General features: G+C 44.4%; 1 protein-coding gene and 1 long non-coding RNA gene across 2 annotated transcripts; both read left to right on the forward strand.

Moving 5' to 3' along the window:
• Window positions 1–51,747: 51,747 nt before the first annotated feature.
• SOX14 (SRY-box transcription factor 14) lies at window positions 51,748–53,184 on the forward strand. Its single transcript, XM_035133606.3, has one exon. The coding sequence runs from the start codon at window positions 52,236–52,238 to the stop codon at window positions 52,956–52,958; it is 723 nt and encodes a 240-aa protein (XP_034989497.1). The 5' UTR covers window positions 51,748–52,235; the 3' UTR covers window positions 52,959–53,184.
• Window positions 53,185–63,974: 10,790 nt separating this feature from the next.
• LOC148685700 (uncharacterized) lies at window positions 63,975–84,500 on the forward strand. Its single transcript, XR_015950260.1, has 4 exons — window positions 63,975–66,120; window positions 67,083–67,251; window positions 81,741–81,819; window positions 83,430–84,500. It is a non-coding gene; the product is annotated as an uncharacterized LOC148685700 (long non-coding RNA).
• Window positions 84,501–120,969: the final 36,469 nt, after the last annotated feature.

Raw genomic sequence — 120,969 nt, forward strand, 5'->3', positions numbered from 1 at the left:
TCAGCCTTTGAATTTAGATAGCCTACCCTAGTGATTCTGGCGCTCTATAATAACATGGATAGCTTAAGTAGTGCCCTTCAGATGCTGTTAGATTACAACTCTCACTTCCTGACCAACTTGGGGTTTGTAGGGGCTGGTGGGGCTTATAGTTTAACAACATCACATTGGTTATCCTTGCTGCAGAACCAGAAGTGGCTTGCCCGGTATGGCAGAGCTGGTGCACTAGCTTTTGGCAGGTAGACCACTGTTGCCTTCTGGAAGGGAAACAGGACACAGTGCAAACACACTGGCAGGAGTGTCAGATTGGCTCCATCCCCCCTTCTCCGCCGCCTTGTCTTGCACTAGCTTCCTCCTGGTAAGCAATGTTGACCCACCTGCTGGGAAGCTGGCGTAGTGTTTCCTCCCCACCCAGCAAGCTGCTTCTGCATATAACTACTTCAGGAGCATCTGAAAGTTTCACTGGTGGCAAGGAATCTCTTTGCCAGAGAGATAAACACATCACTTTTTTGTGAGAGGGGATATCCAGTGTTCCATACATAGCTGTCAACTTTCGGATTTGAAAATAAGGGGTCAGCAGCCTCACCTGTCCACTTTCAGATTTGAAAATAAGGGATCAGCAGCAGCCTCACCTGTCCCGGGGACAGTCTACAGTATATCTAACAATCCAGGATAGCAGCGGGAAACGGCGCTGGAATAAGGGAATTTCCAGCAAACAAAGGGAAAGTTGACAGCTGTGGCTTGGAATAAGGGAGTTTCCCGCAAAAAAAGGGAGGGTTGGCAGCTATGGTTCCATAAGATGTCCCATTCCTGGGGTTGCGGGTTCCCCTCCCTGAACTTTAGCTCAATCTTCTCTCCCTTTCCCTACAAGGTTGCCAATGGCTGCCAAAGGGGTCCAAGAGGCAGCTGGACAGCCTTCTGGCTTGCTGATTGTTTTTATCCTTATTTGCTGGTTCTTGTCAAACGGGTTGGTTTTGTTCCAGTGGGATGAAGCCGGGCTTTCATTTCTGATGGAGCAAAAATGTCAGGGTAGCTTAGATGAGCCAGGGAAAGGTCTTCTGGCTAAAAAAACAAAAACCCCAAGACAAGGATGAGACCCATTTCACATGAAGTCTGATGTTGAAAACACACATGGATGGATTTTGGAAGTTGATTTCTAGATCCATGTCACTGTGGACAGCACTATCAGCTTTTTCTGCACAGACTAGCAGTCCTGTGGAAACAAGAGGTTTGTGGCAGCAAAGGCCAGCCTGCATCCCAGGAGCCTCCTGGCCCCCAAGATCCTCTTTTATTGTACTCAAAATGGCATTGTGATTAGATATAAACCGAAACTGTATTTCCTGCTCTTCAGTAATTACACTAGCTTATGGGAGCTTTATGCAGCATGAAACCTTATTATTCTGCAGAATGCAGTTCTGTATAATTTGCTTCTCCTTCATTGCACGAATGGGGGGGCGGGGAGGAAATCATATTTGGGTCCGAGCTGGTAAGAAAGGCTCAGTTATCACTTGAGAGTGTGGTGTTATTTTCCTCTTGGAATTAAAAAATCCATCTGAGTGCCTGACCCCTTTCACCCCACTGCCTCTCCATTCAGCCTTTTGTATGCAGATGAACCGTATCAATTTCCACTGGCTCAGAAAGATGCACCTAGCTGGGGGCACCTCCCCCCCCCAGCAGCTGGCTCTTCCTCCTCTAATGGAAATGAATGGGGGTACAGAAGACTAAGCATAAATGCTTGCTGGGCACCTTGTGCTTTAGGACAAGTCCAGAGAAGGGGGCATTATGGCTTTCTCAGCCCCAGTATTCTTTGAAATAGTAACTTCCACGTGTCACTTTTTTTGCAACTAATTCATAACATCACCCACCCACAAATCTACACGTTAAAGGGAGTCAGTCACCATGCCAGTCACTGAGAGTTCAAACTGCCAAGGAGGGTGGACATGAGAAACAAAGCTACCATCAGCCAAAATAGCAAGGTTGTCTTTGAAACCCAGCAACAGGAAGTGAATTTTTAATATAAAAAAGCACTTCCTGTTTCACTTCCTGTTTTGTGTAGCAGAAGCAGTACATGGAAACACTCCAAGCAAGCAGCTGTACCTAGTTTTTGCGTACTCTGAAGAGCCAAAGTTTCAACCATTAACTTAGGGTATATAATGCTGCAACTCAGTGGTGCTACCAAAAAAAACAGGTGGGGTGGGGTGGGGGCTACAGAAGAGACATACATATCCAAATACAACAGCAGATTGCATGTCCATGTTTAAGGAATAAATCCTTCTGATCTACCCCAGCATATACTCCTGGGCTATCTAGTTTTCTCTTTAAAAGGGAGCCAGTGTGGTGTAGTGGTTAAGAGCGGTAGACTCGTAATCTGGGGGACCGGGTTTGCGTCTCCGCTCCTCCACATGCAGCTGCTGGCTGGGTGACCTCGGAGTGTTTGTTGTGGGGGAGGAAGGGAAAGAAGAATGTTAGCCACTTTGAGACTCCTTTGGGTAGTGATAAAGCGGGTTATCAAATCCAAACTCCTCCTCCTCCTCCTCCTCTTCTTCTTCTTTCTTCTTCTTCAAAAATAAATAAATAATATGTTAGCTTAATCATAGTTACTATTGACAAAATCTTCTCAATCCATTCAGATCTGCGGTACAAATTTGAATAAAATATTGGGGGGCAGGTAAGCCCTGCCCCACATAATTGATCACATGACACAGTGTACACACCCCATTTGAATGGCAATGCCCATCAACCTGGGAGGGAGCTGACCCCCTCAAATATTTTATGGGGGGGGGGGCGAAGGGACCTTGGCTCCTAGGAGTTGACTAGATATAGTAGGATATATGCTCCCCCCCCCAGTTTTTACTTATTATAATCTTAGCAGGAGTTATAAAATTGAACACTATTATTATAAAAGAATACATATAAACCTGCCTTACATTTATGGGGAAATTGGTATTTTGGTCAACATTTTGCAACAACAAGTTCAATGATGATGTTCCACCTTATGTTGCTTTCAACCTGCTGTAACAGTATTCCTCTGTGTTCTTTATCTTTGGTTTATTATGTTTATCTTTTTTTTTAAAAAAAAATCTTTTTAAAAAATCTTTCTTTTTTAAATGGATTCTTCCCATGTTTTCTTCTGACAAAACTATCTCCAGCTTTGATTCTGTATTTTCATATGTGTATGTCATTCCTGGGGAATAAGAGAGAGAGAGAGAGAGAGAGAGAGAGAGAGAGAGAGAGAGAGAGAGAGAGAGAGAGAGAGAGAGAGAGAGAGAGTGTTGCTTTTTTCAGAGCTTTTGTCCTGGGCCACAAACAGACAAGCAAATGAAGGGGAGGAAAAGGCCAGACTATTAAGCAGGTCAACAGTGGCAGAGCTATCAGATGCCATGCTGAACTAATTCCTAATTGGGGCAGTGTTTGTCAACACCGAGAGAGCCCTAATGCACTCTAATCATCGCTGCCACAAGCTCCGATAGAGATCTTAATCTCCCTGCTGTGTCCCTTTCACATAACAGCAAGCTTTTCTTGCTTCCCCAGGCACATACATGCGCACAGCCTTCCTATAGGACTAAAGGAGTTTGTTTGTTTCATTTTTTAAAAGAGCCATGCCTTTTATTGCAAGATCCAGAAATAGCGGTGTCATCAGGGGAGATGGTATGAATGAAGAAGGGGTAGCAGTCATCTGCAGCAGGTGGGGCATACGCTTTACTCAGGTGTGTGTACCTGTCACTTCTAGGTGCCCCACTCAAGAACCATTTATAACAGAACAGATTTTCAGAATCTCCCTCCCACCATACTGAAATTTCAGGCTGTAAGCCTGAAAAGGGCATTACACCTTTGTTACTTTAGCATTTTAAAGTCAATGGCACAATCAAACGATATAACTTTGTCAGGAGCATGCTGGTGGGACGTCAGACCCAGCGCCATGGACTAGATCTAATTTCAGCAGCAAAGCCCCTCTCTGGCTAGGGTTTGGGCATATTTGGGTGGAGTCATAGAATCATAGAATCATAGAGTTGGAAGAGACCACAAGGGCCATCCAGTCCAACCCCCTGCCAAGCAGGAAACACCATCAAAGCATTCTTGACATATGCCTGTCAAGCCTCTGCTTAAAGACCTCCAAAGAAGGAGACTCCACCACACTCCTTGGTAGCAAATTCCACTGCCGAACAGCTCTTACTGTCAGGAAGTTCTTCCTAATGTTTAGGTGGAATCTTCTTTCTTGTAGTTTGAATCCATTGCTCCGTGTCCGCTTCTCTGGAGAATGACTTCTCTGGAGTCATTTTCTGTTGCTGTTCTTTTCTTGTTAGGGAAGTGAGATAATAAAGTTCTGGCTTCCTGGTTGGCCAATCCTCTAAGCCTTTCATGAGAGCCTCAAATAACCACAAATTATGCCCAGCAAACCTTGCAGAACAATGTCCCAGATCCCAAGAAAAATCAAGAGAAGACCAAGACTTCAGGCACTTTCTTGAACAAAATCTAGATCTCCAGAATAGGCAGAATTCCAGAAGGTGGGAAGGACAGACTCAACAAACCAAGAACAGAAAGTTAAGGTAGCAGAATTTGCTACCTATGGTATATTTATTACTACACAGCGTGGATCTCTGATTCAAACCTGGCTGGTTTTTGCCAGGAAACTTGCTGGCAAAATAGTATTCTGCACAGCCCTTTGGACTGCAGATGGTCAATAAGCAACACGTGAGAAGGAGGCACTGAACCTATTGATCTTCCTTCCATGTTAGATTGATAATTTTAGGGTTTCCTACTTCCTCTTTTTCTTCCTCTTCACCTTGGAAGAAAAGACATCTTTTTAGCATCTCTCCTGCTGAGTTTTTCATATCTCCACCTTAGTTAGCTAGAACTAGGACATTTCCTATCAACTTTGTATTTAATCGCAGGATGTGGGTGGCGCTGTAGTTTAAACCACAGAGCCTAGGGCTTGCTGATCAGAAGGTCGGCGGTTCGAATCCCTGCAACGGGGTGAGCTTCTGTTGCTCAGTCCCAGCTCCTGCCAACCTAGCAGTTCGAAAGCACGTCAAAGTGCAAGTAGATAAATAGGTACCGCTCCGGCAGGAAGGTAAACACCATTTTCATGTGCTGCTCTGGTTCGCCAAAAGCAGCTTAGTCATGCTGGCCACATGACCCGGAAGCTGTACGCCGGCTCCCTTGGCCAGTAAAGCGAGATGAGCGCTACAACCCCACAGTCGTCCGCAACTGGACCAAACAGTCAGGAGTCCCTTTTCCTTTATGTATTTAATGTCTCCTTTAACAAAATGGCCTTTCTTATTTTCCAAACTCAAGAGTCTTTGTGTGATTATGTCCAGGGTAAATTGCTCTCCTCCAACAGTGATTCAGTGTTCAACTAAGCTTCCAAGTTTCATGTTTACTCCAAACACCATCAGAGGAATAAGGCACCCCTCTCCTCTCCACATGATGATGTCATGTATGATGGGGATACTCCACACAGGTGCCTGATTCTGCAGGTGCCCAGTTTGTATGACCACATCATTTAAGAGGAAATTGACACCATTTATGCAAATCTGGACCTGGCAGGGAATGCCCATATCACAGGTAACTACTGTTTCACTATGTCAAAAGTCTTGCCCACCCAAAAATTTGTCTGAAGCAGACCCAAGACAACATTGTTTCTTGATCATTCCTATTTCCTGCTGGAGGTTTGTTGGCAGCAAGATCATTATGGAATCCTAAGTAGATACGCAAACACCACAGAGTTGATGAGCTGCATTGAAAATGTAGTTGCAGTCCTATGTGGATTTATCTAGTATTCCTTTGGATCCATGATTGGCACCGTAAGTTCTGACCCAATTTCGAGAGTGAGGAGGGGGATTGGAAATGCCAGATCTCTGAGAGGCTTTTGGCTTCTCAATTACATCCGATCTTTCCCCAGCCAGCCCTTCCCATGGTAAGTGATTACCTCTGATTTATTGCCGATAATCACATGGGCAGACATTTGTAATCGAACATATAACAAAGATATTCCCATGCTGAGGAGGAGTGATAACGCACCATTTAGTAATTTTTGTGCAGCCGGTAATTTGGAGAATGAATGATAATAATTTCTAGCACTGAAATTCTGCAATGACAATCCTTGGTGTTATTCACTTTATGAATAAAAGACGCCTTCCTCTCCATGTCTGATGATGAATTCCTTTTATTAAGGCCACTTATGCAGGACTTTATCTTAATAGTCTTACATACGGGGCAGTCTCCGTGGTGAGGCTGGGTCGTTTTTCACAACAAGCTCCAAATGCAATAGAAAGTAAATAAGTACCTGTCATTGATAAGAAAGCAGGCATTTGAGTGAAATGGGCTTTACAAGTGAAGCCACACAACTCAATAAAGATGCAATGGTCCTACCTACACACACTAGAGAGCAGTGATTTCAGTCTAAACCTGTCATAGGATGCATTCACACCATATATTTAAAGCACTACGATACCACATTTAACAATCATGGCTTCTCCCGAAGAATTCTGGGTGTTGTAGTTCTTAGGAGACCCCTATTCCACACACTGAGCTACAATTTCTAGAGCTCCATGTGAAGTGGAAGTGACTGTTAAACCACTCTGGGAAGGGAATAGGTGACAAAAAAATCAAAGATGCTTTTTGTGTAATTTGATGTTGTATAGCAAGGATGTCCAACCGGTCGACCGCAATCGACAGGTCGACCCCCAGTTGATCACAGTTGATTACGGGCTCATTTGGGAAAAGGAGCATCTGGTCCTGCCCCCTCGCTATTTCCTGTATTCATGCACGATTTCAAGAATGTAAGGCGGAGTTACCCCTGGCGGGATTACTTTTTGTTATTTGATTAATCCCCCCCTCCCCAAAAAAAGTGGCTGAAGATTTAGCGGTCTCCCCTAATAAAAGCTCAACAACTTTGGCTCCCCACCCCCAAAATGGGTAGATCACGGCTAGTTTTTTTAAAAAAAATATGGGAGTAGATCGCAGTCTCTTGGGAGTTGGACGTCCCTGTTGTATAGTTGAACTTTGTTAAGTAACTGGCAACAGGTTGTGCAGGCTGCGTTGAATTGGGACTATGGCATAGAAGGCCCCCTGCAGTCCAGGAATGGCCCACATCTGTGCTTCCTCTTCTCAATGGAATTAAATTTTCCTCTGGTGTCAATGGGAAACTTTCCTCCATTGTGAGCAGCAGGCACAAGGAAGGGGGGCTGATTCCAATCATGACCATGGTGGGGGCAAAGGGCCCTCCACACCCCAGTTGAGCTACACACACACACACACACACACACACACACACACACACACACACACCCTATGCTAGTTATTTGCTTAGCAACAACCAGCTTTGCCATGCAAAACTACATGACTGTTGAGTTCAGGTCTAAAACCAGAATCCGCAGGGAAAGACAGGGTCAAATGCCGCAGGACCATGGATAGCTCCGAGCAAGTAGATTGCTTCTACAAGGGTTGAGATCAGACTGAGCCTTTCAAAGCCTCTTCCCCCTTGTAAAGGTAAAGGGACTCCTGAACGTTAGCTCCAGTCACAGATAACTCTGGAGTTGTGGAACTCACCTCGCCAGCATGACTAAGCCGCTTCTGGCGAAACCAGAGCAGTGCATGGAAACACACCTATTTATCAACTTGCACTTTGACGTGTTTTTGAACTGCTAGGTTGGCAGGAGGTGGGACCGAGCAACGGGAGCTCACCCTGTCACAGGGATTCGAACTTCCGACCTTCTGATCGGCAAGCCCTAGACTCAGTGGTTTAGACCACAACGCCACCCAAGTCCCCCTTGTAGCTAAGTATAAATTCTTAAAGGGCCGGTCGTCTGGTCTATTCCATAGCCTCCTGCCTGGTGCACCCCATGGACTGGTGAGGTCCTGTGGGAGGCAATGGTTCCTCAAACTCAGGGGGATCTGGGTTCTGTCTCATGAGTGTCTAAGGGAAGTTCTTTTGGGGGCTGGTGTCCATCAGGCTCAGTGGTCTCCTGATTTCCAGATGCCAGCTCAGATCAGAGCCCTTAGCTGGAGACAGTTCAGTCTCTGGCTCCAAGTCTTGGTTGCTGCTGGTTGGGTTGTGACACTGATGACAAGAAGCCATGCATAGTTTGACCCTGAAATGTCTTCCTTAGCTCTGTGAGTTATTCATATGGAAAGTTTGCTGGAGGGACCCAGCCCGACATGTTTAAACTTGAGCAAGTAAGTCATGAGTTAGGAATGTAAAAATGTTAAATTATGGAAATTAAAAATAATATTCTATTAGTCTGTCTGTATCTGAGTGGGCTGTGCTGCTTTCCATTCTAAGGAGCAAGTCTGCATGTAAGTACTATTTATTTCCCTCCCCAGGGTACTGGCACTGAATATGCAATGGCTAGGACAAGGTCAGACATGCCCTGCCCTGTTTCTTAATCCAGGAAATCATTCCTTTAAAAGGTCATGCCCCTGAGTCAATTTCTTAGCCAAATTTCATATAACTATACAAACAAGTGTGAAGTGCTCTCAGTCGGGGATCAGCAGGTGCTCAACTCCCTGGATTTGACACTATGGCTTCAACTGGTGGTGGGGATGGGGAAAAAGAGACACTTGACTTTTAACTCAAAAAGACAGCACTGTCCATGTTTCCATCGGGGGGGGGGCAGTTTCCTAACTAATTTATTTCACTGCATATTAATGCATTTGTTCTTTTGGCCCTTTTGTTGGACCACCCTGTGGCCCAGATCTATGATGACCCAGTTTGGGCTGATCTGTCCTGTTCTGCCTCCGGGACCACCTGCCCTGGATCCATCCCTGAACCAATTCAGAGGTGGGGTAAGGATTTTTTAAAACCCTATTTTAACATATGATCAGAAGTGGGATGGCAGAGACAGTAGTGTTGCCTCCTTCTCCCCTCCCCTTCCTCACTGAGAACAGGCAGTTTCAATCCTGCAAGATACTGCTCCTTCACAACCAGCTTCACTGCATGCTGGGAAGCTGCTTCTGAAGGAGCAGCACCAAGCAGGATGGGATCTTCTACCAGCTGGTAAGTGGTAGGATCCCATCCTGCATGGTGGGAAGAAGGTGGGAAGGAGAGGTTGGGTTGAAAAGGCGTCTGTCCACACCCACCACAACTGTCTTCCACAAAGGTGCAGCCACTTGGTCGGTCCCTCATTTTCATGGTTGCTCCTTCTTTCTGCCTGATGCCACCTCCCTTGACAGCCTCTGGGCTGCCCAACCTGACCTGCAGCAATTTGAGGCTGTCTCAACCCCACTCAGCTGAGGCCCAATCTCCAAATCAGCCCGATTTGGTTGAAATCTGCTGCACAACCCTAATGCAAACCCTCTAGGCTGCTGATGTTCAAAAGGTGAATCAGGACTCACTAGTGGGTCATGTCCTGATCAAATGTGGGTCACAGCAGGAGCATTATCACAGAGCAAATATACATAAAATAAGCATTGTTGCTGTTTAGTCGTTTGGTCGTGTCCGACTCTTCGTGACCCCATGGACCAGAGCATACCAGGCACTCCCGCAGTTTGGTCAGACTCATGTTGGTAGCTTCGAGAACACTGTCCAACCATCTCGTCCTCTGTTGTCCCCTTCTCCTAGTGCCCTCAATCTTTCCCAGCATCAGGGTCTTTTCCAGGGAGTCTTCTCTTCTCATGAGGTGGCCAAAGTATTGGAGCCTCAGCTTCACGATCTGTCCTTCCAGGGAGCACTCAGGGCTGATTTCCTTAAGAATGGATAGGTGTGATCTTCTTGCAGTCCATGGGACTCTCAAGGGTGTCCTCCAGCACCATAATTCAAAAGCATCAATTCTTTGGCGATCAGCTTTCTTTATGGTCCAGCTCTCACTTCCATACATCACTACTGGGAAAACCATAGCTTTAACTACCGTATATGGACCTGTGTCGGCAAGGTGATGCCTCTGCTTTTTAAGATGCTGTCTAGGCATTACACACACACACACACACACACACACACACACATACATATATGAAATAAGCATTACATATATAGTTACAGGTAGGTAGGTAGCCGTGTTGGTCTGACGTAGTTGAAACAAAATTTAAAAATTCCTTCCAGCAGCACCTTAGAGACTAACTAAGTTTGTCATTGATATGAGCTTTCGTGAGTGTGCATACCTGTCTCTGGATTTTTTTATTTTGTATATATATATATGGGTCCACAAACACATGTTTGGGTTATAAGTGGGCCCTGGGTCTGCAAATACCTACTCTAGATCATGAATGAGATCCTCGGGTCCATGGGCAAAATCTGGCCTCACAACTCTCACTAATTTTGCTTTGCACCCTCTTTTCACAGAATGTGCCCTTGAACTTGGATAATGCCTCTTGCCTGCCTGAATAGAGGATACAGAGGCATGTGCAGAGGTGCCATCTTGCGCCCAAGATTGGGAGGGCTGGCGCGCATGACATCACATTGTCGGGAGGAGGCCAAGCCCAGAGCCCAGTGTGGCACAGCTTCCTCTCTTATGCGCATGAGGAGCCAACCACTGGAATGTGCAGCACTCACCTTGATGACTTTCCTCTGCCCTTTCAATATTAAGGGGGTCTGGCCCTGTGACAGAATATTTTGAGGGGGCTGAAGACACCTCTGCCCTAGGGGTTGGCGCACTTGAGGGGGTGTAAGTCTGGGTAGGAAGTAGCCTTCTGTGCCAAGGCAAAATCCACATGGATGGTTCTGCTCACTTTTGTTTGTACACACTTTTGCCTTTGGACCTGCCCACCACTGGCAAGCCCTCCTACAGCTTTCCAGAAGTGACTGCAGCCCACAGACTGACGAAGGTCGTCCTCTTCACTCTAGGCCTCTTTGCATGTAAGGAACTGGAAACTGAGTTAGGTTAAGGTATCCAATGCATTGCCAAAAAAGAGGAAAAACATTCACCCCAACCCCCCAAAAGAGCACAACAGTGGACATGCATAAAATGTGCATGTGTCAATGCATATAAATAGGTGCAAAATTAGAAATAATTTCTCTTTCCCACCCTCCTTTCTCTACAAACATACATTCTCTCCTAATGCTCTTGAACCCGGTAGGCAGTGACAGCTATTGATTCACTGAGTGGTTTTTTTGAGTGAGCTTAGTCTTACTCGTAAACCTGAAGCAACTAAACAGCCATGGAATTTCATATACCAAGTAATTCCTGGGGGTGCCAGGGTAAGGACAGTGATAATAATGACTCTCCCCAAGAACATCCACTTTCCTGTGAATTTTAGCTGTAAAATGCCATCTGCTTCCTTCCTTTCTCTGTCCCACTTTACAGCGATCCGAACAGTTCCCCCTTCCAACTCTATTAAATGAATTAATGCCTATTTAAAACGAATGTAGCTGTGCAGTTGTCAAATCATTTCCAGTAATCATTTATGGTTTTTGACCCTGTTTAGTTAAAGGACACTTTACATAGCAGAGATGTATCAAAGGAGATGTGTGCCCCTCTTTCCATTGATCTGCAAAGAGGGAGGTCACTGAACGAATTTGGGATTTTAATTTGAATATTCAGCTTTTGAACTGTGCTCATTGTGGTGTTTGATGAAGGCTATTTCTCTCCTGGTCTCTGCTAATTATATATTTCTCCTAGATGATATTTTTTATTTCTGATGTGGTTGGGATTACTGAAGATGCCTAATTGAAGTCTTTGGTCAGATTTTTATCGTGTTATCCCTCTGTAACTCTTTATGTACAGATTGAAATTTCTTATCTGACACCTTTCACAGTCTCTGTGCTTAGTGGTGTGAGCCACACTACAAAGTATTTTATTTATATTGCTGAACTGAAATAAAGGGGGAGGACTTTTCCTGAAATGTCAAAAACAAATCTATACCTAGGGTATCCATCCTTTGGACTGTGCCACTTGTTCTGGACCTGCTAATCACTCTGAAGGAGTAACAGCTATAGAACCCCTGTCTCTTGGTCCCCAAGAGTGGCACGTGGTGAAATTTTTCATAGGGGAACAGTTGGGGCCAGAGGTGCCAGTTTGCAAGGGCGATTGGCGGGGGCTGACATCTCAATGTTGCATGTGTGAGCATTGCGCCTCCCTCCCTAAGCCAGGCAGAAGCTTTCTGGGCTTTGGGGAGGAGGTGCCAGCCCTCTGACAGGATGCAAGAGCTCTCCTGCCTCCTTCTCAAAGCCAGGCGGAAGGTGGTGGGAGGGTTCTTGGACCCATTGGAGCATCACACCTCCCTCCCTAAGCCAGGCAGAAGCTTCCCGAGATTTGGGAAGGAAGCATCAAGGAGACATTTAGCAGACCAGCCTAGTCCCCCTAGCCCACTGACAACAGGGCACTAGTCCCCAATGTCCCTGTCCTACTAGTGCAAAAGACTTCTGCTCTCCTTTGCCATGTCCCATACATCTGCAGAATCAGCTCCAGAGGGTCAAATTAGGGAGTATGCCAGGTGGGTGGGGAGAGCATGGAATGGGAAGTTCTGTGGCTGCTTTCAGAGCGCTGGGTACAACCCATGGTCTTGTGGGAGCAAATTTCATGGTTTATGTGCTATATGAAGGAGTCCTTCCCTTTGTCTCCCCTGGATGTCTCCCGCCTTCCAATTCAGCTTCATCAGAAGGCCCTGCTTTCTAGTAATATGAGAGAGGGAGAAAAACTTGACATGACACCCTCACCCCAAAGAAAATCTCCCCTGTCCAGAAGTACATTTCAAGCAATCATATCCACCATCACATCTCATTTCTTGGGTGCCTCACTTCCTGCACTTTCCCTGCGTTTAGTGCTAATAATAATTGAAAACCGTGGCCAGGGTATGGGTTGAAGGGCGCGTGAGGCCACCACCTGGCTGAAGCTCAGCAGGTTTGGGTCTGGTCAGTGCCTGGAAGAGCACCTGGGGGCCACATCTACGCCACCTTGGGCTCTATGGTGGAGGAAAGGTGGGACAGAAACCTAGGGAAACAAGCAAACCAAAGGGTTGCAGAAGGCAGATCTGAAAAGTGAAAACCATTTGTCTTAGCGACAGTAGTTTCCCCTCTGAGATGGGCAGAATTATCACCAGCTGCTGGTGAATGTGAGCATGTGACAAAAGAAATCCCATGTCAGAATCCTCTTTGTGTTTCTGTGGAAGGGCAGCCGTGTTTCTGCCCTTCTTTCTGAGAAGGCTGCCATAACTGGCAAGTGCCACCCTTTGCTGCCCTGCCAGCGCTCTGTCACTGCAGCATTGTGCCAAAGCGAATGTTGTGCCCTTGCCATCAGTCTATACTGCCAGATGCCATCACATGCATTCCAGTGGGCTGTGTGTACAGTGGCAGAGAGCCAGGCATTGTGAGTTTATGACTGTACAGCCACTCTCTCTGCTGTGACAAGTGCACTATTTCTCCTAATCTGCAGCAGCAGACCAGATAAGGGGAGAGCTAGGATGAACAATAGGCAGAAAGCCTTACGACAAGCTAATATAGGCAGCTTAGAACCGGAATGGCACATTTAGCAAAGAGACATGATACGGCCCCCCTAGGACTTGGTTACTTCAGGGGGGGTGGAGAGGAAGTGTTTTAAACGTTGCCCCATTTTCCCATGGACAGCTAACACATCAAAATAAAGGTCAGTGGTAGAGCATCCACTTCAAGTGCAAAAGTTCCCTGGTTCAATTCCTGGCATCTCCAAATCAGTACAGATTCATTGTTTTATTTGCAGAAACTACTACATTTTGTTGGTTTGGGGGCACGTGTTGCTTCAGAGCTGCTTTGTTTCATAAATGATTTTTATTTTTTTTTGCATTCCCAACGGATTTAAATGGGGGAAACACAACACATCTATAAATTTCACCTTTTTCTTCCACAAAATTGCATTCTTTCTTTCGGCTAAAATACTGACATTTCAGACAAAAAGGCCCAGCGGCTTTTTATGTTCCAAAGGTTGTTGTTGTTGTTTAGTCGTTTAGTCGTGTCCGACTCTTCGTGACCCCATGGACCATAGCACGCCAGGCACTCCTGTCTTGCACTGCCTCCCGCAATTTGGTCAAACTCATGTTCGTAGCTTCGAGAACACTGTCCAACCATCTTGTCTTCTGTCGTCCCCTTCTCCTAGTGTCCTCAATCTTTCCCAACATCAGGGTCTTTTCCAAGGATTCTTCTCTTCTCATGAGGTGGCCAAAGTATTGGAGCCTCAGCTTCACGATCTGTCCTTCCAGTGAGCACTCAGGGATGATTTCCTTAAGAATGGATAGGTTTGATCTTCTTGCAGTCCATGGGACTCTCAAGAGTCTCCTCCAGCACCATAATTCAAAAGCATCAATTCTTCGGCGATCAGCCTTCTTTATGGTCCAGCTCTCACTTCCATACATCACTACTGGGAAAGCCATAGCTTTAACTATACGGACCTTTTTTTGCATTCCCAACGTTTTAAAAAAGTTTCTGCTGCTCTGCCACCTGGCTTTTGAAACTAAGTATTTACATGGAACTCCTTTGGCCCAGAAATGGAAGACAGTGCAGGACTTAACCCTTTCATTGTGGTGTAAGAATATGTGGGTTCTGACTATTGTAGAGAAAATAACTCACAAATTACATGCTTCTAATGGTAAGGAAGATCCAGAACATTCCTATGCCTTTGGGTGGAATTTAATTTCTTATGTGTCAAATTCAGATATACAAAACTCGCTTCCCTCACCAAATCACAAAATTTAGCTTTCATTGTGTGCTTTGCTGCTTTTATTTTCCCACATTATCTGCTCACTATTTATTTGGAAAATAAATGCACTGCTCTTCTGTTTTTGTAATTTTGATTATGTTTTCTTTTTTTGTTGGCTGTACTTTTAATTTTATGTTAAGAAAAAAATACCTTAATTAAAGAAAACTTTACATGGAGACACACACACACACAGAGAAAGAAAACCTCATGGGGAATATAGAGGTGCCCTTTGGTAAAATCTCTGCAAAATTTGATATGGATATTTGCATCATGCAGGCAATGTAAGGCATTATTCCATTGACAGATAAGACTTGTCAATTACAGTGCTGACTAGCACTCAGTCACCCTTCTCTGCCCCTTCCTGGACATAGGTAAGGCAGAAAATCAGTACCCAAAATGCAACTGAAACTTCATTAAGCACTTTGGTTCTAGCTGCCTTGTCCCAGCTTCAGTCGCCTTCCACTTCATTTTAGCTGGCTATGAACCACTCCGATTTATTTCACACCTGAATCTGATCCAAAGTGATTGCACAGCCCTTACACCTAATAACTTTTGGCATAACTTATTGGTTTCATCCGAGGGTTCTGCATGGCTCCCTGGCAGGGATGGTCAGTGGAAGCTTGTGAGACAAAGCAGGGTACTGAAGATGAGGTTGAACTCAAGGGAGCAGCTCACAGCTGGCCCATTGTGCCTGAATGCAAAGCAAGCGGAACGGGGGAGAAGGTGAGGAGCAGATTCCATTCTGTCTTTACTTGTGTCGGAATGCAAAATAGCTACACAGAACATCCTTTTTCAGTGAATGCAGCCCTTTACAAGAAAGGAAGGTTCATAAAGAAGGACATTGGGCCATATCCAATGTTGCAGCTCTGCTCATGCAAGGGGATTCCTCTCCCTCTCCTGTCCCTTCCAGACCCATGTGCACCCTCAAAATCAAATCCAGAGCATTGGATACAAGTTCCCCCCTCCTTTTAAACTGTGGGTGAACATAGCTTTAAAAGGTAGAGTAAGACACACAAAGTGCAAGCTCATCCACACTTATCTTTTGCCTCATGCTTTCTAGGTCAAGGTCTGGGGTTTCCAGGTCTGACAACCTTTCCCCCTCCCCCCCCCAATTTCTCGCATTGGGGGGGGGTTGGTGCCTCGGCAAAAGCCCACTATTTACTACTGAACCGGAGCAAGTGGCAATTTGTTCCAATTCAGCAGTAAAAACTGGGTTTTCTTGGGGAAAACGGTAGGGAGGGGGATGCTCTCAGAAACAGACCAGGAAAGCACAGGCCCATGCCTAGAAAGTGAGGGGCAAAAGGTAAGTGTGGATGAGCCTTGAGAAATAGTTTTGAACCCATTTGCTTCATCATGGTCGTTATTTCCCCCAAAGCTTTTGTCAGACCAAGTGGATGCCATTTTGTTACTAGTGTGTCTGTTGTGGGGGTTATTTTGTTCTGTTTTATGGCGTGATGTATTTATATTTATGTATTGAATGTTCTTTCAGTTGCTTGGAGACCTTCAGGCAACAAGTGACTAAGAAGTCTAATAAATATGATGATGATGATGATGATTACTTCTACTACTATTTCCTGCTAAACACTAAAGTTGGCAGCAGCCACAACGGAGAAATGGGAAACTTCAAGGAGATGTAACAAATGGGGACCCAGCTGAATGAGGGGAGTATATGTTGAGGCTGAGGAAGATCTAGAGATCTCATAGAATCATAGAGTTGGAATGGAAGAGACCACTAGGGCCATCCAGTCCAACCCCTTGCCAAGCAGGAAACACCACCAAAGCATTCCTGACATATGCTTGTCAAGCCTCTGCTTAAAGACCTCCAAAGAAGGAGACTCCACCATACTCCCTGGCAGCAAATTCCACTGCCGAACAGCTCTTACTGTCAGGAAGTTCTTCCTAATGTTTAGGTAGAATCTTCTTTCTTGTAGTTTGAATCCATTGCTCTGTGTCTGCTTCTCTGGAGCAGCAGGAAAAAAACCTTTCTCCCTCCTCTATATGACATCCTTTCATATATTTGAACATGGCTATCATATCACCCCTTAACCTTCTCTTCTCCAGGCTAAACATACCCAGCTCCCTAAGCCGTTCCTCATAAGGCATCGTTTCCAGGCCTTTGACCATTTTGGTTGCCCTCTTCTGGACACGTTCCAGCTTGTCAGTATCCTTCTTGAACTGTGGTGCCCAGAACTGGACGCAGTACTCCAGGTGAGATCTGACCAGAGCAGAATACATAGATCCAAGTTCCCAGAAGTTCATAAAAGTTTGTTTTACTGGGAGTAAAGAAACGCCACCTGAAACACAAACTATGATGTGGAGCCTGGCTGTGGGAACTTGCTGCTGGAAGACTTTCCTGCCCAGAGAGGCCTGCCCACCCGTTTCCTGGATTTCTGCACTGTCTCCTGTCAGCAAAGTGCTGAGACAACAAACTTAACCTCTCTGTCCACGGCGCACCTATCAGCCGCGGTTATTAAATCCCACAAAAGGTAGAAGAAGGGAAGTGAATGGGTCTAAAAGGAAGGAGGGGAAGAAAGGAGCACTTTCCTCATTTGGATTACCTCCTACAGAAACAGGACCTGCCAGAGAAAGGCAGAGAGTGTAATTGCTGGCCTGAAAGAGAAAGACAAACTATAAAAGGAACGAAAGAGAAGAAGGGGAGAAAATTGATAATGAAAATTTATCCTCTGAGCTAACGGTTAATTAATTCTGAAAATATCTGTCAGGCTAATAGAAGGTGGGGGGGGCGGCGAGGCAAGAGGAAAGCACGTGCCACAATACACAATCAGTAAAATAATAATAACCAAAAAAAAAAAAAGGAAAGCGGAAAAAAAGATTTTTGTAAGGTGTTGCTATCTTCTTACAGAGCAGGCCCTTGGCTTCCCAATGTCATTCTCTACACAATTTTTCCCCTCCCTTCGTCTCTTTTCAGAAATTGTTCTCATGAATGATTTATATATGTCTAGTTATCTGGAGTGATTTCTATGGACCCGGGCGCGCTGCTGCATAATTGTTAATTTTAATGCCATAATAGCTTCAGATGGAGGAAGAGATTAGGCGTTTATTGCACAATTAAATGAAACATACTTGAGAATCACAAAAGGTTCCGTAATTATTTCAGACCATTAATAAAATGGGCATTAAATTATATGGGACACAAAAGGGAAAGGAAATAGATTTTCATTACAGCAATAGAAGCCGAGAGTAGTAATAGATCCTTGTTGAATTCTCTTTCTCTCTCTCTCTCTGAAATTAATTGTTGCCCAGCTTATTTCAAAGCAAAATAAAAGAGAAATAAAGTGTGTTAAAGAAGCCCTGATGAAAGGGCTTTGTTTGATAAGGACAATAGCCACTGATAAACTCCAAATAAAAGACTGCGCTTTGATTTTGGCTTCTGTCCTGAAGGCTGAGAGCGTTTTCACAAACAGAGGGTTTTCCAGCAGAACAATGTTAATATAGGCCAGAAAAAGAGGGGGGAGATGAAGGAGGGTCCCCTTTGAATCTTGGATATTTGTTTCTGTTCCCTATTCATGTAAGAGATTCCTACACCCCCTTGTCCTCCCCCCTCAGGTCCCAAACACACACCTTAAGCAAAGTCTAAGCTGTGCCTCATTTTAACTGTGCACCTCCACTGCCAACTGGTTCACCCTACCCTACTCACCACCCCTCACATGTCAGCATCTTCTTTCTTCTTGCACCTTCCTCTCACCTGTCCAATGTCAATTGCAAGTCCTCCAGGTGTCTGCCATTCCCATTCTAGGTAACAGACAATGCCAGCCATGAAACTGGTACCAGATAAAAGCTGCATATGGGTCCACAGTTAAATAGTCTGTATTCTGATTTGGGGTGTGCAGTGATATCTCCTGTTGTTGTTGTTGTTGTTGTTGTTGTTGTTGTTGTTGTTGTTGTTTTCCTTGCCTAATTGAAATGGGGAATTGAATCAAAGTAGGGTGGAATTAACCCTTTCTGTTGCATAAATTCCTCTATGGACGCCTCCCCTCCTGAAGCTGTTATTAACCACAGAGGGAGGAAAAGCAGGAACCCTTTTATGGAAAGCATAATTTATGCCAAAGGAGTGGATATGAATGCACAGTAGCACCAAGGTGGGCCCTATTCACATGATGGTTTTGGACCGCGGCCGCCATGCTTTCCGTCAGCCTATGATTATTCCCAGTTGAATTTCCAGAGAGTCCGAGTCTATTGTGCAGAGAAGCAGACACGGAGCAATGGATTCAAACTACAAGAAAGAAGAGTCCACCTAAACATTAGGAAGAACTTCTTGACAGTAAGAGCTGTTCGGCAGTGGAATTTGCTGCCAAGGAGTGTGGTGGAGTCTCCTTCTTTGGAGGTCTTTAAGCAGAGGCTTGACAGGCATATGTCAAGAATGCTTTGATGGTGTTTCCTGCTCGGCAGGGGGTTGGACTGGATGGCCCTTGTGGTCTCTTCCAACTCTATGATTCTATGATTCTATGTGCAGGCTGATGTCACAGACTGATGCTGGCTGATGTTGATCCATCCATTCTGTTCATGGCACTGACATGCATTTGACTGGATCAGCCCTTCAGCAGTCTGAATGGAAGTTGTTATAAGCTGACCGGAAACTGGAGCTGCTATAGCCCCAAAAGCCACATGAACTGCATTGTGTGGTGCAGTGCCTGGGGTTTGTTTTAGATGTGGGGAAGCAATCTTTGGACCCCCACACAGCTGTGAAGCATCTTTGCTTGGCTAGTAGCAGCTGGTGTGGGAGAGCAGAGCTGCCTTTATGACGTTGGCATCGCCACAGCTTAGCTGTATGGGACAGTGAGGGTGGGGCTAGACTAGTGCTGTTCAAATACAGTGGTACCTTGGTTTACAAACACAATTGGTTCCGGAAGTCTGTACTTAACCTGAAGCGTACTTAACCTGAAGCAAACTTTCCCATTGAAACAATAAATAAATAAAAAATCCTTCCAGTAGCACCTTAGAGACCAACTAAGTTTGTCATAGGTATGAGCTTTCGTGTGCATGCACACTTCTTCAGATATCTCATACCTATGACAAACTTAGTTGGTCTCTAAGGTGCTACTGGAAGGATTTTTATTTTATTTTTTGTTTCGACTGCGTCAGACCAACACGGCTACCTACCTGTAACTTTCCCATTGAAAGTAATGGAAAGTAGATTAATCTGTTCCAGACGGGTCCACGGAGTACTCAACCTGAAGCGTATTTAACCCGAGGTATGAGTGTAATTGGTTCTGGAAGTCCGTACTTAACCTGAAGCGGACTTTCCCATTGAAAGTAATGGAAAGTGGATTAATCCGTTCCAGACGCTCCGTGGAGTACTTAAACTGAAAATACTCAAACTGAGGCATACTTAAACCGAGGTATGACTGTGGGCCATTTCCAGGTTCTCTCACAGTCAGTTTCTCATTTTTGAAATCCTAAATTCAGTTCTCCACATTTCTATATCAGTTTGCATTTTTTTAAAAAAAGTCTATGAATATTTATTAACATCTTTGGGAATGTTTCTCCTGCTATATTCGGTTTTATATGCAATTTTACATATCATTCACATTTTTGCAAAGCAATTTCCCCTAATATAATGCATTTTTTGCATGCCATTCTCACTAATATTTTATGCATACTCTAGCCTAGCATGCTCTGGTCCATGGGGTCACGAAGAGTCGGACACGACTAAACGACTAAACAACAACAACATCCTAGCAGATGTCCTTTTTGTACACATCATTTGTCTGGAGAACTCCATTGCAAAATTTAGATAAGTGTGAATTTCAAAGGATAGCTGTGCTTCAGTTTGTATATTGTTTCCGAAAAGTGCCAATTTGATAAGCTCAACTTTAAATACAAACTGAATCATATGCCTCTCTCATCCCTAGGCTGCATGGATGCACCAGCATGTGTGCCAGATTTGCTGCATTGGTGAAGCTCCACATGCCAGACCTCCCCACCGCCCTGTACCACCTCAACCCTGTTCAGATAAGCTGCAGTGATGCAGGTGTCAGGAGAACAGCATTGCCCCACTACACTGACGATGACTGCTTGTACCTCTGCTTTCTCAGGCTCCCTGTGGCCAAGGCTTCTTGTGGGGCTAAAATGCTGCTCTAAGCTCATCTAAGGAAGGCTGGGAGTGGGACGCAAGCGAATGAACGGTCACTACCATAACTCTCTCCTTCCACCGGCAGACTTACTCCTTCAGCTTGTTTTTCTCTGCTTGATACATGATATAAATTTCTATGTGAATTATTTTCCAGGCCTTGAAAGATAGTTCAGGGTCGACCTCCCATTGCAATTCAAATGTCTTCATTTGTCTTCAAAACTGCCAGCGCTGCTTTCATGTTACTTTTCGCCCTATTCAGGTGTGTAGAAAAGTTTGGATAGACAAAGATCCCGCTTCAGATCTCTCTCACATCTCCTGATAGCGCTGGACCCCATTGCACCATTTCCAGTGCATTTCCTCCCCTTAGTCAGTTGCTCCAAGAGCTTTTACCTTCTTGGCATTAATAGTGGAAGTGAGCTAAGACTGGTGAAAAGTGCTCACACAACAACAGGCTGCCAGAGAGGTAAGGTGTGAGTGAGGGTTCAACATCCTTCTTCCACATGCTCCTCATCCTTTACTTTAACGGGGTGGACATATGAAAAAAATGTGTGTATCTGCTACTGTTTCTTCTAGCTAAGTCTTTGTCCAAATGATGTGAAGCTTTGGTTTAACTCACATATTTAGCATCCTGATTGTTTGGAACCAAATGATTCCACTGGACATTGAGATATGAGTATGAATTTTTTGGTAATTTTTGCTCAGGACAGGGTTCTACATTTCAAGTTCAAATACCAGCCAAACATCCCCCCACAATGCACAAATATTTTCAAGGGACCTGAGAAATACGTAAAATGCAATGTAATGTGTAATTTGCCTTGAAAACTGGGCTGCCATAATGACCTCTGGCACCCTGCACTTCTGTGACAGAATTCTCTGTTTGATGTTGGGAACCCTCTCAAGCTCTAAGAGAATGTGGAAAGGAAGGGGCCAAATGAATTCTAAGGTGTTGTCTGAAGAAAGGCCTTTTAAGCAAGGTCTCTTATTATTTGTTAGCATCGTTCGTCTCTGCGGGCCAAACAGCAAGTTACACTACAGCCACGTGCAATGTTAGTTTGGTACCCGCTTTTTTTATTGCAGAGGATCCTTGGGAAATGCAGAGAAAGAAAGGCCGGATCCTTTCCTTGTGTCAGGACTGGGCCTCAGGAGTTCAGCAGCCTCAGACAAGTCAGGAACACAGAACTAGAAGTTGTGAGGTTTGTGTCTAGGCCAGGAGCACAGAGCAGCTTCTGTCACACAGTTCTTCCCTCAGGCAGCTGACTTGATGGGAGTTATGCCAGTGTATGAAGTATGGGATTTTTTCATCCACTGTGAAGGGCACACACAAATAGAATTATTTATTTATTGTTTCTTTATATCCTGTCTTCTTTCTTCAATAGAGGTGGCATACACAGGACCTCCCATCCAGGCACTGATCAGACTCAGATCTGCTTATCTGCAGCAGATGCCTTCAGATCATCATCTGGGACTAACTGTGTATGAATTTATCAAAAACGCAGAAGGATTGCCTCATTCCTTCCTAGCTGCCATATCTGACTTTTGTAATGGCGTGCTCCTAACTCTCAGTGTTCAGGCCCTTCATTTTTTAACAGGACACCTGTCTATTTTATACTGAGACTTGTGACCCTGTGCAGAAAATAATAATTCGAGAATCGGCTCTTAAACTGGATATTTAAACAGAATATCTTGGTATATTGATAACTATTTATTCTAAATCTGACTCTCTCCCTCGCCCTCCCCTCTACACACACACACACACACACACACACACACCAAGCAATGGTGGACTTTGGGCTTTAAAAATTCAGTGGCATCCTGTGCAATGCCAACATTTGTCCCTCCTCCTGCTTTCCATTCTTCACCATGGTTGCAGCACCCCCTGTGGTGCCCAGTGCAGACCAACTGGTTGTGGTCCCCTAAAATCTGCCTCTGGACCAAGGAGGCAAAGGAATTGGGTAAAGACTTCACATGCAGGTCTTAGCAACAGAGGCGAGTTAGTACTATTGCAAGGCTTGGGATTTGGTTATTGAGGGGATATGAGATCACAGTGGGAGGAGTTTGACTTTCAGATGCGAATTTGAAACAACTAGACACATTTTGACATTCCTAATAGAACAGTGATTGGATTAGTACCATATAGTAGTATGATAAAACTGACCCGTTTGGTCAGATATAGTGAGGGCAGAGAAGGAGCTCATACTTTGAATGTGTTCTGCACAAAAATGGATTCCTTTTCTTAATTTCTTGAAACAAAGAGCCAGGCTCAACTAATGAGTCCTGCTAGTAGAAGCCCATACAAGGACTTGTGCTAATGCAGTAGGGCTTAACTCCCTCTCCCCCCCCCATAAGCTACCATCCCCCTCAAATTTAGCTCTGGGGTGCTGTTGGGAGGACCTCCAGAACAGCAGGCAAGGTGAAGAGAGAGGGGATCATTCTGTCTGGCAAGCTGAACTGCTTTCCATAGCACTACACTGGATTCCCCCAGAGCTTGAGGCTGCAATCATCTATGCACATTTACCCAGGAGTAAGTCCCATTTAATTCAATGGGATATATCAGTTTCTATTCATCTTAGTCTCTTTTATGATGTGCTGCATTTTAACTACACCACTCTAAAGTCTAAGAAATAGAAAGAATACTTCTGTGTTAGCTTTTCTCTCATCCAATGTAGTTGAAATGCCCTGGCATAACTTCACATTTTCTCCTCGTTGAGTATGACATTGCATGACCTGGAAATCTGTCAGTATCAATCAAGGCACACTTTCATTTCTCTTGTTTGGTTCAGCTATTCTGTTTGGCTTCGGCATCAAATCATTAAACAATGTCAGGCAAAGAAAAGGAGGCAGAGCTGCAAACAGCAGGAGCTCAGAAGGTGTACATTCTGTTCAAGGCCTCTGGTTATGCCACTCTTAGAAGTCCTGGTTGGTCTAGATTCCCAGGAGGAGCACTCTTAGGCAAGGCAGAAAGGAATGTGTGTGTAGCACAATGCTCCCTAAAAGAATAATCTAGTTGGAAACATCATACTTTTAAAAAGCTGGCCATAGTGGCTTCAAAACACAAAACAAACATTAGTGACAATCCATCAGAAAATTTAAATGAATGGGAATTTGAAATAAATAAGAGCTGCTTATGAGCCACTGCAGTGTTCTCATGAAGCCCCCATTCATATCGTCTTGACCTATCCAGAATCTATCATTTTGTGGAACCGACATAGGAATAACATTGCCCCAGGCACAAAATTGTTAGGGATGCAAAATTTCAACACCTGGTGCTTCCATTGCTGGGCTCTGTTGAAAATGTCTTCTCTATGCAATCCAGGAAGTGACCTCTCCAGACAATGAAACGACTCTTCTTTTTGTATCTCTGTGGTTGCAATCTCCTGGGTGACATGAGACCATTAGGCAGCTGAATGTGCATGTATACTCCATCCATTTCCCTCTCTCCCACCCATCCTCCTCTGTGCAGCCCCAAGCACTGGCAACCCATGCTACGCCACTGGCCACAATACACTTTCTTGTTTTTGCAGCAACAGACTGCCAGACCAACCTAGCAATTCTAACCTAGATGCAGACTAGCTATGTGTCAGCCTGTGACATACAGTATGGCTGCCTTACAAGTCACCTTTGTCTATAGATAATTCAGCAGCAGCAACACCAGCCAATAATGCCCTTGTAGAGTCACACTGTTTACCGTTATGAAAACTGTTGTGAGCATTCATTCCTACCCTTTACTTTTTGCCTTTTAACCAGTTTCCAATTCATAAGAGCACCACTCTTTAATGTTTCCTTACATAATCTCTTGGGGTCCCATTAAGCAGTTAGACCATTGACTCTTTGAATCTTTCCCAGCTAACTTTTAAACACCTGGTGTTAGATTATCCACATTCCTGTAGGATGCTGACCTTTCAGAGGAATCCTGTACACCAGGCACCCCCAAACTGCGGCCCTCCAATGTTTTGGCCTACAACTCCCATGATCCCTAGCTAACAGGACCAGTGGTCAGGGAAGATGGGAATTGTAGTCCAAAACATCTGGAGGGCCGAAGTTTGAGGATGCCTGCTATACATGAACATCTTCTGTGTTCAGCAAGGGTTGCTTCCTACAAAATGTGGAAAGGGATTGCAGGTTTAATAATAATTACACTTTAGAGACATCTGCAGTTAACTTTATACTGAATCTGACCATTGGTCTATCCAGCCCAGTAGTGTGTATTGCAGCTGTCTGGAGGTCTCCAAGGTTTTAGACAGATGTCTTGCCCAGATCTGCTTCCTGAGATCCTGTTAACTCAACATGCATCCAAACTTGTAGCACTTCCATTTCAAAATGATCCTGCAGTGTCACAGTCAAGCTGTCACAGTCAAGCACACTAGTGCAGAACTGTGTGAATGCTTTCAGGAGCCACCAGGACAGTGACTGGTTACAATTTAGTTGACATTTAGCGAATCACTAGATGTTACAAGCAGCACTGAAGTGCCACTTCGTGTCTCTTTCCTTTCTCTTCTTGGAAACATCTAATCCAGGAGCAGCCAATGTGGTGTCTTCCATATTTCAACTCCCACCATCTCTAACCTTTGGCCATCCAGTACGAAGGACCCCTCATGCAAAGGCTTTTATATTATGATCCAGGTGAGGTCCATGGGGATAATGGAGAGAGAAGGACAGATGTTCAGGTGGGGAGCAGAATCATACATGGCTCCAAGTGAGGTTGAGCAAAGGAAGACTTTCAAGTGCAGCAAATTGAAATAATGCTTCAGTGGAATATTGCTCCATTGAAGTTAACCAGGAGTCTAAATGGCCCTGCTGGTTGCTGCTCCTGGCTCCACCCCCTCCAAAGAAACTTCTGGTGATTAAAGGGGCAACACTCTGTTCCCTAAGTGCTGTTACCATCAGGGCTGGGGAGTCTTTGGCTCTGCTAGGGGGTCAGGCATATAAGTCTGAAGAGGAGGGCAGAGCAACTTCCTCAGGATGTGGTGGCGGCAAATCTTGCTCCTGGGATTCTTCTCACTGACAGGTTTCTAGCAGAGTAGGTGGTTTCTAAGGGTAATTCTATCAGATATCATCCTCCTGCTCAATGCCTTCAGGCATTTTGTCCAATTGTAAAGGGTTTGACCCCTGAATGTCTGGTTGCAGAAATGTGCTGCTGAAATAGACATGCATAGACATGTAAAATCCATAGAGACACCAACATTTAAAATGGAACGCTTCTAAATTATGCACTCCAATCCTCACCTTTCTCATTGAAACCTTGTTCCAAAATGTAAGCACCAGCCCACACATGAAATATTACAGTTCACCTCAAAAAAACCGAACATTTGCTAGAAACTCACAAGTTACATCTAAAATTTAAATTCCCGTGCTGGCAACTTTGAAATTCAGTTTACAAATATGGCTTGAGAAGTGGCAAGTTACCTGCTCTCTGGTCATGTGACAAAACAACCAGCGAGCTATTCTGCTGCAGATTTCAGTATTCACCATTATACTGTGATTTACCCTATTAAAGTGCATTGTGTGAATTTCTGGCCTTCAGAAAGAAGGCATTTTATTGCAAAAGTGTTTCAAAATACAGAGATTGACTTCTGCTTAATGCCCCACCAAGTCTACCTTTTGTTCACCATAGATGCAGGTTGTCTAAAAGTAGTTGCAGCTCAGAGAGTCATCTAGTGGCTGGAAAATAGACATCTCGTCACACTGTGTGCAGCCCATCTTGACAAAAAGTAAATATTGGCTGTTGCTGCTGTTACTCATGCAGTGCTTACACAGCCGAGACAGCTGGGACTTTGAGAAATGCAGATTCTATTTCTTCTCTGGCCCTGAGGGAAACCTTTATTAAATTCTAATCCCTGTGCAAATTTACTGAAGGGTCTTAATTGGGAAATACCATGGCTGCAAAGGTGTAACTGACAGTTTAATTTGGCCTTGGAAAGTGTGTATTCCTGATGATGGTGTTGACTGAGATGGGAGGAGTCCAGTCCTGCCTTTCAGGCTATGTCTGCTCCAGCAGCAATCACTGTGCAGCATTTCCAGACCTGGTGCAAGATCTAGATGAGTAGCCCAGTCTTGTACAAAGTTAGCTGTACCTAAGAAATTCATTGATTCCAGTGGATTTGGAGGGTCCTGAGGTGCCTTTGGAAATCTAAGACACTGTCGTGGGAACCACAAAATACTCATTTCAGGGGGAAACTCATGATGTTCAGAACCCCTGCACACACACCCAGACAAATAAAACATTGACCAGAAAACCCCCACAGGTTATCCAACCCCCCAAAATGGGCAGGGTGCTTTGATGGGTGGCATGGGGCATGTCTGATGGCACCATGATGCTCATGGGAGCTACACTGGGGAGCCCAGATCTAAATTATTCAGGAGTAACATGTCCCACATAGGATGTCTGGAGCAAGCAATGGGATGGGGCGGCCATAGCAAACATCATCTCTGTGTTTAGATCAGAAGCAGTGCTGGAGTCAGCAGGAATATGGGAGAAGTGATCTGAGCTCACTCCTATGCAGGGACGTAGGAAGGGGGGCGGTCCGCCCCGGGTGTCATCCCTGAAGGGTGTGTGTGACAAAATCCCCCCTGGGCGGATTGCAGCGCTGTCCCCCTGGACACCAATCGCCATGCCAATTGCCCCCCTGGACGCCGATCACCACGCCGAACACCCCCAATGGTCGCCTATCACCGTGCCGATCGCCCCCCTGGGATGCTCGCCCCGTCATAGCTGCCAAGTACCCCGTTTCCCCCGGGAAACCCCCGTTTTTACTTACCTTTTCCCGGTGGTCCCCCGTATCACTTCGTCTCCCGTTTTTCTCCGTTATTTTCTCCTGCCGGCGGCCTTTTTTTTTCTTTCCGATTTGCCCTTCTATGGGCACCAAAAATGGCCGTCGCCGGCTTCAAAAGTCGCATCTACGCATGTCCGGAAGTGCATAGACGCGACTTCTGGTGTCGGCGGCGGCCATTTTTGGTGCCCATAGATGGGCGAAGCGACACCGGAAGTTGTGTCGACACACTTCCTGACATGCGTACAAGCGACTTTCGAAGCCGGCGGCGGCCATTTTTGGTGCCCATAGAAGGGCAAAGCAACACCGGATGTTACGTCGACGCAACTTCCGGTGTCACACGGCTGCCGGTCCCGGATTCTGCAGTCCGGGACTTGGAAGGTAAGCTCCCCGTCCCCACAGGATGCTCTCCCCTCCCCGTGGGATCCTCACCCTGCCCCTGCAGGCAGCTAGCCCCACCCCCGGGTGCACAGCACGTGTGCCGCTCTGGGTGCTGCAGCAGCTAGCTCCACCTCTGCTCCTATGCTGCCATCTTGAGTTTGGGGGACAGTCGTTTTCACATAACTGAGTGTGGGAGATGAGATTCAATGTAACTGCAACATGATACATTCTATGTCAGAAGATCCAAACTGCATAATCTAAATTTGCAAGAGTGCATGCATTTGAATGAACACACATTTCAAAAGACCCATTACTACGTAGTTCTGAGGTTAGAAACCCCCCCCCCAAGCAATAAAATGAGGTAAAATAAGCTTTTAAAGTTTTCAAGAAGGAAGATAAGCTGGATGTAAAAAGATTTAAAATTAAAAAATTATAAAACAATATATAAAATTATAAGACAATAGCTGAGATGAGACCAATGTGTAGATGCAACACTGCCCTCTGGTGGATGGAGTCAAACTATGTATGTCTCTCTCTGGGCAGGAAGCAGCAAGGGAGAGTTTCCTGTTTGGTGGAAGGGATGGGTCTTAGCAGGAAGAAGCAAGTTATGTCTTTGTGGTTGCTTTCTTTTTCACAGTCATTGTATGTGTGCAGCAGAGTGACAACCATGAAGTCCTACACTGATTTGCTACAATACAAAATAAGCAAAAGAGTACTTAAAGGGAAACATAAGAAGCTAAAGAAAGTCAGAATCAGGAGAGGAGGAAAAAAGGCCTTAGAGAGATGAAAGAAGGATGGCATTAGAGGGACACAAATAAGGAGATACAATGAAACATGAACAATACACAGTATTAGAAGAGCCAGTAAAAAAAATTCTTGAAAGAAAACTGGCTAAAATGCTAAACAGTCAGAAACTCAGATGAAAGTTAAAGAATGTGAGGCTTGAGTTATGGTCTATTTTGAATGTATTGTTGTTTATAGGCCAGTTTTTCTCACCTGCTCATTGTGAGAAATTCTCATTCACATAACTAAAAGTACAACCCTATGCATGTCTAGGCTAACTGTTTCAGAAAGCTGTCTTCTCTCCTTGTCCTACAGATATGGTGCTCTTGAGAAGAACACTGAGCCTATACAGAAAAGATGCAATGGAGCAGATGATGCTCTGGAACTTATTTTTTGTGATATGTTTTAAAGTGTCTGATAGCATGGAGAACCCGTGCTGGCCCTATAGTTTGACAGTATTCTTTTTTACATGCTATTGGTGCTGCTGGAAGACACTTGGAGGCCATGTGATAGCCTGGCCTGTGATCATACTAGTTATATAGAATAGTGCTTAGAACACGGGAAGGTGCCTTACACCGAGTAAGAACATTGCTCTGCCCAGTTCTGTATTGTCTATGCAGACTGGTAATGGGTCTCCAGGGTTTCAGGCAAGGATTCTCCTCCAGCCATTGCAGGATATGTCAGGGATTGAACCTGGGACCTTCTCCATGCAAATCAGATGTTCTACCACTGAGCTACTGTTCTCCCCGAAAGAAATGTGGGATACAGTATATGTGAAGAGTAAGTGTACATGATCTTTTACCAATGGCTAAAGTGTGTGGGCTGCATATTTTTGAGTTGGGGTAGAGGATGCCAGAATTCTGTTCTGTTTTACTAGCAACATGTCAGTTATGTATCCATTGCATGTCCAGGCTCAATGTTCCATGAAGGTTTCAGCCTATGCAATTACATTTTGGAGCATTCTCATGGGACTGATGCATCCCATAGGATTTGCAGGCACCCGTGTGGTAATCTTTCTTTTTCACTGATTGATTCTTGCAGTTTGGTTTGTTCATGAACTAAGGACAGAAGCAACTGGCATACATGGTTGGTAGAGGCTGATCCTCTCCACAGGTCACAGGTGTATAAGCAATAAATCTCTCTCATTGTCCAGATCATGCGATGTCACTCCTTAATTTCTGACTTCCTGCCTACTCTCAAAATCTAGCACAAACTGCTTGTCCTGGCCTTAGAAGTAACCCATGGTTTCCCTCCCTCCCAATAGATATCCTTTCTGTGACCTTCTCATCACCTCAGTCATCCTCAGCCATCTGAGGAAGTCCTGCTCCTTCAAACATCTCCACCTCTCCCCCTTGCTCTTTCCCTCGTTCCAACCAAATAGCAACAGTGAAGCATTACATCTGAGACTGAATTTGGTTCCCCAAATTGGGGGGTGGGGGAGAGATAAGTTCTGGGGTCATGTGCTATTGGTAGGAAGTTCAGTGATTTGCAAACAGACTCAAATGAGACCTTGGGCAAAAATGTCAACAGGCATAGTGGGACTTCTGCCAGGGACAGTTGAATATATTTTGCTGTCTGAGTTGAAGGACAAAATGGCACCCCACCCCTATAGCTTGGGTGCAGGGGCATAGGAAGGCGGGGGCGATAGGGGCGTCATCCTAGGCAGCGTCATCCTGAGGGCGCCATCGCGGCTATTGCCCCGCCCGCGCTGGGCACTCTGCCCCCCAGCTATCTTGGGAAGCCACTTAACTCCACCTAATGGTAGGGATGGTTCTGTTTGTGGCTCTAATTCTCTGGTGTGTTTTCCCTGTGTTAAGTTCACTTCTATGAAATAGGTCTTGGGGCAATTTCTAACGTGTGTTGATCCTTCCTTCCTTCCTTCCTTCCTTCCTTCCTTCCTTCCTTCCTTCCTTCCTTCCTTCCTTCCTTCCTTCCTTCCTTCCCTGTTTAAGAGTGTTTTGAGAAGCAACAAAGATTCATCTAAGGAGTGGTGATGGAAGGGAAGAATAATAGCTTAGAATGGGCAGAACTCATAACCTTATGAATGAAAGAACAAGCTGTTACATTGTCTTCTAAGAAATGTTGCCTCTCCTCCTTCTCATTGAAACTACCGGTACGGCCTGCCTAGAACCTTTCTTCGTAACCTATGCTTGGCTTCCTACCTTGGAACTCAATGGGGCAGCACAAGAAGCAGTACAGACTGTCTTTTCCAAGGTTTGAGTTATGCATCTCTCTCTTTAAGGGGGCCCTGCTTACAGGCAGAGATAACACATTTAGTGCCAGCCTGGAAGGCGGGAGACGAAAACACTGGGGCCCTGATCAGTGCAGTGGGGCTTGACTGCCTCTTTCTATCTCTCTCAGGCCCAAAGACAGCTGAGCAATAATCTCACCAGTCCCTGATTACAGCAGGGAAATCCATGACTTGGCAGCTCTTAGGACTCTGGCAGCTGCCCAAGGAAATATGGAAAACTCAGGAATTCCAAGCAGCACATTGGACAGGTTTCTTGCTACCCTCCAGCTTACGGCAGGTTTTGTGGTGATTGCCTACTTAAAACACTTCAGTGTCACCTTAGCCAAGACACATCAGCCAGGAAATTACCTGCTCTGCCCAGGACAGGTGGTGACTGTTGTTGAGCAATGGTTGGTTCCACGTTGGGCAGGTAGTAGCAGAGTAATAATGTAGCGCAGGGGTCACCAATGTGGTACTCGCAGGTTCCAGTGTGTGTTTGAGAAACCCTTACGGCACCTGCAAAAGGTCTCCATAAATATCCCCTCAAAATATCCCCACAGTGCACAAGAGGCTGCTTGTCCTTCCTGCTCAGTTCCTCTCCGACACTGAAAGCCACACTTTAGGGTTGGCACTTGAGGCAAACCACAAAATGGCAGGCATGCACTCCAGAAAAGAAGTGGGGAGAAAAGTTCTACAACAGGAACAAAGGGGGAACAAATTGGGTACAGGGTGAGAGGAGACCAGCAGTGCCTTCTATTTACCAAGATGCTGCTGTGGGGGCTGCCAAGGAGGTGACAGATCTGGCTTCCAAAGAGCATGCTGCAGCTGTACACACTTGGAGTCTGGATTTGCCGCCCCTTATATCCTGCCACCTGAGGCAGGTCGCCTCACCTTACCTCATGGGTGGGCCAGCCCCACCCTACCCTTTAAACATGATTATTATTATTTTCACGTATGAATCACATGCCCGCCTTCTATTGGATGGCAATATCGGTCACACACCCTCTCTTCCATTCTGAACAGAGGAGAGGTGCAAAGATCATTGTGCTGTGATTCAGTGTGGCAGTAGCATTCTCCCCCCCCCCATTGATGAGGGGTGGGGAGTCTGGGCAGCACTGTGTTCTTGCATCTTACTCTGCTATTTTTAATGTGGCAGCCATTTTGTGTTATACTGCACACCCCACAGCAGCCATTTTGTGACTGGCACCCATTACACTTCCACAGAACCCCAAATGTGCCCACTGGTCCCCAAAAATGTTTGGCAACTTCTGATGAAGCTGGACGTAAGTACCAGTATCATAGAGGGGCACATGCTGCTTATTTTGTGTAACAACTGTGCCCACAGAGTGCAGTCGACAGGGGCCAGGGGCATTAACCAACCTGGTGGTTCCTAAGGATGCTGTAGTCTATGCCGTGTCCTCAGCTGGTTTCTTGATTTCCACATAGGATTGTCTCAAGGAGAGGTGCTGCCATGCATGTGAAAATGAAACAGACACCATACCTGTGCATCTAGAACTGGGAGGGAGCTCCATTCCCCACCCCCTTAAGGCTGGGGTTGCTTCCTATTGAGCCTTACCTACCTTTGCTGAGGAGGTCTATACAGGCAGAGAAGTTCTGGTGCCTCCAGCATCAAGCCTGGATTACAGAGTCCTATGTGGAGGTCAGAGAGGGGAGAGCTGTTAGCAAGGATTTTCACTATCTGAATGAAAGCTTTAGGATTTCCCTTCACTTCAAAGAAAAGATGCCAATAGAAGCACATCCTTGCCTTGTCACATTGGTAGGCAGAGGCAGCATTAGCATCATTGACATGTAAGCAGAGGAAGCCAGGGGCTCAGAACGGTGGTTCCACATTGTCATAAACTCACAGGAAATTTTTTCAAAGCATTGCACCGAGATTCAGCCATGCAACTCCCATTGACTTATGTATTAGTAAAACAGCTAAATCCCCACGCACCACTTTGAACATTTCTCCTTAGGAGACTGAAAGGGACAGCAAGCTTCTGTTTTATTAGATCTAAAAAGAGAATTAGAGGAATATTTGTGTGGGAGTCCAGGAAACCTGCAGCATATCTTTGCCACTCTCTCCATCCTCCTGAATGATCAGTGCTGGCCCCAAGTACCCCCATGATTAACCTAGCAACAGGGGGAGGGGACTTTCCAGGAAGTTATAGTTTCGTTGTTTTTAAAACTTACTTGCATCTCAATGTATTCCCTGGGTTTTACTCAGTCAACTGTGGGGTTACACAGGAATTTCTCTTATAGGTCAAGTGCCAGATTCCTCAGTTTAACAAAGCCCATTCCCTGGCATTGTGTTCCCAGGGAATAAATGGAGGGCAGGTGCTGTTGTTGTTGTGGTTGTTGTTGTTGTTGTTTCAATGAATTCTGCTGGAAGAGAGGAACAGGAGGTTATCCAGAGCAATGAAACCTAGGGATCTTTGAGTAATTTGAACTTTGAAATTTCCTCCACGAAATGGTCAGATCCAGAGCCCTTAGCTATATCCACCAGACCTCACAGTTCTTGAAGTGTTATGATACAGTTCTCACAAGTTTAAATGCATTTAAAAGAAAGAGCACTTGAAAAATTGCCATATGAATAGATCTCTGCCACGGGTGTCCACTTTGTATCATTTATAAAGTAATCATTTGGCTTTTTGTGTGTGTTACTTTTAACTGTTTTTTTAAGTAGTTTTTTATTGTATTCTGTACAACACCTTGAGATATATATGTCGAAGGTGATCAATAAATAACAACAACAACATTTAAATATTTATTTTTAGAGGACTTTAAAAAGAACAAAATCCACAGATTAATGCAGAAATGGAATGGGATTATGGGTTAAAAAATGCAGAGATGACAGAGATTAAAAATAGGCAGTTTTGTCCACCCATACTAAAATCTGGCATGCCTGGCATGCTCTGGTCCATGGGGTCACAAAGAGTCGGACATGACTAAATGACTAAACAACAACAACAACAAAAAGCTCATCCCCTGACCATTGGGCTTCTGAGACCTCTGCAGACTCTGTCTAGTCTATTTCACGAATGTCCACCCCATTGCACAAATAAAATGTTTCTTAGCACTTTTGAAGTTTTTGTCCTTCTGTCTTTGATCTCAAAAATCATTTTTGCCCGCCCTTTCTTCCTCCCCTCCCCCTCCCCCTCCCCCTCTTCTTCTTCTTCTTCTTCTTCTTCTTCTTCTTCTTCTTCTTCTTCTTCTTCTTCTTCTTCTTCTTCTTCTTCTTCTTCTTCTTCTTCGACAACTGGTAAGGCTTTGTTGGCTTGCTTTCCTGTTTGGTGGAACCAGGAATTCCTAAGCAGATGTGGACATCTTATTAATGCCTTCACCACAAAGCTTCTGTCTGACAAACTGAACTCTTATCATCTCACCCCCCCTCCCCTCCTCTGTGCAATGGCAGGGGACCACTTCTGCTTGCAAATTGATGTTCAGAGATAATAAGGGGTTGTTTTTTTACACATCCCCTTGAAATGTGATATTATTTGCACAACATTCTAATAACATTTGGTTCTTTGTTTGCCTAGGCTATAATTGCTTCTACATGCAAATAGTGTGCATTGAATAAATGAAGACTTGACTCATTTATGATGCTTCAGTCTCCTTTTTTCTTTTTAGCTCTAGGATACACAGACAACCAGGGCCATTGCACATTTATCCATAAAGGTGCGTTGCATTTCCTACAAACATCACATTGGCAAATCTATCGCCTTGGTATTTTGAAAGCAGCATCTTTATTACTCAGAAGGGTGAGGCTAATCAAAGCCTTTCTGGTGGGGATTTTCACATGCTCGATTTAGTAGTGAGGCTGCTGTGTCTTGGAGTAAATGTATGTGAGTCTATGGCTTTTCCGAGCACAATTCAAAGTGTTGGTGCTCACCTTTAAAGCCCTAAACGTCCTCGGTCCAGTATACCTGAAGGAGCGTCTCTACCCCGATCATTCTGCCCGGACACTGAGGTCCAGCACTGAGGGCCTTCTGGCGGTTCCCTCACTGCAAGAAGCAAAGCTACAGGGAACCAGGCAGAGGGCCTTCTCGATAGTGGCACCCGCCCTGTGGAACACCCTCCCATCAGAGGTCAGAGAGATAAACAGCTACCTGACATTTAGAAAATACCTAAAGGCAGCCCTGTTTAGGGAAGTTTTTAAATCTGTGATATTGGATGTATTTTAATGTTTGTTGGAAGCCGCCCAGAGTGGCAGGGGAAGCCCAGCCAGATGGGCGGGGTATAAATAATAATAATAATAATTATTATTATTATTATTATTATTCAAAACCATTTCATGTTGTGGGTTGCTCAAGCCTTCTGATTCCCTGGACTCAGCAATGAGGAGAAATTGCCTTTCTTCCATTTACAAATATATTTTTATTGGTTTATCATAAACATATGTACAAACTAACCACATAACCATACAAAGAATAACAGAAGCATACATGGAAGATATTCAGTACACATAAAAAAACAAATTATAGAGATGCAGTTCTACATATAGCCAAGATTTTAAGATGATTCTATATAGCCCAACCACAATGAAGAGTGTGTCATAGGAGGAGTCCTTACTGTATATGCCTTTCTGATGTGGACTTTTCAAACCCTAAAACCTTGTAAGTTTTGTGCTGTGTAAATAGGAATCTGTGTTTTACCGTATATCTAACCTAAACCCAATAGTCTTTCTTTCAGCAGATCTACACTCTGATTGCCATTTATTGTTATTATATTAGCAATATTTATAAACTTATTTTTAAAACTGCAAAAGCTATCCCCATTATTGCTCACAGATTATAAAATTTATAAAGCAGAATGCCAAAGCAAAATAGAATTAGAACAAAATTAGAACAGAGCATCCCTTCAAACTGGCGTGAACTTCCTTGGGGAGGGAGTTCCATGATTTTGGTGACCTTGTCAAAAAGCTCCTGACTTAAGTAGCCAAACTGCGAACAGCAAAGAAACATGAAACAGGAACTATTAGGAAGATCTCCTGCTAAGGACAGGTTCATATGAGAGCAGGCAGTCCTTAGGTGTCCTGGGCCCAGAATAGACAATCTGTGGTCCTCCAGGTGTTGTTGTCTTATACCGGTACTTCTCATCATCCCTGTCCATTGGCTAGGCTGGCTGGGACTAATGGGAATTTGAGTCCAACATTGTTTGGAGGGTGACAGATTCTTCATACCTGGCTTAGGATTTTAAAGATCAACATCAAAACTTCGAACTGGGCCAAGAAACCAACTGGGAGTCAAAGAAGCTAATTTCAAACTGTGAGATGTGTTTCCTACCTCTCCTCCAGTTGTACGGTAACTGTAGCAACTGTGTTTTGAACCAGTTGTAGTTCTCAAGAAATCATCAAAAAGATGCAGACTGTGTCTTACTTTGGCATCCACTCAGCTCTGCAGCCTGTGGTCCCTGCTTCCAATTCCTCTATGTACTTCTTAGTTCTTCAGCTACTTATCCTCTGAATTCCCATCTTTCTGTTCCATACTCACAGCATTAATTCAGTAGTTCCCATGAAGAGCTAGTTCACTCATCTGTTTCCCCTTGCACTAAATGTCATATAAGCAAAAGCAAACACCTAGCTCTTGAGCTGCTACTAATCAGAATGTGGTTCTTTTCCCCCATTAGCATGCATTGATATGGTGAAAAGGGGGGAAGATCCACTATTTAACCATCCTGACAGTGGCTTGGTTTGTGCACAATCACTTTCCCCATACCTTGAATGACGCTGCATGTTTATTTTCTCTCTCCATTCCCACCCTCCTCCCCACTCATTTGCCTTGTTATTAAGTCCCAAATTAAGGGTTTAATGCCTTTTAAAGGTTATTCTGTAATCCCACTCCCAATGTCATTTGTAATTCATGGTATATTTTCCATTGCCTTTGGGTCAATATGGGCAGCCAAAATGTGACGCTGTATTCAGGTCATGATATTTTGGCAGTATATTTTTCAACTTTTCACAATTTGTTATTTTAACATTCTGTTTGCCTTCTCTACAGTGATACTGCAGATTGTGTTCAGTGACCAGCATGACTTGTGACCCACCAAGATGAAGTCGGTCTACTGCTCATATATTTTTGGCCTGTCTGGTACTTGACTGCTACTAATTTGCAGTCTCTGTTTTTGCGGTGCTAGATAAGTAGCACATAAAAAAATTATAGCATCCCAAACACGGCCTGTAGGTTTCATTCAGCTTGGCAGGTCATAAGTTTTGTGAGACTGTAGATCTGGTTCCTGAATGAGTAATTAAGAAATAAACACTCATAGGGAGCTGCCTTACACTGAGTCAGACAATTAATCCATCTAGCTCAGTATTGTCTATGGCTCTCAGCCTTTGACTAGCCAAGGCCCTCCAGGATTTCAGACAGAGTCCTTTCCCAGCACAACCTGGTCCTTTCCCAGCACAACCTGGAGATCTCATGGACCTTCTGCATAAAAAGCAAATGCTCTTCCACTGAGCTATGGCCCTTCCTTCAGATTAAGACCTATACTTCTCATAATTTTATTTTGTTTGTCTGCTGTTGCCTCGGGAATTCTTCTCAGTCTGGAAACACCAGTTAACTGAAGGAGCGTCTCCACCCCATCGTTCAGCCTGGACACTAAGGTCCAGCCTATTATTATTATTATTATTATTATTATTATTATGAACTAGATTGGAATGAAGGCCAAGTGGAAACTATTTAGTCAGAATTGAACATGGGTGAAGAACCCATAACATGTGATCACTTGGGACCTTGCAAGATCCACACTTATATCTTGCTTAAGTTGAGATGTGTTTCCAAATGGGACATTCTGCCACAAATAATCTTGTGCAGCTATGAATTTGTTAGTAATATAACTGGATTTCTTTCTGGATGCTATAAAGCGCGAACAGTTCCACTGAAAATGATCAAATTGTATGATGAGTGGTGTTCTCGTTGGCTATCCCTGGGTTGGTATTCCATTCCCCATAGTGGATAGTGCCTGAATATCTACTGGAAAAGTTAGTGGATATCATCATTAGTCTGGTTGCAGGAGCCTGAACCAGGTTACAGCCATTTGTAAAAGGAGTTCTCTTATCAAGGGGGCTATGAATCCAGGATGCAACAGCACGGGAATATGCTTCTTTTAACCTGACTGAGAACAGTAACTTAAAAGCAATGATAATCAAAGATCATCCTAACTGCTAACATGTTGTTAATCCATTCTTAAGAATATGGCTGGTTAATTGCCGATACTGTGGCAGGAGAAATTGCCCAATTGGTAGTGATTCTTCCCAACAAAGGGCATTAATATGGAATGTTAAGCTACTAGATCTTTTGCTGCACAGAGCTTCGAACATGCTGTCGGAGACAAGAATGCCACCAGTCAGCCCTGACACTTGGGAAAACTTGTGGAAGACCTCACCAGCTTCATTGGTTTTATAGCATTGTAAACTATCTCAAAAATACTGCTGCATTTGTTTAAGAGTTTGCTTGCTTCTAAAGTCCTTCACCTTTCTACACTGTTACCACACTGATAGGCTCAAACTGGTACCACAGGGTAGAGAGGATATCTTAATGTTTTATATGTTATGTGTTGAGAACTTATTTTTATATAGTTGGTTTTTAAATTGTTGTAACATGAGAAAGGATGGGATTAAAAACCCAAATTAATATTCATAAAGCACTTATCTGACTGGGGGGAATTATGATATTTGTTTTTGCAGATAGAACTCAAATCTGTGCAATTATATTGAGTGACTCATCAGGAAAAGAAATCTGGAGTGAAAACTAGACGCTATCCTTAGTATTTATGCAGATTTGACGTGTGTGCGTATGTGTGTAGAAATCATTCTTTAAGATTACTGTACTTCTGAGGTAAAGTTTTATTTTGAAGAATTGTATATGAACTGTCTAGGGCTCCAGGCTTTTTATTACGAGCTGTGTATGCCTGGTATTAGAATGAGAGCTGCAGGTGCCTGCCTGATAGCTAAATGCCATATCACCAAGAAAACCAAAATAGTTTTGAGAGCGAGGTCCTGTATATACACAGAGATAAAGGATTGAAATCTGGTAGGTTTCTATTGGTCAAGTCAGTTGACATTCTGCCTCATTCCATTGGACCAGAGTGGTGGCTTGATGAAGGGGGCATCTTTGAAGTGATTGGCTGGAGAGAGGCCCTAGCTGGAAATTATAGGGCATACTTGAACCAGAGTGGAGTCAATATTCAAGGAGAGTCACTATGGGTTGGTTGTTGATAAGAGGAAGACTGTGGCCATCATGGGAAGAAGACAGAATTTCTTGTGTTCTTATGAACATCATGGCTTGGAAAAACTGAGAAAACTCAAGAACTGAAATCATTGGCTGGATCTGAGGAGCTTTATGAGAGAGTGAAAATGTCCAGAGAGGCAGGCTTCAAGAGTCAGTGGAGTTGTGAAGCTCTTGAGGCAGGAGAGATTGCTGGACCAAGGTGAAAACTATATCAGAAGTCCTAACAGAAACCTAGGAGACGTCAGAGATAAATAGTTGAGGGCCGGAGTGGAGACTGCAGGTGTAGTCCTCAGAGCCTAGTTGATGAGTGCTAACTGGGTTGGAGCATGTAAAGGAAATTGGCAATAGGTTTCACATAGGGAAAGGAAATGAATAGGTACCTCAAAACTGTCTTCTTAATGATACAATAGAGATAAATACATTGTATGACAAAGAAGCTGTGGCTTGACCATGCTTACAAGAAAGAAGATATCTATATAGTTTTCAAACAACAATGTATTGTGGCTGGAATGCTGGGGACAATGCCTGAGCAGTGGAAGTGCAATTTTGGGTGACAATGTTTGTATCACCCACAGGAAACGAGTGACAACTATCCTCCCATTGTACCCTGCAAATGATCGTGTGTTTCTTAGTTGTGAGTCCAACACTTCATGATGTCTTTGGCATGACCTCGGGAGCTGATTCCTCATTTTCAGATATTTGGAGTGGGAAAAAGGATTGCCCTCTGAACCAGCCCCAGATTTACCTACTACCCAAGAGGTTCATACCAGTATACCTGAAGGAGCGTCTCCAGCCCCATCATTCAGCTCAGACACTGAGGTCCACCTCTGAGGGACCAAAATCTACATGCCTGAAACCATCGCATGGAAAGACACATAAGAGATCTAATACAATTCCTAGGTACAATTTCCTCTTTGTAATCAACCAATTAAATCCTTTTTAAATGTAAATAAATTTGCATATTACCAAAAACCTCAATGTTTGAGAATATATGGGAATATGCAGTGTGAGATGACTTACAACTGAATAAATGTCACCATTTTCTCCTTCATTCTCCATTACAGTAACATACAAGACTCCTATTAGCTAAATAAATAAGCAAGCAAACAAACAAACAAGTGTGACCTTAACTTGCAGCGCCACCACTTCGAATTTACTGTTACTGATTAAAATGGTCCTCTCCTGATGAAACAAGTCAGGCTTTGACTGATTAATCTAACTGTCAAACCGGTCAAAGCTTCCAGCTCTAATTTTCATTATGATACTTTACATAAAGATCACTAACCAAGGACACAAGTGTAATCTGTGCCATATCCAGCTCAAAAGCCAAAACGACAGAGACCCAGAAAATCCAGTGTTCCTGGAAACACCACAGCAGATCTTCTGCATAAAGAAGAGGATCGCAATGGGCTGTAGTAAATCAGTGCCAAAGAATGCTCCAACTACCGCACAATTGCACTCATTTCACACGCTAGCAAGATTATGCTTAAAATTCTACAAGGCAGGCTTAGGCAGTATGTGGACCGAGAACTCCCAGAAGTGCAAGCTGGATTTCGAAGGGGCAGAGGAACCAGAGACCAAATAGCAAACATGCGCTGGATTATGGAGAAAGCTAGAGAGTTCCAGAAAAATGTCTACTTCTGCTTCATTGACTATGCAAAACCCTTTGACTGTGTCGACCACAGCAAACTATGGCAAGTTCTTAAAGAAATGGGAGTGCCTGATCACCTCATATGTCTCCTGAGAAATCTCTATGTGGGACAAGAAGCTACAGTTAGAACTGGATATGGAACAACTGATTGGTTCAAAATTGGGAAAGGAGTACGACAAGGCCGTATATTGTCTCCCTGCTTATTTAACTTATATGCAGAATTCATCATGCGAAAGGCTGGACTAGATGAATCCCAAGCCGGAATTAAGATTGCCGGAAGAAATATCAATAACCTCAGGTATGCAGATGACACAACCTTGATGGCAGAAAGTGAGGAGGAATTAAAGAACCTTTTAATGAGGGTGAAAGAGGAGAGCGCAAAATATGGTCTGAAGCTCAACATCAAAAAAACCAAGATCATGGCCACTGGTCCCATCACCTCCTGGCAAATAGAAGGGGAAGAAATGGAGGCAGTGAGAGATTTTACTTTCTTGGGCTCCTTGATCACTGCAGATGGTGACAGCAGTCACGAAATTAAAAGACGCCTGCTTCTTGGGAGAAAAGCAATGACAAACCTAGACAGCATCTTAAAAAGCAGAGACATCACCTTGCCTACAAAGGTCCGTATAGTTAAAGCTATGGTTTTCCCAGTAGTGATGTATGGAAGTGAGAGCTGGACCATAAAGAAGGCTGATCGCCGAAGAATTGATGCTTTTGAATTATGGTGCTGGAGGAGACTCTTGAGAGTCCCATGGACTGCAAGAAGATCAAACCTATCCATTCTTAAGGAAATCAGCCCTGAGTGCTCACTGGAAGGACAGATCGTGAAGCTGAGGCTCCAATACTTTGGCCACATCATGAGAAGAGAAGATTCCCTGGAAAAGACCCTGATGCTGGGAAAGATGGAGGGCACAAGGAGAAGGGGACGACAGAGGACGAGATGGTTGGACAGTGTTCTCGAAGCTACCAACATGAGTTTGACCAAACTGCGGGAGGCAGTGCAAAACAGAAATGCCTGGCGTGCTATGGTCCATTGGGTCACGAAGAGTCGGACACGACTAAACGACTAAACAACAACAAATCTAGGAAACAACATCAATACAACTTTATTACATTTAAACACCCTCCCCAGAAAATCTAGTGGTACCAGTAATTGGAGTGGTGCTCCATTTTACTAAGCAGGAACAGGTTAAAAATCCAGAAAGATGTTTTTTAAAATTGAGAAAGAAAGTTAACACAAATTTATGCTAAATTGTGTTCTGTGTGCCATATAATCTTTATCATATATAGAAAATATTAATGCCTGGTATAAATAATACTGAAATATTATGCAGCTGCCTAGAAATGTGAAGCAATAGATGCTGGGTGAATATTGGACTAAGTTTAACATACTTTTAAGTATTTTAGGATGTATGCTGACATAGTTCAGATAACCACATTTTACATACTGCCACAATGTTCCATATAATAAATAGACACTCCCCAAATAGTATCTGTGTGTTGTTGTTGTTGTTGTTGTTTTAAAAATACTGTTTTTAAGTTTCACTTCAAGTTTCTCCACCTTTAAGAATACAAATGGCAGCCTCACCCAAAGGAGACAGAAATGGACTTATTTGAAACATGAAATGGAGATTCCTTATATTCCAGTATTCTTAGCTTCAATTCAGGCAGCCCATGTCAAAATAATAGATTTATTTCTAATCTACTCTCTCTAATATCTCCAGTTACTGTATATTTTGGGAGAATCATAGGGGGCCAGGCAGAAGTCATACACCCAAAGTCATTCACATGTTGGCCTCCTACTTAAAACGTCCTGCTGCTTAGCATTCCTGTACCACAAATCCTCCCCACTGCTTTCTTTCCACAATACTTACTGTTGTGAGGTGACTGGTGGGGATGGCTCACTGAAACTGTTTGCCAGGACACACACACACACACACACACACACACACACACACACGTAAGCATGCACACAGCAGCTTTTAGGCATGGAAGTTTGGGGGGGTGTAAGTTCCCATGACCCCTGCTATGCATAGACACTGCTGCACATGCTTTCAGCAGCATCCATGAATGCAAAAGAGAAAATCAACAACAACAAGGAAATGAAGTCCCCATGATTAGATGCTCATGGCAATGTATAGGCAATAAGCCCCATCACAGCACACCAGTTTCCTTGAGAGAGTAAGCAACAAGAAGGGTTTGAATGGAGGGTCTACAGTGCTTCAAGATCCTGGTGACATCTCTGGAAGTGTAGCAGTGCCCCCCCCATCAAGTGAATCAATAAAAATACTTAACTAGCTGAGGTTCTGGTCTGCCCCGCCTAACATAAATCTTGGCTACACCTATGGCAGGGGCACAATTAACCAAACCAATTAACAATAATTGTTTTCAAATTTTAGCAAAATTCAGAAACAAATGGAATCATTGAACATAATTGGTTTAAAGTATCAAATCCACATTCTTCCAAATAATTAATTTCATTCGGTCGTGTTCTGAATCGGACCATCCCTTGCTGATATTTCACTTCTAGCTAATTATCACTGCTGCTGGGATTTCTTAGTAATGTCAGTCAGTCAAATTTATTGACTAAAAACTACAAACTATCAGACTGAGAGAGCTATTTTAGCATAGATGACCCATGGCACATTGAACCCCTATTTGTGTGAGTTGCCTTGTTACAAGGTTCATATGTATTAGCTTTGCCTACATTTAGTGAGCTCCAGTGGGGAGGAGGGGCCTTCCTTAAGTTAACTTTTCTTGGCATCTAACACATGTCTTCCAGCACTTCCCACTCTCAGTGTAAATTTTAGAAAGTTAAATGTGAATTAAGAGATCCTCTGAAGCCAACAAGATTTAAGAGCCCAGTATGTTTTACTGATTTAATAAGTGTTGTTGGTTTTCTCCAGATTGTGTTCTTTATGTTTTATGGCCTGAATGTAACCCTGACTTTCTAGCGTTAGGTTGATCCCTTAGTTGTCATGCAACTTAACTTAATCCGTTAAGTATCCCAGATAATCAACTTCTGTTTTAAATTACAGATAAATTCAAACATACCGGTAGTTGAACTGCTGAAGGGCCTGCCGGTGCACAGTGCAAATAGCCAGCTATCCACTGTATATTAGGTCTGACGAAAAAGATAAAAGCAATGCCTTTTCCTTCAAGTTTGTATCCAAAAGTAGCAAATATTTGCCTTTTAGGGAGAAAATGTTGTGCTGTTAATTCTAGTAAAAAGAACCTATGGCAACAGAAGCAGGCAGCGCTCGGCTGAAATCACTGCCAATATCACACACACTGGCAAAACAAAAACAAAAAACTGAATTTTCCACAATACTGATGGAACTTGAGCTTGTTTTTTGTGAAGCTATTTGGGGATGTTATCATAATAGGAAATATCACATATTTGTTTGATAGAGAAGAAAATGAAGGTGACTCTTCCTTCTAGCAATAAGGGGTGGTTTTGTTCTGTTATTCAGTTTAATAAAATGTGCTGCCTTGCACTTAAGGAAAACTATCCACTTCCTTCAAAATCATCACAAACACATTTTTAAGGATGTTCTAGTATATGTGCACATATATTTCAATAGAACAATCCTCAGATTACTCTGCTAAAAGGTTAACTAAATCAACTGGCTGAAACTTACTCCAAAGTACTTTCTGCTTTCCCCCTTAACTATTGTCCAGAGAAGTAATGCTACATAAATAAACTTTCTGCAGTGATGCTACATAAATGATGGAATATACAGATTTCCGTGTAATTTATGATAAAATATCCAAATATATGAGAGTTATAATAATGTTTCAGAAGTAAATTCTACTGTGTTTGTTGGGGCTTGCTCCCAGATATGTGTACATACAATGTGTCTTTACTCAGAAGTAAGCCCCATTCAATGTTTTAGTTCCAGATACTTTCCTATATGACTTCAGGCACAGACATTCATGCTTTACATATGAGTGACAGGAAAATGGCTTTTCTGTGACACAGGAGGGCCAAATTGAAGACTGTGTTAGCCTAGCCTCAGATTTTATTCTAACACCATTCATGTGGCAGTTGAAAGACAGGTGTTCATTTGACTTGCAATGGTCCTTGAATCAGGGAATAAATAAGAGATAACAAAAACTGACAACCCTAAAAGGTGTTTAAAAGCTGCAGGCCAGCATTCAGGTGTGACTCTAGAAATTTAATACATTTATGTACAAATGTAATGAAGAATAATAATAATGTGTTTGGTGAAGGGAGTTAGTGGTTTTCTTTTGTTTTCATATGTATGCTGTATTCTCATTTTGTATTTTGTATTTTTTTATATTGCAAACCATCCTGTGGTCTTTGGATGAAGGGCAGCATAGAAATTTAATAAATAACAATAATGAAGCAGTTGTTTGTGAAAGAACCTGAAATGCCAGCAGATGCCAAGGTGTTTGCTTGCAATTCCAAAAATAACACTGGCATTTAGATGGAAAATAAGAACAGAGGCTTGAACTTAGCATGAGCATGTTGTTAAGAAGGAACCCCCTCTAAAATCAACTGGACTTTCTTCATGTTTGTATGTTTAGGACGGTGGCCTCTTGAACAAGGAAGAAGGCTTTGATCCATGACTAATGACTCTTAACTTCACTTATCTTTTCTCAGGATAATTCAGAACTGCTCCTTTGAGCATCACTGCTGTACCAATGCCACCTTCAAGTCAACCATCCTTAAGGATTCAGGAATCGATGGACCAAAGAGATGGTAGTGGTCATCGTCATGGTGGTTATTGGTGATGGTGGTGATAATGATAGCAGCAGCAGCAAGAAGAGTGGTCGGATCTCTTCATTGCTTTAATAGTTTTATATTGCTTTCTGCTGAAACTATTAGCCATATCCTAATATTTTTTAATCAGTGTATGTCCTGTAGTTGCCAGTACATATTTAGGATCGCAATCTTAAATGCTGTTACTTGTAATTACTCTGGGAACTCTCCGAAAGAAGAAGAAAGGGATTGAGTGCCCGCACTTATTTTAGTGGAGCTCGTGGCATGTAAATGTCTGGATATGTGTTGCATATATATATCGCACAATACTTCGGGTCCACACATTTTCATCAAAATGCCGCTCCAGAAAACCACTTCTCACATCGCCAAGGGAATTAACTGCATGTGTAGAGTATGTGAGGGCAGGGAATGAATGGATTGTGATACTGAAGTTCCTGACAGTCTCTCGAAAACTTCTTACGCACCCTCTGAGATCCTTATACTCCCCCGTTGATTTTGCGCTTTTGTGCGTGAAAAGCAACGCACTTTAAAGTTGATTCATTCTCAGCATTGAAACGAAGTGGTTAACCTGCTCCCCGCCCCCGCCCCCCGTCTCCAATTTAACTCAGAAATCATGACTTCTCCGGCGCGTCCAGTTAGATGGGTGCCGGGAAGAGAAGAATAGTTAAACTTGGTCGGTCCTTGTCCTGTTGCTTCTCTGCTATTTTCTTCTGCCCCCGAAAGAGCAAGCGCTCCCAGTTCTAAACCGGGATGACATTCGCCTGTGCAGAGGGCGCCTCCTAATTGGGCTTGGACGCGATTGATTCCCAAAGGAAGCTGAACTGCCTTCGGGCGCAGCATTTGCTCATATATTGTGCTCTACGGGAGATTATAACCTTATTATAACCCCGTCCCCACCCTTCTCTCTTGTATACCTTTTGGCGGAAAGAAGCGAGGGGAGGGGGATCCAACCCCACAAACTTCCTTGCAAGCTTGCTGAAGTCGAGCGATTTGTCTTTGCAGCAGGTGGGTTCTCTTTTCCTGAAGACGAGGTCGCTGGAATTCCATGAGAGACTTAGCGGGCTATTCAACAGAATCCCCCATTTGGGTGTTCCTCCTCCCATGGGAAGGAACGATGTGGGCACAATGCAAGAGAAAGTGTGCGTGCGCGCTCTCTCCATTTCCCTCCCAAGCTGCTAAAACGCGCCTAGACGAGCGCCGGGGAGTTTATTGGCAGAGCAATCTCGCTCCATCAATAGTCCAAACAATTATGGAGTGTTTTTTGAAAGGGTCTTCGACAGCCAACAAAGGGCAGTCTTCAACTCCCAAACGATTGGTCTTACTATCTGGATTATTTTGTAAACCCAGAGACCAAATTTCACTTGTTTCTAAGCGGGGGAAATGATAGCATGTCCCCCGCCCCCTACTCAAATAAATACATACTTCTCCTCCCACCCATCCCCAATAACAATGTTTTTGGGAAAATAAATAAATGGATAAAATATAATTTGGCAGGAAAGGAGGAGGAAAGAACCGATATGTCATCGAGCCTGAGTCAAAGGGACAGCACACCCAAGGTCAGGACAGGTTTGTAATGTGATTTTCCTGCCTTTTATCAAGCGCGGGTCTTTGCCTTGTGGCTCTGCACACCTTGGTCCATATGTGAACTCCCGACCTTGCGCTCCGGTCGGGTGACAGCGCTTCCCAGCCAGACCCTCGCAGCAACCCCGGGTGGAAAGATCCCAGTGCTGTTTGGGGATGGGAGGAATCCGCGAGCCCGCAGAAGGGATCGTATTAGGAAACTCGGCTGCCTGCGCAAGGCGCATCTGGCTGCTGACTAATCCCAGGCTACGGCCATGAGCCGCGGGAGAGACGTTTGCCTTGGCAAAGGGCTCTGGGTGGCAGTTTCTCTCCTATTGGCCCTCCGATTCTACCCTCCCCAGCTTTTTTTAGTTGCTGGTGAGGAACTGAGGCAGAGAGGAAACCTGCCCCGAGACTAAACAATCATTTTAGTTTGAGTCTTGAAGTCTCAGCTGACGAATGACCCCTGTCCATTTAGGCTAAGCAGGAGGATCCTTCGCACAGCGCTGCGCCTGAGCTGTCTCGGAGCTTTCCCAAGAAGTCGGAGGGGGCGAATGGGCAAGAGAAGAGCTGCTTTGGATAGCTCCTTACAGAGACCCGATTTAGACCTGGGATTATTTTCGCAGTTGAGGAGAAAATGTGGAAGTTGCGAGAAAAAAATCAGTCAGGATCGTGAGCTGTGTTAACAGGTCGCAAACTCGGTTCTAGAGCGCGCTTTACGAGTATTTTGGAGAGGACTTTTGTTCACCCGGAGACAAATAGCATCTGCAGCCCTGACTAAGCAACAACACGCCAAGCGCTTCCCCACCCCACTCCGCTTCTCTTTGCCCGCCTGGTTGGGGTCTCCTCCTGGCCTGATAGGCACCATAGTTTCTTTCCCAGCCCCCACTTCCCAACGCCCTCAGGCAAACGGTGTGAAGTGATTTCTCCAGGAGTTTCCTGACCGAGGAAAAAGTAGTGTGCGTGCGCTTGCGCGCGCCCTTGCTACTGCGGGTGCGTGATGGGAGAGGGAGCGCTCACCTGTTCCCAGGGTTCCCGCCTCCAAATAGCCAACGAAATTTACTAAGGAACGTCTGCCGCCGCCTTTGAATCATATTCCAATTCCCCCGGGGATAGGATGTGAGGGCAAGGGACTGCGGCTCCTTCCTCTGACCTGGTGAATTATGTATCTTATGTGCAGTGCTTTTTTTCTATAAAGAAAATGTTTAGGGGTACTCTTATTTTCCGACTCATATTGAAATACTGCCCTCAATGAGGCCAAGCTTAGATTCACAAAATGTTCACCGCGTATCCCCACAAAAAGCACTGCTTATGTGTATGTTTAGCGTCGTGCCGCGCTCCATCAGCTCTCTCGTCGGTGTTTTGGTGCCACCGCCGCCTTCAACTTCTGCCGGGGAGGGAGGGGAGCGAGCTCATAGATTATCACTATTGGTCATCTTAAATCTGGAAGTTTAAAAATCGACGGCGGAGGAAAACCCCTCTTTAATCACGTCCGTTTACTTAAGTTACATATTGCGTTCAAGCCGTCTACGCGGGCCCTTGCAATGATACCATTCTTGCCGCGTAAAAGCGCATGTCGAGCGGGGCAGGCCTGCGCCAGGGTTTGCTTGCTTGCTGAGCACCCGCGCCGGGCTCAGAAATAGCAGGCGCGCGCGGCCATTACTTGAGCTGAGCCCACAGGACCGGAGCACGCCGGCGTGTGCGGGAGGAATAAGCTTTATATACAGCCATATTCGTGGGCGCCATCAATTTACGACAGTGGTGGGAGTTAGGGAGGGTGGGAGAAGATGTCTGATGTTGTCTCGAAAAGGTACGTATGGACGTGCATCGCCACAGGCAGAAGACACAGGCAGAAGCCAAGGTCCCAGGCTTCAGCTATTTAAATCGAAATCCATGTCTATCCCCCTGAGCATTTGAAATGGCACGGATTTACTCTCTCTTTCTCTCTCTCTGTAGTTTTCTATTCAGGAGATCACTTCATATATATTACGCACATGCACATGCAATTCAGGAATCAAAGGCCACTCTTTACCCTGCGTTAAAAAAAACCCACACCAACACTGGGTGGCTTTTTCTTTTTTCTTTGCTCTAGACGCTGATATATTAGAAACCTTCCTTTGGATAAAAGTGTGGCAGAATTGAGAAGCGGGGGCGGTCGAATGGAGGATTCCGTTCGAAAAAGACATACCAATACACACGCAGCACAGCACCGATGCGTTACATATGCATGAACCAGCCGCTCGTATGGGGCATTTAACCTCTAAATATACCTTGGGGAGCAAAAACGCAGAGGGCCCCGGGCACAGAGGGAGGGGGGAGAATGTCTCTGGCTGAAAAATGATTGGTGTTCTGCAAATATTTGCGATCTATTACCTACGCCGTTGCCAAGCGCGGGGAGAGCTTGTCGCTGCTGTTTCTTCCCAAGCTCGAAAAACAACAAAACAAAACTATGGTTTGGACTCTCGGCAGGCAACGGCGCTGATTTCGAGAGAGAGAAAGCCGGCGGCGCGGGGAATATCTGTGTGCGCGCTTCTGTGTCTCGTGTGTGTGTGTGTGTTTGTACACTTCCGATATCTTTTGAAATGAACCAGGATGAGCTAGGTGTTGCATGCGGGGAGCGGTTTAAGATGCCTCTCTGTACAGGTGTAAGGACTGAAACTGGCCTTCCATTGCTTTAAATAGGAAGTTGAGTAAAATCAGTTCGTCAGTGGAGGTTGGAATAAGGGGGGCTAATTGGTAACCATTATTCTGCAGGGGGGCCCATAACAACGGAAAGAAAATGACAGGTTCCCGCCCCGCCCCTTAGACAGTGCTGCAAATCATATGGTTTTATATTTGTAAGAATGTTTAATACCACGGGGCATAGTGGATATTATTATTATTATTATTATTATTATTATTATTATTCTGTACTTGATTGGAATAAAAAATGAATGAGGCGCCTATATTTACATCCTGACAGCTTTAAAATCAGGGATGTAAAATTACCTGGCGTGCTCTTTCCCCTTTTTTGTAAAAATCAAAATCAAATTTGAACCATGCAGTTGGCTAAATGAGTTTCAGAATTCCTATATTTTAAAACATCCTCTCTCCTCACCCCACCCCCACCCCGAGACGCAGAAAAGGCATCATCAAAGGTCCGGATCTACAAAACAAGGGAAGGTAACCCAACTCCTGTTAACTCTGACGCGTCTTTCGAAAGAGAGCAGCTACAGAGCGAAAGGAGGCGATGGGAAACTATGGAAGAGGGTCGAGGGGCGGGGCGGGGGTGTGGAGGAAGAGAGGGAAGGCTGATGTTGGACCAGTTTTAAACTCGGCAGGTGCACAGAGCCAATAGGCCCTTAAAGAACCCGGGCTCTTTAGGGATTCGAGGGAAATGGTTTCCATTTAATAAATATTTTCCCCAAGGGCATTTTGCGTTAGGCAGCAATTATTCAAAGAAAACAGGCGTGGAGGGGAGAGAGGAGGGAGGGAAAACTCCTGTGGGTATTTTGTTCTCTTTAGAAGCCAATCTTTTAATAGTTAAACCCCCCCCCCAAGCAACAACAAAAACACCAGGACAGAGAAAGGCTTAGATTTAAAGCAGAGGAGAAGAATGAGAGAGCGCGTCACAAAAGGGCATCGTCACCAAAGCACAGGGGACAAATGTCTTCCTCGCCGCGCCGCCCATAGCTGCCAAGTTATCCCTTTTTTACAGGGATTTTCCCTTTTGCTGAATAGGCTTCCTCGCGAGAAAAGTGAAAACTTGGCAGCTATGGCGCCGCCCCGTCCAGAGTCCCCTCCTAGCCCAGTTCACTTAAGTCGTGCAGAACTCGCGCTCTTTGAGGCTTTTTAGATTTTCGCAGCCATAAAGTACTATTGACTTTTAGTATAAAAATGCACTCCAAATAGCGCTGGAAGTTTAGGTCTACCCTGTTCCACTCCCGTCCACCCCATCGAAGTGCCAGACCCCCTTAATGCATATGGATCCAGCTTCGTCCTTCCACTCCCCCCCGCCTCATAGGCTAGCTCAGCCCCGTTTCTCCAGGTCGGCTTTTGCTAGGCTCGTCCCGGCTTGGCCCAACTCTTTGCGGGGCAAGGGGGGGAAGATGGAGAGAGACGCGTGGTGACCTTCGCGCCGCTCTGCTCACTTTTGCTTTTCAAACAATCGCACGCTCCCTGTCGCCTGGCATTTCTCTCTCCCTCCGCCCCCCCCCACCTCTCTCTGTAGCCAGACTTGGTGCTTTTCTGGTAGGGTCGAACACAAGGGGGGAAACATTAACAAGGGGGAAAACATTAACAAGGATGCCCTTGTCCTTGGCTCGTGCTCTTGCCCCATTGACAAATTCACTCCGTTTGTTTGAACCCCACTCCCCAAATTAGGGGGAGGATTGCCACTACTCAGCCACCACCACCCCCGCACAAAAGAGCTCTTTTCACCCACTCCGCCCTAAAACGAGGGGATGGGCGGAGTTTTATTGGCTGCTGCTATTAGCGCGCCGTCTAACAAAAGCGGCCCCTTTAATCCTGTGTCTTTAGTGATTTCTGCCCTCTCCCCTCCCTCTCCCCCTCCTCTTTTTTCCTCTTTCTCCCGCTCTCTCTCTTTTCCGAAGGTATTCGTCCTCGCTCGCTCGCTCTTTCTCTGGCCGCTGATTGGGCGATCAGGTGAAGGGAGTGAACGCCCTACTCGCCGCTCCGTCAAGCTTGCGCGCCGTCCCGAACAGCCTCGCCTTTGAACTTCCCCGCTTTTGGCTCCGAGTCCGCTCCTTGTCCTCAGTCCCTTGCCAGCGGAGCCAGACACCCTCCGCGTCGCCATCGATCCCCGGTTCCAGGGCCGTCGAGGGGACCCCCCGGCAATCCTCTGGAGAGAGGGAGAGAGAGCGCTCGCTCGCCGGCGGACTAGGCGCCCCTGGATTGCCTTTGGCCTCGCTCCTCGGGCTCCTTCGCCCTGCGGCTGCCTCCTCCTCTTCCTGCTGCTTGCTCGCTCGCTCCGCTTCTCTCCTCTCCTCCCCTCCCCGCTCCCCAGCCATCCATCGGGGTACCTTGGCTGGGACTGGATCGTCCGGAGAACTGGTATGATCAGCTGAGCGTGGTGGGGGGTCGCCTTGGCTGGAAGGCAGGAGGAGGAGGCGAAGCGGAGCCAGGTGCGCGGGGCGAGGGACAGCTGGCGGCGGTTGGGCTGCTCGACGAGGCTTCCGTCCGGCACACCACCATGTCCAAACCTTCCGACCACATCAAGCGCCCCATGAACGCCTTCATGGTGTGGTCCCGGGGCCAGCGTCGGAAGATGGCCCAGGAAAACCCTAAAATGCACAACTCGGAGATTAGCAAGCGCCTGGGCGCCGAGTGGAAGCTGCTGTCGGAAGCCGAGAAGCGCCCTTACATCGACGAAGCCAAGAGGCTGCGCGCCCAGCACATGAAGGAGCACCCCGACTACAAGTATCGGCCCCGTCGCAAGCCCAAGAACCTCCTCAAGAAGGACAGGTATGTCTTCCCTTTGCCTTACCTCGGAGACACTGACCCCCTCAAGGCGGCCGGGCTCCCCGTGGCAGCCACGGACTCTCTGCTCGGCTCCCCGGATAAGGCGAGGGCTTTCCTGCCCCCCACCTCCACGCCCTACTCCTTTCTTGACCCCAGCCAGTTGAGCTCCAGCGCCATCCAGAAGATGACCGAGGTGCCCCACACCTTGGCCACCAGCACCCTGCCCTACGCCTCCACCTTGGGATACCAGAACGGGGCCTTTGGCACCTTGAGTTGCCCCAGCCAGCACACCCACACCCACCCGTCGCCCACCAACCCCGGCTACGTGGTGCCCTGTAACTGTACGGCTTGGTCGACGTCCAGTTTGCAGCCTCCCGTGGCCTACATATTATTCCCAGGCATGACCAAGACTGGAATAGACCCCTACTCGTCAGCGCACGCCGCAGCCATGTAACCCCCCTGGCAAGCTCCCATCATTGACAGCCCCATATAGGGCAGGCGGCCTGGAAACCCCCACGTCGCCATAGCCTTGGCTTGCCGGTGGAATCGGAATCCCTCCGTGGTGCATGTGATATTGACCAGACTTCAGAAACAAAGATATTTTAAGAGCCTAAGCAAAGCCACTTGAGCACGGGAGAGATGTCCCGGAGACCTGATTTCACCTGGGGAAAGACTTTTAAGACTCGATTTTTTCCGAGGGCGGGAGGGCGGGGATGGGGAGACTCCGAGACTTTGTAGTCAAATCCAAAAACAAATACACAAAAGGTATTTTTCTTTCTGCACTTGGGGCTCCGAGGAACCCCGAAACTTGTAAGAATTGTAAATGTGTCAAACTTTTAATTGCCCTTTTTTTGGCCGAAAGGCCGAAACGTCTTTGATGATGATGATTTTCTTTTTTTATTTATTATCTCAATGTCTATGAGTTTATATGATCGGATGTGAATCGGACTTGAATTCCTAAAATCCCGGAAGTATTCTGACTTAACGATTTCCTTTTTTTGCACATTAAAAAAACAAGAGTTAGCTGTGTTATATATATCTATATATCTATATTTTACCATCCAGCACTAATAACTTAAAATTGCTTTTCATGTCAAAAAGATTAAAAAAGAAGAAGCTCTTCAGAGATATTAAAAAGGGTGAAAAACGTTTATATTTCAAACATGGTATGATAGTGTTTGCTTAATTTAAAACAGATAGTCCTTCAATTTGTGTGAATCAGTGCAAGTAGACCTAAGTTTACTTTTAGACAGAATGTCAGATATGAAGTCAGGCAGTAGAATTGTTTTTTTTAATGGAAAATAAAATTTAAAAAAATGAACAACACGGTGGTAATTTAAATATGTTTTAACAATGTATTGGGGGAAGAATTGTATCCAGAAGGATTTTACCTCGTTAATTCTGTTCATTTGCTGAACAAAGACATTTTGAATAAAGACAATCTGTCGTCGAACACGTCAGTTATGTGCTTGTGAATCCAGTCTCGATCCATACAAAACAAAACCTTCTAGACAACTGGCTAAGTTTACTTGCGCCTTGTCGGTGTGGTAAGGCCTTCAAATGCTGCAAAAAGTAGGGTCAGGATACAAACAATTTTAATACCGTCCGGGAAATTACCCTGCTAATGAATTGGGTTTTTGTAGGGAACGAAAGCAGTTGCTCAATCTTTCCTGCCGTGGACGAACTTCCAGGGAGATTGTGCCCATAGCTTTTCAAACTCCTTTTCACCCACCCACCCACCCACCCACCCATTTATTTATTTATTTCGATTCCTGGGTTCCTCTGCATCTAAGGCCCAGGGGCGTGTATAATGCTATATTCGCTCTCTCTTTCAAAACCAACTCTTCCTATTTTACAGATTGGGAAACTGAGGTTGAGTCAGAGACAATGACTGGCTCTCGGCCACTCAGCGAGTTCCCCAGCTAGCGATCTGTCCTCTGGGCCGCTCTGAGGCCGCAACCTTAGTGTAAGCTCCATCGAGAACAGAGTGGGGGCGACTTTTGAGTAAACACGCAAATGCTAGTGTTTAGGGGAGTCTTTAATGGCACTCTGTTTGCATATTTACTGCGAATGATCTCCCGTGCATTCAGTGGGCTTACTCCTAATTAAGTGCGCGTCGAACCACAGCCTGCCTTGCCACAGTGTTTTAAGAGACTGAACCGGTTTGAAACAGGGCAATCGGTTACAGGTTTACTATTTACTCAGCAGTTAAGTCCCGTTGTGTTCGGTGGGGCCCATTTTCAGGTAATCCAGGCATAGGATTTGCAGTCTGGCTGAGTGGCAAAGGAATAAGTCTCGCCTTGTTTAGGATTAGGAAGGAAAGAGATTTAAAGGAAGGTCCAGGAAGAAAAAGGAACAGTGAAACTTAATTAGATAGACTGGTCCATATTTTGCTTCAGGGCTGAAAAGAACTGATCAAGTTCTCGAAATGTTTCTGGTACAGTTGGAGGTACCAAATTATTTACCCCAAACTTAAGCAGCTAAGCGATTATGTCTCGGCGGGGCTCTAGCTTTCCAAAAGCGAGGCGGCACAAAACAGCTCCGAAGGGCTGGGATAGCCTGAATGAATTCGCCTTAGCCCCGTCTACCTGCCCAGTAAAATGTAGGAAGAGAAGAGCGCTTCTGAGAATGTGCAGAATCCCTTCCAGCTGAACTAACGGCAGTTAGTTCGACCTCTAGAAATTCAGTTTCCTCGTCCCTCTGCACGTATTGCAACCACCGCCCACTTCGCCCTCGTTTCCCAGGTCCCGGGATCATTTAATGTAGACTCCAGACCTGATGATTTGATGACCTCGCTCTTTCGATGGCAAAATGTAGGACTTCACTTCTTTCCAAATGTGGTGAGACAGCTCTTCTGCCCTCGGGTCCCTCTGCTGAGTGGGAGTCCAGGAGTGCCTCCGGAAAGTCCTCAAAAGCGCCCCCACCCCCAATTTCCACCACCTTCCCTGTCCACGTTTCCACATTTCACTCCCCCCCCAATATCCCAAATCAGAGGGCGCAGGCCTGGAAAGAGGAAGAAGCATCTCGGAAGAGAGGCTGGAGCAGGGCAGATTAGCATCTTGTCCCAAACAATTAACAGTGTTTGGCGCCCCTATTCATCAGGTCTCTCCTTTTGTCCAGGAAAGGATTTTTCATTAAAAGGGGAAGGAGGGGAGGATAGAAAGAAAGGATGGGGGGGGGCGTGAGGAGGGGAGGGCGAGAGAGAGAGAGAAGAAGTAGCAGTTGTCCATCTGGCTAAGCTGAATAGCCAACGTGATCCATGTTGTAGATGTTTTTCTCATTAAGTGCTCTTTGGAGACTGCTGTTAGAATTAAATGGCATAACACAATTAACATACACGGGACCTGAATGGCAGGGTAAGCAGAGGAAGAATAGATAGATAAATAAATGAGAGATCAGGCGAAGGTAAACAAAAGAGCCGAGGAGAAAAGCTTTGAAAGGCGAGGTTAGAATGGCTGAACCACGCTTGTTTAGCATGACAAAAAGGGAGAGCCCACTTACAAATGGGCACAATTAAGACCTGGCTTGACTCGGAGGCGACAATCAGAGGCACAGTTGCGAGGGGACACTCCGAGGCAAGCCGCAATGAATGGACGCAGCAGCGGAGGCGGAGGAGCTGCGCGCCCGGGCTGATTTAACCCCAGTTGACAGTTGCTGTCAGGCCCTGTGATAACACTCATAGCTCAGCGTCCTTTAACATCTAGCTAGATTAGTCTTAACGCTGCCCTCACAGGTACAGGCGGGAGGGCTGCCGTCAGCTGTCTCCTCCTCTGGAGATTTGGGGAAGGGAGTCCGGAGGGCTGGGACGGGGGCGCCAAAAGCCCCACGGAGAAAGACCTGGAGTGGGGGCGCTTCTCTCGATCTCCTCCTGGGTTCCCTTCCTGGGCGCTAACGCAACGGACTGGCTGGACTCCTCAGTTTGGTTACAGCGTTGACTTGAAAGGGCGAGATGGAGAGGACATTAAGAGGTGATGGTCCCAGTGGCAAGTTGGCTGTTTGGCAAAATGGACTTGCGGGGTGTTGCGTGTGTGTGGATTTGTGCTTCTCTAGAAAATGAATAAATAAAATAAATAGGTTATATTGCACCATCACCACCAACGCCGCCTCTCAAATAAATAGGTTGTTTGGTTTTGTAAAATACTGTCGTTACTGTGGTCGTGTAGTCGATATGTGATGCTGAGATTTACCTAGTTGTTGCTGTGTCGCCTCAAGAGAACGCAAAGCAGGAGAGGGGAGGGACCGATTTTTCTTCTCGCAGGATCTTTCTCCTTGGAGCTTTTGGGTCACACAGGACTCTTCGTCAGGGAGAATGGAAAAGGGTGCCGATTGAGCAAGGTTACATATTCCACTGCTAAAACTCGCCATTTAAACATATTCATTTTGCGAAATTCTGTTTTGATTTCAACGATAGATGTGAGGATGTCATGTCCACACGAAGCTAGAGCTGCTAAGTACTTCAGCACCCCAGGTCACCCCCTTTCTATTTTATTATGTATTTTTAAGGTTAACCCAACACCAGGAGCTCCACAGACTATACAGCTCCTGCTCATATTTACTATAATCTAACGATTTTGCCGAATTTATGCTGGATAGTTTCCACTCTCCTCTACGAAGAGCCCTGTGTGATTCAAAACTTTGCACATTGCTATCCTTATTTGTGTTCTAGACGCCACAGAAATTGACTCGCGAAAGCTTGTGTGATTACTTTCCTCTCAACAGAAATCCAGACGAATGCCAACAGGGCAAAACTTTAGGACTGTCTTGAAACTTCATCGCTTGTCCCCCTCGTCCCGCCCCTTGCAACATTTCCTCATTCCTCCGCCAAATTACCACCTCTATCCGGCTCCTTCGTTTGCAGGTGCGTGTAGCTATTTTTATGCGTGCAGAGATAAAAAATATTAAATAATCGCCATGACACCGAAATGAACCGATTACCGTCTTTGATGTCAAAAGAATTGCAAAAGAAGGCGAGAGAGAGAGAGAGAGAGAGAGAGAGAGAGAGAGAGAGAGAGAGAGAGAGAGAGAGAGAGAGAGACTGAGGGCTAAATGGGATCCCTTTGCTGTCCCCTTCTCTTTGGGAAGCGCACGGAAGGCGTGGTGTCTAACCCCCGCAGCCTTTTGTTTAATGATTTTATTGAAAGAAGGAGACAGTTGTGGCAAAACAGGTTTGACAAGGAGTTCGTTCTCTCCCTTTAGGGAATAGTTCTCTCTCTCCCCTTCTTTTGCAATTCTTTTGACATCAAAGACGGTAACTATTCCGTGCGCTCCCCAAAGAGAAGGGGTTAGGGTTAGGATTCTGTTGAGCGAACGTGCGCAAACCTCGCTGATGCTGGAGTTTTGAACCATTACTCAACTTTGGGTTTTGGGAACAATGAGGTCCCTCAACAAGTTGACATGCTACACTTAAGCCTATTGGTACATCCTCCCCTGTCTTCCAAAAGAAATCTCAGTGTGATTCTTTGGAAGGCAGTCCCACTGAAACCAACGGGCCCTTCCTTCCCAGTAAGAGAGCTGAGGAGTGAGAGGCCATCCCGATAGACAGCAGGGGGTGTGACACCCGATCCTCAAACCTGTTTGCTTGCCAGCAATCTGGCTGAGCGGAAATAGACTGCCTATGGACGCGAACCTGGGAGCAAATCCGCTTGAACGCAGCGGGATTTACTCCCGAGTAAACACGTTTAGAGTTACACCGCCAGGGTCCAATGCGCAGCCCATTCTAACCGGCAGCAAAATCCTCTCTAGGCCTCAACGATTATAGATTGCGGTGTTATAAGATCGCGCTATACATTCAAGCAACCTTGATGAAGCGGACTTCCTCGTCCACAAATCATTGATTTCAAATAAGCTCCCCTTTGAAGGCGGGCGGGGTTGGAAGTTCTTAATCCATTTCCCTCATTTCAGGAAGGAAAGAAGCTATTATTAGCTAGCTGTAAACTTCACTGACTCCCACTATTTATACTTTTTCCTAATCCTCTCCAAAGGCCACCCCTCTCAAACTCCAGCCAGGGGGAAAGTGGGGGGTGCGCGCGCGCAAAAGAAGCGCCCCCTCATTTAGTTGCAGATGGAAACGCTGGATTCTTGGCCAACTTTGCTGCGGAGGGGATTAAACGAGCGAGGCCACGGACATGCTGGAAACTTTCCTTTGAAAGGACACATTAAGAAGTCTCGGAGAGCTATTACTGATTTCTGCTGATTGGTGATAATAAGGGCGGAAATTCGCCGCCGAGGACTATCAAAGCCATTCAAAGGGGCTCTGGGAGAGAGTGCGGTTTTTTAAATATGTTTTTTAATCCCTGCCCCCCTCCCTCCGTCTCCTCCTGGCTATATTTCCTTCATTGTACTGTTTTTTTGCTTGTTTTTTTTTTAAAAAGGGAACCGAGAAATCAATAACATCATCTTCATTCTCTTAGTCCATGAAAGTAATTTTTAAGCAACGACAATGTCTAGAACAAAAAAATGGTGGGGGGAGGAGGAAGAAGAAGATGGAGACTCTTCTGGAAACTAGACTCCGAGAAATAACCCCAAAATGAATGCACCCGCGCCGCCGCCCCTCCTTGCCGAAAGGGGCTCTAGATTTGGAGCTGTCAGTTCGGCAGACGCAGCGAGCCGTCGCTTATCGAGCTGCATCTTGTACGGAACATCTGGCGGAGCAGCTTCAAAGCGGCGGGGGAAAGTTGCGCAGGTAAGAACACGTTCGCCGCCGCATCGCCAGACCGCGATCGACGCAGATCCCGGGCAGCTGTTGCCTCCAAGCTAGGTGGGAGCTTGCATGCTGCCTGCAGGAGTCAGGGGGGGTGGGGGGTGGAAAGCGACGCCTGGCCACGTGGACGAGCTGCGCCAAAGCAACGCAACCTGTCCCAGGCGCACCAGGGGCCCTTCAGTCCAAGGAGGAACTCTGGCCCACAACTCCTCCAAGGCCTTTCCTTGGCGAGGCAATGCGCCAAGCTGGCTTCGTTAGGCTCCCTTTGGGATTTGCTTAAAAAAGAAATGCAGGAAAAGTTGTGTGTGTGTGTGAAGTTCTGGGTTTGTGAAATTGACTAGACCAGAGGAAGTGGCGGTCCTTGGGCTAGTTAATCGCAAAGGTCTGGAGATTGAAATGGGTTCAAGTTCCTGGCCGTCGGTTTCAAGAAGGCCGGCCTCGTGGCCTTCCTACCACTCGAGAGGGGCGATCGTCGGGACGGAGGAGATGGCTGAGGAGGAGAAAAATAACAGCAAGGGAGACAGATGGGTTGAGAATGGGTGGAGGATGGAGAAGCAAAGTTTTAGTGGCACAGCTCCCAGTCCTCGAGGGGGATGGGGGCGAAAATGAGGGAAAGGGACGCAGAGGCGATCCCGTAGCCGGGATGGACGAGATTCTCAGACTGGGCCCTGGAGTGAGTGGTTGGAAGGCCTTTCCCCGCAGATCCCGTGGGAATTGGTTAAGCCTTGCCGGTCAGTCGTTTGCTTTTCGATTCGGGAGCGATGCGGTCCCCACGCAAGCTGCAGAGGCGTTTGATCTCTCTGGAGTTTACGGTTTCTCCTGCTAGGTCTTCATCTGCCTTTTAAAACGTTTGTGTTTTAATAGCATCTTCCTCTCTTTCTTCTTTCACACGCCTCGGCTTCGGTTCGGTCTGTTTTACAAGCACATCAAAGGCAAGAGCCAATCCTGCTTTCTTCTTTTTATTTTTCTTAATTTTTTTTTATTAGGACAAATCACCCAATATACTTCATTAGTGCCGAGCACGCCTCCTTTGAACCAGCTAAGCAAGAAATAACGTGCAAGTTCCGAGGAGGGGAAGATCACATTCCAAAAAGTTTGAGGGACTAAAAGGGGCCGGGAATGAGAGTCTGCTCCTGTTGCCAATTTTTAAACCCGCGCACGGAAAGAGAAGCTTCTCAACGGGCGTGGAAGGGGAGAGAGAGAGAGAGAGAGAGAGAGAGAGAGAGAGAGAGAGAGAGAGAGAGAGAGAGAGAGAGAGAGAGAGAGAGAGAGAGAGAGATCAGGCGGCACCAAGGAGAGGGAAAGAGGAGCGAACGTGCACGCTGGATTCCAGCGTCGTTGTCTGCACCCAACTGGCACTCCGGCGCAAAAGCGTCAAGCGCTCAGCTCCGGATGGGGCTCGCGTGCGCTACCTTGTCTGGGCTTTGTGGTCCGCCCCCCCCCTGCCCAGCCCATTGTCACACTGCAATGCAATGGGATTTGCACACTTGAGGTGTAATAGCATTACTGCATTAATTAAAATTTTCATTTCACGTCCAGATTGTTTACTTATCTGCTGGAAACATATGTTGAGCGAAGTTAAGATTCTGGACTCTGCACTGTTGCCCAAGGTGCAATTCAATACCGAGGGTTGGGAGTGGGGTTGTGGGGCTGGTTTTTTGGGGGGGGCGGAGGAGAAAGAGAAGAGACGTCTTCCGATTTATTATTATTATTATTATATCCTCCAGCCTTATCTTGGTGGCTATAAATTATAAGGATACTCCATTGAGCTGAATATTAAGATTATATTCTCTCTCACCCCCAATCCTCGCGCCCCTGAACATCGCTTCCTAAAGCTGGCCACATCTCTGGCTCTTTGAAATAACCAAGCTTCTCTCTCTCTCTCTCTCTCTCTCTCTCTCTCTCTCTCTCTCTCTCTCTCTCTCTCTCTCTCTCTCTCTCTCTCTCTCTCTCTCTCTCTCTCTCTCTCTCTCTCTCTCTCTCTCTAATTCCCCTTCCAGCAGTCCTACCTTGCTTAGCAGCCAGGGGGTACCCCATGGCAGACAGGCTCCCATCACCTCTCTTTGGCCAAGGAGAGAGAGAAGGTGGAAGAGGAAGTCCCGGATGCCCGGAGCGGCTCTGGATCATTTGTGTGCCTTCAAACGGAGATGCGCTTCTTTAAAACGTGCAAAAAGGCGGATATATTTCGACGAGAGAAGCGTTGGCTTCACCGCCCAAAATGCTTCCCCCACTTCATTGCTTTTATGTTTTAATTTTTAAAAGAAGTTTAAAAAGCGTTCTAACAAACCACCAGACATTTCATTCAGATCCGCCCCCCCACCCCCCGCCGCCGTGTCTCATCCGGATGGACCGGAGAGGAGGCAAAACCTCTCTCTCTCTCTCTCTCTCTCTCTCTCTCTCTCTCTCTCTCTCTCTCTCTCTCTCTCTCTCTCTCTCTCTCTCTCTCTCTCTCTCTCTCTCTCTCTGGTCTATTTTATTTAAGCAGCAGAGCTGCTCTGGAAGAGGAATCCAATCTCTCCTTATCTCGCCCAGGCCTCCTTTCAGGCTGAGATCAGAGCAGGGAGGATGGAGGGGGTGGGGAGGGGAGGGGGGGGAAAGAAAAAAGAAGAAGAGAGAGGGGGTAATTGTTCTTTATTCCCCCCTCCCCTTTTAATTTAATACGGCAGCCACCGCTTTCAGGTCATTTATATGCCTAATTTAGTGATAAAAGTCAATAAGCAAGGATCACAGCGTTGTCCCCTCCTTGTAAGTATTTCAGAGGAAGCGAGGCTCGGGCGGAGCGCGGGTGGGGAGACAGTGAGAGGAAAAGCAGTTTCCAAATCCTCAGCTTCAAAGCGTCCTGCTGGCTGCTTAAAAAAAGAGGTGTTTTTTAAAAAAAAGTGTAATGAGGCTGATATTTGTTTGGCGGTAGCTGTCAAGCCAGTGTGGCTCTTTTCTTGTAGGCGCCGCTTGCCTCTCCCTCCCCACGACGCTCCGGCAGGACCCACCGCGCCACCAAACGCAAGAATCGGAGAGCGAAGCGCACGATAGGATGATAGAATCGCTTCTTCCCCAGGATTCCCGCATAGGAACACGGCGGTGCGTCTCGCCCCGGTTTGGACCAAGCCCCTGCCACGAAATAAACAGATTGCTTCTCCATTTGGGGTGTGTTCTACGGGGTGGGGAAATTGTCGTATGTGGTACAGGCGGAAGAGGCATTTCCCTCCCCCCTCTAATTTTTAAAAGAGGAATGGTAAGGTGTCGCCCTCCCTTCCTGGTCTATCTGTAATTGAATCTAGGTCAGTATTCTAAAGCAAGAAAAGTATGCTTCTGACTTTCCTACATCAGCCTAGAATTTAGGGGAGGGAAAGGGAGGGGGTTCCTTGCAATTTCATTTAAAATGTAATGGTGGATGAACTGATAAGCAAATGGTGGGGGAGGGGGGCACAGCTTTTTTTTTAAGGCACGGTTTTAATATGCTTCCAGGTGGGGGGAAATGATTTACATGGGAGTTTATTTCCTCTTTGCTGATATGAAAGAATTACAGATACAAAACCCACTGATCTATAGAATAAAAAAAGAAAAGAAATGTTATTTTCCTGTAAAGGTATCAGTTCATTTATATTCATTTAACCATCCATCCATCAATTTAGTTTCTCACTCCTTGCACATACTCCTTAGCTCTGTTAAAGCTTCCCAACCAATATACTTTTCCGGAATATACAATGAAGTTCCCACTTAAAAAAAAAATCATGGGCTGAAGTAGGTAAAGATGAGACCATTTCCACCCTAGGGGAAACTAACACACACAAACATACATTCCCCCCTCTAGAGAGAATGAGCACTGCTGAAGTTGAATCAGTTGCATTCATTCATATACCGTTTATGGAACTGATTCATCTTTACCAATACTCATTCTCAATATAGAAATATGTATACAGTCATATGGTTTAAGCACCTCTCTTCATAACATTCATTTTGCTGATAATAGACATGATTATTATGCAACATGCATTTATATTGTAAATGTAATATTAGTATTCAAATATATAGTGCAGTCCAGTATTATGCACACACACAATGGGATCGTGTTGTTTATATTTGCACACCCATTTCATATGCATATACATTGGGTGATATCCGGTGTTATGCATATCCTGACTTATTAAAATCAGTGAACTTGAGTGTCCATTCATGCCAGTGAGTCAACTCTGAGTGTGACTAACACTGAATAATCACCCAGTATATTTATATTGTGTTTATTTTCATCACTGAACACAACATCTATACTGCAGTCAACACAATGTAAATGTGCGCATTTAATCGTTAATGAAAGAAGCGAAAGTATTTTTTTTTCATTCAGATTAGAGTCTCACGAGAATAGTCCCATCTGGTTTTAAAACCGGTAAGAGATTTTAACTGGGTTGGGGTGGGAGGAATTGAGAAAGAGAGAGAAGCTTTGCTCTTTGTAAATAGTATTGAAAGAATGCAAGGCCAACCCCTTTCTTCCCATCAGCGGAACATCCTAACATTAAAGTCAAGCAAGACCATTATAGAAAAGCTCATTCTTATCTTTAGTGTCTGCACATTTGGTCAAGATATGGAGTGCTTTAAAGGGCTTTTCTCCAGTGTTTGACTCTGGCAGGCTTACCCAGGTGAGAGGTTTCAGGAAAGGAAGTGGGATTATTCACCAGCGGGGGCATGGATGGGGGAAGTTATAGATTCAGGCTACTTTTAATTAATGTCTTTTTCTTGTATGTGTATAAATATATTTTAAAAGCTGGGGGGGGGGAGAGGAGTGGGGAGTAGGAAAGTTAGATGTTTTAAATTGGACAAAAACAAACAGGTTAAAACCCAGAAAAAAGCTAGCGATAATTAAGTGTGCAATCCTGTGTACCCTTAAGTATGACTTAAGTCCCATTCAACTCAGTAGGATTTACTTCCATGTCAGCCTATCTAGACTTGGGCTCTGTGTCTCAATGGAATCAAGGAAACTTGCAGTACAATCCTAAATATGTCAGAAGTAAGCCCTATTAAAATCAGAGACACTTAATCCCAGGTAAGCACTTATAGAATTGTGGCACAAAACTAAATACTCCCATCATTATTAATGCATATATCAACTTCCTGCCAGGATAGGCTTCTAGGTGGTTTACAAAATACTTTTTTAAAAAACAACCCATTTACACAAAGTTCCATTTTACTTGTAAATAAGTCCCACTGTTTGGATGTACACTCAGAAATAAGTTCCACTGTATCCACTGTCACTTACTCCCAGGTTTACTCCCTGTAAACGGATTCAAACTACAAGAAAGAAAATTCCACCTAAACATTAGGAAGAACTTCCTGACAGTAAGAGCTGTTCGGCAGTGGAATTTGCTGCCAAGGAGTGTGGTGGAGTCTCCTTCTTTGGCGGTCTTTAAGCAGAGGCTTGACAGCCATCTGTCAGGAATGCTTTGATGGTGTTTCCTGCTTGGCAGGGGGTTGGACTGGATGGCCCTTGTGGTCTCTTCCAACTCTATGATTCTATGATTCTATGAAGTACTCACAGGATTGAATCTTTAGGTTTGATTAATTTTTAAGTGATTGTGCCTAGCTTGTGTCTCCATATTTTTTTTATTACTTCCAGCAAAAGAGTGCCTATTTCACAACTTATGTTTCCTTTTCAAGCTTTCAGAAATATACATCTAAATAACATACGTAAAATGCTCCAAATATTCTTAAAACCATGACATAAGCAACGTGACAGAGATTGTTCTTGTTGAAACTTATACCCAGAAAGAGATCAGGGTCTGAATGGGAGCTGCATGTTGTGGTTTGAGCCCATCCATGCACCTCCCCTGAACACAATCATATCATACAATAGTAAGGTTAGCAAAAGAAGAAAGCTGGTTTTTTGTTTTTGTTTTTTTAAAAAAACCCAAAGTGCTGGAAGTTAATGCACTTGGAACGCAAGCAGTAGTGGAAATCAGAAAGATTGGCACCAGCAAACTATATTTCTTTTTCTTGAATAGCATTATCAGAATGATGCGATGTGGGTTTTGTGCTTGACTTTGGCAGAGGGTTTCTATAGCAAGCACATGAGCCACACAAAGGCCTTGTCCTTCCTAACCAGCCTCATTTCAATCAGTGGGAGTTTGCCCATCCATTTCCATGAGCTCCCAGAGGGACTCCAGAGACCCATTTGGGTTGGGAACTGAAACGCTGCTGCAGAGTGTTTAATTTTATTAATCTTTTAAAGCCCACTGCTTTTGAACAAATGCCCATTTAAAGCAGTTTTGCATAATTACACGTTTCAGTCGCATTTGAGTTGATTCTTAATTTTATTATTATTATTATTATCTTGGGTTGCGTGGAAGTGCTCAATTTGCTGAAACTGAGTCCGGGCTCTCTCTGTCTTGAGTTCTTTTCCCCCTCTGAGATGCTTTTGGAATTCACTGTCTTGCCACAAGAAGCTTTGGTCACGCAGAACTGTGCCAGCTCCTAGGACTGGTGAGTAAATCATTCTAGCATCTTTCAAATGCTTTCCCTCTGGCTGTTTCTCTGCTGCATTTGTCCCAGAATATATAGAAGTTGCTCCAGTGCAGCGTATATGTTTCTTTATTTTGTGTGTTCCCTTTTGTTATGATCACACAGGGCTGGCCCTGCAGTGTGCCAAGGTGAAGCAGGCTACTTTGGAGGTGAAATTGAGGGGGCACAGCTGAAAGCAGGAATCGATGACTCAACAGTGCAGCAAGATTTTTCAAAGTGTTTGTCTGAGCATGAGGTGTATGTGCATGTGTGTGCCAGCCATTTGGTGACTTGGTGCAGGCAGCAAAATGCTTTGGACTGGTCATGTAATCACTTCACTTATTCCATTTGCAGAATCACACAAAACACTGCAAGCCAGCTTCATCGGATTGCCTGTCCTGAATTTTGCCTGGGAATCCACTTGAAGGTATTGTAACAGAGCTGCTTCACACATCACAGATACAATCCTGCCCAAATTAAGCACTTTTATATTACACTGAGACCGTGTTCATACTTAAAGCACGCCCAAAGAATCCCAGGAACTGTAGTTTAGCCCTTGCAGATCTACAATTCCCAGCACTCTTAACAAACTACCATTCCCAGGGTTATTTGGGGGAAGCCATGTGCTTTATATGTATTGAGTGTCCATGGAGCTTGATGCGAGAGTTAAGCACCTGCTCAAATCTCTCTCCTTCAAATCGGAGGGACCTAACTTTGGCTGGATTGAGCCCTACACTTCAGATGTGCATGTGACATGTTTGTTTCCTCCCGAGAAAGTTAAATGAGAACATGCAGAAATATGAATGTAGGCACAACAGTGAGACCACAGCTCAAAGCTTTATGCATATCCAGTGGCAAATACATGTTTACCACTGAGTAATGAGAGAAGGGCCCTGTCAGCTTATTGAGACCCGTACATGGACACTGTATACATGGAGGATCAAAGTGAGGGCAGCACAAAACAAATGAATAGTTAAATCAGAGTGTTTGTATCACACATGCGTCACATATGAGATTCTTCCCAGAAGTTGCAGCCTTAGACATCCAAGTAAATTCAACATAGCAAATGCAGTGATCCCAGTCACAATGTTTATGGGTTCTTTCAATTCTGTATAAACTGGGTATTCTTGAAGCCATCTACATATTGTTTGTCAGGTTACTGGTCCCTTACAGTTGCTTTATGTAAGTGACCTAGTTTATGGCAATTGATTCTTGTTGGGTTTGACCACATTTCTTACTGGGTAGTTCAAGTTGCCTTCTCTGGTGAGCTGCTGTGGGTCATAAGTGTCTGCCGGATGTAGGAATCATGCACCTCACTGGTTATATACATACAGTATGTTCTTGCTTTCTTTTTAACCTGGGTTGTTGTTCCCTTGCTCTCTGTCTCAGCTCTGCATCTCATCCTTTGTCAACTCCTGCTTGCCTTAGCTGCATGGGAACTAACCTCTGGGACCCTCCTTTCTGGAGAACCTTCTTACGTCTCCTTGTCTTGTCCTGATGCCTCTAAAAGCTTCAACCCTGGGAGCCCATCTTGAACTCTGGAATTTTATCAGGAAAGGTAAGCACTGGAAACCATTAATTTAGTAAGTTGTTATGGGCTGTTCCCATTATGGCCAGTTTGACACCTTGTCTTGTCAGAATCTGAAAATGATTCTGATTTTTAGTCTTCTGCCTTGAAAAGTCTTGATATGCCTTGCTGGCTTAGATGAAGAAAATGATACTTGCAAGATAAGAAAACTTTAAAGTCTCATGCTTTCGTTCTCACTATTGTGAGGGGAAATATTGTGTAGTAGAAGATCACTGCCTAAGCAGGGGTGCAGAAGTGATGGTTTGCAGGCCAAATTTGGCCCCTGGTGCATTTCCTACTAGCTCTCATTTGAAACCACTGCTCAGCTGTTTCCTGAACAGCTGGAGGAGGGAAATTGTGTGGAATGGAGAAAAACTTCCCCTCCTCATGCGCTCTCTCTCTCTCTCTCTCTCTCTCTCTCTCTCTCTCTCTCTCTCTCCCCTGACTCTTCCACCTTTTTTAGATTAAAGAGTGCCTTGGGTGACTTCCTGTCACTTTTCACTCTCCAAATCATCCTGTGCTGCCCTTTTAGCCCTCGTGAGTAAAACTAGGCCACCTTGCTGCTCTTTTGGGGCCTAACTTTATCATTTGGTGACTGGGGTTTCTTGGGGTCGTCCTGAAAGGTTATATGATGTGGACCTGTGCACACCCTTCTTGCTATTAAAGGTCACTTTAGGACAACCCATCATTACCTCTTCTCTTCAGTGTTATACAGTGGTGGTACCTCTGGTTAAGAACTTAATTCGTTCCGGAGGTCCGTTCTTAACCTGAAACTGTTCTTAACCTGAAGCACCACTTTAGCTAACGGGGCCTCCTGCTGCCGCCGTGCCACCGGAGCATGATTTCTGTTCTCATCCTGAAGCAAAATTCTTAACCCGAGGTACTATTTCTGGGTTAGTGGCGTTTGTAACCTGAAGTGTTTGTAACCGAAGCGTTTGTAACCCGAGGTACCACTGTACGGAACATCCTGGCTTGGCCAGAATTTTGATCTGTTCAAAGACAAACAATGAATCTATTGAACCAAAGCATTATTTATTCAGGAATGTATAACATAGCGTCAGGCATGCCCAAAGAAATGTGACTCTGCAGTCCGACTGGTACCCCGATACCTCCTATGATTAATGAGGAATTAGTTCACAGGGGCATAGAAGATATTAGAGAGCAAAGAACTATTCCTAATCTGGCAGAGATTGTCTGCGACATGCCCATCAAATGGTCAGTGAACAAAAATGAATGACAATGACAATCGCTTTTCTCTCCTGAGCCAACCCAGCAAGGGAAGATTGACCTTTGGAGAGCAAATGGCATATCACAACCCTTTGTATTTGTTCAGAATTTATATTGTACGCTTTGCTGCGATCATTCCCACCACTTCTGAAATTCTCATGAAGGGTGGACATTTGGGAAAGGCATGAACTCTGAGGCTGCCCCACTGGTAGAGGTTTCATCCAGAAAAATCAAAACAGTATTGGCATCCTTATTGATTCAAGTGCTTCTGACGGGAAATCTCAGATGTATGCATTTCACAAACAAGGGATAGAATAGGTTGAATATACATAGGAGGCAAAGGAAGACAGCACTTTGCGGCCATAAGAAGGTTTTACTGTCAGGATGCTTGTTTGTTTTTAATATCAGGAATGCATTTTTTTATTTTGCAAAATGTAAGAGCTAGTGACTGTTGAGGAGCCAGGGAGGAGTCGTCACTTGCTTCCTAAACACTACAGCATCCCAGTTGTCAGTTGCTGGGTTGATTTTTTTGTTTGTTTCTTTTCTTTTCTTTTTAATCTGGTTTTATTGATAATGCTGTTTTGCTGTATTTTGTTATGGTTTGACTATAAGCCATGTTGAAAGGACCTTGCATAAAAATATTTTAAATAAAGGAGGTACTAGTGGCAATGGAGAACCTGGATCTTTGCACCCTGGTTATAGCAGCAGTAGCAGTTGTTATTAGCCCACGAAGTAAACTTGTACATGTGTGTGGATGTGAAAAGGAAGGAAAACAGAGGACAAAGCTCTGGGCCCCTGAGTTCCTCGTCCAGTGACCCTGCATAGGCCGGTTCTGCTTCTGAGAGCTCTCAGGATCTGGCGCCAGGTTACAGTTCCTTTACCTGATGCATGGAATATGGTGTCACGGCCTCCTCAGCGTTCCCTCATCCTCCATGAGTAGTTCAGGACTGGAGGGTGTGGTGTGAGCTTCTACTCTCTTCTCCCCAGTCCCAATGCCATTGCAGGGGCTTGTCTTGGGACAGCAGAGGGCAACCAACCTTTTGAGCTTTCAGAATCCATCCTATGGTGCTTGACAGGCCTCTTGCTTCCCTTCAGCCATATCATCTTTGACTTCTGGTGCCTGAGGATGGTGACTGATTGCTGCTCTCTGTTGACAGGGATTTTGAAATGATAGCTCATGAGTACAAGCCTGGTTCCACAGCAACAGGTGTGTGTGTGTGGGGGGGGGAAGTGTGGGGTCGATCTGTTCCCTGCTTTTATTCATCAGAGGAATCTACGGTACTATGAACAGAGAGCCTCACCATGCCAATGTTTTCTCATTCCTCATTTTTGCATCCTCAAAGTTGGAGAGTGGTGGTGGTGGTGGGGACACAAGATGTGATAAGTCAACGTTTTATCAAACAGGGGGACCCTTTCTACAGATTTCAACTCCCCTCACCCTGCAGCATTTGCAGCTGCCTCACTTTGGAGCATGGGTCCATGGGGTCACGAAGAGTCGGACACGACTAAATGACTAAACAACAATAGCAACACTTTGCCTAATGTTAGGGCTAGCCTTGTGTACTTGTGCTATCGGGTATCGTGTTTCCCTTGAGTGCAGTTCTCTGCATGTAGGATGACCATTGATGGGGAACAAGCATTGATGATGAAGGGCACCCACAAATGTAGCGCAAGGGAGGGGAGTATGTGAGAGGGAACTGGATTATTCTTCCAAGTGACCAATCATTTGGACAAAAGCTTCATTAACAGCGAAATCAATATATGTATCTAGTCAGAAGTAAACCCCTTTGCATTCAATCGGACTTATTTCTTTAAGGCACTTATATGGGTTACAGCAGAATTATGGAATTAATTGTTAAAATATTATTGAAGTTTTGATGGCAGGTTTTTTCTGCAGCTTAAACTATTTTTTTTTTAAAAAAATGAGATTTCAAGTATTGTAATGAAAGCAATGTTAGCGTAGAAGACCAACTTCAGAAGAATGCATGATTTATGTTACTGTGTCTGTCTTCGCACCTGCCTATCCCTGAAGCTATTCAAGTTTTCCTTATTCAGATTTGGTTTCCAAAATAATCCAAACTGGTAATAACCTCACCACAATTAAATCCAACAGCCTCTGGCCAAGCTAATCTGATAGTCAGTAGTAACATCTAAATTAGCCAAAAATAATTACAGAAACAAGATTCAAAATCAGGGAGAGGAATGGAAGCATTAATTGGGCACATGCGAGGAGGCAAATGTTTTTTGAGCAAATGTCCTGTAGAACGGGAACATTTTAGTGGTGCATTTTCTGGGCTGGCTTCTTGAACAAACCTGTTTCCAATGGTATAGATTTTGCTTTGTTTGATAAATGGCCATTTGCTCAGCTGAATTTGCATGGTCACATTGGCAAAGGGAGCAGTAGGGGCCTTTGTGTGGAATGTCAGATAGTTTTTGTTCTCTAAATGTGCTCAGCGACAGCCATCGTATACTTGATCTCATTTTTGTGGGTTGCCTAGACAGGGAAACATGATGGATTGTAGGCTATATTTTTCCTCTTTTTGTCAGGGCGCTGAAATGGCAAGGCAGCTCTCCCTGTAGACTCGTGAGTAGTTGCTAGAGGAAGTATACTAATGATCTCCTTCTTAACTAAGGCTTTGATCCAGAACTGGAATCACCAACCTTTTTGGGCTCTTGGACCCATTTGCAAACCAGAGAAACGGTTGTTGGCAGGCACCCTCAACAACCAATCATATTCCCAAACCTATTTGATTGGCTACAAGGCGAAGGAAGGGGGAGGGGACCCTGTGAGCACCAGGGAAGGTCTCTTGGGGGAACATCTGTACTCACGGGCACCATGTTGGTGACGCCTGCTCTAAAACATGGAGTGGAGAGGGACTTTTCTTACCTGTAGCCCAATCAATATAACTGGAGATGATGTCTGCCCTTCTACTTGTATTGATTGATGGAGATAGGGAACAATGGAGTGGTGGTTTTTTTTTTGGCAGAGCCTGTTGGTGTCTTCTTCCTTTGAGGATTTCAAAGCTTAGTGGTATAATATGTGTGTTGCAACTAGGAAACTTGGGGGTTCAAGCCCTAGTATCTTGAGATTGGATCTCAGGTAGCAGGGCTGGGTCAGAGGTACTGAGACCCAGACAGGTACTTCTGCACTCAGATTGGACTGCACTGAGCTCAATGGACCAATGGTTTGACTCAGTCTAAGGCAGCTTAATTTTATTTATATCCCTCCTTTCTTTCACCACGAGATCTGTCTGAGCTGAGACAGTGTACAGGCCTGTATGGCTGCCCATACAGGTACTGAGCAGTTTAGTGGTAGCCTCATGTTGTTGTTGTTTAGTCATTTAGTCATGTCCCCATGGACCAGAGCACGCCAGGCACTCCTGTCTCGCACTGCCTCCCGCAGCTTGGTCAGACTCATGTTGGTAGCTTCGAGAACACTGTCCAACCATCTTGTCCTCTGTCGTCCCCTTCTCCCAGTGCCCTCCATCTTTCCCAACATCAGGGTCTTTTCCAGGGAGTCTTCTCTTCTCATGAGGTGGCCAAAGTATTGGAGCCTCAGCTTCAGGTTCTGTCCTTCCAGTGAGCACTCAGGGCTGATTTCCTTAAGAATGGATAGGTTTGATCTTCTTGCAGTCCATGGGACTCTCAAGAGTCTCCTCCAGCACCATAATTCAAAAGCATCAATTCTTCGGCGATCAGCCTTCTTTATGGTCCAGCTCTCACTTCCATACATCGCCACTGGGAAAACCATAGCTTTAACTATACGGACCTTTGTTGGCAAGGTGATGTCTCTGCTTTTTAAGATGCTGTCTAGGTTTGTCATTGCTTTTCTCCCAAGAAGCAGGCGTCTTTTAATTTTGTGACTGCTGTCACCATCTGCAGTGATCATGGAACCCAAGAAAGTAAAATCTCTCACTGCCTCCATTTCTTCCCCTTCTATTTGCCAGGAGGTGATGGGACCAGCCTCATGTACCTTCAGACCAAACACCAGGACAATATGTTTTCTGCTTTCCTCTTGTGTAGTTTCTGTTCATTTAATGCATCTCTCAATGCTTCAGTTAGATTGTAAAAGAGAGAAGGCAGAGGAGAAGGTCAGGGAGGGTAAAAGTAAGCAAATCATTTTGAAGTTCCATGATTGTTAAAATTGTCTCCGGGACTTGGTGCTTCTCAGAACTGGCCCAAACTGGAGCAGCAGTTCTCGAAGTTATTCTGGCAACTAAGGCAGAGATTTCATCGACACCCAGAACCATCTCTGTGCAGCAAATGCCTTGCTAAGCCCAAGTTTATGCAACTGAAGTTCTCGTGCACTTTTCTGCTGTTTCCCCAACCTATTCTTCTGTTCCCTCACTTGTGTTGAATTTTAGATTGTAAACAAAAATGAATTGGCAATTTTTTTTAAGATTGTAAACTCCTCAGGGCAGTGATGTGTCTTTTTGTAAGACACACCTGTAAAGTGTGCACCCATAAATGGCTCTCTGCTGCTGCTGTTGTGATGGCGGACCCAAAGTTCCCATGTGTGGACCTCTGCTGGAGAAGTGGCAGGGAGAAGCAATATTTGCTGCTTCTGCTGCCTTCTTGCAGCCCCTGGACCTTCCCCCAAATCTCCTCTGTCTGGAGAACTGGAGGGTTCTCCAAAAACTGTGTGGGGTGAGTTGTGGTGGTGGTTGTGCAGGGGGAAAGCAAATCAAGCGAAAATGGCCACCTTCTCCTTCCACCAGTGGCAGCCCTCACTGGATCCCAGTCCCTTCCGTGAATGGAAGAAACCTTCCCACTTGCAGAACGACAGTTCTGGATCCAGCCCATCACTTCCACCATGAGCATCAGCAATACTAGTGTAGGAAGAAATTATCACCATCTTAACCACCCCTCCACATGATTTCCCCTCTCTTAAAAAGCGAAACAAAAAAACAACAGCCACCCACCAGCCTTAATAGATAGAAATCCCCACGTTTATAATTCAATTTCCTTGCAGTAGTTTTGTGAAGCAATCCCTGAACTTGATGGTTCCCAGATTGGCACAGTGCCCCCCCCCCAAAAAAACCCACAAGAGTCTTTATCTGCTTGGTCTTTCCACAGCTGTTCTGCACACAAACCTGAGGTGCACAAGAAGAATTAGAATTAGAAAGCAAACAAATGCCATCTTTACAGAGAGTGAGAATCCTGCACCCCCCCCCCCCAAGTTGACCGGTCTCCCTCAATTCCTCACTCCATTAACTAGCAACACTTTAAGGCAATTATATTACATCAAAGGATGATTTTATTATGGAAAGTAATTACAAGGAACAAGAAGGAGAAAAAGAAAGCAAGAGGCTTGAGTTGGCCAGCCTCCTCAGCAGTTTATTGCACCTACTCTGTACTTCCATTCCAGGCAAAATGGTCATCTGTTCCCTACAAATCTTTGGACTGATTCAATCTGGGAATTCACCATTGATTTAGGATATTTCCACTGCTAAGAACAGAAGAGCCTGCTGGATCAGGCCAATGGCCCATTTAGTCCAGCATCCTGTTCTCTCAGTGGCCCACCAGATGCTTGTGGAAACTCTGCAAGCAGGATTTGAGCATAAGAGGACTCTTCTTCTGTGGTTTCCAGAAACTGGTATTCAGAAACAATGCTGCCTGCAGCTGTGAAGGCACAGCATAGCTGTCATGGTTAATAATAATAATAATAATAATAATAATAATAATAATAATAATAATATATTTATACCCTGCCCATCTGGCTAGGTTTCCCTGCCACTCTGGGCGGTTTCCAACAGAATATTAAAATGCAATAATCTATTAAACATTAAAGCTTCCCTAAACAGGGCTGCCTTCAGATGTCTTCTAAAAGTCTGGTAGTTGTTTTTCTCTTTGACATCTGATGGGAGGGCGTTCCACAGGGCAGGCGCCACTACCGAGAAGGCCCTCTGCCTGGTTCCCTGTAAGTTGGCTTCTTGCAGCGAGGGAACCGCCAGAAGGCCCTCAGCACTGGACCTCAGTGTCCGGGCAGTGTCTACTAGCTCTCTCCTCCATAAACTTCTCTTTTATTATTATTTATTAAATTCAGGGCCGGCTCTAAGGCAAGGTTGGGTGGCGCAGGGCGCCGGGCCGCCAGGGGGGCACCGCACGGCTGCACCTGCTGCAGCGGTGCTGCGCCCGCCCGCCAGCTGCAGTGGGAACAGGGGGGGGGGCGCCGGAGCGATCTTTGCACCACGGCACCAGGGCGCCCGGTATGCCTAAAACGGCCCTGATTAAATTTGTATAATCCTCTTTTAAAGCAGTTTGTTGTTTTCAGGTGGGATTCTGTCACATACTGGCAAATTCAAGATGAACAATGAGACTTGATCTGGAGGCCTTAATCCAAAAAACCTCTCCCCCCCACCCATATTAAACTTTTTGCAAAAGGGAAAGTGATGAGGAAATGGTGCTGTGAAGTGTGGGATGAGCCTGGCTTGACACAACATTGTCTAACCTCCTCACAAACAAATCAGGCTGAATACTCATTAACTGCTAATGCCATCTAATGTCCTTTCAGGATGAATGCTCAACAAACAGGTTGTCCGGAAGCACACTTTAGTTTGTCCAATTTACCCTTTCTGCGGGGAACAACAGCAATGTTACCCTCCTTTTCTCACTCTGAATACCAAATGGGAACTGAGATTTCTTAGGGCAGGACAGATTAGGAGAAATACAGTTTAATTGCAGAGCTGGGGATAATTTCCTGGTTTGCTAATGCTTTTGCATGGAGTTTGGGAGCAGGGACACTTTGGGAACCTCTCAGGATGATATCACTGCAGGGCCTAGATGCTCTCCCCTTACAGAACTACGAATGTGGGTGAATTAAAGTCCAAGCCCACCAAATAAATAGAATGCCCAAATGGGATTTCACCCAATGTTGGTCACAGCTCTATCTCAGAGATGGGGAACCTTTGGCTCTCCAGATGTGGGTGGACTACGTCTCCCAGCATCCCTGACCATTGGCCATGTTATGGGAGTTGAGAGCTTATGTCCCGCCTGCTGGTTTCTCATGGGCATCTGATTGGTCCACTTTGGACCGCATGCTGAGCTAGATAGGCCTTTGGTCTGCTGCAGAAGCGCTCTTCTTAAAGCAGGAGGAGTAGACTGGAGTGTGGTGTTTCACAGAGATGGAAAGAGAACTGCCAGAGAGCGGGTGGTTATTGGGTTGTTGTTTTACTTTGGATTATGTATTTTGTGGTTTTATATATTGATTTTATTCTGTGAACTGACCCGAGACTTCCGGGTATAGGGCGGTATATAAATTCAATAATAAACAAACAAACAAACAATAAATAAATAAATACTTTGGGAGTCAAAACTGCATGAATGTAAAATGGAATACGACAAGTCCTCGGGGAAGTTTGAAAAGCAGGCTCATCAGTCTGAGAGACCCTAACCTAGACAAATGGCTGCGACAATTGAGTCCCATTTCTCTCTCTCTTTAACTTCCTCCGTGATCAGATTCAGATTCTGAGAGAACAGTGAGGACAACTGTGGCCTCAAGCTGAGGACATTTCTAGTTTTGCTGAGCTTCATTTTTTGCTACATGATCTATCTTCAGGATGGCTTTTTGTCCCTTGTGTGAACATATGTGGACTTCTTCGGCGATAACAATTCAGCCTGTTTCTTCTGTTATAAAGGATCAGGGTGGGAGATGGTAATAATGCAAAGCAGGTGGAATGTATCCTCTCTCCCTCTTCCACAATTTGGAAATATTTGCCAGCATATTCTTTCATTGAATTGGTTGTAGCAGATATTCTCCCCCAGTCATTTTATTTCAGTGCAAACAAAGAATTGTACAGGCTGCCCTGCTCCCTTCAGTGTTGAGGAACGCTCTGGTCACACAACCTCAGTGCACAAGCGGAGCACGTTGCAGCGCAGAAAAGACTGGGCAGCCCATGCTCATGAGAAGGTCCGGTCAGTGCATCTGGCTGTGAGGTGGGTTAGGCTGAGAGGCAGTGACTGGCCCAAGGTCACCCAGTGAGCTTCATGGCCAAGTGGGAATTTGGACCCTGGTCTCCCAGGTCCTACTCTGACACGCCTACCGCCACACAACGCTGTTGCCAATAGGCTTCACAGCTGTAGATCCTAGTGGGCACAATTTTTGGTCCATACTCCAAATGCCTGGTGGCAACTGATTGGCATAGATAGGCAATGGTTCTATAATTTTATCTCCTTTTCTTCAGCTGCTTCATGTTACTGGCAGCTGTCTCAGTCTCACATTTCTTCTTTCCACATCATTCCATCACATACCTGAAAGATGTAAGTGCTAACTTGATGATAGAAGGAACCATCTCCCTTTCCAGAATAAGAACTTGATAGGATGCAGTTTTATTTGGGACACGGGTGGCACTGTGGGTTAAACCACAGAGCCTAGGGTTTGCCAATCAGAAGGTTGGTGGTTCGAATCCCCATGACGGGGTGAGCTCCCATTGTTCGGTCCCAGCTCCTGCCAACTTAGCAGTTCGAAAGCACATCAAAGTGCAAGTAGATAAATAGGTGGGAAGGTAAACGGTGTTTCTGTGCACTGCTCTGGTTCGCCAGAAGCAGCTTAGTCCTGCTGGCCACATGACCTGGAAGCTGTATGCCAGCTCCCTTGACCAGTAAAGTGAGATGAGTGCAGCAACCCCAGAGTCATCCACGACTGGACCTAATGGGTCAGGGTCCCTTTTATCTTTACCTTTAGGATGCAGTTTGGGAAATACGTGTGTGTGTGTGTGTGTGTGAGAGAGAGAGACAGACAGACAGACAGACACTCACATGAGCCTAGACAGCAGGGCCAATGGTCAGAGATGATGGGAACTGCAATCTAACAACTTCTGAAGAGCTACAATGTGTTTTGATTCCCAATACTGCTGAATGCCGCCTGATTGCTTTATGGATCATTTATAATCAGGGCTTCCCCCCCAGCCGGAACTGACTGGAACTCAGTTCTGACCCCTCTCAGGTGGGCTCCATTGCCATTATAAGAGAACAAGGGAGGTGTTCATCACCATGATTTCATCACCATGATTTCCAGCACCTCTTTTTCTAGAAAAATGGCACTGTTTATAATATGGTACTTCATCCAATGCTTATAGTACACTTATTTTTCAAGTGTGTTTAATTAAAACGGGGAAGGCTTTCAAACTAACTGCGCTTAGCATTGGGACATCAGAGCACGTTAACTGTAGATTAATAAATTGACCCCAGATAACATAACCCTACTTCATCCACTCTCTTAACCCCAGAGCTTAAGCAGTCTTTTCATCTCTGTGTCATCAAAATTTATACAAAGCAGGAATCAAATGCAAATCCTCAGGAACGTTCTGTGGAAACTGCTAAAAAATGTTTTCAGTCTTAAATGGAGGGAAGTTAAAGTGACATTCATAGACAAGAATACTAGCAGCGCTGTGCTGAAATCTGTCCTCCGATTCCTCGGTTTTTAAAATTTCACTGCAAAAATCAACTTCCATTTCCCTGCCTCTTTCACAGGGCACTTTAGAATTTCTTTAGGATTATGGTGTACATGTACACATCTGTACATGTGGATACCTGCTGTCATCATCTGATTGGCAGGTGGTAGGAGACTTAATTCAGTAGGATTCCTCCCTCTAATAAGGTGTTGGCACCATCTAGTTGGCCAGAGTTATGTTCACAGGGCAGGTTCACAGGGGAGTTTTTCTATTCATTGAACATTTCCCCGAGCCCTCTGTAGCCTCCACGGCTGCCGGAGCTTCCTACTCTGAATAAGCCCCATGGGAGAAGTTACTTAATGATGTCTTCCCCTGAGCTTTGTTTGAAGCCTGGGAGGCCTTCCCCAAGCACCAGAGATCAGTGCAGTCACTGAGTTTTCTTTTAAATGGAAGGCCAGACCACTTGAGCATACAAACCACTGATCATGGGGTCTTACGAAGCCCCTTGCTAAGAGCTGTTCATTGAGTATATGTTGTTACACTCGCTATGTATTCCCAATGGACCAAATTATATGTGTAAGCAGTCTTCAGACAATATACTGTATATATAAAAGTGCAGCAGGGTTAAAACACTGCTGTGAACTCTTGTGTGAGGGATGTGGTGGAATGCAGTGACAACGAAGCAGTTATATCAATCAAATAGGGGATCTTGAAAATCAACCCATGATTTAGTCCCCTTTTGTCCTGTACTTTTGGGGAAAACAGTTTTATGCACCCCAGTTTGGAGGATACTTGAACCATAGACCTGCAATCAGTAATATTATTTGCTTTTTTGCTTCCATACGCCTCATGAGCTAAAGATCTCATTAATTAACAGATGCCTTATTAATATTGATGGTTTCTGCAGTTTAACTTTCTGCGCCAAGGTGGACCCCTACAGCTTCTCCTTTTCCTCTAAAAATAAAACCAAGTGTGCTGAATCTAGCTATGACTGCTTTAGTTGTTGAGTAATGCTCTCATTTAATGGCTTTATTTAGATCCATTTTCTGTATGCAAATCCTTAGGATTTGGCTTTGCAGCAGCCAGTTTAAAGCAGTGTTCATCCAGCCAGCTGCATTTGTTCAAGAACTCTGCATGTCCTGCTTTTTCATCACCTCTCTTACAGGCATGTGTGTGATGCAGACATTTTTTTTTTTTGCATTAGCATGTTGGGTTCTTACTTCATTAGCGATACAAGCAGCATGTTCATTGCCCACCACACGCTGTGCATGTCATCCAGCAATGAATGTCTGATATTCTCTGAAATCAAAGTTGACGGCTGGAGTACGAGCCCTGAATTTGGGAAGCTGACATTTAATGTTGCGGTCTTAAAACTTATCAACAAAGCCTTCAGGTTTTTCCTTAAGATCTGTATTTCAAAAACAAAACTGGAACATTTAAAAATTTCAAAGTTGAATCCTGATTCTCTCCCCCAAATTTGAATTTGTGCAACATTTCAGCTTGTTGACCAGGGGTCAGCAAACGTTTTCAGCAGGGGGCTGGTCGACTGTCCCTCAGACCCTTGTGGGGGGCCGGACTATATTTTGAAAAACATATATGAACAAATTCCTATGCCCCACAAATAACCCAGAGATGCATTTTAAATAAAAGGACACCTTCTACTTATGTAAAAACATGCTGTTGTTGACCATGCCGCCAGGTCCCAGTGTCTTCATGGACAAACAAATCAATGCTCATCATTGCCCTGTTCATCTGTATGGAGTCTTGTGTCCAGTTTCTTTAAATGAATCTCCAGGTGAATGGGCTTGCAAAAGTAGGGACCAAGTATAGAAGTGTCTATTTTTGAAAGCGATATTCTTCAAATTTACTGACAAATGTCTAACCATCTAAGAAAATACAGCTACTGAGGAACGAATGGGGTGATGGAGGATTTTCAACCGCTTTCCAGTTTCTTCTAAGTAAGAACTGTTTGACATTGGAATGGTCTCCCTTGGGAGATTGTGGACTTTCCTTCCTTGGAGGTTTTTAAGCAGCGGTTGGATGGTCATCTGTCATGGATGCTTTAGCTCAGATTCCTGCATTGCAAGGGGTTGGATTTCCAACTCTGCAATTCTATGATTCTTCAAGTTTAGAAATGCACGTTCCCTTTTTCCTGTACATCTTCCAGTATTTTCTGCTTTTGTTTTATTTTTTTCTACTTTTGTCTTCAGCTTAGAATAAATGTACCTAGAAAGAGTTCATTCTGCAGGAGACCTGGCTGTGCTCCTCCAAGAGAGGTGAAGCAGCTCTACTCAGTAACCTGCTCAACTCAAGCAGCTCTGTTAGCAGCCTGCCTACGCTGTGGTTGACTCTCGGTGTGGGATTATCGGATGAAAGGAAAGGTGAGCGGAATCAGTCCCCTTTTCTGGTATTGATGGTATTGAAGAAGGGGACTGATTCCGCTCACCTTTCCTTTCATCCGAGTTGCCAGCCTGTGGCCCTCCAGACGTTGTTGGAATACAACCCCCATTAGCCCCAGGTAGTATGACCAATGGTCAGCAACATCTGGAGGGTCAGGGGTTAGCAATCCCAGTTAGCAGTAGTTCTCTGGAGCGTTTCAAACAGAAACTTCATTCCCAGTTCTACCTGCAATGGCTGGGGAGTGAAATGGGAGAGAAGGAAATGCTCTGCTACTGAGCTATAGCCCTTTCCCATCTCTGGGTGTCTGCATGACTGCTTCTATCTACCTGGGTGAGCAGTGCCAGTGGGAAAGAGTTTGGTTTATGGAGAACATATACAGTTGATGTCAGGAATGGGAGTCAGGAACAGGCTGGCAATAAATCACACAGAGTCAGTGAAGTTAACCTCTTTATTCAAGGAAACGTGGCCAGCTCAGGAGGCCAAGCCTAGTGAGCACAGCAACCTGTCCTGGTAGATCTTGCCCCAATGAGGAAGTTGTGGAGACTGAAGTCTCCTCCTCTCCAAGGTTCTTCCCAAGCAATCAGAGACTCCGCCGCTGTGCCTGTCCCTGCTCCTACCTCTTCATACCTCTTTTGTTCTAGGGGATTAGGGGAGAGGGGAGCTGGTTACAGCAGGAGGGGGAGAACCCTCTGGCTTCTTCATCAACCTGACTCATCTCTGCCTCTTGGTACCCCTTTGTAGCCTCCACTTCTGCCTCTGATTCTGGACTGCTGTCTAGCACATACTTTTCCTGCTCACTATACCCTGTTGTGTCTTCAGCTTCTGACACCTCCTCCTTCCAGTCTGCCCCCCCGACCGGTCATCGTCATCCCACCACCAATCCCATGGCTCGGAGCCTTCTTCCCTGGGGATTCCCTTTGGGGGGTTCCCCAGCTGGCACCTCCCACCACTCCTTGGCATCTGGCCAGTCCATGACAGTTGAGCATGTCTCCTTGTATCCATGATGACAGCAGAAGGGTGATTCTGCATGTATCAAATACATCATTATACACTAAGGTCTCTATTCCCCACCCCGCTTGTCACCTGATGTGGTCCCTGTGCAGATGCTAGATAGAGTTCCCATTTGAACTCCAGAGTCCCATTGAGACCCTGGCAACAGTGTTTATGTGCTATTCTAATGCTGGTTTGAGCAGCCTAAGTGCTTTTTAATGCATAGCATTACAGCGAGTGTGCCTTATTCTCTCCCTTGCTGGAGGTGTCTGGAGGGATGTAATTCCAGTCTCTTGCTTCTGCACATCATTATTTACAAGACACAGGAACATGACCACACCAAGCATGGAGAGAGCCACTATCAAGCTGTAATTTGGCAACTGGCACGTGTGTGAGTGCAAGGAGCAGATCCACCTTCTTCAGGTTGGTTGTATGCATGAAATAGGCTAATACTTTTCTTTATTTCTGTAGAGCAGCAGTGGGGAGCCTGTTTCAGCCCGAGGACCACATTGCCTTCTGAAAAATCTATTCCAGGCATCCTTCCAAATCCGTACGTATATCTGAATTGTGCAGTGCAATGTTCTCCATGCAAAACAACATGTCCAAAGTTGCATATATTTTGGGAAAGTAAGCATAGCAATTGATGTATTATCGATGTATGAAATGGTTGTATGAAATTAACATAGAAGTATGCATAGCATTGGGAGAAATTGCTTGTAAAAATGTTCACACCAGTCAAAACACAGTAATAAACTGTGTTTATTAGGAGAAATTCACATTAAAAGGCTGAATAATTTTCATGAGAATAAAAATAATAATCCATGAATTGCTGCAGAAATGTGGAAAACTGAATTTAAGACTGGAAGAAATGAGAAACCGAGAGAATCAAAACAGGCAGGTCTTTCTATCCCTAGTCTGACTGCTCTTCCAAAAATTGTAGATGCTGCAAGTCCCACCCACCCTGTCAAGCTGCTTCTTCCACATCTTCCCTTGCTCCCACCCACCCTGAGCTCCTTCTGTCTGCTGCATCTCAGCCACTTCCATGGAAGACCCTCTTATTAGTCATGGCAGCTAAATGGAAATGCCTTGTTCAGAGGTGGACTACTGCACCTATGAATAAGCCTTGATTCTGAGGACTAACTAGAATGGAAGGCCTTCTTACCAGTGGGCAATGTCTGGCTGCTGTTGCAAAGGCAAGGCTGGCCATGGTTTGACCCAGCACAACCTTAGGTCCTGATGCAGCTTTCATCAACCTGGCGCCCTCCAGATGAAGGAGGCAGGGCACCCAATGTGCTGCCCTCCTGTTGTTGCTGATCCAACTCCCATGAGTCCCAGCCAGTACAGCCAATGGTCAGGGAGGATGGGAGTCATAGAATCATAGAAGGGGTCCCAGGGGCCATCTAGCCCAACCTCCTGCAATGCAGGAATCTCAGCTAAAGCATCCATGACAGGTGGCCATCCAACCTCTGCATAAAAACCTCCAAGGAAGGAGAGTCCACCACCCCTTGTGGGAGTCTGTTCGACTTCAAAAGTTTTTCCTGATGTTTAGTCAGAACCTCCTTTCATGTAACTTGAAGCCATTGGTTCGACTCCTATCCTCCAGAGCAGGAGAAAACAAACTTGTTCCCTCTTCCATGTGACAGCCCCTTAGATATTTAAAGATGGCTATCACATCTCCTCTTAGTCTCCTCTTTTCCAGGCTAAACATACTCAGCTCCTTGCAGTAGGCAGAGATGGATTTAGGGGTAATACAACCTGTTTGGTTGTACTGGGTGTGGAGCTTTGGGGATGACACAACTATGATGGAGAATGGAAGGCAAGAGGTGGGGCGGGCATCAAATTTTGGCACACCACAGGGGCGCCACTGAAATTTGAGACCTACTGCAGTAGGTATCGCTTGCAGGCTACGTTTGCCGCAATTTTCTCTTCTACACAATTGAAAATGCAGGGGTTTCTGCATCTGGCTATCCTAATTGGAAGCACTTTCCCTGAAGTGGATGAATGAATCGTGGACAGGATTGCATGCTACCAACTGGGGATTGCTCTGCACGGCAAGGCGATCATGTGATATGTGCGGCTGCACCAGTGTGTACCGCACCAGGATAACAGGCTAGTTCCTTTGCCCATTATGCCTCAGTAACACTGTGTTTCTTGTTACAGGAACATCCTCCCTCTCTGCTTGACTGGGGGGGGGGTGTTGCTCCATTGCTCCTAACCCCTACTCTGATGGAGGAGACACAACAGTGTTATGGTGCCATCTCGTGGCCATATCAAGTAGGGGCATTTAACAGCAATGCCGCTTGGCAGAGTCACGTTAAAACTGTCTTCCATAACATTGGACATGTCCAGTTGAAACATGCAGCAGCTGCATCACAAAGGACACATTTCTGGCTGATGAAGAGAAACCAAATCTGACAAAAGAACGACATGATCTGCTGGGGAACAATCGGTGAAATGTTCATGACGATGAAACTAGTTTAGTGTTTTTGCAAAGGTGATGTCAACAGCCTGGCGACATTGTCATCTGCCTGATTAATTGTTGTCCTGTTGCTTTCATATTTGTATGCACAGATTTTGAAATGAAAAGATGGATGCATATTCCAATAGAGAGATGGGATGTTTGCACTTTAGAAGCCGCTACCTCATTACTGCCTTCTGTCCCCCCCCCCATGCCATGGGGTCGCTGAAGGGGGATTACACTACATTAAATCACATGGCACTTTACATTTTCAATCATCTATTTGCCCAGAAGCAAATAAAACAAACATCAGTTTCAGAACTCTGGGCTGATTCATGAAATTTAGCTCTCCAGCGCCACACCATGCTCAGGACAGCTTTTCTCTGCCCTTATCTCTGAGAATTCGTACTATTTTGGGGATAGTCAGTCTCGTGCGGATCTGGGATTATAGAGGCAAGGCAAATTTTAGCTTTGAGATTTTTTTAAAAGTTTTGGATTGAAAAAATGGCTGCAGCTTTATTCAAATCTCATTGAAAAGGCATGTGGTTATGCAGAGTTCAGTCAAGCAGCAAATATCACATTATGTACCCACTCCTTATAAACAGGCCATCCTGCCTTCCAGACAGGAGCTGCCCATGTTTGCATATCTGTGTCTGCAGTGAGAGTCATAATGGAACGTGCTGTGGCTGGTGGGAAATGGCCTCGGATGTTTTATGACTTCCCATTATTATACCAATAGACATTACCACCACTACAACAAGAATACATTTATTTATTTTTTAAAAACACACATTTATTTGACCCCCCCCAATCTTCTGGTTCAAAAGTACCACTCAAGGCACCTTACAAAAATTAATTTTACAATTACAATTGAATTAAAGCATTACTAAACAGTCAACCAAGGAGACAGGATCAGCGGTTAAAAGCCAGCATAAAACTGGAATTCAGTTAGGTTTTACTCAGACCCACAGAAATATATAGTCTTAAACATGTTCATTAGTTTCAGTGGGTCTGTTCTAAATAAAACTAGTTGAATGCCTCCCATTACCATAAAAGCCTAATAGAATAAAAGTGGACAACCAATGAAAAACAATGAGGGAGGGAGTCAACCGTACTTCATGCGGCTAAGCGTTCCTTAATTTGGGGGCAGCCACTAAGAAGCCCCCCCTCTCAACCATAGGAGCCAGCTCCTAGGGGCCAAGGTTCCTTTGCTCCCCAATAAAATATTTCAGGGACCCAAAGTTGATGGCCATTGCTATTCAATTATGAGGGGTGTGGCTTAGCTGGGCCCCCCAATTTTTTTTATACAAGTTGGCACCCCTGCCTTCAGCCCATTCTAAATGTGCTTCTGCTCTAAGTGGGACTTCTCCTTCTTATCTCAGGGAGTGGACAAATTATATGAAAGGAGGCAATATTCTGGATCTAAGTCATGTAAGGCTTTAATGCTCTGAATTGTGTGGCTATTGCAGGAGTAGTGCACCGACATCTATTCTGGACTGGCTGAAACTTCTGGAGAGTTTTCAAAAGTGTGTGTGCTGTAATATAGAGTGTGCTGCAATAATCCAACATGGATGTAATGAATCTAACCTCCTCCAGAATGGGCATAGTTGACAAAGGCATTCCTGGACACAGTGAACACTGTGGACATGCCAAGCCAAATCCAGAAGTGATCCCACAGTGTGAATCTCTTTCTTAAAATATCCCTTCTAAAACATGTTCTTCTAGAGTCCCCCCCTTATCAGGAGCATCTCTTTCTTATCTGGATGAAGCCCTCATTTGTTAGCCCACTACTACCTCCAAGCATTGATCCAGAACATCAGCACCTTCCTTGGTATTAGAAAACCCAAGAAAGAGAGTTGTGTGCCATTTGCATGTTAGTGAAAATGCACTTTAAATCCTTGGATGATCAATTTCAGTGGTTCCATGTAGATGTTTAATAACATGGGGGACAAGTTATTGCTGCAAACCAGCAGAAAGCTAACGGCCAAAGTGCTTGAGCACAAGTTCCCCAACACAACCTTGTGAACCAATCTTCAAGGAAGGACCAGAAGCACAGCAAAACTCTTCCTCCCAATTCCGTCCCTGCCAAATAGTCTAGTTGGACAATAGCAGGTGCAATGTTTAATTGGTTAAATTTTAAACTTTTCATCAACTAAAAGGGGGCACCCAGTTAATTGGCTAGCAGGTTTATTTAAATAATAATAATAATAATAATAATAATAATAATAATAATAATAATAATAATCAAAGTTTTAGAAATGGCAGATGGCAAAGTTTATCATAAAGAGGTATAGGAATTTAATATAAATAAATAAATTGCTGTAAGAGGCTTCAGCTCTGAAATTATTTAACAGATGTGCTCCCTCAAATGAGGACTACTGGTCATGGTCACCAGCAAAAGCCAGTTGTCTCCCATTTAGATGTGTACTCCCTTCATATATCTTCTTTATTTCACCTTGATAAATAAAGATATACTTCCATAAACATCCATGCTTGTGTATTGATGTCACTCCAAGGTGGCTTGATGAAGGAGCCTGTTACCTATGAAAGATAATGGGGTGATTAAGCCAGCAGAGCTCTAAGATACCAAATACAGACCTCACACATGAAACCGAAGTATGGGGTCATGCATATTGATAGGTACAAGGGTTCAAGGGAGCAGTTCTTGCCCTACTCCTTCCCCACCCTGCACATGCTCCAATTAAAAGGTGTCACTGAAGGGGTTTCATAAACTGAGCTGCACGCACTGGGATGATATAGGATGGTGGCATGGGGGACTAGATGCTTCTGAAGAGCTGCTCAATTATTCATCCCTTATTTCTGCATATACGAAAGGTTAATCTACCCACATTAAGTTACCCCCCCTCCCTCCTAATGGTTTATCAAGCATTATCTGTCTTCTGTTTCTTCTGTTTGCGGTGGGTTGGGGGGAAGTTGTGGCTCGGGGACTGTTGCTCAGGAGGGACACTGTCTGGGAGGAGACCCATTACAGAGAAGAGAGGAAGTGGAGATCAACTTGTAAGGTTTTAGTGCCCCTAGCAACTGCTTCCCCTTTGTTGCCAAGGAGGTCCATTGTCCTAGGGATGTATGTGCTTGCAATACTCATTGCCCTAAGTGTACCTGCATCCTATTTGCTTCATTCAGTGATGATAAACATCCCCTTGTAATTGAAAGACGAGGGGCTTTTAGTTCATCTCAAGATACCCATGTTAATTTGGGCTGGTTCCAGCCTCAATGCTTTTTCCTTCTTCCTGAGGGGCATGAAAGGCTGGTAAATGTAATCATGACATCATAAGAGCCTTTTCACTTTCAGCCCAACCCAGATTATGTTGAAATGGTTGACATGCTGCATCCTGGCTCTTGCTTTACAAGTTTCATCTTACCTCCAGTGCAAGGTGTGCAGAAACAAAATAGAAGATTAGCTCATTCACAGGGTGTACAGGAACACAGGGAGAAGATTAGCTCCATCACAGCTCTGTAACATTGCTAAAGTCCAGGCAACACAAACATCCCCTCTATTTCTGATTGTCCCTCTACTCCATGATAATAGAATATCAAATGACTCCTGGAATGGGTTGGGGTGAGTTGGGGGGGGGGGAATGGAACGGTGTATCCTGGAAAAGGGCATGGTTGTCTAGCTGGCAGGAACACTGAACACCATCATTCAATGCGACAACATTTTCTTGCAGATCCAAATCATACAGTGAAATCACACTTTTTAAATGATTCCCTCTTCCACACACAAAGAGATGTATAGAACTGTACGTATTTTACTTGTGTCCTCCTTGTAAACATGGGAGCTGGTGGTGAAATCTGGCAGGAACATACCAGTATTGATAAGGAATTATGGAAGTCCAGAAGGGAAAAACCAAAACAAAACCATGCCACATCTATCACTGAGCTGGGTACTGTGCTGACCTTAACTCTCAAACACAGTCTTCTTTGAGCACTGATGTTCAGTGCGAGCCCCAGAAGTCCTGCATTAAGAGCAAGTCTTCAGACTTGAAAAGCTGTATTTATTTGTTTAATTTGGAAACTTTAACCCTGTTACATGGCTGAACAAAACCCTTCTCTGGAGAGCCTGAAGTCATTAAAAACTGTTGTCATTATTTCCTTCGATTATTATTAAATGGCACAAAACACTAAAAAGGGAACACAGAGTGACATTGATCAAGAGAGATGAATAGCTTAAAAAAACAAGCAAAGTTACAATTGAGGTGAAAATTACAGCTGAAGGGCTCGGTTATTGACAATAAACAACAACAACCATGATGCTGATGTTTCACCATTTCCCCCCCCCCTGACACTCAAGACAGAATGGGCCTTACAAACTGTTGTTGGAAGGGAATTCCACAATGAGGGCACCAGACTCACTGAATTGGCCCTGATCTGTGAGGTTGCCCATTGTGGCCTGATGATGTGGGGTGCTTGGAGGCATCTGCTTGGGGATACTAGTCTAGATAGTCAGATTTTGGTCTGACTGAGCAGGGAGTCTTGCTATCTTCAGTCAGTGGATGGGGTGTGGAGGAGCGGCTGAGAAAAGGGTCCTAAGCAGGTTGACCCCACCAACCATTTAGGACACTACTACAACCACCAACCTCCCACATGTACAATCAGACTTACCCTGGTGTGGTGGCACTAGGGCTACAATGGGCTGAGGAGCCCTGTCACTGGTGAGTGTGAAGGAGTGGGGTGACGACCAGCCCTTCCCTGCCCCTTGACAGGGACTAGAGTGTCACCTGGGGAACTGAGGCACTGAGCGGCTCCTGGTCCATCAGAGTCCCACTGCTAGGAAAGCTGGCTTGCTCATGAGACTGAGGGGGAGCTGGTGGCTAGAGCAGTGGCAGAAGCCAGGGGGCATATGTCGTAACAGAGACTGGTTGGCCTGCCTGAATCTTGTAGGGCTTTGCCAGGGTGTGTGGGCCCCACCAAACACCCCAGTATGCTGGGAGCAAATGCCAGGTCTGGAGAAAACATGCCCTGAAACAAATAAACAAACAAATATATTATTGTGGGCTTAGCTTTCTTTGGCAATACGTTGCTTCATTAAATGCATGCAACAGACTCACATACCCTCCAACATTTCTCTGATGAAAACTGGGATGTCCTATTCCATTATTATTATTATTATTATTATTATTGTTGTTGTTGTTATTGTTATTGTTATTATTACTATTATTTGGCCCATTTGAACGGGTTTCCCCAGCCACTCGGGTGGCTTCCAACATATATAAAAACATAATAAAACATTAAACATTAAAAAACTTCCTTATGCAGGGCTGCCTCCAGATGTCTTCTAAAGGTTGTATAGTTACTTATCGCCTTGGCTCAGGGGTCGCATAACTGCATACCCTTCGATACTTCTTTGATGAAAATAAGGATGTCCTAAGGAAAAGTGGGCCATTCTGGGATCAAATCAGAAACTGAAAGTGCTTCTGTAAATCTGGGACTGTCCCTGGAAAATAGGGGCACTTGGAGGGTGTGAACTCAGTGGGTATGTACGGTACATATGTTTGAGGTACAATGTAGGATGGAGTAACAAAGTGTTGCTCCATCTAATGAAACAAAGAATGCAATAGTTATAGGAACAAACAATGAATCCTGATAACTATATTTAAAAACAGAACATAAGATTTACTAAAGCATTGAAACATGGGTATCTAGGCTTTTCAGCTGCTCAAACCATGACTATAACCACATTTTAGACCGTTATTTGCAACAAGGGGAACATACATTACCTGTTTAATACATGATAGCAATAATGACTATTATTATTTGGATTCCTTGCCTGAACTGCTCTGTAAGGTCCCTCAGCAGTTACCATAATGAAGATGCCGCCGCCTTTCACTAGCAGTAGTACATGCTCTCAATAAAATCAGTGCCACAGCCCTTATTTCTTTGCCCACAACAAGAAATACAGAGCCAAAGTTGAAGAGCTTTTAAGTCTCATGGAAACCCATGAAACCGAAAAGTGCTTCACATTGGGTGGATTGTGCCCTGACTTTGCTACAGCTCAGAGGCCAGTTTAAATCTAGTGCTGTGCTATTATGATACATGATTCTGCCAGTTGTGTAAGGGGGGTGGTGGAGGAAAGACGGGGAAATGACTTTGAACTGCTTTTCATCCCACTAGATATGGACGCCAGCAAAACTCTTGTTGCTTTGAAATGGAGCTTCAAACAAGGGATAAGGGGACCCTGAGAAGGTTTGATTCAAAGGAATAGACTTCAGATGTGAATCACGTAGAAAAGCCACTGAAAAATTATGTTCAATAATTTTTATACCCAAAGCAGCAAGGGACTATAACCTTTAAGATACTGTGTTTGCAAACTGGTTCACTAGTCATTAGAGAATGGGTAAGCATCGATGACTCCTCTAGTATGTAGTTCATGGACCAAAAATGATCAAGGTCATTTCTTGGTAGCTTCCTAAGTCTGCAATCCTATGCATATATAGGTAAAGGTAAAGGGGCCCCTAACCATCAGGTCCAGTTGTGTCCGACTCTGGGGTTGCGGCGCTCATCTCACTCTATAGGCCGAGGGAGCCAGCGTTTGTCCGCAGACAGCTTCCGGGTCATGTGGCCAGCATGACAAAGCTGCTTCTGGCGAACCAGAGCAGCGCACGGAAACGCTGTTTACCTTCCCACTGGAGCAGTCCCTATTTATCTACTTGCACTTTGATGTGCTTTCAAACTGCTAGGTGGGCAGGAGCTGGGACCGAGCAACGGGAGCTCACCCCGTTGCAGGGATTCGAACCGCCGACCTTCTGATCAGCAAGCCCTAGGCTCAGTGGTTTAACCCACAGTGCCATGGAGTAAACCCCACTATATAAAAAGGGTTTTCCTCCTGAATAAGAGTGAACAGAATTTTGATGTTAATGGAAAATCATGGCTGCCATCCATAAATTAGCTACCCTGAAGATGTTACAGAGATGTTCTATGTGACTTCTCCAAAGTAAAAAATAATAATAATAATAATAATAATAATAATAATAATAATAATTTTGGACTGGGTGTCATTAAGAATCATATGATTAGGGAATTAGGAATGAGTGAGAAAAGTGTCACACAGAATCATCTTATCACCTAGGAATTTGTGATAGGGAAAACCAACATTTTGACTTGCTCAAAGGTATTGTGCAACTTGGTCGGTGTGTATCACAATACCATAGAATCACCATAGTTGGGATTTTTGATTATGTGAAGGACTGTTCATGGGAGAGGGAAATAGGGCAGTTCTCCTTGGACAAGTCAAAGAAGGCCTGCACCTTGGCTATCCTTTGAGTTATCCTTTGGGGAAATTGAGGTTTAGAAATAGCTCAAGATTTGTGATGGGATCCAGTGAGTCAGCACAGTGCACACAGGAACCAATGCCCCTCTTAAAAGCTGCTAGTCACACTGGATTGGTGACCCCTAAAATCTGGGTGACCCTAATGCTTTTCTATTATTCATCCCACCAGGCAGATCTCACAGATAGGGTTAGGAAGGTCAGCCCAATTTTAATATGTTGAACTGGAAGACACCATAGGCTAGAAATTGAGCTTGTCACACCAGAGTGATTCTCACTGATGGTATTTGATTTCTTATTAATATTAATTTTTTTTCTTTGATGGACACTTAAAGAGATTGCCATATACTATCAGTTTGTGACTGCCTAGCATTTAGCTTTTGAGGGAAAAAACACACAAACATGTTTCCTGTAGGGTTATTATAATAAATGCAATAGCATCCTCCCGTATTCCCCACTAAGGTGATGGGTGAAGAAGTTCCACAAGGATGTTGTATTGGAGTCAACGTGAGGAGGCCTACTCCTTCCTTTCTCCTACAGGTAGATTCATCTTACAGAGGCACAGAGTGAAACCATGTGACACAGCATAGACCCCCTTTAGGGATGCTTCTGATAATCTACCTGTCTTTTGGAAACCATCCACAATACAGGGTTGAAGGTATTTTTACTGATAGACAAACCCTCTTGCATTTTGACATGCCAAACTGTTGCATCCTGCTTCCAAATTACCACCAACATTTCAACATACTCCTTTGCATAAGCATTTCAAAGTGGAAAATGGAAGTTATTCCAGAATGCACTGGAAAATGGGAAGCAAACATTCTTGGCAGAGTGTGTGGTCAGAAAGAACTGTAGGATGAGATGACTGTAGACTGGTGTGAAATCTTCTTGTCACATCTCTGTATGACCCAGTGAACGACACACCTTTGCTTCATATGACAGAAATCCAAGCATCATGAAAGAGGTCCATGGCATAATAGTCTGCAATTTTATCAGGTTATCAAGTTATTTGTTGTTTACTGTTGTAATAATTGTTTTCTCAAATTTATCTCCTGTACCATGAAAATAAATAAAAACATTATGAAAGAGGGTGGGTGCTTTTTTTGTTTTTGTTTTTGTTTTGCACTCAGGCTGTATGTTAAATCTTACCACAGTTATTGCTTAAGATAGGGGTAGCAAATCTGGTGCCCTTCAGATGCTGTTGGACTTCAATTCCCAGCAGCCCCAGCTAGCATGGCCAATGGTCAGGGTTGATGGGAGATGTAGCCCAACAGCATATAGAGGGCACCAGCATATAGAGGGACTGATCTACAGGCCAAAACAAATGCAATATGGAATCTGCTCCCTGACTGGCCCTTGGCCACATATGCCAACCATCACTTTTAAGAGTAACCCTATGCTTGCCCACTCTTCTACAGGCCCTGCCTGGCCTATAAGCCACACACGATCTTTTGGACTGGGATCTTTAAAAAACCCAACACATTTTCCCCCAATACTCTGGCACCAAGCAGCTTCTAACCAAAACCTTCATCGCTCCCCAATGCACTGCAAGTTAAGTCGTTCTGTAGACATTGTGGCTAAATCAATCAATAGGTAAGTAAAATGACTGCTGCCACGAAAAAACATGGTGGTCACCAATGAGGTCCACTATGTTTTTGTAATGGTAGCCATTTTTTAGTCAGTGTTCTGGAATAACTCATTGATTCATGGGGGAAACAAAGATGGCAGCGGAAGTCACTTGGTGCCAGGGAGCATGCTCAACAGTCTTGACAAAGTAAGTCCCTCCTGGTCAAACCCCCATGAACCAACGGTACAGGAGGGACACACTGAATGGCACTCTGCCAAGGCTTTCTCTTTCTCTCTTTCCATTCCCTAATCCTGGAGCTGTCCCTGGTACTTAAATGTCGAAGAACAGCACAAACTGCAAATCAAAGTCCTTAGGAGTTAAAGTTAGTTTCGTAATAAGCAACTGCACCTTCCCCTCTCTGCTTCTCTTCAACCCACACACACATTTAAATGCAAGATATTAGTAAGTATTAGGTCCCTTTAGGTTTATCTGAGAGCACAGTGTCCTTGTTAAAATAACACTGTGCAGTAGAACAGAAAATAAGATGTCACGGCAAGCTAAACTCTTCCACTTTTGCAACATACTAAACAGCCTTCTGGTGAGAGCTGAAGGCAACAGACTCATCTACCTCTCTGAGATTAATTCATTATTTAGTTTGTATTTATACCTGGCCACAGGACCCAGCTGACCTTTTAGGGGAACATAACAAGTCACTTGTAGATAGGCTATTGCTCTCTTATGGAAAAGGTGTGCTGTTGGGTGGACCTGAGTCTCCTCACATAAGAATGGGCTGGGCTTTGCTCTGAATGTCCATAGTGTGCTTGCTTTAACATCTTATTTTCTGTCTCATTGCACAGTGTTCTTTTAATCTGCTCTCTGATAAACTTTGAAGATCACCCCACTGAGCTTCAGTGTACGAAAGCCCTGGCCACTCTGACTTTATTTATTGGTTCATTTTATTTTCTTTATTTTCCTGCCATGTTTAGTATGACTGAGTGGCCAATTCAATAAAAAATGGAAAACTCGTGCGGTCTGTATAATAAAGTGGAGCAGGTTACCGAAGGCCTGGTATTATGTTTTTCAATATTCTTTTCAAAAACACAGATCTGAAATACAGATATGCCGGATAAGATGGGTTGCCGATATTTCATTTCAATTCATATTATTGCTAAGAATAGGAAGAGTCACTGGCATATAACTGTGAGATCTCCACGGGGAATACATTCTTGGCAACAACTCAGCCAACTGGAGAAAAAGAAAGAGAGGTCCGACTCCACACCACTACCCCCTGCTATGAAACATACAATAACACTACTGCACTACTGCACTATAATTACTGTGCTATATTGAGAGCAACAGGGGCACTTGATTAGTGTACACTGTATAGAAATAAATACTGCAGAAAACACTCTATTGAGTAGGAGCACAATAGAGGATTCAGGTGACCCTTCCCATACATGTGAGGGAGTCTGCAGGGTCACACGGGCTGGTCATGACCCCCCCCTGCCTCTGCATTTGGCACCCAATGGAGTTATAAACTCAAACAAAAAAGCAGCCAGTTCCTGCCAGGGGCCCCTGGCTGGCTTAACCCTCCAAGACCCAGGGCAAGTGTGTCTGCCTGCCACCCCTTCCTCTGCACAGGCCTCATCCCCTCCAAGTGTCTCAGTTGTCCAGAGACAGTCCCAGAATTATGAAAGGCATCCCAGCTCCTGATTCGATCCCGGAACGAAGGAGCATGCAAGCAATTTGGGGGTGTTCCTAGCTCCATTTACGTCACTAAAGGCCCAAGTGACCACTGTGGCCAGGAGTATTTTTTTTTTACCAGCTCTGGCTGGTATGCAAGCTATGACTGTTACTGCACAGCAACAGCCTGCCCACTGTGGCTCAAGCATTCATAACCTCAATACCTAAGTACTGTAATGTGCATTATATGGGGCTGCCTTTGTGTCTGCTGTGGAAGCTTCAAGTATTGCAGCAGGCAGCAGCCAGACAGCTCAGCTCACAGGTGCAGATTAGTGGCAGCATGTTACTCCACTGCTGAGCGAGATGCACTGGTTGCCAATTTTCTAACAGCCAGGTTCACGGTGCTTGAGTTGTTAGGAGTTGGAAGTTGTTAGAAGACCCAAAGACCCCTATGCCCCTAGTGCTCAGTTTAACAATCCACCCCTTTTCTCAGTGATCTCTGCAGATTGTAACTCTGTGAGGGGAATATGGGTCTCCTAACAACAAATGGAAGTCCCTTGGCCTTTACCTTTACCAGGGCTGGCCCAAAGTGAGGCAGTTGCCTCAGGCAGCAGATGCTGAGTTGGGGGAAGTGGCCAGAGCTATGAATGCCATGTGGTCTGCCCTGTACCTCGTACCCTAGTCTTCAAGTGCCTTCAAGTGCAGTGGAAGACCCTATCCTTTCAACTACTAGTCCAATTGGCCCATGTGGGAGGGCGCCATCTTGTCCTTTGCCTCAGGCAGAAAAATGTCTTGAACTACCCCTAATTATTACCAACACTCTAAATTGAGCTCAGAATTAAATGGCAATCAGTGCAATCGGTGTAAGGAAGATGTCATATGAGCTGATCACTTTGCCTCTAATTAGCAACCTGGCCGCTGCATTTTGTATCAATTTGAAGATTGGAAAAAAACTTTGGAAAGTAAATTTGAAACTTACGGATTATATACTGCTAAGGGAAAATTACATGAAAATGATGTATAGATGGTATATCTCACCGGTGAAACTAGCCAAAATATAAAAAAATGAACAGAGGGAATGTTGGAGGTGTAAAGAGGTTGAAGGGACTTTCTATCATATGTGGTGGGAATGTAAAAGTGTTAAGGTATATTGGGAAATGATTTACAATGAATTTTAAAAAATGTATAAAATAACATTTGTTAAATAACCAGAAGCCTTCCTGTTGGGTATCTTACGGCAAGAGAGAAAGAGAAAAGGACATTATTTATGTATGTGGCGGTGGCGGTGAGAATATTGCTAGGACAGAATTGGAAGGCTGGACAAATTCCAACAAAAGAATAATGGCAAGAAAAACTGATGAAGTACGTGGAGTTGGTGAAGCTGACACACAGACTTTGAGAAAAGGACAATAGGGATTTTGAAAAAGAGTGGGAACCTTTTATACTGTATTTGCAGAAAGAAAAGCAGAATATTGATCTGATGGTAGGATTTAAATAAGCATTCACAATTTTAGGGATAGAGAATAGGTAATGTAATAAAAGGAAAATATTATATTCGTAGAAAGTAGCAGAATATATTAATTAGGTTAATAAACCAGAAATGGAAGTCGAGGGAAGTCAAAAGGGGGGAAGGAGAGATGTTTATGTAAGCTGTATGTTATAAGTATATTTGTAATGAGAGAAATGAAAATCAATAATTTTTTTTGAAAAGAAATAGAAAAAGGGAGACCTGCAAAAAGGCTTGTGTGTCCAAATTTTGTAGCCATAACACCATTAGTATTTTGAGTGTCCATTAAGTTAGCTCTCTGCAAAAAGTTCTTCTTCTTTTCTTCTTCCTCCCTCCTCCTCCTCATATTTGTAACCAAGGTAGGATATCACTTGATAGGTAGCCAAGCCATCATCTTGGAGACCTATGCAAAAAAGCAAAACACCCAAACCTTTTATGCAAAAAGGTTTTTCCTAAGATATTCTGCCCTTTTTTGATGCCAGTTTTTTGATCCTATTACAGACTTATCAAAGAAGCCTGGATTAATTGAGATAAAACAACTTTCAATGCTGGTTTCTTCCTTTCTTTGCTCCTTTGTTTGTCTAAATAGCTGTTTTGGTGAGTGCGGAGAAATAATAGGAGGTAATTATTGCTTCATGTAATGTTCCATGTTTGGTTTTGTAATCCTTCCGTTAGGTTTATTTTCATTTTATGCACAGAAGCTCCCTCTGGAATATTATAATCTCCTTCTAGCTTTATAGAGCTCTCCTCCTTCAGAAGAGCTTAAATAATACCTGGCTGTGATGCAAGGTCAACAGGCTCCCTTGAACACTTGGCAATAAATGGGCTGGCGTAAGGACTGCGGTGTTAGAAGAGAGCTGCAGGCTAAGAGATGGTGCTTTGCCCAAGAAAATACTATGAACTCCATAGGTGAGCAGGAATCTGAACCCAGGACTCACTGCTCCAAGTCCAACTTAGAGACCATGAAGTTAAGTGGTTTATAAATTGATGGGAGTAACAACAACAACTTTCTCTCTGCCTACTACCTCACACCAGGGGTCAGCAACCTTTTCCAGCCGTGGGCTGGTCCACCGTCCCTCAGACCATGTGGTGGGCCGGGTTATTTTTTTTTTGGTGGGGGGGGGAAATGAATGAATTCCTATGACCCACAAATAACCAAGAGATGCATTTTAAATAAATGGACACATTTCAATCCTGATCTTCCTCAGAGTAGTTCAGACAGTGCACATGACCCCCTCATACTCTTTCCTCACAACAGCCCAGTGAGGTAGGCAATGCTGAGAGATAGTGACTGGCGCAACGTGATCCAGTGAGCTTTGTGGCCGAGTGACACATGAAGGTAGCCCTCCTGCAGTTTACAGAATAAAATAAAGGCAGTACATACACAATAATGATCAAGATACAAACTATGTGTCAGTAAAGTGTACATCCTCCTGTTGAATCGTTCCTGGATTTTGAGATCTCCACCAGAAGCACTTCCCCAGGATCCCTCATGTAAGGAGGTGAGATGGGTGGTTACTTAGAAGAGAGCCTTTTTTATGGTCACACACCAGTTGTGGAATGTTCTCCCTGGCACTAATGTGAAACAGCCCAGCTGAAGATTTTTTTTCCTCCCCTTCTGGGCTTCTTAAATTCTATGCTTTTACGTTAGGGATAGCTAACATGTTGATGCCCTCCAGATGTTGTTGGACTCCAAATCCCATCAGCCCCAGCCAATATGGGTAGTGGTCAGGGATGATAGCAGTTGTAGTTCAACTTCTAGAGGGGATCAGGTTGGCTTCTTTTGCATTTAGGTCTCAGAATAATTTTGTCTTGCTTTGAAAATGCTTCTTAATGGTTTTAAGCTGTTTTATTGGATAATTTTATGCTGGTATTGTTCTTATGCATCAATTGTTTTTAGTACCGTTGATCGTATTTGTATTTTCTTGATTTTTATTGCAAACCACGCAGAGGGCATGGTTGATTGGGCAGTATGAAACTGCCTGACTAAATAAGCAAAAGAAAAAAAATCCACCCTTTGCTTTTAAAAAGAAATGGGACAGATCTTAGCCAACATATTTCAGAGAAGGCATCGTCATGCGTGATTAATAAAGTGCCAATAAGACTGATAAAATAGAATTCAACCCCCCCCCCAAAGAATCAGGGGCATCTTACCCTACATAGATTAAATGATACCTGTTCTAATTCTGTTAATAAATGCTGAAGATGGAATTCATTCAATACAGATTTTATGCATATCTTCTGGGAACGTTCATATATACAGTACAAAGATTTTGAAAGATTGTTTTATATAAGATTCAGGAATACCAGGATATAATACACTCTCATCCTAAAATATCTGTTCAAAAGCATGGGTGGTGCCTGAGGCAGGAGGGGGAGGGGGCAAGCACTCATACAACACAGCGTTTAACACCCCCCCCAACCAGCAATCGCTGGTATCAGTCGTTAACATATGCCAGTGGTGTCCAAACTTTTTTCAAGGAGGGCCAGATTTGATGAAGTGAACATGCATCAGGGTCGGCCAAAGTTGCTGAGCTTGTTGGGTTTAACTTACTGTACATTTACACTTAGGTGTTGAGGAGACAGAAGAGAACAATGACCGTGGTCAAACATCAAACAAACAGGCTCTCCATTATTATTATCGGCATCTCCTTTCCTGGGCTGCTTCAACTCCTGAGAGCCTTTGTCAACCTGTTGCCCCAGATGATGGAGACTGCCCACTGGGGAGTGGGCTGGTTGGCGAGGCCCTCTAGATTTAGAGGCCCTAGACTTCAGCCTACTTAGCCTGTACATAAATCTGGCACCGGCTCAAGGTGGCGGCCGCTCCTCTGCCATCGCCATCGCTGCAGCATCAACATCCTGAACATGTACTGTAGTATTTATTTATTTAGCCACGCTCCCCGGCCAACCAGATTGGTCGACCTAAGGAGTGACGCAGCCGGGGACTCCCTAAAGGCATGGGGGCTAGCCACGCCCCCAGCACAGAGGCAATTTTGAAACAGCAATCTCTTGTTGCCCCCCGAGTGCCTGCCCACCAAAGCCATTTCCTTTTTGCTGGCTTGTCACGAGCTGTCCCCTCTGCGCTATTAGGAATAGCATCGGAATGTATGCTTAGGTCTGAGGTTATGTAGAGTTCCTCTGCCGTCAACAGTAGTTCCATATTAATTCTAGAGTGTTGAAAAGCCCAAACAACTATTCACTTAAACAGCGATTCTTTGTCACTTCTGTTCAGTGCTTGGAGTGAACTTGTTTGGTTTAACTAAATTCACTGAAGTAGTTCAGAAATATCTGAGGTGTGCTTCGTATAATTGCCAGGTGCCTTGAAGATGAATGAAGTTTGATTTGGGGTAGAAATTTTAATGATTTCTAGTTCATATCCCCCCACTTTTTTGTTCTTTAGACCCCTGGGCCTTTAAGCTTAAATATCATAATTGTTGGAGTAAATGAATCAAACACTTCACATTCAGCTGTGTGGATTTTTATGTTTTCCTAAGTGTATTTTATACTTTAACACTGAAAATTGTAACATTCAGAACGCTGACAGGTTTTTTTTTGTTTTCTGCTGTGGCTTTTTAAGATTATCTTGAACTGGGAATGGAAGGTGAACCAAACTAGCTCATTTTGTAAAGGGACAAAACATGAACTGGAATTAGATCTCTCTTTTTTGGACATGTTGAATTTGAAACCACTTCCTTTTAAAAATGAACTTCCCAATCTCTGTTTCTGTTTTCCCCCCAGTGTGCAAGCAATACAACTTAGTTTGGTTCAAAAAATGCTGCCACCACTATATTCATTTCATAATATATAGATACTTGTTCTCCCATCTTCTGAACATTTATTTCCTGGTGCAAACAAGCCCTCATGTGCTCACAGCGGATTAAGGATCAAGATTATTATTTTTTTAAAACAGATACTTATTGGAGAAAGCTTTCCCAGAAATGAGAGGACAGGTGACAATATTCAAGAAATATACATAATAAAGCTTCAGAGAAAGGGGGAGTAGTAAAGCAATGCATAATGCATGGGGAGAAATTAATCAAGTCCTCTCTCCTATACCCATTGCAATTATATTGAACATGGGTAATCATCAACTAACAGGTTTGAGTCTTAAAAACACAGACACCCAGAAACAGGATAAACAGTGGTTATGGTGATATTTGAAAGGGGGTGTATTGAAAGCTGGAATCACATTTAGAGCAGCACCTCACAGATTTTTATCTTGTTGTGCTTTCATTGTGGAATGGGCCTTTCCCCCTTTAGATTGGTGGGGAGTTGTGGGGAAGATAGCAAGAAGGACGGTGTGCGTTAGAGCAAAGAGATTGGGCAAAATTATTTTCCTTCATGCTTGACTAGGCCTCAGTGCATAGAAGGGGATCCAGCTTAGAGCTGGTGGCAGATTGCAGATAATAGAAGCTTCATTTCTAACTGACCTTCTGAAGGGAGGCGGGGGAAAGAGATAATGGAGGAAGCAACCTGAGGAGAAGCTGACAGTGAATGGCCAAGCCAAGGTTCCAGGGAAACAAGATGGGGGAAAACAAAGGCCATAATCACCACTTTGCCTTGAAATGGTTTCTATAGTTCCTACAAAATGGCAAGCAGAGGCCTGCTTTGGTGAGCGTGCGTTGCGTATGTTCACAATGCAAAAAAAGGGTACATGTAAACAGTACCCAGGGATAGAGAAGCATTGATCAATGCTACAAGTGGGAACAAATGTGCAAGTAATGAAAATTAATGGAGATTGATCAGCTAAGAAGCTGTGCAGATTCTACATGGCAGACCTTAAATTGACATTTTTATTGTTTCTCTCTCTGTCTTTTGCCCTTGCTTTCTATCAGCTCGCCTCATCTGGCTTCAAATTTGCACTTACTCAATTAACTATGTATATGCAAGTCAGCACTGGTGGGGTCTCTCTGCCCCTCAGACATCAAGCCAACCATTCGTCTTATGCGACTAGGTCAACAGGACTTTAATCTAAAGTGCTTCCAAAGGGCAAGTTTAATCATCTGCCCTTGATAGCTTGCATAGTGATTACCCCATAACACTTGTAGGGAGAACTGAATTGAAAAATAGAGCAGAAACGCTCCATAAAGTGGTGCTTAGGAAATATGTATGTGCCCCAGAGATAGGAATCCACCCATTCCTAAAGTCAGTTGGGTGTGGAACATGTGGACCCTCCATATGTTGTTGGAGCACACTGGTGGGAGCTAATGGGAGTTGGAGTCCATCTGGAGTGACCTTCAGTGTAACACAAGAGAACACAAATCACAGATCACATAGGCATTCCTATTGTGATGCAGCAGTCAGGGATGGTGTCCCTGGAGCATCCATCATGTTAGGTCCAACGACACACCATGCAGTGGTGCGCAACATTCTTTCAATGGACCTTTCTCCTTTGCAAAATGCCTACAAGAGAGGGTTAAATTGTGAACTGAACAGGGCTTCTGATTTGCCTTCTCTACCTCCACAATCACACTCCTTCCTTCCTTGGCTCCACCTATACTGCATTTATGAATGGAGAGCACATAATCTAGAGGTAACAGGACAGAAAAGCAGTGGCAGAGTGCACTTGCTTTATTTTATTTTATGTCATATTCTTTCTTTCCTTTTGTTATTAAAATATATTTTCAAAAACCAGCCTTTATTTTACTACGGATGGTTTTTCACACACACACACACAAGCAGACCTGCATATCAAAATGCATGTAATTGTTGATTTCTGTTGACTTAAAACATCTGTCTTCAAGTCTCACATTAGGTAGATTAAGATGCTTAAGGACTCTAGTTCCCACTACTTAAAGCATTTGTAATAGCAGAGCATAATGCTCATGTTTTGATCTTTTATAGATAGTTAAAAGTTTGACACAAGGATGACTTTGATATCATCAGTGATAATCTGCTTATTCCATGCATAGAATTTTCCATTACACAATTGATAGGATTGACAGTGGTGCAGTTAAGTCATGGACAGTATCTGTTAGTTGAGTCTAGACCACAGTGTATTATTTCTGGATCCCAGTGACATGATTTGCATTTTAGCAAAACTAGTATAACAAATAATACATTGAAAATTATGGGTAGAAATCTAACCAGGTGCCTAGCTTAAAAATTGCTAGCTTCTTCCTATTTCTGCTTACTCTACAGCCGTGCCTCTGCTGAATGAGTAGGGAACCCTTCTAGGTAACATAAATTTCATTTTTTAAAATGCATGTTAGGAGAATTTATTATCCATCCAATTTCCATCAGAGGAAATTCTATTAAACCCCTGGAAGAAGTGCATTATGGCTATACTTTCAGAAGCAGACCCTTGAATAAACGTTTTTTAGTTATTTCATATAACTTCCATTATGGATCACATTATGCAGTAGCTAAACATTTTCTTGAACAATTAGATGCAGAAGAAAGAACGTAGCTTGCCCGAGATCATTGAAATCTATCTGCTTAGGTGATTCATTTTCTTCCAACTAGGCTGCCCATAATAAGCTTTTCTTCTGCGGCTTTGTCTTGCTTTCCATTTCAGTCGGCCACAATGCCCAAAGAATTGAAAGAATGTCTTTCCCTATGTCCTTGTGCTACGACCAAACCTGGCAAACAGAAATTAAAAGGGGTGGGGGGTAGGTGGAGAAAGGAAGAAAAGATTAAAAATAAAACAAGCCACGTTCCCCGTGGCAGCCCTCCAATTCAGGTGCAACAGCAATGAGGGCCATCATAAACAAGTGGATGAGGCGTAATCTCCACAATATTGGACTTGAATTCAAACAAAGAACAAGGTTCTAACATGCCATCTCAGCCTGAAAGAGTTATTGGCTGTATTCTCTTCTTGGTCATATAAAACAATGTATGGGTAGAGATATATACAGAGCACAATTGTGAATTTTGTGTCATTTGTTTGCCCTCACTACCATAGGGCTTATGCTAGGTTTATGCTGAAAATTGGTATGATTTGCTGTGATGTTTCAACAAGATTTCACCATATGCAATAGAATCCTCATTAGCTGCTTCACCCATTTGATATCCAAAGGCCAAAGTTCTCACAAGCAGTAGAAGAGGTATCTATCCACACTTCATACGCACCATTTGTAGATGAGGCCCCCACAATGCAAAAGCAGCACCCCGCCCTTCCCCAAAAGATCCCTGAACATAGAAAACTAACCTGTCAGAGGCAGAAGCTTAGCCTAGAGCCCTTCTCCCTCACATCTAATATTCTACATGCAGGGAGGTTTTAACAGTAAGTTTAAAAGTGGAGCATTCAAACACAACACTAGTCCTACTCAGAGCAGATCCCTTGGGCCATAACCAACACTACAGCTTCGCTGGCACAATAGACATCCATGTGTGCAACAGAACTTCCTCTCACTCTCCTGTCCTCCCCAGCCCCTTGCGCACTCTCAAAATCAGGTGTGGGAGGATGTGGGACCCTCCAGAGAAGATTTGGGGGTGTGGACTGAGAGGAGAGGAAACGGAAGTCCCCGTGTGTCAGCAGAACCCCACTGGTGCAGCATGGGATACAACCCATTGAAATTAATGGGTATGACTAGCTTAGGTGCAATTAATTTCAGTGGGTCTACTCTGAGCCTAACTTAGTTGAATATGGCTCCCTTCCAGAGCCAGAATAAGTAGGTTTCCCAGGGTGCTTTTCATGAATAAAACCAATTTATCAATGGGAGGCTGGTATCACACACATTGTCTCCACCTCTATTGTTGTGTGGTCTGCTAGCTCAATCTCTTTGCAGATGTTCTCCTGAACATACAGGCGACAAGGATGGAGCTGGTGGGACTTGCAGTGTCCCACACTTTCCGCTCCAAGTCTTCCATCTCCTAGGGAGGTGGAGGCACACAAACAAAATTCAAGTTATTTGCTGTTTGGGAGAGTGAAGCCCTTAGCCACTCGAGTTTAATGTGAAACTTGTGTAGTTCCATGTCAGTAAACCCTTGTCAATAGAAAATCCTTTTTAATAGGATTGACCCTTGTCAATAGAAAATCCTCTTTATCCAAATTTATTGTGATCCAAATACTGCATGTCTCCAATAACATGGAGCTAAATAAACAAAATATAGAAAGGTTAGGCAGATATTAGACCAGGCATAGGCAAACTCGGCCTTCCAGATGTTCTGGGACTACAATTCCCATTATCCCTGACCACTGGTCCTGTTAGCTAGGGATCATGGGAATTGTAGTCCCAAAACATCTGGGGGGTCGAGTTTGCCTATGCCTGTATTCGACTGATTTGAAATTAGGAAGGGATTTGTCTGCATATACTCATCTAATTTGCCACACAAGATTTTAAAGGTTTTGCCTTGTTTGAGAAGATACATAATAGATTATTTCCTCTCCTACTTCTTTTTACATCTATAATTAATACAGCTTCACACAAGATTTAATGCTTGGAAGACGGCTAACACATAGAGGAGAAAATTCAAAAATTAATATTTACATAGCAACTATATATATATATATATATATATATATATATATATATATATGGGACCCAGGTGGCGCTGTGGTTAAACCACTGAGCCTAGGGCTTGCTGATCAGAAGGTCAGCGGTTCGAATCCCTGTAACGGGGTGAGCTCCCGTTGCTCGGTCCCAGCTCCTGCCAACCTAGCAGTTCGAAAGCACGTCAAAATGCAAGTAGATAAATAGGAACCGCTACAGCGGGAAGGTAAACGGCGTTTCCATGTGCTGCTCTGGTTTGCCAGAAGCGGCTTTGTCATGCTGGCCACATGACCTGGAAGCTATACGCCGGCTCCCTCGGCCAATAATGCGAGATGAGCGCGCAACCCTAGAGTCGGTCACGACTGGACCTAATGGTCAGGGGTCCCTTTACCTTTATATATATATAACAACAAAACTGTCAGATTAGTCAGTTGTCCATTAAAAGCTTAAGAGAATAAAATTATCTTAGCCTGGCTCCCAAACGTAGTTAGGAAGGTACCAGCTGAATATCTCTGGAGAAAGTATTCTATAACTTTTATCATTCTCTGCGCAGGAGCAGGGTCTCTGATCATGCAAATATTAAATGTCAGGGTCATATGAGCAAAGAAATTGATATATAAAAATCCAACAGGCTGAAATTCCCACTTACCTAGGAGTAAGCCATGTTGCCAAATGAGGCTCACAGGGTGGGGCAGAGCCACTCCCTTGCCTCCCTAGCAGGTGGGCTTCTTTTGCTTTCTAGGAGGGGTAAGGATGTGGGGAAGTCAGCACAGTGCAAACACACTGGCAGGAAGCCTTCTACATTTGCACTGCACTGACCTCCCTGGTGCCTTGCCCCTCTAGCTTCCAATATGCAACAGTAACCTGCCTGTTGAGAAGCTAGAGTCTCCTGCCCACCCAGCAAGATTGTTGCATTCATTGGGACTTTTCAGTGCTATATACGGGGTCCAAATTCTCAGTTCCTTTTGTTACCTTCCTAACATTGACTAAATTCTTCACAAAGAATTCACTAACTGGAAGACTGTTTTGTCATCTGTTTTGTAACTCAGTAAATTGCTAACGACTCCAAAAAGGGTGAGAGAAAAATTTTTCGAGAGCTTTGTTTCTTTTCAAATACCAGAAGCAAAGGATGGACGTTGAGGCTGCCCTGCGTTCCTTGTGGATAGGTGCTCTGAGGAAGAGAATTGAATGGCAATTCTACATGAATGTGAAGCAAGGGAAAATGTTTTTCTAAGAAAAAGAAATGGCAAAACTTGGGGGGGGGGAACAAAGAATATAAGACCTTGAACTGAGGCTATTTTGAAAAGATAAAAGGATGGGGGGGGGAGTGCCTGCCTGAATAATGAAATAACTGGCAACCTTGAACATAGATGTTGTGTATAATAAGAATGAAACAAAGCCAGCTCTGAATATGAGACATTCTTGGAGCAAAGAATAATAAGTGGCAAATTTTGAAAACGGAAGGTGTATAATATAATGGATAAAGCAAGGGCCCGAAGCAACTTGTTTTTAGAGAAGAATGATCAGAGAGGCTTAGCATATAGCCTCATTTAGCCAAAAAGGAGAATGTTGGATTGTGTAATATGCAAATACGAACACAAGTTGCATATGGGCAGTGATAAATAAATATATCACCTAGACACCATTACCTGGGTTTGTGGCTCATAAAGTATATGGCAGGAATAGGGAATGTTTCCCAGCTGAGGGTTGGGGCTGGGCCCAAAGTTGTCCAACCTTCTGAAAGCCACATTGACAGGGAGGCAGGGCTGCTCACCTGTCACTTACGTAATGTCATATGACACCAGGCATGAGAAGCCTCAAGCCATGGTTGCAAAGGAAGAGTGAGGAGTGCACACTTAAGTATTTGAGTCCATTCCTGATTCTCCCTTTGGAACTGCGTCTTGAATTCACTGCTTTGTGAATTTGGCACCTTTTCTGTTGCCCTGCCTTTGACATGGATCAGATCCACTTGCGAGCTCCTGATCACTCCCAAGTGGATCCAATTCCAGTCAAAGGCCGGATAACAGAAAAGTACCAAAATTGCCAAATTCAAGGTGTGGCTGCAGAGGAAGAATCAGGAGCACGTTCTAAGCCTTGGAGTGCATCCCTAATTCTTCCCTTGCAGTCACAGCTTAAACTTCCTGTGCCTGGTGTTTAACATGTATTGGGTGATCATAGCTTGTCCAAAATGGCCTTGTGGGCCAAATCAAGAGGTCTGGCAGGCCTAGTTCCCCACCACTAGTATATGGACACGGTGTGAGGGCATAATTGTCCCAACTCTCTCTCTCTCTCTCATTTTTATATTCAGACACAGGGCAAGCTCCTGGTTTTCAGGAGCCCTCAGCAAAGTGAGCATTGAGCACTGTCTCAATGGGCCCCACTAGTTACAAATTTACCTGCAGGAGGCTTTAAGATGCCATTTTAAATCTTTCACAGATTGGGACTTTGTGAGAAATTATTAATTCATTAATAAAAATTTCTATACCACCCTTCCTCCAAAGATCGCAGCGTGGTTTACAATAGAAAAACACAAAAAATGCATACAATAATGACACACATACACACATTACCGTGTTTCTCCGAAAATAAGACACCGTCTTATATTTATTTTTCCTCAAAAAAACACACTATGGCTTATTTTTAGGGGATGTCTTATTTTTTTTATTAAGTATGGTACAGTTTAACCTACAAGGTTAAACTGCCTATCCCTATGGCTTATTTTCGGGGTATGGCTTATATTCCTTGAATGCTTAAAAATCCTGCTATGGCTTATTTTATGGCTACGTCTTATTTTCGGAGAAACAGGGTACACACACCAGTTTAAAAGGCCCTAGATATGCAACGAAGGTTCCAGGCTAGCCTCTCTGGGGAGAGCATTCCACAAATGGGCAGCCACTGCTGGAAAGGCCTGTTCTGGTGATGCTGTGCTTCTGACCTCTCACAGAGGAGGCATATGAAGAAGGACCTCAGATAATGATCACAAGGTCCGGGTCAGTTCATATGTGGAGAGGTGGTCCTTGAGGTATTCTGTTCCTAAGCTGTTTAAGGCTTATCGGTCAAAACCAGCACTTTGGATTAGGTCTGGAAACTAATTGGCAGCTAGTGTAGATGGGCCAGGATTGGGGCTATGTGCTCAAACTGGCTTGCCCTGGTGAGCATCCTGGCTGCCAAATTCTGTACCAGCTGATGTTTCCGAACTGTCTTCAAAGGCAGCCCCACATCCTCAAGTGATGAACATGCATGCATGAATCTGCTTTGCCTTGACTCTTCCACATTGCGTTGTTGTTGTTGTTGTTGTTGTTGTTGTTGTTGTTGTTGTTGTTGTTAAAAAAGTGAGGTGCTGTTTCTGATATCTTGATACTGATGTGGGTGGCAGCACAAAATGGATCTCATGAGCAACCAAACAAAGGTGATTCTATTCTGTACCAGTAAGTACCATCACAAAACATAAATTTTACACACAAAAAAGCCTATGAAAGCAGAGAACTACGGTATTACCAACACAGAACTGGGTCACTTTTATATTATATATATTGTATACATCTTCAGTTTCCCCAAATCCACTGCTTCAGGAATAGCCTGATTTTGAACCAGGGCAGATTTCCAAATTGACCCCTCTTGCCATTTTATAATTTATTCAAGTTTCCCTCACTTGCATGTGCTGGGCCTACATGTCAAACTTTCTGCTGGATTGGTCCTTGAGGGCAAATCATTCCATTATATATATATCCTGAGGCCAACATGGTTCATCTCTGCTGCTTTCTGCTTTGTGTCAAGCTTCATGTTGTCCTCATTTTTCACACGACAAAAGATTAAAGATAATACTCATACTAATAATATAAAAACGCTCTTCTGGGAATGGCTTGCTAGGCAGTATTGTACAGTATAAAGACTCTGTCAAATAGCTGAGGTAATTTGCACTCATTAGAAGGAGAATGCAGTAGATTAAAGGTAGCAAGGGTGAATAGGTGCCCATTTTTGTAAAACTTGCCTAACCTTTTATTCACCTACTAAAGCCATTATTTTATGATAATAAGAAAGGGAGAGGGAGAGAGGGAGAGAGGGAGAGAGGGAGAGAGGGAGAGAGGGAGAGAGAGAGAGAGAGAGAGAGAGAGAGAGAGAGAGAGAGAGAGAGAGAGAAATGTGTGAATTTCAGAAAAGACAGAACAAGCAGAGAGCTATTTTCTCTCAAGAGGAATAGAGTGTGTAGATTAAAGGTGGAAAGACAGCCCTCATTTAAATCTATCCTCCTCTCAAAGCATATTTATTCACAGATTAATTAGAGTTGCAAATGAAAATTATCTGGTTGGTGGGAACATTATTGAGGGCCTTTAAAATGTAGGAGTGAAGATGAAAAGGAAGCACATTTACCCCTTGTTTGTCATTCAAAGAGCAGATCAAAAGCACCGGTGTCAAATTAACCATCTGGGTGGTAACACTCTTCTCATGGTTCTTTGGTTATTTATTTGAGGTTTGTCTTGTTATGAGCAGGCTGATGACCTGAAGTCTATGTAGGCTGGATTAAGTGTCCACAGCTCTCTCTAGTTCTGACAGAATAGCTAGTAATATAAGCCCTCTTGAGGGATTTCTCTCCAGCCATGTGGAGAGAGACAGTGGGGCCACAGACTCTTACCCTGCCCCACCCAACACAGCTCCTTCTTCAAAGCTGTCAACCTGTTGGGAAAAGAACTGTAGGGGGGGAGCCTGTTGAACATGCATATAGGTTGCCCAGGTGAGTTGGACTAAAGTTCAGGTTTATGGAGATGGCCTTCATGTTTTCAGTAGGCCTCTTCCTTTCAGATGATGACACATGGGCAGTGCTGGGCGTGGGACTGGTGCAGGGCATGATGGTGTGTACAGGTTGTATGCGTGGCCCTGCTGTCTTTTTGATGTGGTTGAGGTTGTGTGGAGAGAAAATCCTGAGGGTTGGACAACCTGTAGGGATTCTTGCATTGCAGGACTGGGTGACCCTTGGGGTCCCTTCCAACTCTACAATTCTATGATTCCATGGATAAAAAGACATTTTCGTAGTTTAAACTTTTAGGTAATAAGCAATATGAGGGGATAGATTTTTCAGAATGCTGTATTGTGGGGAACTCTCAACAGATGTGTAAATTCATCACAATAACTTTTATTGTGTTTTATCTGTGGTCTTTCTTCCTGGTGAAAAATGGTTTTTTTCAGGCTACATTAGGTAGAATAGGGACAAAGGTAGATCCTTTGTCAGCAATGCTGAACTTCTTTTAGAAGGAAAATAAGCTTTCCAGGGTCACAGACGTAACACTGAAATACAGTACAAGCAGTTTCCCCCTTTGCTATTTGATAAAGAGACTGTAGAGCTTGGAGTGTACTCACAAAGTAGAATTTATTACAAAATGAAGATCAAGCAAATGTTCAATTTTTTTGTTATAGAATGCTTGAACTTTAAAATATGATAATTCTCTTTTTTTGTAATTTCTTTTTATTATATTTTCAGTAACAAACAAACATAATGTAAGATACAAAATAAGTTTAGCAATGCAAAGTAAAACAGAGAGCAATCAGGAGCCAAGGAATTATCAGGTTTATTAGCACCCATCCAGTGTTTCTGGGCTTTGCTTGATCTTCTGCAAGTTTCCCAGGTGGTATTGGGGATGGATAGCTCCCTCTTCTTCTCCATTGTCCTCTTCTCTTTCCAGCAAGACCATAATATCAGGTGGATATTCCATGTCCAGCACGGCTAGACCCTTTGGCACCTCCCTCAGATTTGTTGCAGAATGGGTGGTTGAAACCCGAATGACAATCAGCCTAAATATAAAGGTCCATCAGTAACAAATATCTGCATCTTGAAGCTTGCAAGTGATGGGCATTAATTATTGACGTCTTCTGAGCAGTTCATGCTATCACAAGTGGCACACTTAGTGTGGCCAGTTTCAAACTTTATTCAGCTTTTCAAGGAGAGTATTCCCACCACTTTCTATTTAGTGTTACCATTGATGAGAGGAATAGCCAGCTAACAGCACTCTAATACTGCCTGGCTGGAACAAGTTTTTGGAAGATAACACAATAACAAATAGCCTTAAGCAAGTTAGAAAACCAAGCAGTAGTATTGCACCTTGCCATAGTGATTAGCTTTTCTGGTAACAGTTCTTTGATGAGGGTGCTCAGGAAAACTTTTTACAGTAATGTACAAGAGGAACTTTCAGCATGTGTAGTTGGTCATGCAAGCTACATCTACTGAAATCCCCTTTTCTACACCTACAACTATTTAGGTGCAGAAACCATGTCCTCCTTTCTTCATTTGTCCAGTAGCCCACCCTACAATCTTGATTGGTCCAACCTCCAGGCTGAAAACCTGTGGAATGATTATGGCACCTGGCTGAAAATACAGTAGTAAGGATTCCATCGTTGCTCTTCTTCTGAAGCCTGATAACTTGGCAATACTATTTCATTTACAAATTTGTTTAAAACCCATTTTTAAAAGTTGGGAGGATGAACTTATACTGGGTGGGTTGTTGAGCCAATTGCAAATCAGGGCAATGGATCTGAAAGGAGAGAGAGAGAGAGAGAGAGAGAGAGAGAGAGAGAGAGAGAGAGAGAGAGAGAGAGAGCCTTTCCTGCCATCTCACTGCCTCCCAAACTGGTGAGAACTCTGAACATTAAAAGTGATGCAAAGCTCTGTTTAATGGACACTCCCAGTGCTCTCCCCCCTTGCACCACAATTGATTGCAGTGAGATTACGATGCCATTAAAATTCACTTGGCCCATAAACTAATGCTGTGGAAAATGCTGACGTTTATAGCAGCTCCTATAAGAGACATATTTCAGCATGAAAGTGAGCTCTAATGCATGAACTTTATTTAAGTAAAACAACATCTAAGGATGGGGGGGGAGCAGAGGAGGAGAAGTGGGAGCAATTGCTGAGAATTTTATTTCTTTCAACTAATGGGTATATGGATGCTAAATTTAAAAGACATTTTTTAAATAAATCTATGGGTCTTTGACAAAATCAATCCAAACCCCATAAACCAAGAAGTCACCCACTTGATATTAATGAGGCTGAATTTGCATTTATTTGTCCCTTACAGTAGACAAACCATTAATTTCATGTTTATGCTTTCTTTGAAGCCTGAATGCTTATAGATAGATGGCCACATCAACTCTCCTGCTGCTACATTAATATTTTGCTATAAATGATAAATTTGACCATTTTCTGCAACACCCCTTCTTTCTTGAGAAAGCTGAGAAAATGGAAGCAATAAGTCTTAAGCCCTTGGGTTTTTTTTTTTAAAAAATGCTCTGCAGCCATTGATTATTAAAACCATCATAGTTTTAACTGCCAGAGACATTTGATAACATCTAGGAGTTTATCAATGAAAATTGCAGAATTATCATGAAATGAACAAAATTACATGATTCCCCCTCCCCCGGTCCATCAGTCCATCAAAGTGGAAATTAGCAAGACTAGGGTTGGTATACTGGGATGTTCTCATGCCATTCTCCATTATGGTGTTTACATCACAGACTCAGTTGCTTTAACGTTATGATCTCTAACCTCAGTAGCCTTACCAACTCTAACTATGGTTGTCATATTTCAAAAAAATTAAATTCTTGACACCCGCAAAGTTGTTGAGCATTTTTTTTTTAGGAAGACCCCAAAATTGTTGAGCTCCCAAATAGTGATTTTAAGCTTTTGGAGCTGTTTCCACTGCTTTTTCCATCGCGTTGCCTGACATTTTGCCAATTCCCCCCACCCCAACACTAGTTTTGCACCCGAAAACCAGAACATGTCAGAAATTTTCTGATGTATGGCAAGCCTACCTCTAACCTCAGCCACATCCCAGCATTCTGGCTCTTAACAATGCTTTCCAAAAGCCCCAAGGTCATGTGCAAGAGACTAGCTCCTTGATTCACCTACTTACAGCCTCCAGAATATAAGATACTCTTTCCTTGACCGCCTTTCAAAATACCATACAGGACAAAAACCCAGAATCTTGGCTTCTTATGCACCTTTGCCTTATAATAGCAATCATTTCAAACAACAATAAAGTACTGTACTTGTGTGTTCAGTCTTCATTTCTAACCCAGCAGGGAATACAACTGAATTGGCAGTACCGAGATAATGCAAAAGTGAAGTACTTTACTGCTGATGTTACTGAAGAAATAAACAATTGCTGTTTCACAGGATAGATATGAATGAAAAAAACGATTGGGGTTTTGAGAGTAGCTGCACAAGGAAGGGCCGTAGCGCGATGGTGGAGGACATGCTTTGGATGTTCAACCCACAGCCCCTCTGGGTAGGGCTGGGACAGAACCAATGCCAGTCAATGTAGACAATACTGAACTAGGTGGACCAAAGGGGTGACTTGGAAGAAGGTGGCTTCTTATGGTCCTGTGAGATCCTAGAAGTCACTGGAGCTTAACCTGAAGAGGTGTTCATAGAGAGAACATAGTGAACATACAGCGGTGGCACCGGGAAAAGAAATTTAGGGGAAGAAGCACAGAAAGAACAAATTGATTTGGGGGAAAAGAACTATAAGGGGGGCAGTGGAGATTATGGGGAAGAGCCCCCACCCACCTCTCAACTTTTGTTCTGCTCATTTCACTATGTCATAGTTGAGGAGGCATCCCCTAGGCTTGAACTGGTTGTGCTGCCCTAAATCTGCCTCTGGCTGACAACATGCCAGCTTCGATTTCTCAGTTTTCCAGTGTTAAATTTGGTTTCCCATAGCAGTTTGTGAGTTTTTTTAAAAACAAAAGTCTTTGTGAAAATTAATCAGCATTTTAGCATGCATCTCTCCTAAAATGCACTCTTTAAAAACAATCTAATGTACCCAGGTTTAGAAACAAATTTCTTAAGGAGATGTATTTTTTTATACTTTCCCCCAGAAGTGGAGGACTGGAGGTAGGGGGGGGCGGACTCAGCTGCATGCAAACATGCAGTTGCCAATTGTTTAGCAGCCTCCAGTGGGATGTGGGTGGTGCTGTGGGTTAAACCACAGCGCCTAGGACTTGCCGATCAGAAGGTTGGCGGTTCGAATCCCCGCGACGGGGTGAGCTCCTGTTGCTCGGTCCCAGCTCCTGCCTAACCTAGCAGTTCGAAAGCACGTCAAAGTGCAAGTAGATAAATAGGTACCGCTATAGCGGGAAGATAAACAGCGTTTCCGTGTGCTGCTCTGGTTCGCCAGAAGCGGCTTTCTCATGCTGGCCACATGACCTGGAAGCTATACGCCGGCTCCCTCAGCCAATAATGCAAGATGAGCGCCGCAACCCCAGAGTCGGTCACGACTGGACCTAATGGTCAGGGGTCCCTTTACCTTTAGTGTGGGCTGCCGATGTCATAGACTTGTAGACTTTGTAGAGTTAAAATGAATGAGAGGGATCAAAAGCCTTGATTACTGCCACCTCAAGTTCCTCTCCAGGAAACTGAGCAACTGAGAACTCTGGAATCCCATCCCAGGACTTCAGTAAAAAATCTTGCTGTTTTTGTGGGGTGAAAGAGCAGCGTGTTTTATTGTTTGCAAAGGCATGTGAACAGTCCACAGGACACTGTCCTGAACAACAGCTGTGGAAGTCCCTCAGTTTGTAGAAGTCCCTCAACTTACATTGCTTACCTTTGTGAGTGGCCTACAGCTGACTTTGACCCCCTGCCTCCACAACCTCTCCTGACAATAGCCCATGGAGCAGTCCATTTCCCTTTACCCTTCGCACATGTCTTCTGTGTCTCCTGTGCCACCAGCGACGGTGTGTAAGAACAACTCAAAGAGGGGCCAACACGGTGGCAATCAAGGCTGCAGGTTTGTTTGAATCTATTCATTCATATAAAGCTTCTGCCTTTAAAAAAGAGAGAGAGAAGAGAGAAGGAACAAAAGTAACTAAAAAGAGAGAAATGTTAACTTGTATGGCTCGGTATGTATACAGAAGACAATGCACAGCTTGTTCTTCAACAATGGTTCTGAAAAGCAGGTGTCATAGCAGCTGTGCAAGGTTAAATCATAGGGACCATTATGTGCAAAATGGGTATTTATCCTGAGTCTGCTTCAGCTCTTAAGGATGTGCTTTCTTTTGTGCCGGTGTTTGCTGGTAGGCCTCCAACTGTACAATAGAGAAATCGCTCATTCACACTTTTCTCCCAACCTCCGTTCCACCATCCGAATCTATCGTTATGGATATAATACAGACCTCTGACATACAAGGTTCTTGTTGCCCTATACTTCTGAAACAAAAGCTATTGTGCGGCACGTTGAAAGCCTTCCTGCTGCAGAATAAAGCAGCCCGGCAGCATGAATCCAGAGGAGGTATTTGTGAGCCTCTCTCTAAAGTTAAAAACCTAGGAGAATAATAATAATAATAACGGTGGGGGAAAACCCTCACCACAACAAAATGCTTCTAATTAAAAACATCCCTTTGTGTTTTTGTCTTTTGTCCGTGTGTGTGTGTCAGAACATTTCTTCTAAATGCATGTTTAAAAAGGCAAGTGACCTGTCCTTGCTTTCAGTCTTAGAAAGGAGTGTGTGGAGGGGAGAAAAAGAAGAGACATACAGAGAGAGGGGTGGAGGCAGGCGGGTGAGAGAAAGCCTAGGAGGGTTTAAAGAACTGGAGAAAGCAAAATCTCCCTTGTAATAAAAAGCAAGCAAGGGAAATTAGGACTTTTTTCTCTACTAAAAGCTCTGGACTGAAATCAATGGCTGATAGAGAGCATAACCTGTAGTGAGAAGGATTCATGTTTCCTGAACTGTTTTTACTACCAGTATTTCAGGTGATCAGTGCAATAGCTTTGGGAAGACTTTTTTTTTTAAAAAAAAAATGCACCCCATCCTCTAAAGAAATGAGGGGCAGGGAATGTTCTTGCACTTTGATGAGGGGCAACTAAATTATTCAGGACTGCATAAAACTGACAAACAACCTGCAATCCGTCTTTTGCATGTGGAGGTCCCCAAAAACATCCCTCAAATAACTCACACCATAGACAGAATTTTTGTTTAATGGTTTTTGGCATGAATTTGGCCACAACTTTTATTGAAATACAAATATAAAATAAGTGAGTGGTTGCGTAGGCATTGGTTCTCCAACTGTCACCTAAGGACAGAAATAAACTCGCCTTGTCAACAAGGGGAAACCCTACAGGGAGAGACAGGGGGTCGGGTGCAATAGGCTCTCCCCTCTCCCCTCGGGCTCCCAGGGGCTCATGCGTGCTGCTGGCCCCCGACCGGGGTTATGAACACTGCATAGAGCCCCTGTATTCCTGACCGGAATCTCCCCTAACTCAGGCATTGATTCTCCAGCTGTCCCCTAAGGACAGAACTAAACTAGCCTTGTTAACAGGGGAAACCCTACAGGGAGAGACAGGAAGCTGGGTGCATAAGCCCTCCCCTCAGGCTCCCAGGGGCTCTCGCGCGGCCCTGGCCCCCAACCTGACCGGAATTTCCCCAACTCGGGCATTAACGTTTGGGGCCAACACAGCCAACAAGACCCCTAATACAACCACAATAACCAATGCCTAACCGCCAACCTTAGAAGTTGTGACTATTTGCTATGCAGTAGGCAAAAACCAGATGACACCAGCCAATCAGCCAAATGGAAAAATTCCTACCAGGCCCCTGAATACAGGCGACCCCATGAGAGGCACAGCATGAGAAGCCTAAAAACAGCGGAGGTAGGGTCGGGATCCGAAAACACAGCCAAAGAGAAAGAGAAACCTCTCTCTCTGGCTTTTTTACCCAAGGGGCTGACCCATCAACATTGCAACATACAGATTTGCCCAACAACAGCCAGGGACCTATCCCACAGTGATCAGTCATGCCCCCACCTTTGTAACACAGGAGTGGTTTGTTCAGCCCCCACTGCAAATCGTGCTCACCATGATGGTGAACCCCCATTCTGCGATAATTGGAAGGTGCAGCATGTGCGCATGGCCATGTTTCCAGACCAAAAACATCCCCATGAATCAATTGGTAAATGAACATCCAAAATTAATTGGAGAGACAGACATTGTGCTGTAGTAGTTGGAACAGGGGTGGGAAACCATTGGCCCCTCTGATGTTGCTTGACTGCATTTCCCCTCTTTTTCAACCACTGGCCATGCTGGCTGGGACCGATGGGAGTTGTAGTCCAACCACATCTGGAGGGTCACAGAGCCGGGAAGAACCAGGTTAAAATCCCCACTTGGTGTTTGAAGCTCACTGGATGACCCTTGGACCTGTTAAAATTGCTCCACCTAAACTGCAGCAGCACAATATTGTTGTGAGAATAACAAGGGGGGGGAATAACAAGGGGGAAACAGCAGCTGTTGATTGGAGGGCAGGCACATTTTGTTTCTTGCGCTGCTTTTACTTACCTTGAGAAGCAGAAAAGCTTGCCCTTGTTACTACTCTCCACCATTATTGGCCATGCCTTTAAAAAGTTGTGTGCCGAGGCCCCCCCAGAAAATTCCCCCCAATAACTCAGACAGACACATCATTTTAGGTTTTGTTTTGGGCATAATTTTGGCCACAACTTTATTTAAATTACAAATTTTAAATTGAGTGTTGGCCTTAGGCTTTGGTTAATCTTCTGCCAGCTCTGGACCAGCTCTGACTTTCCTACGGTAGGAAGTCAAGTAAACACCCCATGGGGGAGGAGACAGCTGAGTGCAGGCCATCTCCCCTCCACCAGAAATGTTCCCCAAGGCTCATGCTCTGTATTGGCCCCAGCCCCGCACCATTGCGGGGGTGTAAGGATGAGAGCCCCGGAGCCCCAGGATTCCTTTAACGGAATACTTGTATAAGAGCATCACTGAGGGGCATGCACCTCCATGCGATACCCCTCCCAAATTTATCAACCAAAGCCTAACCGCCAACCTAACAAGTTGTGACTATTTGCTGAGCAGTAGGCAAAAACCAAATGGCCACGGCCAATCAGCCAAATGGCAAAATTCCTACTGGCCCCTGAATACAGGTGGCCCCACAGGGCAAAGCAAGGTCACTCTAAACCTGCCAAGGAAAGGAGGTGGGCGGGAGGGAGATTCAATCACCTAGCAAAGTGAAACTGGACGCTAAAATGCTGAGACTTAAGCACTTGCCCTGTCAATCAAAGAACTGATACATGCATTTTACTCCAGCAACACTCAGCCCTCCAATTACCTTATCTCCCTTACTTTTAGACCCACCCATACAGGCTTTTCTGCTGGGCCCTGCCGCAACCCCCATTATTCCCTATAGGGGTTAATGAGCGTTGCCAAATAGTAGGTTGTTGATCTAGAACAGGCATCCCCAAACTTCGGACCTCCAGATGTTTTGGACTACAATTCCCATCTTCCCCGACCACTGGTCCTGTTAGCTAGGGATCATGGGAGCTGTAGGCCAAAACATCTGGAGGGCCGCAGTAGTTTGGGGGTGCCTGATCTAGAACAACTCCAATACAGCAACACAGAGCTCTGAAAATAATGCAGTGGGTGGTTGACAAGGCTTTGAGGGTAGCCATAAGACAGAGCAGGAATATATTTCTTTTTCATCTCCCCTTGTAGGCAAGAGCAGCAAGTGCATTATGGGACCTGCCCTGCACTCAAAAACAACAATTGTACAGTAATAATATTTAATCACAGCTTATCCTACCAGCTGTAAAAGGACTTCAATCTAATTAAGCTTGTTGTGGGAATTTGGGTCTGCAATTTAAACCTTGCCCTTTTCATCACAATAGGACTTGTATAGCACTTCTTTAGGAAAGTCTGCCATTGCAGATGTGCAGAGTGCCATTGACTCCTCACTAAAAACCCAGTTATTGTCTGCATATCTATGAACAGGGGGAGAACTTCATTGTCATTCGTTCATTCAATTTGTATGCAGCTTTCCCACACACAAAAATCATGCTCAAAGTCGCTTGCAGCAGTGTATTCTCCAGAGCGTTTTCAGAAAATATCTGTGGATCTGCTTCCAACCAACCCCTCCTCTAGCTTCCAATCAGAATATCTTAAATGCTGAAAAGAGGGAGATGTTGCTGCTATTGTTTCTTCCTTGCTTTTTTGTGAGTTTGTAATTGAATTTCTAAAATGATAAGTTTGGGCTCTGTTCCTGTCTGGATGTCACACTGACTGACACTGCATCCTTCCGCAAACTTGGAAGATACTCTTCCTAATCTCAGACATAACAGGCTGATTATGATTCCTCACTCGTGTGGTGCACTCTGCACATGAGCAGAAATCATTCATTCAGATTTTTCAGGACTGAGCCATGCATTGCAAATGTGTTCTGCTGAGCTCTGATGTGCTGGCTCAAATTAAGCAATCATTTTTGTCTATTGGTTGGAATACTTTGTTCTTTCAATTTAGAGAAAATGTGTTTTGAATAATGAAAAGTTAAATTGATTTTTTTTTTTAGAGAGAGCTGTTTATGCTATTGCTCTGTTGTGTTGTTATGGAATTGTTTTTGTCACGTTTGTTTGAAATGCCTTCCTGTTTTCTAGTGCACTGGGTCCCTTTGGGAGTAAGAGTGGGGTATAAAAATTAAATAAATAACATAAACAAAGTACTGCAGGATTGCACATGGCTCAAATCAACCTGCCCTACCCTACCCAGCAGGTATTGCAGCTTTTAATGAGTGACTGCAGGGGCATAGTTAATACAAACTTTTTTGCAACACATGCACAAACCATTGTTCACTATATACCCCAATCCACAAAAATAAATGCAAAATGGTTAAGTTTTTTTAAAAGATAGATATTTATTGCAGAAAGAGAATCACACTCTGTGCATTGTTGCATTCTCTCTCTCTCTCTCTCTCTCTCTCTCTCTCTCTCTCTGGAAACATATACTGTACTAAGCAAACCAAAAATGGTGAGGAGATGTGGGCTTCAAGGAGACAGCTCTGAGCATGCTCAAAACAGATTATGAGCCTGACTGGCTATCTATCAGAAGTCCGTGGGGCTGCCACAGGTTGAAGGAATGGGAACTTGCACAACTGGAGCTAAATAGCTGACAGTCCTAGTAACATTCTCAGGTTTTTTTTTCTGTCCAGAGAAACATAAGTGGGAGCAATATTTTTGGGTTGGGATTGGCTAGTGGTGCATACAGACGATTGGCCAGAATACAGGAGATTAATAGAAGGAGCACCTCTAAGTTCAAACGGAAGTCTAAAATGTGTGTGAGACAAGAAGAAGAGTTTGGATTTGATATCCCGCTTTATCACTACCCGAAGGAGTCTCAAAGCGGCTAACATTCTCCTTTCCCCTCCTCCCCCACAACAAACACTCTGTGAGGTGAGTTGGGCTGAGAGACTTCAGAGAAGTGTGACTAGCCCATGGTCACCCAGCAGCTGCATGTGGAGGAGCGGAGATGCGAACCTGGTTCCCCAGATTATGAGTCTACCGCTCTTAACCACTACACCACACTGGCTCCCAAGTGTGGGAGACAGAAATACTGTCTGTCTTTGGTATTTTGTTGGGGGGGACATGCTTTTAAAAGTTGCTTGACCTTTTCCTTGGCAGGTCTTTGCCCCAGTAGCCCTAGTGCAAGAGCCTTCTATGCCTCACTGGCATGGATAAAAGTGTTTAAAAGAAGGGGGAAATAGTTAAGAGTAATCCAAGTAAATCTAAACGAAAGAATGCAGGCACAACTAAGTTCAGGAGAGCCCAGGGCAAAGCGCGTGGTGTCGTGTTTTGAATAAAATGAGTCATTTTTTTTTGCATGAAAGTGCCACTCTCAGCACAAACTGTGTGAATGCAAAAGCAAAATAGGCCATCCTTGTAGTGACACAACAGACAAGGCTGTTGCTGCTGGTGGGGAGGCTAATGCATAAATAAGGGCTCTTTGTTGAGTTGCTTAATATCTTTACACAGTAATATCGCTACTACAACACTTTTGTTTACATTACTGTGGAAGCAAATTTCAAAACAGACAAAAGAGCCAGTCAGAAAGGGGAGAGTGTTATCAGTCAAAAGATGCCCTGAGATAAACTTCTCAATGCTGAGACAGAAACCTAAGCTTGTTCATATGGATGCCACAAAGGACCCCTTTTTGTCAAGCTAAAGTGGCATGATGAGTATAAGAGATACCTGCATGCGAGGATTCAAACACAATTCTGCATGAGGTTGCTTGAACAGCAATTCAATATATGCACATAGGGTTGGACATCATTTTGGGCTCTTAAATTGCAGTTGACCGTTGATCAAGCACGAGAGGAGGTGGGGAAAAGACGTCTGAGAAACTGAAAGATACAGCAAAACATTTTGGGGAATGGGACAAAACCACTCAAATTTGAATTTATAACTCATGAAATCCTGAAATTCTAAATGTCAAAATTCAAGGCCGCAAATTGAATCTATATTATCAAACTGTGAAGTATATTTACTCTGATGTAAGTGTTTAATAGGACTTATGCTCAGGTATGTGGGCACAGAATTTTATACTTAGTTTAGAACATACAGCAGGGTGTTCTGGCACCAAAACATGTATGCATTGCAGAGCATTATAAGGACCTAGTCCGGAGATTACTGTATTTTTCAGTGTATAACACACCTCCGTGTATAAGATGACCCTTATTTTTTGAGACTCCAAATTAAGAAAATGCGGGGGGGGGGATTGACCAGAGTTTTAAGCTTTTCTTGGGGAGGGGGATTGCGAGGGAGGGATTGCTGAAAATCACTCACCCGCCTCACTGACGCTCCCAATCGCCCGTCCCCCCTCTGCACTATCCGTGTATAAGACGACCCCCCAATTTCAAACATTTTGAATACTAAAAAAACAACAAACTATGGTATATTCTGGCCTACAGATGTAAATCTTGAAACCAACCCATACTGCTGTCCCCTCACA

Source organism: Zootoca vivipara, chromosome 5, assembly GCF_965207765.1.
Source record: "Zootoca vivipara chromosome 5, rZooViv2.hap1.1, whole genome shotgun sequence".
Classification (NCBI taxonomy): Eukaryota; Metazoa; Chordata; class Lepidosauria; order Squamata; family Lacertidae; genus Zootoca; species Zootoca vivipara.

Bases quoted from the DNA above. Each gene is read 5' to 3' on its own strand.
- SOX14 (XM_035133606.3), top strand. From the start codon at position 52,236: ATGTCCAAACCTTCCGACCACATCAAGCGCCCCATGAACGCCTTCATG.